Here is a 115,561-nt window from a genome sequence, read left to right on the forward strand (position 1 = left end):
TATGCTCTAGAGCCCGTGTGCCACAACTACCGAAGCCCATGTGCCACTAGCCCGTGCTCCGCAACAAAAGAAGCCACTGCAATGAGAAGCACGCACACCGCAACGAAGAGTAGCCCCCGCTCGCCACAACTAGAGAGAGCCCGTGCACAGTGGCAAGGACTCAGCGCAGCCAAAAATAAATAAAAAATAAATAAATTTATTAAAAAAAAAAAAAGAATGAGGAACGTCTAAATGTACGAAGACGGAAAGAACTCAGAGATACTAAGTGAAAATAAACCATGGAATACATACATTATGATTCCATTTTTATGTTTAAGGAAAAAAAAGAGGTGACCATGTTGTACCCTTGCTTAAAACCCTTCTGTGGTTCCCCATAGCCAATCAAGTGAAGTTCAAGCTCCTTACCTGGCATTCAAGGCTGTTCACTATTTGGACCCTGTCAACCTCTCCAGCCTCATCTCCTATAGACCAGCCTGGCCATCCCTTGAGCCCTGAGTTCCATCTATGACTAAATTGCCCTTCACCATTTTTTTCTCTAGGTCTCAAGAATCAGAATCACCTGGGAGTCTTGTTAAAATACTGATTGTGGGCCCCATCCATAGAATTTCTGATTTAAGTCTGAAAGGGTCGGTGGGGTGGTGGTTTCCAAGAATTTCTATTTCTAACAAGTTCCCGGGTGATCTGATACAGGTGTTCAAGGGACCACGCTTTGACAGACGCTGCCTTTACAATTATATGATTCAACTTCGTCACCTGTATAAAGGGTGACCAATCATATCAGTTTGCCTGGGACAGAAGGCATGTAGCAGAAAACCCCTCAGTCCGAGGAAGACTGGGAAGGTTGGTTACCCTACCTCTCTAACAGTGTTTCCCAGGTTGCGTATGGGATATTTACTGCTACTGTCAAGTAGTCCTACCCTATAGGCAGGCTAACAGGAAGTGCCTGAGAAGGGAATCCCATCACCGTGACTGACTTTTTGCTAGAGCCAGGAGTATTTAACAAAGATTCTCAAATTCAGACTCCTCCAAACATATTTTCTTTATTTCCTCCAGAGAACAGGCTTCAGTCCTCTGGTCCTTGTAAACATTTAACATAATCGGTGTGAGATCAAACTATAAGCATCCATATCCTTGTCCTATGTTGCTGGGGTGAGTTTAAGGGAGAAGTTGGGACAAATGCAGCGAGCACATGTGAGCTTCTTACTCACTTCAAAGTGGGTCCTGTCATGGAATGATAGCTCCACATGGGCCAATGCAGCTGACTTTTTGTTGCTTCCAAAGGGTACCCAATACAATAAAGGGCACCCATGGTCCTTCCATGGTCCTTGATGATGTTTCTGCTCACTGCTGATCGGAGTCAATCTTTTTCATTAACTGTGACTCCTCTTCCCAAGGGGTCAGAGGTCAGAGAGCTGATAGCGTCGCACAAGACCATCTCGACAACACGTGTAGATCTGCTTCTCCCATGTGGCTACCTGGAACACAAGAGTTCACAGCTCAAAGGAAGCCCAGGATTCTTCCATTTCAAAAAGATAGAGGCTTGTCATTGACCCCAACTAGTACAAAGGGGTCTGAGAAGCTTTACTGACTCCAAAGACAAGACTTACATCCATGATATATATTAAAAAAAATAGCTGGCCAGAATCAAGGGGGCTCATGACTACTTCTGTAGAACAGAGAAACTAAGTGACCAAGTGGAGAACAAACCCACTAGCATTGTGCATGGTGTAGCGCAGACAGTGTGTACTGGGGGAGCAGAAGGTCCATAGAAAGGCCTGCGTATCCTTGAACCTCATAAAATTATATGCAAAGAAGTTCTCAAAATGTGCCTTTTTTTTTCTGAGGAGGATTTCATCAAATTCTCAAAGTAGTCTGAGACTCAAAGAAGGCTAAGCACCACTAATTTAATGGAAATGGCACGATTTCTGGAGTCAGCTTAATCACAGCTTTGCTAATATGTAGCTGCATGACCTAGAGCAACTTTCTCAACCCCTCTGGGCCCATTTCTTCATTTGTAAAACGAAAATGATACGTTAATTCACAATACAGAATATGCAGGAATTTTAAAAAATGAAATGTATCTATTATATATTCATTTGTCTGGAAAGAGCTCCAAAATGCCATGTAAAATAACCCAAGTCATAGAGGAATACATATAGAATGATCCCAATTATGTACAAAGTAAAGACAAAACTATATTATTTACATAAATACACAAAGATGTAAGTGCAAATTCTCCAAAAACAGTCTTAAAAGATACATGCCAAACTATTAATGCTAGTTACTTCAGGAAAGAAGAGTGGAACCAAAAAAGTCTTAAAGCAGACTTTTAAGTCTGTACAAGTCTGTATTGTTTGAATTTTTACATGTATGCATTAATTATACATTTTTTTTTAAATTATAAGAAAAAACAGGAATAATAATATTATATCTCAAGGGATGATAACAACTATTAAATAAGATAATATATGTAAAAACATCTAGAACAATGTCTGGTCAACAAATACTCTTTCCCCTTTCATTTTTCTCTTTTCACTCTAACCAAATCAGTCTTGAACTTAAATAATAATAATAACAACAACAATAGTAATAATAGCTAATATTTACAGAATATTTAAAATATACAAAGAAATTTCATATGCATTATCTCACTGTTATCCTCATTTTACAGATAAATTGACAGACTGAGGAGGTAAAGTAATTTTTTAAGTTTCCAGATCCAGTAAGTGATGAAGTCACTTCTGACTCAAAATTATTTCTTCCTATCCCACCCCGTAGTATTGTATTACCCCTAATAACCACAAAGTAGCTGGATTCAGTCCCCTCAAAAGCCCTAGGTCCCAGGTGAGAATCACCCAGGCCTGGTCTCCTCTCAGGTCTGTACCTTGTACACAGGGTCACAGTCAGCCCCAGTGAGCTCAATGACATAGTCTAAGTCTTGCTGGACAATGAAACAGCTTCCATCACCTAAAAGGCAGAAAGAAAACTTAAGATAACTGAAGAGATAGCTGCATGCAAAGTTAAAAAAAAACAAACCCCTCAACATTTTAGTTTATTTCTGTACATCACTAGCCTAAAGAAGATTGTCCTAAGACACAGAATGGTAGACAGGACTCATTATGTGGGCCAAATATGAGGACCTACAGTGACTGCCTAAAATGCTGGGCTTGAGAGGATCTGAAGGCCAAGTGCAAGCTCAGTGGGAAGAAGAGTTGTCTTTGATTAGCAATAACTGCCAAGGGCACAGAGCAAGCAACTGTAGGCTTACACATATATTTGCAAACTTATCCTAGACAATGATTTTTAACAGGGAATTTGCCTGAGTAAATGTTTTCTTTAAGAAAACTATGCTCCCGGGACTTCCCTGGTGGCTCAGTGGTTAAGAAACCGCCCGCCAGCGCAAGGGACACAGGTTTGAGCCCTGGTGCGCAAAGATCCACACGCTGTGGAGCAACTAAGCCCGTGCGCCACAACTACGGAGCCTGCGCTCTAGAGCCCACAAGCCACAGTTACTGAGCCCACGTGCCATAACTACTGAAGCCTGTGTGCCTAGACCCCGTGCTCCGCAACAAGAGAAGCCACTGCAATGAGAGGCCCGTGCACCGCAACAAAGAGTAGCCTCCGCTCGCCACAACTAGAGAAAGCCTGCACGTAGCAACAAAGACCCAACACAGCCAAAAATAAATAAATTTATATATACATAAAAAAAACAACTATGCTCCCAAATTATTCTTCAATCTATAAACTTGACCACATAAATCAGGCAAAGGAGAAAAGTTATACCAAGAAAATAAAAGTATATCTAATTTTTAAACTTAATTTTCTCAGAAGAGCATGGTCAAATGAAACTTGGAATGATCTATAAACTGCTGAATGGGTGACTTTTTTGTTCCTGTTTTATTTAATATAAACGTAGCACGTGCTCAATGAAGAAAACTTTAAAAATAAAGAAACAGGGACATCCCTGGTGGTCCAGTGGTTAAGACTCCGCACTCTCAATGCAGGGGGCACAGGTTCAATCCCTGTTTGGGGAACTAAGATCCCGTATGCTGAACGGTGCAGCCAAAAAGAAAAAAAATTAAAAATAAAAGTAAAGAAACAGAAGCAAAAAATCACCCATATCTACCACTAAATATAATTACTGTTCACATTTTAATGTATTTTTCCAACCTTTTCTGTGTAAATTTTTATTTTACATGGTTGAGAGCATACTGCATAAAAGAATATCTTTATGCATAAGGTTTTTTCTATATTAAGATTATGACTTTGTATAGAGCCCTGGAAAAGAATCAAAAGATATTAATTAACCATTTGAAACTTTTTGGAAATCTGAAAAACTGCTTTCCAAATTACATGTTAATCAATTTTAATTTATCTGTTAATCTATACTGCAACCAGCAGCATACAGGAGGAATTTATCCTTTCTTGCATTATTATTATTAAAAATAATCTTTTCCAAAAAAGAATTCTTATATATTTTAGAGATATTTATAGAAATATTGACAGGGGAGATAAGAAAGTCTGATTACCATAGCTCTTCTTCTGCACTCAAGTTTCTATACACAAATCTACTTGATAAGCCCCAGCTCTATTCCCATTCCCTCTAGGAAGCCATTTCTAACCACCCCATATAGTAAACCCTTCCTCCCATCAACCTCTTGTAACACTTACTATTCCTTTGATACTTCCACATATCTTTCCCTATAGCATAATTCTACTTTTTGTGAGTGTGTGCTTTTTCACTGGATCATGATGAGAAGAAACACTTTTTAGGAGGGCTTATAGGGCAAGGGGTAGTTATAGGAGTAAGAAGAAACTATTACTTACAGAATGTCTACTTTATGTCGAGTACCTATTTTATCTCTAAGTAAACTGAGACTTAGAAAAGTGAAGTGGTTTACAAAGGTCATAGGACTATTAGATTAAACGATATACAACTGCCATTTTTATAAATCAAAAATGGCCATATATTAGGAATTTCATAGAGCTGAATCTAATAGTAAGTGATGGAGTGAGGATATAAATTCATTGATTAGGTTGTCAGTTTGCATCCAAAATCCATGCTTTTTCTATATCATGCAACTGCCCAATAAAATAAAGGCTAAGTAGGAGATCAGGGCTAGAGCTATGGATTCCAATCATTAACAGCTAACACCATGAGTACAGTGGGTCCTTGAGGAAGCATGGAGAAGAAAAGGTAGAAGGACAAAGGCTGAACTCAGGAGATATCTCTGGTTTAGGGATGGCAACAATACTAGGAAGAGCAAAAGGATTCAACGTCAACAAAAAATTAGAGAACCTACAGTAAAGCATGAATCATGCTAGGCAAAATACCAGGGAAATCAGGGAAAGGAGCAGTAACTGGAGAAAGAGAATGATCAGGAGATTAATTAGTATCACCAAAGTCAAAAGACCTCATAGTTTAAAGAAAGAAATAACAGAATCCATTATCACTAAGAATCATGAAAGATGAAACATATGTACTCACTCATTCAACAAACATTTGCTGAGATTCTTCAGTCCTGTGCAAGAGCTGGGGTTACAGAGACGAAGAAGACATGCCACCTGTCCTCAAGGAAGCTTAGGGACTACTGGACAAGAGAGGACTGTACACATAAAAGGCCACTGGATCTAGCAAGAGGCTCATGATTGGTGGCCTTCAAGAGGGCAGTTTGAACAGAGGGATAGGGATGGAGGGCACACTGCAGAGATTTCAAGGGAAGAGTGTGGTATGGCAGCAAAAGGAATAAAAAAAAATAGGATCGTGAGTGCTGGCAGCAGCATCAAGGGAAGCTGTCACAAGGTGATGCCAGCTGTACTCTTTTTAAGGTTTTATATAGAGTACAACTGCATCACTATCTGATGCCCAGCCATGTGGGAGAAAGAGATTGAGAGAGAGGGAGTGCAGACAGCTAGAAAAATTAAGTCTACAGATTCCTGATTACTCTTTGCTATGGTCTGGAAATCAAAGGGCTAGGGAAATAAGGCACCAGTTTTGACAGGGACGAAGGGTACCTGTATCAGAGAGATGACCATGGAAATCTGGATACTGTTGGTCGCCTATTGTTGTTTTCTATGTCTGTGAGTCTGTTTCTGTTTTGTATATAGATTCATTTGTATTATTTTTTAGATTTCACATATGAGTGATGTCATATATTTGTCTTTCTCTGACTTACTTCACTTAGTATAATATGCTCTAGGTCCCTCCATGTTGCTGCAAATGGCAATATTTCATTCTTCTTAATGACTGAGCAATATTCCATTGTACATATATACACACCACATCTTCTTAAGCCAATCGTCTGTTGATGGGCACTTGGGTTGTTTCTACGTCTTTGCTATTGTAAATAGTGCTACTATGAACACTGGGGTGCATGCATCTTTTTGAATTAGAGTTTCTGTCTTTTCTAGATATATGCCCAGGAGTGGGATTGCTGGATAATACAGCAACTCTATTTTCAGTTTTTTAAGGAACCTCCATACTGTTTTCCATAGTGGCTGTACCAATTTACATTCCCACCAACAGTGTTGGAGGGTTCCCTTTTCTCCACATCCTCTCCAGCATTTATTATTTGTAGACTTTCTGATGATGGCCATTCTGACTGGTGTGAGGTGATACCTCATTGTGGGTTTGATCTGCATCTCTCTGATAATTAGTGATGCTGAGCATCTTTTCATGTGCCTGTTGGCCATCTGTATATCTTCTTTGGAGAAATGTCTATTTAGGTCTTCTGGGCACATCATATATTATATAATTCTGGCCAATGACATAGGAGAGTAAGTCTGCTGGGCTGCTCCTGAGGAAATGCTCCTCATTCTTAAAAAGGGTAACAATTTTTATATTACATGAAGATGAGACTTGCTGCAGCTATCCTGCACTGTAACCTGAGGACAAAAGTCAGCATGCTAGGGAGGAGAGTGCCAAAAGATGAAGCAAAGCTGGGTTCTTGATTTTATTTCTTTTTTCCTTGTTAAAGCTTTTATTCATTTTTTAAATTTAAAAAATTTAAACAATATTTTTAGAATAATTTTAGATTTACAGAAAAGTTACAAAGATAGTTCAAAAAGTTCTCATATGCCCCTCGGCCGGTTTTAGTTTATATTTTTTTGGATTTCACCAGTCTTTAATGTCCTGGATGCAATCCAGGATACCAAACTGACTTAGTTAACTTTTCTTAGTCTCTCTGTTGACTTTGTTTTCAAATCACTAAATTAATCTAATGTGGAGCCACCATAAACCTGAATGTCTTGTTAAGTGAAGTAGTACATTTTCCTAATTACTGAAGCTATTTTCAGTTGGGTGTTCTGTTACTAACAGCCAAAAACATCCTAACTGATACACCAAAATACTCACATAAGGTGGTCCCTTCAGGCCTATAGACCAGTCCTCCTCACCTACATCATTCCTATGAGGATTCAGTGTCCCTTAATGGACACCTTCTTCCATGTATTTTCCCCAACCCCACTCCCAAACTCCATTCCAAATATTTTGCACTGGCTACACCAAGGTACTCACTTTACCCAGACTATGCACATAAAACATCAAACACAGTACCTACTGCACGCTAGGCACCTAATAAATGATAGATCCCTTCTTTCTGCCCCCCTTCACTTATTTATGACTTTGCACACACTATAGCTTTGGCTTTCAATGTGCATCTTTACATCTCCAGTTGGTAAAATATTTACTGGATTACACATCACCCAATCCATGAAGACATCCCTGCAGCACTCCTACCACTCGAGTTAGCTGTTCCCCATGTTCCCATATAGTCTTCTGCTGCAGTACTTATCAAATGGTATTCAATCACATGTCCACATGTCTGTCTGCCTTACTAACTGTGAGCTCCTTTAGAGCAGAGACTGTAACTGATTTGTTATTGAATTCTCAATGATTTGCAATAAGGGTCAGTACGTTTACTCTGACAATGTTTATTGAGCACCAACTACATAGTGGGCACTGAACTAAATGCTGGGGATAACACGATGAATAAGGCACAGTCATTACTCTCAAGGAGCTCAAATTGGAGGGGGCAGAGACAATTACAAGTAGGGTGTTAAACACTATGTAAAAAGTACAGTATGCCAAAGAATCGTGTAGGACTATGAGCCTAGCCCTGCCACAGACCAGGAACTTAAACCTATGTTTAGTTGAACTATATAAAATCACCTCCCTCAGTTGGCCCCTGGACCCACCTTGACTAGCAATGAATCCGTCTCTGAAACTCAGCAGGGACATAACTGGTGCTCCTGATCTGTGGATGACTTGTACTGGAGCCCTAGGATTTAGAATAAATGGGGCAATTTTACAATTTTTTTCCTTCAAAAGCAATGCTTGACTATATTCAACATACAGCACTAACTGCGTAACAGCACAAAGGACAAATGTGGACAGAAATTAAACATTCATATGGTTTCTTTCCTGGCAAAATCCTTGAATAGTAGATCAAGGTAGTCCGTTCAAAACCACCTTGGAGTGAATCTAAACATGTTATTGAGCTGAACGAACTAAGTCACCTCCGATATTTCCAGTTTTTAGGGGAGGCCTGACAAGGGTTTAAGATAACAATGTTAACAATATGTTAATCGTTTTATTTATAGACAGAATTAAGACAATTGTGAAATATTAAAATTGTCAGGGCTCTGTAAAATGAAAGAGGAAGGTGAGAATCAATTACATATATGTGACTTTATAACAGTAATCAGGTTCCCTATCTCCATGGAGGCAAAAACAAGTACAAAAATAAAGTAACTTAAATTATGGAAGAAAAGGTACAAGTTAGTCATTCTTCAGCTGAAATTTTTTCACTGCTCTTGGAATAAAGTCCAAACTCCTTGGGAGGGTATGTAAGTCCTTTCTAAGCAAATTCCTGTTTTCCTGTCTGGCATCACTTCTCATCACTGCTCCATCGGCAGGGTACATACTTGTCATATTAAACTACACAGAGGTCCCTTAAAGTGCCATACTTTCACATGCCTTCATGCGTCTCTATATGCTATTCTACCTAAGCCAGGTCCTTCTCTTCTTTACTTGGTAACTTTCTACTAGACCAGATCCAATTAAAGCCTCATTTCCTTGGAGAAGCAGTCTCACCTTCTTCCCTCTCCTTCTAGATGTTTCCTCAAATTCTTGTGTGTAGCCCTGTCAGACCACTGACCACACTGCGTCATAACAGTCTTTTACTTGTTCATCTTTACTATTAGACTCCAAATGCCTCAAAGGCATAGTTTTTATTTTTTACTCCTGTTTTTCACTGCCCTGCCCAAAGCCCAATGCCTACAGAAGCCATTCAATAAATATCAGTTGAACAAAAGAAGGAAACAGAAGGAGGAAGGGACAGAATTGTAGAAACTGTTAAATCCTGGGACAAATAGGTTGTGGATTCCCTTTGGATATCTTTAAGACCAGGATAAAGCCTATTTTAGATAGGTTATGATCACAGCCAAATAAAGAATCAGAGCTGGCTTACCTGAACTAAAAATGATTAATCCTAGGCCAACCCAGATCTAATACTATGAAGAAAATTACTAAGCTCCTTAAAATGAAAAGTTTTACACAATTATTGTAAGTGAAATGTTAGTTCATTATTTAAGCTTAATTTCCAAAGCAATCATGACAATCATGACAATATGAATCAAATTACCTTTTAATGTGATTCCAGGAATAATAAGAACAATCAGACAATTCACACTGGAAAACCTTTATAAACGGAAAAACATACCCTTGATTCAATAGCCATCTGTATGCCAGACTAAATCACTGTGAAAGCCAATAAAAATTTCCACTCTGCAGAAGACCTGCATCATGCAAACAAATGGTGACTCACCTTGGACTCCTCACATCCAGCTGATAAATGTTTCCATCCTGTGTCCCAGCCAACAGCAAGAAGCCAGAAAGAAAAGTACAGCAGTTGAAGGCATCTGAGCCAATAAAGAGGAACACCTGGAACAAGTAGGAGACAAAGATGCTGTTTAAAGATTAATTTGTTTCCAGGAATACACAGGCACCAAGAAAAGGAGAATTTTACTACTTTTAGTACAGAATTGCTTTCTTCCCCATTTAAGCACTTCTGATCTAAACTAAGCATTCATCAACAACTGAGGGGGAAGCACTCCCAGGACTTCAGGAACCTGAGGCTGGCTGAGGACTTAAGCAGGTTATATAATATCGTAGTCTGAGGCAGCAGGTTTCATACGATTTCCCCTTAACACATTGACTCATGGGATCCTTGAAACCAAAAAGTCTCCTTTACCCTCTTTTCAGCACAACCCTCCATTTGATAAACACTTGCAATTCACACATTTAAGTTTTGCTTCAAGGCACTTGTGACAACCTTTTGAAGGGAAAGAAACAAAGTGGCAATTTAAAGAATCACAAGTCACCCCATGTACCTGAAAAAAAAATAAACCCCAAACTATTAGACTTTTATTTATTCCTTAGTGTTAGTTCAAACAGTAAAGACTGAAAGTTCTAAAAAAAGAAACAAAACAAACAAAAACCCTTGATTTCCCTTTGGAAGTAAAAGCCAGCATGGAAATTCAGAGTATAAAGGCAATATGATCAAAAATAGTGATGTTCCCAGAACAAACTCTGAAAATGGAAACATCACCAGCACAATGAAGTCATGAGATGAAATGAAAATACAAAGCCTGTGGTCAAACCAAATCATTCAAGTTGTCTGGGTGATGATGACAGGAGCTGGAAAGAAATTTAGAAAATCTCAAGAAACTCAGAGTTTAATTAAGAGCATAGTCTGCTTGGCAAAACCTCAGCGAATGAAGGAAGAAAATTCAATTCTTCTACGAAAGATATTCTGGTCATTAATTAATCTAGAGCCCTGAATGCGTGAGTCCTTTACTCAGAAAATCTTCACATTATCTTAGAGGAAGAAGGGAATCTATAGAACCTTATCATTTTACATACAGCACACTAAGGCCCAGTGACTTGATAAAGGTCACAAAGCAGTAGGACATTTAATCCCATCACATTGCCCTATGTGGTAAATCCTACTATGACAAGTTCAGTGATGAGGAAACTGAGGCTCAGAGAGGTTAAGTAACCTGTCCAATGTCATAGCCATTAGGAAGAACCAGGATTTAAATGTTGCCCTTATTCCATATCCCATGCTCTTAATCACTATACTGTACTGCCTCTCACTCAAGCAGCTTCTTCAAAAGGTGAACATAGAGAGAAATTAGAAATGTTTTCAAAACAGCTTTCCAAGAAACAGAGTGACCCAGGTTGCCCCAGAGTTCAAAGGTCTTAGAGGAACCACTTGCCGGCTGTCTGCTCTGCAGTCCCAAGCACTGAAGTTTCTTATCTTCTCGGGCCAACAGCAGCATTTTCGACTCTGTTCCAACCTCCCGTTCGCCTGTATGACAAATGAGCTATGTCAGTAATGGGCTAGGCTGATCAGCTGGCAGTACCCAGAAAGCACAACTATTGATGGCTGTTTACTGAATTATTCTGTTAGTGATTCACTTATTAATCTTAAAGAAACATTTATTATGTTCTATATCTTGACTGTGGTATTGTTTATATGACTGTACATATTTGTCAAAACTCACAGAACTGTGCAATTAAAAAGGATGACTTTTACTATATGTAAAATAAATCTCAATAAACCCAACTTTAAAATATTATTATTAAGTCATCTATAATATGGAAAGATACCATACTTGGAGCAGGAGTACAAGGCTGAACAAAGTAGATAGTCTCTGCCCTCATGGCTCTTATGGTCTGGAGGAAATGAGATCTATCCATTCACTAAACAAATATTTACTGAGGGACAAGGTACTTACTCTCAAGGAGTAGTAGATTCTAGATTCTAGATTCTAGTAGAAATAGGAGATAGTAAAATAAGCAAATAAACAAGTAGGATATCTTCAGTGATGAGTTCCACAAAGGAAATAAAATAGGAAAATATAACCAAAAGGGAGTAGATAGTGGGAAAATGAGTGGGGGAAGGTAACTTTAAACTTCAATTTTATTAATTAATTAATTTTTTTAATTAATTAATTTAATTTATTTTATTTTTGGCTGCGTTGGGTCTTCGTTGCTGCACGCGGGCTTTCTCTAGCTGTGGTGAGTGGGGGCTACTCTTCGTTGCGGCACGTGGGCTTCTCATTGTCGTGGCTTCTCTTGTTGCAAAGCACGGGCTCTAGGTGGGCAGGCTTCAGTAGTTGTGGCACGCGGGCTCACTAGTTGTGGCTCGTGGGCTCTAGAGTGCAGGCTCAGTAGTTGTGGCGCATGGGCTTAGTTGCTCTGCGGCATGTGGGATCTTCCCGGACCAGGGCTCGAATCCGTGTCCCCTGCATTGGCAGGCGGATTCTTAACCACTGTGCCACCAGGGAAGCCCTATACTTCAATTTTAAAAAGGTTTCATGGAGGTTATTTTTCAACTGAGACATGAATGGTAAACAGAAGCCAGCCACGTGAAAAGTATTGGGAGGTACATTCCAGGCTAAGGGAAGAACAAGACAAAGGCTGGGAGGCTGGCAGTCTGTTGTGCTAAAAGAACAGAGACCTATGGCTGGGACACAGTGGACCTGGCAGAGGGTGGTATGACTTGAGGCTGGAGAGGACTGCAGGGGTTAGAAAGTGTAAGCATTTGTAATAAGCCATGGTAAGGGGTTAGGATTTTAATACACAGTTGTCCCTCGGTATTTACAGAAGGTTGCTTCCAGGACCCACCGCAGACACCAAGATTCGCAGATGCTCAAGTCCCCAGAGTTGGCCCTCCATATCCAAAGGTTCCACATCCGTAGATTCAACCAACTGTGGATTGTGTTCTGAATGAGGAACCCATGGATATGGAGGGCCAAACGTATGTATAAAAGGAGGCCACTATGGACTTCCCTGGCGGTCCAGTGGTTAAAACTCCATGCTTCCAGGGCAGGGGATGCAGGTTCAATCTCTGGTTGGGGAATTAAGATCCCACATGGCCAAAAAAACCAACCAAACAAAAAAATACAAAAAGGAGGCTGCTAGAGGAGAGTAGAGACAAAGGAGAGTGATATGACTTGATTTATGTTTTTTATTCATTTACTTTTTTTTAATTTTAATTTTTTTATTTTGGCTGCACTGGATCATCGTGGCGGCACATGGACTCTTAGTTGTGGCATGCGGACTCTTAGTTGTGGCATGCGTGTGGAATCTAGTTCCCCGACCAGGGATTAAACCCGGGCCCCCTGCATTGGGAGCATGGAGTCTTACCCACTGGACCACCAAGGAAGTCCCTGGATTTATGTTTTTTAAATGACCACGATGGTTCCTCTGAGGAGACTAGATTATAGAATAGTGCAGGCAACAGATGATGGTAGAATGGATGAGGATGCTGGCAAGAAGAAGGGAGAGCTGGAGGCTGAAGGTGAGGTGGAAAAATGAGCAACATTCTGAAGGTAGAGATGACAGACTTTGCTGATGCGGGACATGAGGAAAGGTGGGGGTGGATCTTGAATGAATCTCAGGCTTTGGGCTTGAGCAAGAAGATGGTGGTGCCATTTACTGAGATCGGGAAAAACAGATTTGGGGTGGGAGGAAATCAAACACTCCATGTTATAAGTTCAAGATGTCTATTAGACATCTAAATAGAGTCTGAAATGCAAGTGAAAGATCTATGCTTTAGATATACTTTTGGAAATCACCAGCTTAAATACAATATTTAAAGTCATGGAAATGATGAGATCACCTAAGAGAGAAATTGTAGAGCTGAGGGCCCTCCAATATTTAAAGGTAGAATAAAGGAGACATGTAAAAGGAGACTGGGATTTCCCTGGTGATCCAGTGGCTAAGGCTCCACGCTCCCAATGCAGGGGGCCCGGGTTCAAACCCTGGTCAGGGAACTAGATCCCACATGCCGCAACTAAGACCCAACGCAGCCAAATAAATAAATAAATGTTTTTTTAAAAAAGGAGACTAAGAAGCAGCAGCCAATGAGATAGAAAGAAAAGCAGTGTAGTGTGGTATTACAGAAGCCAAGAAAGAAAAGTGTCCTAAAGAGAAGAGTTTACTATGTTGTATCCTGTTGAGAATTTGGAAAGATAAGCACAGAGAAGTAACACTGGACTATGCAACATGGAGTCACTGGTGACCTCGACAAGAGCTGCTGCTGGTTAAGTAGCTGGGGCACAAACCATCCTAGGGCAGGTTGAAGAGTAAGTGGGAAGTGAGGAAATAGAGGAAACAAGAATATTTTCACTTAAATTACTTTAAACCAACTAATTTTAAAAAACTCAACCTTATTTTAAGTAGTATCTATGAAATCTTAGGTTTGAAGTGAGATATGTGTGCATTAATATGTAACTATTAAAAATGTGTACTGCCTGAAATGATCTTGTTTACCACTCACTGCACATGTATCACACTTTGGGAAATAGACTCTTCCTATTAATCAATTAATTCCCAAAGAGGGGCCAGGCAACATGTGGTAGTCACAACCATTTTAGTTCTTGGACCACAGTGTATCTATATGGGAAGTTTAAGAGAGTGAGGAGAGTACCTGCAGTGTGTCCACAGTGAGGGGCAAAATTCACCCAAATGAGCTGAAAACATATAGCCACACAAAAACCTACACAGGGATATTTATAGCAGCTTTATTCATAATTGTCCAAACTTGGAAACAACCAAGATGTCCTCCAGTAGATGAATGAATAGATAAACTGAGGAACATTCAGACAATGGAATATTGTTCAATGCTTAAAAAAATGAGGTATCAAGGACTTCCCTGGTGGCACAGTGGATAAGAATCCACCTGCCAATGCAGGGGACACGGGTTCGAGCCCTGGTCCGGGAAGATCCCACATGCTGCGGAGCAACTAAGCCCGTGCACCACAACTACTGGGCTCGCACGCCACAACTACTGAAGCCTGCGTGCCTAGAGCCCGTGCTCTGCAACAAGAGAAGCCACTGCAATGAGAAGTCCATGCACTGCAACGAAGAGTAGCCCCCACTCACCACAACTAGAGAAAGCCCCCTTGAAAAAATTTTTAAAATAAATAAATGGAAAAAAAGAAATGAGGTATCAATGCATGAAAAGACATGGAGGAACCTTAAATGCATATTACTAAGTGAAAGAAGCCAATCTGAAAAGGCTACATAGTTTATGATTTCAACTGCAACATTCTGGAAAAGGCAAAACCGTGAAGACAGTAAAAGTATCAGTGGTTGCCAAAGGTTATAGGGGATGAAAGGACAAATTGGTGCAGCAAAAGGGATTTTTCAGGCAGTGAAACTTCTGCATGATACTAGAATGATAAATACATGTCATTATACATTTGTCCAAACCCACAGAATATACAACATCAAGAGTGAATCCTAATTTAAACCTTGAACTTTGAGTGATAATGATGTGTCAGTTTAGGTCTATCAATTCTAACAAAAGTACCACTCTGGTGGGGGATGCTGATAACAGGGGAGGGTGTGCGGGTGTGTGGGCAGAGGGTATACAAGAACTCTCTATCTGCTCAATTTCATGTGTACCAAACTGCTCTAAAAAATAAAGCCTGTTTTTTTAAAAAAATGCGAGAAGCAGAGATGATGGCAGAATAATAATCCTATGGAAACAGAGAAGCAAGTATGTTATAATCATAGGAAAATAAGAAAAGAATGCAAGCTGCCTTATTAGGACCTTTATCATTCTGACTCAACCAGAGCTATCACTCTACTCACCTATTTCCCCCTACTATGCTTATGCCAACTTCTGGCCCAACGAAGCATATCTCTACCCAATAGTCAATTTTACCTCCACACTATTTTAATGTGAACTGCCCCTACCTCTACCCCTGCCCCAGTTCCCATTCTCCCATCCTTCCCATTCTTGTCTGTTCAACTTGAATCTATCCTTCAAGGTGCAATTTCTTTTGTGACACCTCTCATCTATACTAACCTAAAACACTCTCTTCTTCCAAAAAACTATTATATTTGCATTAAGTGAATCACTAAGTTACTTCAGCCAAAATTTTATTGTTCTCTGTTTTATAGGCATTAGTCTCATCCGCTAAATTAAACTGTACTTACTCAAATGCGGTAACTATGACATATACTTCCTTTGTAGATTCCAAAGCAACAGAAACATAGTAGATATGCAACAAATATTAATCTTATGGTAAAAATGGAAATACCAGCTACAGAGCAGGAGAAAACGAGGAAGAAAAGGAGAAACTAAGGCAAACACTGAAGGAATATAAGGAAACAAAATAAATTCATATATTGTTATCAACTCACTGGGCATCTGCTCAGGGGAGCCAAGGTTTAAAGAGTTGTCAGCAGTACCCACAGCCACTCCGTTGATGGAAGACCCACAGTCTGCAATGACTCCCAAGCAGGCTGAGCGCCCACAGTCCCAAAGTCGTGCTGTCCCGTCTCGAGAACCAGATACCACATTCCTCCCCCGATCAACAATGGCTGTATCCAGGATACCTGGCAAGAGAAAAAAAAAAGACCCTCAGATGGAGTAGGTAGTAAAGGAACTACAAGGGCAGAGAAGATGGATCTGCATAAATGACTCTATTCCTTCACAAACAAGTACTGGATATGTACTACAGGCTGGGCACATCCAAGTGCCAGAAAAGCAGAAATAAACAGAACACAGTCCCTGTTTCCCAATGACTAGCTGCAAGAGACAGACATGGAAGAGAAGCTTTGGATTTAATTTTTAGTGGCATGTGGTTTTCTAGAGCAGTGGTTTTCAAGTTATTATTTTGGCTTTAGAACCTGTTTTTTTTTAATTCATTTAATTAATTTATTTATTTTAAAAAATTTTTATTGGAGTATAATTGCTTTACAATGGTGTTAGTTTCTGCTGTATAACAAAGTGAGTCAGCTATACGTATACATACATATATCCCCATATCCCCTCCCTCTTGCGTCTCCCTCCCATCCTCCTTATCCCACCCCTCTAGGTGGTCACAAAGCACCAAGCTGATCTCCCTGTGCTATGTGGCTGCTTTCCACTAGTGATCTATTTTACATTTGGTGGTGTGTATATGTCCATGCCACTCTCTCACCCTGTCCCAGCTTACCCTTCCCCCTCCCCGTGTCCTCAAGTCCATTCTCCACATCAGCATCTTTATTCCTGTCCTGCCCCTAGGTTCTTCAGAACCATTTTTTTTTTTAGATTCTATATATATTACCGTACGGTATCTGTTTTTCTCTTTCTGATTTACTTCACTCTGTATGACAGACTATACATCCATCCACCTCACTACAAATAACTCAATTTCGCTTCTTTTTATGGCTGAGTAATATTCCATTGTATATATGTGCCACATCTTCTTTATCTATTCATCTGTCGATGGACACTTAGGTTGTTTCCATGACCTGGCTATTGTAAATAGTGCTGCAATGAACATTGTGGTACATGACTCTTTTTTTTTTTTTAATTTATGGCTGCGTTGGGTCTTCATTGCTGCATGAGGGCTTCTCTCTACTTGTGGCGAGCAGGGGCTACTATTCGTTGTGGTACGCGGGCTTCTCATTATGGTGGCTTCTCTTGTTGAGGAGCACAGGCTCTAGGAGGGTGGGCTTCACTAGTTGTGGCACATGGGCTCAGTAGCTGTGGCTCACAGGCTCTAGAGCGCAGGCTCAGTAGTTGCGGCGCACAGGCTTAGTTCCTCCGCAGCGTGTGGGATCTTCCCAGACCAGGGCTCGAACCCGTGTCCCCTGCATTGGCAAGCAGTTTCTTAACCACTGCGCCACCAGGGAAGCCCAACATGACTCTTTTTGAATTATTGTTTTCTCAGGGTACATGCCCAGTAGTGGGATTGCTGGGTCATATAAAACCTGTTTTTTAAACAAAAATTAAGTAGACATCCTAGACAGTTCAGTGTGAAAATCACTGTCTTAAAAGATCCTGCTGCTTCCATTGGGAACTAATCGTAAAAAAGGAGTGACTTCTCTTCTGGCCAAGATGGAGTAGTCCCATTCCTCCCAGGTCCTCCCCTTACAACTAAAAAAACGTGGACATAAGACAACAAACAAGCACAAGAAGGCTGAAAGATGTAAAGAAGAAAGCAGTCCACCTAGGGACCTCAGGACTTGAAGAACAACAGGGCAATGAGTTCCCTGGATTTCCTTACTGCCTCCCATATATCCTAGACAGGACAATGCAGAAGCCTCTAACATAGGACTAATTTAAAAAAACAAAAACAGGCACAAATTAAAAACAAAAAACAACTCCAAGAAAAGTCTGTTGCCTCTAGGCAGAAGACTGAGAAAAGGGTGGCCTAACAGTACAGAAAACCTTTTTGGCAATATCCATCTTACTCAAACAGCAACAGAAAAACTGCTACCTCCCCTCTTCCAAAGATTCAGTGGGGCTGAACAGGGAGTGATTTCTACCTCAACCCCCATGGAAGCAGGAGACAGCTCTCCAATTCCCCCAACCCAGCGACGCTGACCAGGCCCGGCAGGGTACTGTCAGCGGGGAGCTGGGCCTCTATTCTCGCCCAGCACCAATGGGGGAAAGAGGTAAAACATGAGGGACAGGGAAGTAGCACTCCACTTTCCCCAACCCATCCCCTGGTGTCAGTCAGCAGGAAACAGAGCTTACAAGCCCACTTGGAGGAAAGGAAGTGGTGCAAGTTGAGGTGATGCAAGATGGTGCCCCATTTTCACCAGGAAGGCGTCAGCAAGGTCAAGGGGAAGCTGAGCTTCTACCTCACCTGTTTGCAGACAGGTAGCTTGAGGCAGTGCTCCACTTTTGCCAGAGCAGTGTTAGAGGAGCCCAGCAGGAAGCTGAGTATACACACCTCCTGGGCCCCTGTACCATACTTCGACAGGGGACCACCTGCTAAAAAAGATCAAGTAAGATGCAGTGTTATAATATCCAAAATGTCCACAGATTTTACAACTTTTGAAGCCCTTTGTCACCCCTTATCTATTTGCTATGATCCCTGGCCTCAGGAGCACACAGCGTAAAAACGTAGAGACAGTCAAGGACATAAAGAGTTACAGGGGCATATATGTGACAACATAGGACTGTAGAGTAGAAAGGGAGTCTGGCCCTATGGTGATACAGGCAGGGCTAGTACTTGCTTTACTAAAACCCATCTAATTATCCTATTATAGGTGCCCAATAAACACTTGCAGGCTGAGTAATAAGAGTACCTGATCAAAGGTTACTTAGTAAACTAGTGCCCTGGCTTGCTTCCATTCCGCTCAAGATGAGATGACTTCAGATATACAAACCTTGACAAAACTCTACAAAAACTCAATATAAGGTACAAGTGATGGATGAGCCATGCAGTTAACCTCATGCCTCAACTCTCAGTGGAAATTTCACTTTGAAAGCCTTTTTCAGAAAAAAGATGAATTCATAAAAATGCCACAAATTTTAAAAGTAGCCAATTTAGGGCCTGTTTGATAAAATATGATTTTCTCAGGTTTGATAAAATATGATTTTCTTACCCCTGTGAATTAGGTGGCTTCTCTTGTTGAGGAGCACAGACTCTAGGAGGGTGGGCTTCACTAGTTGTGGCACGTGGGCTCAGTAGCTGTGGCTCACAGGCTCTAGAGAGCAGGCTCAGTAGTTGTGGCACACGGGCTTAGTTGCTCCACAGCATGTGGGATCTAATTCACAGGGTTAAGTTTCCAAATATATCCAATTTTAAATAAAAACTAAATACAATTTATATAGCTGGTTATAGTTGTTGGAAAAATAAAATGTAATCATTGTACTTATATATCTAATGGATAAAGGCCATATAGATAAGCTTTTATTTATTTATTTATTTTTGGTTATATGTTGATTTTTTAAATTCATTTTTATTGGAATGTGGTTGCTTTACAATGTTGTGTTAGCCTAGATAAGCTTTTAAAAGTAGCCTTTCCCTCAGAAGCAGATCTAAGGAGGCAACATATCTTGTTGCTATTTTATGTTTCTTATTTACAACATATTTTGTAATCATAAAATACCTTGAGTTTAGAAAATCCACCTTTCCACTCTATCTCCATAACACACTCAGCATTCTAGCTAGAAAAGGATCTTAGATCTTTCAAGAATCTTAAGGAATCACCAACAGGAACATTAGGAAGGGGCTTCAACTCTTACTAAGCCATCAAAGATCTGTTTATGTCTTTATTGGGAAGTTCCAACCACTATTTAAAAATGCAGAGTTCCATGGAAGTGATGCAAACTTAAAAAAAAAAAAAAAGTTCTGAAAAATATGTATCCAAGGCAGGATGCTACAGCTGTGGCTAGGGAGCTGTGAATGGTATTAACTGTGTACAAATTTCAACTAATACTCAGTAAAGAGCTGCCATCTAGGAAGTTTTCCTTTTTTATTAAAGTAGAGTGGAAAACTATCACTCCCTCTCTAATAAAATGTCACTTACAACATAGTGGCATCTAGTGTGGGTCTCTTTACTCTTAGGTGACAAGAATAAAAGAAAGAGGAGCCTTACAGGAGCAGGAATCTGTGAGGAATTACCTTAAGAAGAAGCTATGAAAGTAGCAGGAATGCCTTTGTAAGAGAAGTAGCCATAGCTAAGACCTAGCAGAGCTGCAAAGGCTTTAGATATCAAACCAAACAGACAGAAGTCCTCAACATATAAACCAAGATGAAAAAAAATCTGCATTCAAGAAAAGATTCAGCTCATTCACATATAAACATCCTAGCCGAAGTCTGGGAAATAAGAATAATGTTAGATTAAACTATGACTGAAATAAGTATTAGTAAGAAACAGAGCAAATTTCATATTTCTAGGCAGGTTTGTTTTTTTTTTAATTTTTTTTTTTTTAAACTCATTTGCGGTTTTTTTTTTTTTAAATTATTTTATTTATTTATTTATTTTTGGCTGTGTTGGGTCTTCGTTTCTGTGCGAGGGCTTTCTCTAGTTGCGGCAAGTGGGGGCACTCTTCATCGCGGTGCGCGGGCCTCTCACTATCGTGGGCTCTCTTGTTGCGGAGCACAGGCTCCAGACACGCAGGTTCAGTAGTTGTGGCTCACGGGCTTAGTTGCTCCACGGCATATGGGATCTTCCCAGACCAGGGCTCGAACCCACGTCCCCTGCATTAGCAGGCAGACTCTCAACCACTGCGCCACCAGGGAAGCCCTCTAGGCAGGTTTTTAAACAAGTTTACTCTATTCAGATCTCAGAAAATAATGAGCCTTGAAGCACCTATTACTTGGAGGCAGCATATCCTATTTCAGAGAAAGTATATAAGAGTTTGAAAAGAATGCAACCTGGTTTCTCAAATGTAAGCATCTTTCCTACCTTGGTGAGCAAAAAACCTCAACCAATCAACTGAAATGGTGTTTCATTTGGTCTCAATGTTTTCACAGATTATGAAAGACCTGGTGCTTATTACAAAGAATTAAGATTATGAATATATATCTCCAAATTCACCAACCTTAATTAAATGGCCTGGTCAATTAAAAATTTTCAAACTGATTAAAGTACACTTTAGAGCTACTTAGTAAACTCATATATTACAAATAGAACACTACTTTTAGTTTATCTTTTCATTAGACAGATTTACAAAAATCTTACCTCTGCTTGTTAAGAACACACTAGTCCTTTAAATAAATATAAAATATGTATCTAGAAGTATTAGAAAAGACCAATTACATATCAACTAAGATCAAAAATGTCTACTGTATTAGAAATAACAATTTCTGCTTTTCACATTTGACAAGTATGTTAAAACATCACAAGGTTCAACTTTCCTGGCAGGGTTTAAAGTATAGTGTCATATTTTTCATGAACAATAATAGCATTCAATGTACACTTATTATATACCAGGGATTATACTAAGTCTCTCATATGCACCATTTCATTTAATACTATTATCCCCATTTTACACATGAGGAAATTAAGGCTCAGAAAAGTTAAGCAACTTTCCAAGGCTTCCCAGACTTTAAATGGAAGAATTATGGTTTAAACCAAGATTTGTATGTCTCCAAATCCTATGCTTTGCCACTCTACTGTACTGGCTCCCTTACTATCATGTTTCCATATACTAGAAGCAGTAAGCAAGCCAGGGACTTAATTAAGCTAACGAAAGGTTATCCTTTATAACAGATCTTTATACAGAGCTGCTGTATTAGTGTCCAAATGATTTTTTGCAATAAGCATCAGGTAATGTTCAGTCCAGTCTTCCTTTTATTTATGTCTTGCTTGCCAAGACTTACCTAGGCAATAAAAGACCATGTTCACTTCAACACTATCTTCTGCTTCTCTTAATTAGTCACCACTTGTGAAAACACTAAAGATCACAAATGCAAATGATAATTCTTTATTCTGTTTTTTATGTGGTTCATGACTTTTATTAAAATGCTTCAAGATCTCAGAATTAAAGAGATTGTAAAAAAGGAACCACACAAAGCAACTTGGAAGTCAACTACGTAAAGACAGTGACCCATATATGCCGCTGTTATTGGAGATTAATCTTGATTTTGGCTCCATACTTTTGAAGAATGGCAACCCCAAACCCGGGGCTCCTTTATAGAACTAACTGGAGAGAAGCATTCAAGACCTGACAGACATGAACCTGGATCTGACTTCATGCAATTTCCCCTAAAGCTTATCATTTCTGTTCAATCTAATTAAAAAAAAAATAACAAACCCTCTCAAGGAAAAAAAAGTAAGGGTTGTTATACTCTGGAGAAGCGCCTACCCCCACCCCAGAACTTTCTCACAAGGCCAAAAGAATGGAACAACTATATGAATAAAAGCTTAAATCAGATCAACAAACACTCTACAGTTCACCCTAAGCTAGTGCGACACACATGGATTCTTTTTTTTTAATTAATTAATTAATTAATTAATTAATTTATTTATTTATTTATGGCTGTGTTGGGTCTTCATTTCTGTGCGAGGGCTTTTTCTAGTTGCAGCAAGTGGGGGCCACTCTTCATCGCGATGCGCGGGCCTCTCACTATTGCGGCCTCTCTTGTCGCGGAGCACAGGCACCAGACGCGCAGGCTCAGTAATTGTGGCTCACGGGCTTAGTTGCCCCGCGGCATGTGGGATCTTCCCAGACCAGGGCTCGAACCCGTGTCCCCTGCATTGGTAGGCAGATTCTCAACCACTGTGCCACCAGGGAAGCCCCACACATGGATTCTTAAGGAGAACTGAAGAACATTGGGAGACTTAGGATTCATGTGGAGGGCACAGTCAATAACTGTAGTAATCCAAAGGTATTCTGAAGTTAAGTGTGCACGGATGTTAAATATGCATCTTGTTAAGTTCAACATGCAGAGCTATGCCTTGCTCCACTGGAAAGGTCCCCCATGCCTTGCATCTTCAAGGTGGCCAGATCTAAGGTGAATCCCCCAGTGTTCTTCTAGATTCCTTTGGCTCCTGGATTCCCCAACAGTGCAGGCTGCTTTGACTCCTCAGACCTGTCAGTTCTTTGGACTGAACGTGAAGAAGGCTCTATATGTCCCTTCTATTCCCTCTCAATGCACCCATGTACTTAAGTTTCAGAAGAAAACCCATTTATTTGCTAAGGTTAACATGTGTGTTTGCTAGATGATCTGTATGTAATCTGACAAACCATTATAAAGAAATACTAAAACTTAAAAAAATCAACCTCTACACACAAGCTATTTATAATATAGTCAGGTACACAAGGCAAAAACACTGGGTTAAATACCATAAGTATAGGGCAAATACATAATAAATTCCCAAATGAGTGGTGTAGATGATGTGTATTATGGTCCCAAAGGAGGGATCAAGGTAAGAAATTATTTGGGGATGTTATTACATTTTCAAAAATAACCAAACTTGTAAAAATAAGAATGACATATTTATCATTTTTTTTTAAACATTCCAAATTAAGGATAAAACATCTCTAAATTAACTTTTTCCCCAACAAACCAACCAATCAGTTACAGAGGAAAGATGTTCTCACTCTGTCTCTACAATCTGATATCAATAGGTTATATGGTTAATCCATTTAAAAAAACTGAACTGTGATTTAAATCCACAGGAATCGACCATCAATACCAAGGCCTATCTGATGTCTGGTGATGCAGCTGTTTGCAACCCAGCTTTTACTATCACCTCAACCAAAGGACTAATGTGAAATAGTGGGCACACCTCTCTCTCCTTTTTTCCCAGCACACAAGTAGATGATCTCCTATGGAGGCTTTTTTTCCCTTATCAATTGTGGAAAACAATGATCTATGTAAGTTAGTTAACTCTAGATAGCAATAATAATAAGACTGAGTAGGAAAGGAATTTCTAATCCTTGGGGAAATACCAGTTCATTTAAATGGCCAGTTGGATGAATTACTTGTGTTTTTGTGGATAACTAGATTCTGTTTCTATCTTTTTGGTGATTCATTTCTGGGGATCATTAGAGAAACCTTTAGGAAAAACCACTCTTCATACCTCCTTTGTGACCTTTGAAGGTCACCACACAGCTAGCATCTTCAGCTGACCAGATCTTCAGCTGGGCATCCATTCCCCCACTCAGAACCACAAGGCCTGATGGGAAAAACCTGCAACAATTCACATCAAATACATGTCCTTCCAATACTCTCTGGAAAAACAAAAGAAAATTCCATGCTAGTTCTCTTGTCCATCCCTTGATGTTCTCTTACCTCCCATATCCTTAGTCCCATAAATGATATATCTACATGCTGCATTTTAAAACAAAAGAGGTCCAAAGAATCTCTTTAGTTCATCTGTATACCAGGTAATGTTCTTAGAGCTGCTGGCTCCCTTTCCTGGGCTTTGGCTGCAGATGCTGTAAATTTGAATTCCAAAGCTCTCATAGCCGTCCCTAAGTCTAGTTCTACATATAATAAGGAGCTGAGGAGGCTTGAGGGCTCTTTTACTTGTCTTTTCTTAAAATCCTCTGTACAGGTTGGGGGGCTCAGCCATACAGTCAGTGTAACAGCCTAGCTACTCTGTCTTAGAAATCGGTCACTGAAGGCAGTTCATACCATCCACTCACAGACATTCACTAGCCTGGCTCTTCCACTGTTCCAGCCCCAATTTGTTCTGGCAAATCACCAAACTTGAGCATGGTTCTCAGATTAACAAATGGAAGAACAAAGATCAGTTGAAGTGCAGTGTTCCTACATTTTCAGAATGGGCCACTCTTCTTTCCATGGCCCAGTCTAAGGTTTCTCAGACCACCCTAAAAGTGTACCCAAAGCCTTTACTCTGAGCTCTCCATTGGAAGCCTGCCAGATCTTCATGCTCCCATCGGTACTAGAAGACACACCAAGGCCTCCTCCACTGGAAATGTCCAGGCATGTTATCTGTTTAAACGACAAAACAACCAGTGTTACAAATAACGAAATGCTCTTCTTCCCTTGAAATATGTTATAAACCTCTCTCATTTCACACTCCTCTAAGACTTCTTCAAGCCTATGCTTCCCAACACAAAGGACATGCGTTTCATATGAAGGCTGAGTTATCATCACTGATCTCCCAACAAGGCTGGAGCCAAAACCCTTTATTTCTCGAAACAAAAAACTATTCTTGTAGTCATCTATAATCTCCTGCTTCAGCTATAAAGTTACTTATTCCCATATCATTTCCATAGTTTCTATCTTTTGCTATTTTATTTTAAAATTAAGATACCACTCCTAATTCTTAGGAACCCACTTACACAAAAAGACAGACTTCCAAGATGCACCAGGATTCAAGGAAAAGCAAAGATGCTTCCAATTTACTACTTTACATTCCCTCTGTAAAATCTTAACTGTCTGTGTGTGTATTTCAGAATAAGTAATAGAAAAATTCTCAAATTCACTTGTACAATTTCAATGTTAGGAATCACTTCATGAATAAGCCATGATCAGAATGCCAAGTCTCTTTCATATATCAATACATGCATACATAATATCCTCTTTTTATTAAAAAACACCCAGTTGCAAATATTCCAGAAATGTAAGACTGAGATATATAATCACAGTCATATTCCCAGCAGCTATGATTCCAATATGACCTAAATTATTTTTAAAAAGTAGGAACTTTCAAAAACAAAAAACAAACAAAAAAAAAGGAACTTTGCCTTTAATTATTCAACCTTCCACTCTACATTTCTATGCCAATTAAGCCTTAATGAATAGGTCTGGCAAAAACTAAAGGGATATATGGGTCAACTCTAACACTTTCTAAGACTTTTTCTTCTTTATTTTGGTTCCTCAATAAAAGGACCATTAACTTAATTGTAGTTCTTTTAATTTTAAGGATTATGACAACAATTAACATTTATATCATGTTTTATCATTTATAAAACATTTTCAAATATACTGAATCATTTGATCCTCATAATAATCCCATTCTGCTCCTAGCTTCTCATCGGTGGATACTGCTTTCACATTCCAGTGTAGGAGATATTTCTCAGATCTATCTTTCTTCTCTAACACCACTGCTACCACCCTAATCCTGGGTCTTAAATCTGACTACCAGTACTGTCAAGTTCAACTCTATTCTGGCTCCCCAACTACATGATGAGCTTTATAAGTGTCAGAACCATGTCCAGCACTTTCTCACACAAATCACAGGCTATGTACATAGTAACTACTTAACAAATACCTAATAACAGTTTGGGAAGAGGGATGAAGGAGCTCATCAACACTAGATAAGAAAGTAAAGCCATCTGACCTATATCAATGAGACCAGCTAGTGTCCCCTTTCAAGGGTCCCAGAAACAAAACATATTTAAACACTTTCCTACTCACTCTGAAATCAGTTTAATCCCTAAAGCAATACAGCCCAACCTCTTTCCTGACTCAGGCACCATCTATCCAACTGCCTGCTAGGCATCTATCTTTGGCTTTATAGTGGACACCTGAAACTTAACATGTCCAAAACAGAACTCTTATTTCCCCCGCTCCCTACCAATGCAACTACTTGTCCCCCAAGTAAATGACACCAGAATTTTCCCAATTCTCAGGCCAAAATTTTTGGAATTATCCCAACTCCTCATTTTCTCACATCTCATATCCAAGTCATTGGCAAATCCTGTCTGGACCCACACCCTAGAATACAGGCTCTATACCACAGTTCTATCCATTGCTATATAGCCCCAGTGCCCAGAAGAGTATCTGGAATATAGTAGGTGATTAATAAATAGGTGACTCACCTAATAATGAGCTCAAATAAGAGAAAGGGAGAATAAGAAATAGAATAAAGGAACAATTAATGATTTTTAAAAAAATGACCCACTCCTCAAAAGGTAAGTGGTTTTCCCAACTCCCCAAGGAGTTCACCACTTCCTTCCCCAGTGGTCTTCAGCTTCTATGTTTATATTGGGTTGGCCAAAAAGTTCGTTTGGATTTTTCTATAACATCTTATGGCAAAACCCAAATGAACTTTTTGGCCAACACAATATATCATAATGGTTGTCAACCAGGGGCAATTTGTTTCTGGGGGGACATTTGGTGATGTGTGTAAACATTTTTAGTTGTCACAACTGGGGGCAGTGTCCAACGGACAACTTGTGGCTAGAGGCCAGGGATGCAGCTAAACATCTTACAGTGCATAGAACAGCCCCCTACAAAAAAGAATTATCTAGCTTAAAATGTCAATACTGCCAAGGTTGAGAAACTCTGATATATTATTTGGTACCCTCTCACTTAACATACTCTTCCTGGAGAGGACAGGGATAATGTGTTATTTATCTCAGTTACATATCTTTGGGGCCCTAGTTCCTAGACCTAAAAAGTAATTAAGTCTGAACTATCTATTCTTCCAAAGTGATAGAACACTGAAAAGTAGATTATACTTCATACCAGTTGTCTCCTTCCTCCAGATTTTTATTAAAGAGAAAGAGGAAAGAGAACTAACATTTACTGAATAGCTAGCTATTATGTGCCAGACATGTAACAGACACTACTCTCATATAATCCACTCAAAAATCTTTAAGTATTGGTGTGAAATCTGAGGTTTAAGAGGTAGTTTAATGTCCCCAAGGTGAAAGAGCAGAGCCAGGATACAAACCTAGGTCAGAGCCTAAAGCTAAAGATCTATTCCTTAGTCACAGCAAAAGAACAGACAGATCAATGCAGCATTCCTAAATACTGGATAAAGATGACAATTCAGAGACCTTCAAGATGGTGGAGGAGTAAGACGTGGAGATCACCTTCCTCCCCACAAATATATCAGAAATACATCTACATATGGAACAACTCCTAGAGAACACCTATCGAACGCTGGCAGAAGACCTCAGACTTCCCAAAAGATATATACTTTTTTTTCCTTTTTCTCTTTTTGTGAGTGTGTATGTGTATGCATCTTTGTGTGATTTTGTCTGTATAGCTTTGCTTTTACCATTTGCCCTAGGGTTCTGTCTGTCCGTTTTTGTTTGTTTTTTGTTTTTCAATATAGTTTTTAGTGCTTGTTATCATTGGTGGATTTGTTTTTTGGTTTGCTTGCTCTCTTCTTTCTTTTTTTTCCCCCACTTTTTTATTACTTTTAAATTTTTTTTATTTTAATAACTTTATTTTATATTTTTCTTTCTTTCTTTCTTTTTTTCCTTCCTTTTCTTCTGAGCCATGTGGCTGACAGGGTCTTGGTGCTCCGGCCGGGTGTCAGGCCTGTACCTCTGAGGTGGGAGAGCCGAGTTCAGGACATTGGTCAACCAGAGATCTCCCAGCTCCACGTAATATCAAATGGCGAAAGCTCTCCCAGAGACCTCCATCTCAATGCTAAGACCCAGCTCCACTCAACGACCAGCAAGCTACAGTGCTGGACACCCTATGCCAAACAACTAGCAAGACAGGAACACAACCCCACCCATTAGCAGAGAGGCTGCCTAAAATCAGAATAAGGTCACAGGCACTCCAAAACATACCACCGGATGTGGTCCTGCCCACCAGAAAGACAAGATCTAGCCTCTTCCACCAGAACACAGGCACCAGTCCCCTCCACCAGGAAGCCTACACAACCCACTGAACCAACCTTAGCCACTGGGGGCAGACACCAAAAACAACAGGAACTACGAACATGCAGCCTGCAAAAAGGAGACCCTAAACACAGTAAGTTAAGCAAAATGAGAAGACAGAGGAACACACAGCAGATGAAGGAGCAAGGTAAAAATACACCAGACCAAACAAATGAAAATAGGCAGTCTACCTGAAAAAGAATTCAGAGTAATGATAGTAAAGATGATCCAAAATCTTGGAAACAGAATGGAGAAAATACAAGAAATGTTTAACAAGGACCTAGAAGAACTAAAGAGCAAAAAGCAATGATGAACAACACAATAAATGAAATAAAAAATTCTCTAGAAGGGGGCTTCCCTGGTGGTGCAGTGGTTAAGAATCTGCCTGTCAATGCAGGGGACATCGGTTCGAGCCCTGGTCCGGGGAAGATCCCACATGCCATGGAGCTACTAAGTCCGTGTGCCACAACTACTGAGTCTGTGCTCTATAGCTCCCGAGTCACAACTACTGAAGCCCGCGAGCCACAACTACTGAAGCCCGCACACCTAGAGCCCGTGCTCCGCAACATGAGAAACCACCACAATGAGAAGCCAGTGCACCACAATGAAGAGTAGCCCCCACTTGACACAACTAGAGAAAGCCCACGAGCAGCAACAAAGAGCCAACACAGCCAAAAAATAAAAATAAGTAAAAAAAAAAAAAAAAAAAAAAAAAATTCTCTAAAAGGAATCAATAGCAGAATAACTGAGGCAGAAGAACGGATAAGTGATGTGGAAGATAAAATAGTGGAAAAAACTACTGCAGAGCAAAATAAAGAAAAATGAAAAGAATTGAGGACAGTCTGAGAGACCTCTGGGACAACATTAAACGCACCAACATTCGAATTACAGGGGTCCCAGAAGAAGAAGAGAAAAAGAAAGAGACTGAGAAAATATTTGAAGAGATTACAGTTGAAAACTTCCCTAATATGGGAAAGGAAATAGTCAATCAAGTCCAGGAAGCGCAGAGAGTCCCATACAGGATAAATCCAAGGAGAAACATGCCAAGACACATATTAACTAAATTATCAAAAATTAAATACAAAGAAAAAATATTAAAAGCAGCAAGGGAAAAACAACAAATAGCATACAAGGGAATCCCCATAAGGTTAACAGCTGATCTTTCAGCAGAAACTCTGCAAGCCAGAAGGGAGTGGCAGGACATATTTAAAGTGATGAAAGGGAAAAACCTACAACCAAGATTACTCTACCCAGCAAGGATCTCATTCAGATTCGACGGAGAAATTAAAACCTTTACAGACAAGCAAAGGCTAAGAGAATTCAGCACCACCAAGCCAGCTTTACAACAAATGCTAAAGGAACTTCTCTAGGCAGGAAACACAAGAGAAGGAAAAGACCTACAATAACAAACCCAAAACAATTAAGAAAATGGTAATAGGAACATACATATCGATAACTACCTTAAATGTAAATGGATTAAATGCTCCAACCAAAAGACATAGACTGGCTGAACAGATACAAAAACAAGACCCATATATATGCTGTCTACAAGAGACCCACTTCAGACCTAGGGACACATACAGCCTGAAAGTGAGGGGATGGAAAAAGATAGCCCATGCAAATGGAAATCAGAAGAAAGCTGGAGTAGCAGTACTCATACCAGACAAAATAGACTTTAAAGACTATTAAAAGAGACAAAGAAGGACACTACATAATGATCAAGGGATCAATCCAAGAAGAAGATATAACAATTGTAAATATTTATGCACCCAACATAGGAGCACCTCAATACATAAGGCAAATGCTAACAGCCATAAAAGGGGAAATCGACAGTAACACAATCATAGGAAGGTACTTTAACACCCCACTTTCACCAATGGACAGATCATCCAAAATGAAAATAAATAAGGAAACACAAGCTTTAAATGATACATTAAACAAGATGGACTTAATTGATATTTATAGGACATTTCATCCAAAAACAACAGAATACACTTTCTTCTCAAGTGCTCATGGAACACTCTCCAGGATAGATCATATCTTGGGTCACAAATCAAGCCTTGGTAAATTTTAAAAAATTGAAAGCATATCAAATATCTTTTCCAACCACAACGCTATGAGACTAGATATCAATTACAGGAAAAAATCTGTAAAAAATACAAACACGTGGAGGCTAAACAATACACTACTTAATAACCAAGAGATCACTGAAGAAATCAAAGAGGAAATCAAAAAATACCTAGAAACAAATGACAATGAAAACACGACGACCCAAAACCTATGGGATGCAGCAAAAGCAGTTCTTAAGACAGAATTTTATAGCAATACAATCCTGCCTCAAGAAACAAGAAACATCTCAAATAAACAGCCTAACCTTACACCTAAAGCAATTAGAGAAAGAAGAATTAAAAAAACCCAAAGTTAGCAGAAGGAAAGAAATCATAAAGATCAGATCAGAAATAAATGAAAAAGAAATGAAGGAAACAATAGCAAAGATCAATAAAACTAAAAGCTGGTTCTTTGCAAAGATAAACAAAATTCATAAACCATTAGCCAGACTCATCAAGAAAAAAAGGGGGAAGACTCAAATCTATACAATTAGAAATGAAAAAAGGAGAAGTAACAACTGACACTGCAGAAAAACAAAGGATCATGAGAGATTACTACAAGCAACTATATGCCAATAAAATGGACAACCTGGAAGAAATGGACAAATTCTTAGAAAAGCACGACCTTCTGAGACTGAACCAGTAAGAAATAGAAAATATAAACAGACCAATCACAAGCACTGAAATTGAGACTGTGATTAAAAATCTTCCTACAAACAAAAGCCCAGGACCAGATGGCTTCACAGGTGAATTCCATCAAACATTTAGAGAAGAGCTAACACCTATCCTTCTCAAACTCTTCCACAATATAAAAGAGGGAGGAACACTCCCAAACTCATTCTACGAGGCCACCATCGCCCTGATAACAAAACCAGACAAAGATGTCACAAAGAAAGAAAACTACAGGCCAATATCACTGATGAACATAGATGCAAAAATCCTCAACAAAATACTAGCAAACAGAATCCAACAGCACATTAAAAGGATCATATACCACGATCAAGTTGGGTTTATTCCAGGAATGCAAGGATTCTTCAATATACGCAAATCAATCAACGTGATACACCATATTAACAAATTGAAGGAGAAAAACCATATGATCATCTCAATAGATGCAGAGAAAGCTTTCGACAAAATTCAACACCAATTTATGATAAAAGCCCTCCAAAAAGTAGGCATAGAGGGAATTTACCTCAACATAATAAAGGCCATATATGACAAACCCACAGCCAACATCGTTCTCAACGGTAAAAACTGAAACCATTTCCTCTAAGATCAGGAACAAGACAAGGATGTCCACTCTCATCAATATTATTCAACATAGTTTTGGAAGCTTTAGCCACAGCAATCAGAGACGAAAAAGAAATAAAAGGAATCCAAATTGGAAAAGAAGAAGTAAAGCTGTCACTGTTTGCAGATGACATGATGCTATACATAGAGAATCCTAAAGATGCTACTAGAAAACTACTAGAGCTAATCAATGACTTTGGTAAAGTAGCAGGATACAAAATTAATGCACAGAAATCTCTTGCATTCCTATACACTAATGATGAAAAATCTGAAAAGAGAAATTAAGGAAACACTCCCATTTACCATTGCAACAAAAAGAATAAAATACCTAGGAATAAACCTACCTAAGGAGACAAAAGACCTGTATGCAGAAAACTATAAGATACTGATGAAAGAAATTAAAGATGATACCAACAGATGGAGAGATATACCATGTTCTTGGATTGGAAGAATCAATAGTGTGAAAATGACTATACTACCCAAAGCAATGTACAGATTCATTGCAATCCCTATCAAACTTAGTGGCATTTTTCACAGAACTAGAACAAAAAATTTCACAATTTGTATGGAAACACAAAAGACCCCGAATAGCCAAAGCAATCTTGAGACAGAAAAATGGAGCTGGAGGAATCAGGTTCCCTGACTTCAGACTATACTACAAAGCTACAGTAATCAAGACAGTATGGTACTGGCACAAAAACAGAAATATAGATCAATGGAACAGGATAGAAAGTCCAGAGATAAACCCACACACATATGGTCACCTTATTTTTGGTAAAGGAGGCAAGAATACACAGTGGAGAAAAGACAGCCTCTTCAATAAGTGGTGCTGGGAAAACTGGACAGCTACATGGAAAAGAATGAAATTAGAACACTCCCTAACACCATACACAAAAATAAACTCAAAATGGATTAAAGACCTAAATGTAAGACCAGACACTATCAAACTCTTACAGGAAAACACAGGCAGAAGACTGTATGACATAAATCACAGCAAGATCCTTTCTGACCCACCTCCTAGAGAAATGGAAATAAAAACAAAAATAAACACATGGGACCTAATGAAACTTAAAACCTTTTGCACAGCAAAGGAAAACATAAACAAGATGAAAAGACAACCCTAAAAATGGGACAAAATATTTGCAAATGAAGCAACTGACAAAGGATTAATCTCCAAAATTTACAAGCAGCTCATCACGAAGCTCAGTATCAAAAAAACAAACAACCCAATCCAAAAATGGGCAGAAGACCTAAATAGACATTTCTCCAAAGAAGATATACAGATTGCCAACAAACACGTGAAAGGATGCTCAACATCACTAATCATTAGAGAAATGCAAATCAAAACTACAATGAGGTATCACCTCACACCAGTCAGAATGGCCATCATCAAAAAATCTACAAACAATAAATGCTGGAGAGGGTGTGGAGAAAAGGGACCCCTCTTGCACTGTTGGTGGGAATGTAAATTGATACAGCCACTATGGAGAACAGCATGGAGGTTCCTTAAAAAACTAAAAATAAAACTACCATATGACCCAGCAATCCCACTTCTGGGCATATACCGTGAGAGAACCATAATTCGAAATGAGTCATGTACCACAATGTTCATTGCAGCTCTATTTACAATAGCCAGGACATGGAAGCAACCTAAGTGTCTATCGACAGATGAATGGATAAAGAAGATGTGGCACATATATACAATGGAATATTACTCAGCCATAAAAAGAAATGGAATTGAGTTATTTGTAGTGAGGTGGATGGACCTAGAGTCTGTCATACAGAGTGAAGTTAAGTCAGAAAGAGAAAAACAAATACCATATTCTAACATATATATATGGAAACTAAAAAAAAAAAAAAGTGGTTCTGAAGAACCTAGGCGCAGGACAGGAATAAAGACGCAGACGTAGAGAATGGACTTGAGGACACGGGGAGGGGGAAGGGTAAGCTGGGACGAAGTGAGACAGTGGCATGGACATATATACACTACCAAATGTAAAATAGATAGCTAGTGGGAAGCAGCCGCATAGCACAGGGAGATCAGCTCAGTGCTTCGTGACCACAGAGGGGTGGGTTAGGGAGGATGAGAGGGAGACGCAAGAGGGAAGAGATATGGGGATATATGTATATGTATAGCTGATTCACTTTGTTATAAACCAGAAACTAACACACCATTGTAAGGCAATTATACTCCAATAAAGAGGTTAAAAAAAAAGATGACAATTCAAGTCCTTGAGATAAAGGATGGATTACTTTGTACTGCTGTAACAAGCTAATCATTTCAAAAAGAATTAAGTTACACAACATTGTAAATCAACTAAACTTCCATAGAATAAATTTTAAAAAATTAAGTTAGACCCCTACTTCAAATCAAATAACAAAAATAAAGTTTGAAATGTAAAAAATAAAACATAAAAATTCAAAGATTACTATATTTATAATTTTATTTACCAAACACTATTTATATTGTGCTTGCCATGTTCCAGACCCAATTCTAACTGCTTCAATCCTCATAACAACCCTAAGAGATAAATATTTTTACTCCCATTTTACAGATTAGGAACCTATAGCACAGGAAGGTTAAGTACCTGGCCAAAGGTCACACAGTTAGTAAGTGGCAGAACCAAACTTCGAATCCAGGGGCTCAAATTCACCGTCTCTAGAGTCCCTGCTCTTACCCATTATGCTGTGTAATTACAAGTAAATATACATATATATATATATATATATATATATTAATTATATAAAATCACGGACTACCCCAAGCAAGGTCCCAAAGGTAGTCACCATAAATTGATAGGTTTTATTATCTAGAAAATTAAATATTTTGTATGTCAAGACACGATAAACAAATAACGATAAACAATAAGCTAGAAAAAACCTGCAAAATATATAGCAAAGGATCAATACCCTTATTATAAGAAGAGCTCTTATCAATAAAGAAAAAAATTCACACTTAGAAAAATGGGCAAATGACATGAAGAGAGGCCAATAAATACATGAAAAAGTGGTCAATTCATTATTAATCAAAGGAATGTAAGTTAAAATAGCAATGAGACACCATCCCTAAAAATGGTGAAACTTTAAAAAATTCGAATACCCAGTATCAGCAGAGAATGTCAAGCCAGACTGGTAGAAAAGCAATATGGTCAAAGTCTTTTTAGTCAATGGATAGGGCCCAGTAGCAGGTCAATTAATCAAAAAATTCAGTTAGAGTAGGAAATAATAAAAAATGATACATAAATACCTACATTTTATTTTAACTCAAATATATAAATGTACATTAATATTCACTAATCTTTTCATCAGTCCACTAATTACTATAAGGAAGCTTTATCTTCACTTGCTTGTAATATACTCTAAGCAAAAGGTACACAACTTCCAATTTCCTTAAAGCAAGGCAAATCTTCAGTCACACTTACAAAGCAATCTAAGAGCAAAAATTTATACAGGGTTTTTTAAAAAAAATCTTTCCCCTAATATTCTACTACATTTATCTTGTCCACACATACTAAAATAGAAGGTTTTAAAAAAACTCTTCTTAGGAATTCCCTGGCAGTCCAGTGGTTAGGACTCCACAGGTTCAATCCCTGGTCAGGGAGCAAAGATCCTGCATGCTGCGTGGCGCAGACACAAAAAAAACAACTCTTCTTTATCAAGTCTCTATGAAGCAATCAACTTAGTTTTCAAAGACATAGTCACTCTGCCTTTCACACTCATATTTCATTGGTTTAATATATTTAATTAACATAATTTCAAAAACAACACAACTGGCATTGTAACTGACCCTTGGTAAGCATTCAGCTTAACTGGGAGTGTCAGTATGCAGACCTCAGAGACTACAAGCTGCAAATGTGTTGTGGGCGTGAGTCAGAATGGTTTACAGAGGAAATGTAGAGCAACAGTTGACTCAATAAATCAGTTAAGTGGAAGTCAGTTAGAACATACCAACAGCCTTATAAAGTACATTTCCTGTGACTCAACATTATACTTTTATAAATGTACTCTAATTTTTTCTTATCTTTGTGAGAAAAGGGTTAGCTATATCATCAAAATATGAAGTCACGAAATTGGAAATGACTGAATGTCCGATAATGTAAGATTAGAAAAATAAATTATAGTAAAGTAATAACAGTGGAATACTATGTAACTCTTAAAATAATACACATAAAGTAAACACAGAATGACATCCATAATATATTATTAAGAATTAAAAAATAACTTATAAAACAGCATGTACTGTAAAAACCTATTGTGGTAAAATATTTAAAGAAAAAAGACTGGATCAAGTAAAATAATGATATGTAAAGCTTAGCATGTACTGGCACATAGCAGGTGATCAATAAATGTCAGCTATTACTAATATGATTATTATTTTTTAACTTTTTAAAATCGAGATACATTAATATACAATATTATATAAGTTACAGGTGTACAAAATAGTGATTCACAATTTTTTAAAGGTTATATTCCATTTATAGTTATTATAAAATATTGGCTATATTACCTGTGTTGTACAATATATCTTTGTAGGTTATTTATTTTATACATAATAGTTTGTACCTCTTAATCCCCTACCCCTATTTTGCCCCTCCTTATTTCCCTCCCCACACTGGTAACCACTCGTTTATTCTCTATATCTGTGAATCTGTTTTTGTTATATTCACTAGTTTGTTTTATTTTTCAGATTCCACATATAAGTGACATCATACAGTATCTGTCTTTCTCCAACTTATTTCACTTAGCATAATGCCTTCCAAGTCCACCTATGTTGCTGCAAATGGCAAGATTACTGTGATTATTATTAACAAGTGTTATGAAACAAAAGCTCGCAATAGTTATCTTCAGATTATAGAAATGAGTGATTTTCACTTTTACATTTCCTAAATTTTTATCACTAAATATATATTTGTTTTGCAATAAGGATAAAAACAGCTATTTTTGAAAATGTACCACACACTAAGAAGCAGTAGGCTTTAATATAATCAGTTTATTCACCTATTTCTCATTTCTGCTTCTAAAAAGCTTATGGTAGTAGAAAGGGCTTTATCACAAAGACCTTTGAAAATTATCCCTCAATATGCTATACTTGGAATTTTGAGAAAATGCCCCTTCCGTTAGGCAAAGGGACAGAAATATGAGCGGTGGCAAATTACTCAAACATCAACTACTATCATCATTATCCAAAAGCTGGTAAGTGGCTCTGGTAAAACATATATAAGGAAATTTCATACAATTCCTTTCTTTGAGATTACCAGTGAGTGGATTTGTATATTTATTCTAAGTGGACCCAAGTACCAGTTTTGCCAAACATATCACACTTTATCAGCTGTGTCATCTTATAATGCAAAGTAAATGAAAAACACATTAATTATGAATATGTTTATAGCACTAGACAAGCAGATAAAATGAAAAACTAACATGTTATTATATTTTCTCCTCATTTTATCAGAATACTTACACTCTTTGCATGAATTCTGGAAAAAGTAGTATATGGTGCCAAAAACTTCGAAGACACATTTTCCTTTGGACATGAAATATGAATGCTTTTCTAAACAGAGAAGGAAAAATGAAATCCATCAGTAAAGCTACTCCAATGGAATTAAAGCTTCTTAAAGAAAACATTAGGACGAAAGAACACTCTTACCTTTTAAGTGTACCCTAATCCTCCTTCCCCGACCCAAGAAACTATCACTCCCCTACAGATCAGCAGTCCTTTTACTGCAGAGGGCTGCAATGTAATTTGGTACTGCTGAGCCATTATGCTTTTATGTTGAAGAAAACTGTTCCATAGAAGACAAACCAACAATAAGATACAAATGACAAACACGAGAACATTAATTTTCATAAGAAAATCTAATACCAGTATTCTCAGTCAGCAGTGTGGCAAGGAATAGTACCAACAGCTGTGAAAAAACAGCACCAGCTCCCGGGCCTAGGGCTGAAAAGACTAGTCTAAAAGTAAACTTGCTGCCTATAAAAGAATTTTCAGAAAAAATGTTAGACTACTGACATGTATAGTTACCAGAGTAAGAAAGTAGGTAAAGTAAATTACGGTACACTCACACAATGTGTAGGCCCTGGTCAGGCCTGTGGTGCCCATTCCCAGCTAGGACTTAAACTGACTATACATGTTCATAGACTGGTCATCACCAAATAGCTGTCTTATGATTTCCCACATGTTTTGACTAGTCATTATCACATATATTTCAGCTACTATAGCAAGATAACACTAGTGACACAGTAGTAAATTATACCTAGAACCAGATGTTAGATTCAAGTGACATGACCTGCTGAAGGCAGACTGCAACCATTTAGGGTAAGTATGTTGGTGTTTCAATGCAGAGGTATAAAAGGCTTGGTAAACATCGCCTCAAGGATTCTTGCAATACGACAATCCCTTACTCTAATTTGCAGAATACTAACACCATCCCCTACGTGTGTATCTCCTACACAGAGCGAGGAGCTGCTCTCACCAAATGGCCCCTAACCTGTTATCTCTTCTGCAGTAGTACTTGAAAGTTTCTGGAAATTCTGCTGGACAATGAAAATGCCTTCAATAATCAAGATTTTCTGAACCTCTTTATAAGGCTAATCTATGTACAACAAGCGCAGTCCTCATAGTTCACTAGAAAGAACAGTTTCAAAGTTATAATATTCTCATCACTGAAAATCAATATGCTCTTATTACAGGTCTTCTCCTTTAAAAAAAGAATTAGATTATCTATACAAACAGTACTTTCTTAGCCAGTGTATCTATGCCTGGCTGCCTGCAGGCCTTTCATTAAATGAGTTTTTGCTTCTAACCACATGACAAAGCCCATACAGCTGCAAGAGAGCTGACCCGGATTTGGAATTGTCTCCTGTACCCGAAACTAAAGTGTCAGCTAAACTTTCCTGGCTAAATATTCATACCAAGCAAGGACATGAGGAGCTCTGAAAGCTTAGTGTTCGAGCCTCTGTAAGAACTGGGTTTGCTCTCAGAAGATTATTTCTTTTGGGCTAATTATGTAAAAGATTTCAAGAATCAGTGGTTTTCTCCTGCTTATCGATCCTGCAAATCACCCTTTAATCCATAAACAGACTATGAAGGAAGATAAATGTTGAATTACCTTCCAGCAGTAGAGAATCATGCTGTTAATGAAAAGATATTAAAGAAAAGCTGCAGGAGATATCAAAACAGACAAAATTCAGTGTGAGGGGGAGGTGTGAATATTCCACATTAAGATAAAATTAAAAGTCAAACTTTTTATCTTTCCAGGTTAGGTTTTTAAGCATAATGACAGATCTGTATAATAGAACAATGTCGCAACATCAAACAGCAAAGTGACTCACGGCAGTTAGGAAACAAATGAATGTTCAACCATAAGCATTTACTGTCTGACTTAGCAAGTACACTGCAGAAATTAGTAATGATATTGGAAAAGATAAGGATTGTATCACAGCCTGAGTACAAAGGGAAGAAAGGAAGTCAGCACCCAGGCTGTGGATGGATACTGGCAAACACCTGGAAAAAATGTAGGCTTGCAAGGTGGTGTTATACTTGAAGTTAATAGAACTGGGTTTCAATTCTGACATAGTCTAACTAGCTTTGATTATTAGGGGTTAATTAACCTCTCTGAATCTGTTTGCTTATCTGCAAAATGGAAATTTAAAATGCCAATCCTACAGGATTGTTATGATAAACAATAACTCACTTTTGAAATATCTTAGTTTCTTTCATATGCAATTTCACTCCCCACTAATCAGCCTATGAGGCTGTCTGTTTTATAGATGAGGAAACTGAGGCTCAGGTAACTAAGTTATTTGTCCAAAACCATATTGCTAGTAAGTGTCACAGTAACTAAGACTTGGACTCAGATCTTCTGGCACTTTCTACAATACTGCTTATGAAAAACAAATATAAAATATATAATAACATGCAGCTTATTATTTTGCACAGAGGATAATGAATGAACATCTGCTAAATATCTTATGTAAAAAACAAAGTATTCTCTACTCTTGTCAGTACACCTGAAATATTTTACAACTAAAAAAGCTTAATTATACACACACCAAAAAAGGCTGTTTCACCCTTTGAGAATTATCTCACCAGCGCACACTGACTGCTGCCATCAGAAAGAGGAAGGAAAGTCAGATCATGAGTTCTGCAACACTTACATGGCCACCTACTCACCTCAAAGACCAATGAGAAAAACAATTAAGTACTACTAATACAGGTCTTCACCAAGGTGTGGCCAGACACATCATAAAACTACACTGTACAATATGGTGGGTACTAGCCACATAAAGCTACTGAGCACTTAAAATGTGGCTAATGCAAATGAGTAAATGAATTTTTAATTTTATTTAAAGTTTAGTTTAAAAACATACTTGATTCAGTTACTGGAAAACTTTTTAAGTACGTTTGGAACTACTTAGGTATGTGAATCTGTTTTCAACTGTAAATTTTTTAAAACCTAAATATATATCAAATATTTCCAATAAAAAATTAGAGTCTGGGACTTCCCTCGTGGCACAGTGGTTAAGAATCCGCCTGCCAATACAAGGGACACGGGTTCAAGCCCTGGTCTGGGAAGATCCCACATGCTACGGAGCAACTCAGCCTGTGCGCCACAACTACTGAGCCCGCGTGCCACAACTACTGAAGCCCGCGCTCCTAGAGCCTGTGCTCCGCAACAAGAGAAGCCACCTCAATGAGAAGCCCGTGCACCGCAACGAAGAGTAGCCCCTGCTCGCCGCAACCAGAGAAAGCCCGTGCATGGCAACGAAGACCTAACACAGCCAAAAATAAATAAATAAATTTATTAAAAAAAAAATTAGAGTCTGAATTGAGATGTGCTCTAAGTGTAAAATATACAGAGGATCTCAAAGACTTAATAAAAAAAAGAAATGTAAACTATCTCTAATAATTTTTTATATTAATTACAGGTTAAAATAATATTTTAGATATACTGGGTTAAATAAAATACATTATTAAAATTAACTTCATCTGTTTCTTTTTACCTTTTTTAGGTGGCTACTAGAAAATTTTAAATTACACATGTGGATACACACTACTATATATAAAATAGATAAACAAGGACCTACTGCATGTAGCACACGGAACTATATAACTATAGTTATAGTTATCTTGTAATAACTTATAATGGAAAGGAATCTGAAAAAGAAAATATATATGTATATACATAACTGAATCACTTTGCTCTACACCTGAAACACTGTAAATCAACTATACTTCAATAAAAAAAATTACATATGTGGCTCACATTATTCATCTACTGGACAGCACTGGTATAAGGGAAGTAAGAGGAAGTCTGCATCTAAAAGCATATGTATGTATAAAAGAAAAAGAAAACTCTTGACATTCAAAGGCAGTAAAAACTATGATTATTATACAAATGAAATGGAGAAGACACTGATACGCAGATAACAGTATAAATATTTAAAGTACGTATATAGGTACTACCATAGTTTGGACACAGTGCTATCTAGAAGACATGAAAACCTACCTTGTTTATTTCATTCACAATAAATCCTTCCGAAGCTGTAACCTCTGGGATGCCATCAAGGCCAATTCCTTGACAAGTCAGGCTGCCATACAAAGTTGGTTTCCCTATATAGCACAAAAAAGCATGTCTCAAAAAAAATACAAGAATTAAACATTTTTCTCCTTGAAGACCCAATTCAGGCATCTGTATAAATGCGAGGAAATTGGCTCATGAAAGAAAAGCAGGCACTTGTGTTAAAAGTGAGGTGAAGTAGAAAGAGCACTAGTCTAGGCAAACCTAATTTGGAAGAAATAAATTCAAGGACTAAAAGCCAGGAACAAAGATTTTGAGATACAATATAGTATTTGTAGAGAAAACTACTAGAGTAATCTCAACCTCAGTTTCACTGGCTGTGAAATGGAATTTTACCAGGATGAAAGGTGAAGATGAACATGAACATATGCATTTATCCACAGTATATACACATAATTCAGAGTAAAGAGTTAAGCTTCAATAACTGGAAAATTTGCTTAAGTAGGACACTGCTTTTGCAGTGATATGGGCTAAATAAGATATTATCCTACACATAAACACATGTAGATGGTAGAATGGAGTTAAAAACATTCTATTCTTCTTCTGCACTTTATATATACACTTCTACAACAGCCCATAACACGCTGTTTACATTTCTGGCCTCCCCACCAGACTGTGAAGTCCTTGAGTTCAGAAACTAGCAAGGTGCTACAAACTATTCAGTAAGTAACTTGCACCAAACTGAAATTCTAGGAGTAAGAGGGAAGTAAAAATCATCATGGATTCATGCAGAGTGGGAGAGCTTCTTAGTGAGGGTGGGACTTAAGTAGGATCTTGAAAGAAAGATAGGACTAGGCCAAAGATAAGGGAAAGGAAACCCCAAGTCAGGGAGGGGCATGTCAAGAATAAAAAAAGTCACAAAGAACAAGGGGGAAGGAGGCATCAATTAATATACCAGTTTGGTAGTTGAAAGATACTAGTGGAGTAACTCACAATCTAGGGTAGAAGTATGGACTAGAGAAGATCTAGTGAAATAGGTTTTGCAGAGAAATGGCATGAAATTCTAGTTCAGAAAGATGCCACAAAAATAGGATTGAGTGAACTCTGCTTTTTGTCACATTTCATGATTCCCTCCTGACTTCACCAACCATCCTATGAAGTCTGGCCCTTTTGGTACATTATTTCAACCAATCCCCTGTCATCACCCTCAATGACCTCTCTACACTTGTGAAGTCTCTGAAATGATCTCAGTCTCAGTATTTTGTCTATATAACAAAAGTGGGAATGATCCAACTACTCACCTTCTACATTTCTACATGTAGGCTGCTGAGTGCAGATACAGAAAAGGACACAACTGTGCAGACTGGCACCACTACAATTTACCAGTTTCCAAACTCTGCACAGTTTTGCAGTCCTTTTGCCCCTTTTGTTCCCCAGAGCAGCCAATTCTCATGACACCTAGCCTGCCATCAAAACCTTCTTCCTTCATAAGAGCCAAAAATTGGAAACAATTCAAATGCCCATCAACTGATGGACAAAAAATGTGATATATCCTCACAACAGAACATTACTTGGCCGCAAAAACAAATGAATGCTACAAAATGGATGAACCTTGAAAATGTTATGTTAAATGAAAGACACAAAAGGCCACATATTATGATTCTATTTATATGAAATGTCCAGAACAGGCAAATCCATAGAGACAGAAAGTCAATTAGTGGTTGCTAGGAGCTAGGAGGAGGGCAAAATGTGGAGTGACTGCTAAAGAGCACAGGGTTTCTTTCAGGGGTGATGAAAATGTATGGAATTAGTGGTGACAGACATACAACTCTATGAATATACTAAAATCCACGGCATCGTACACTTAAAAAAGATAAACCTTATCATATGTGAATTATATCTCAATACAGCTATTACCTAAAAAAAATTAGAATGCTAATAGTACCTACCTGATACGGTTGTGAGGAATAGAAATAATGTACGTAAAGCATCTAGAACATAGCGCACATTTTATTTCAAAGAAAAAGCTGACCCTACCTCCAACATCACAAAGAAAACTGAGGCTATAAGATACTCTCATATTTCCATATTCATGTCTTTGCATTTATCTACATCTACACTTACCCTCACCTTCTTTCATCTTAGGCTTTTAGACTTAATTCAATCTCCTTCTCTCTCCTCTAAGACAATGGTTTTTCCATTAGTCCTTCTCTTCTCTACCTAGAACCTATATTTTAATTGCTCTCCAATTAGTTCCCATCTTTAAAAATAAAAAAAAAAAAACCCTTGATTTGGAGACCTTCTAGCTACCCTGTCTTCTTCGATGCAGCATCAATTTCCTCAAAAGAAAATTCTGTTTAAAACTCTAGTTTTCATAGAAATAAAATATCTTATTATAAAAAGATATCAAAGGTCTCTGAAATGACAAATTATCAGTAAAACGAAGGAAAATTTATAAACCTTGGGAACGATAAATGGCAGGGTGAGGTGACCAGGTGTTTTACTCTGATGCCTAGAATGGTGGTAACTTAAGAACTGAGACAATCAAGAAGGAGAACCTGTTTGACAACAGAAGTGCTCAGCTTCAGGTTTTGGATTTGATAAACTCAAGACGACAGTGAGAGCTTTAAGCAGAAACGCATAGCAGACAACTACTCAATGTCTGCTTGAAATTGAAGAGAGGTCAGAACTAGAGCTATAGATCTAGGAATCATAATCAGGAAGGTCACAACTGAAGCTATAGAACTGCTTAGAATACAATAATATATGGCTAAGAGACTGATTAAGAAGCATCAGCAATGTCTCCATGAATAAGTCTGTGGCTTCCAAATGGAAAACCAATCTGAAGGCCTTCCCCTAGAATGGAGTTGCAGAATCATTACAGCAGAGTGGTCAAGAACATTTGAAGACTCTTAGCACTATGCAAGAACTTTGGGCTAGGAGAAAGGAAGCTCTCTCCTAGGGGTAGTAAATCCTCTTTCTCTAAAGGGAAGGCATATAGATTTAAGGACATTACCTGGGGGGTGACAGCTCAGCCAGGCCTCCCCTTCATCCTTCCTATGAAGAGAGACAAAAACCTAATTAGGCTCACTCAATGTCAAAAAAGGATGGCACTGATGCAAGGGAGAAAGATCATATAATTTCTAGTTTGGCCACAGCACTTAGACATGATCTAGTCTAACATCTCATCCAGACACAGACAAATTTTGTTTATTTGTTGAAGAAATATTTGTGGACTAAGTGTTTAACGCCTAGATCTGCTGGTTAAATGAAGCTCAAGTATTTCATCAAACATTTCATGAAATACTTATTAGTTGCACAATCTTGGTCAAAGTTACTTCTTGATTCTGGTCTTGCATTCTCTCCAAGGCACTTGGTGGCCCTCAATAAATGTCACTGTTCTTCCTTTTACACATTCTGTGTTGTAGTAAGCAATGTGTATTTTATTTCAGCCCACTTAGAAAAGTGGAAGTTTCTTAAATGCAGGAGACTATGTTTTATTCATCGTCACCATTGTTTCAATTTGAAAAACTTATTAGTATAATAGTTGCCATTCATGGCACTGCTGTACTCATTCTAGTGCCTAGCATAATAACTTGCACAGTATATGATTAATATATGTTAAATAAATGAATGGTTTGCTGTGCATTCCAATTAAGCTGTTTCCTTTTGGAGGGCAGGAACCACCCCTTAACTTTAGAGTACACATCTGAACTCCGCCGAGCATCTATCTAGGTCAGAGTCTGGACATGGTAGGCGTTACACTGTTTCCTGAAAAGAACTGTACAATATGACTAATATACCACTAGGGGTCGAGGAGCATACAAAGGCTCCATCACACACTCAAAGACAATGTGGTGGTGGAGAGTACTGGGACTTTTGCAAATAACTGAGGACCAATAAATATTTGCTAAATGACCATGACTACTTGGCCAAGAGTCTTCCTGCCTCCCAGTTTTCCTGTCTTTCTCCAACTCATTGATCCTATTCTGTCTCTGAAATCACACGGTGCATATGTGTTTCCTTGGCCTCAGCCCAGCTCTTGCGAGAACGAGAAACAATGACCATGTGGGTTTGAGACTTCTTTTTCTAGACCCAGGGTTCCCTCAACAATTGATGAGGTAACCCCTACGGATATCCTGGATCGGGCATGGCTCTCCTTAACGTAAAGGCAACAAACGCTACCCGCCTCCTCCGTCCCGGTTCTGCACCTAGATTCACCTGAGAGCCTGGGCCCAGTCGCTCTGAATCCTCAAAGGCGCCGCCATCTTGATCCCGCCTCCACCAGCCCGCGTCTTCCGCTCTTTCACGGAAGTGGGTCCCCGCTTAGGCGCTGCGTAGAGAACGAAGGGCGGGATCTACACCGAGAGGCCACCAATGAAAATGCGCGGTGGATCCTCTTCCCCTCCCCGCCCCTTTGTGCGCCCGCGCTTCTTACAGGAGGCTGGTTCCTGACAGGAGTGTCGGAAGAGTTCCAAGTGCCTGCCAAACCGACGCAGCTGTGCAGGAGCGCGCGTTCGGGTCCTCTTGTCCGCGTGTTCGGTGAGCACTGTGTGCCGCGATCTTGCGCCGTGAAGCCTAGCTGGCACAACTGGGGGTGTGCCCAGCGGCCGCGCACGCGCATGCGTCCTCTTCTGAAGGTGGGAGAAGGAGCCATAGGTGACTTAGCCACCTGGGTTTCTCTGCTTTCCCATCCTTTCCGTGCCTTCCTCTGCCAGGCCGGTTTCCGCGAACCAGCTACCGACCATTTAGCCTGTCTTGATCTCTGAGCGAGGGTCTTCCTTTTTTTTACTCTAGGGAAGACTGAGTACTTCAGGCAGCATTTACTTGAGTCCTGTTGTAGCCCATGCACTCACCTGTGACTTATTAGGATATTAATCCTTACAGCAATTCTAAGAGTTAAGTATTACCTTAAGAAGGAAACTAAAAAAGATTTCACGCTAAGGCGTGTGCATGGTAAAGTGAGTAAAGTATTTGAACCCAGATTTCTTGGCTTAGGATCCAAGGCACTGTTCTTTCCACCGCACTGTTCCAAGAGGTTTGCCCTTGTCTTTATTTATTAGATTTTTTTTTTTTGATGTCGACCATTTTAAAGTCTTTATTGAATTTGTTACAGTATTGTTTCTGTTTTCTGTTTTGGTTTTTTGGCCACTAGGCATGTGGGATCTTAGCTCCCGGACCAGGGATGGAACCCACACCCCCTGCATTGGTAGGCAAAGTCTTAACCACTGGACCACCACGGAAGTCCCTGCCCTTGTCTTTAAAGAGCTCACAGTGTATTTAGGAAGAGGAAAACATAGGAGCTATTACTTATCCAACTCTTTGGACGTGCCAGGCTCCTTACACGCATTATCTCATTTAGTCTTCAACAATCCTGTGAGGTAGATTTGATCTCTATTTTTCAAGAGAGATTATGAAGTGATTTGCTCAAAGTCACCCAGTGAGTCAGTGACAAAGGTAAGTTTCCAATCCAAGTCTGTTTTCAAAGCCCAGTTTCCCCCTCCTCCCTTAGGTTATACTGTCTCTAAAGCAAATGAGTTTCGTGTAGGGCTATAGAGTTCTTAAATCCTTCTTGTGACTTCCCCATTGCCCTCTGGGCGCCTTAATATGAGGCCTTCCTATGATCAGACACTTTCTCAACTCACCAATTTCATTAATTTTCCTGTTCTCCTACTCTGTTCTCCAGTCATGTAGAACTTTCAGTTCCTCTCATGTCAAATTCTGTCTCAAACCCCCACCTTGCTGTTCCATTGACCAGGAATATTCTTTACATCTCTGGCTTACTCCTTTTCATCCTTTAAGCCTCAGTTTAGAAATCACTTTCTCCAAGGAGCCTTCCCTGCCTGTTCCTGCCCTTGTCTGGATTAAGTATTCCTCCACTGTGTTCCCAATCTTAGCTGTCTGTACACACTGTACACAAGTAAACAGCCTATTTACTTATCTAGATTGTAAACTCTGTGAAGGCAGAAACTGTGTCTTGTCTAGGTCACTCCTGTATCTTCAAATCTAGCATAGTGCTTGGTACATGATAGGTACTCAGTGATCATTTGTTGAATGAATCAGAGACCCAGGAAAAACATTAAGTAGTCTTAGCTCATTTACAGTCTGTCATGGTAAAATTTGTACAAAGGCTGAGGTCATTTATCTTCAAACCTTTCTTAAGTTCCTTCTGTATGCTACCTTGTGCTGGGTGTTCTGAAGCAGATGATTGTAGGAAGACAGTCTGGGCAGATACACCTCACGTTAAATACTCTCACACCTCACAGACTCATTTCTTGCCCTGGACCCTGTATGCTCTATGTTACAGCCACACAACTCTCTCCATTCTCTCATATGTCAAACTCTACACATATCTGGATACTCTTCCAAGTGCTAAACTTTGTTCTTCTCCAGCCATAGATTAAGGCGAATTGGAGAAAAGAACATAGCTTCTCCAGAAAGGAAACATTTCACTTAATTCAGATTCCATTAGTAGAATCCATTTGAGCTTATTAGTGCTGTGCTAAGCATTCTCATATACTTTATCTCATTATGTTCAGTTCAGACCATTTTTCAGGCCTGCTCTCTGCCAGGCCTAGTGCTAGGGGTACCAAGGTGAATCAGGCCCAGTATCTGTCCTCAAATAGCTTACAACCTTCAAGGGGAGACATATGCTTAAATAGGCTGTAACAATGCAGTGGTCAATGTTATTTATAACAGAGGAACAGTGTCATATATAATCATGTCCCTACTCTAACCTTGCCGCTGTTGATGTTCTAGAGACTCCTAAAGATGTCAGCTCAAGGCCATACCTGGTCCCGACAGGTGAAGAAAGAAGATGAAGAAGAGGACCCACTGGACCAGATGATCTCCCGCTCTGGCTGTGCTGCTTCCCACTATGCAGTGCAGGAGTGCATGGCCCAGCACCAGGACTGGCGACAGTGCCAGCCACAGGTGCAGGCCTTTAGGGACTGCATGAGTGAACAGCAGGCAAGGCGACGGGAGGAGCTGCAGAGGAGGAAAGAGCAAAGCAGTGCCCACCGCTGAGACCCCACATCACCTATCCCCAGAGGATGGCCCTGCAGAAACTAGCACCCAGAGAGATCATGGGAGAAAGAAATCCTTCCACAGTGGAAGTGTGGGCCAAGAAGTGTAAGACTTGGGGATAGTATTTGGGCCTGGGGTTGACAGCCAGGCAGCCATGGGTTTGGACATGACTGCCATAAAGAGCAGTCATATTGTCATGTTGAGATCCTACACATCCTCACCCATCTTATGTCACCGATATTAAATATTGACCAGTATTTGCCATGTAAAACAAAGAAATGGGTTAAGGGATGCTCTCCTATGCTACATCTTGGGTCAGTGCGCCAAGTACTGTGCTGATTACATGGACATTTAATTTTAAAGTAAATTTACAATCTAAAGGTAAATTGGTTACCTAGTCAGTTCTTCATTTATTCAGTCATTGGTTCAAAAACATCAAGTTTTTCTGAGACCTTCTCATGTGCCAGGCACTGTGTACGAAATTGATATGATGAAAATACGATCTCTGCCTTTATGTTGCTTTAGTCTGGTTTAAGAGAGAAACAAAACAACACTAGAACAACTAATTAATTCCTGACAATGATGTAAATGACTTTCTCTTTCATCAGTTGTTCTGGATGTTTCAGTCAGTCTAATGGAAGGAAGGAGGCAAATGGGAAAACAAATACTGAGTGCCTCTCATATGCCAGACTCTGTTGCATTAACAAATAAAGAGTCTGACCTCAACATGTTCCCAAACAAAAAAACACACAATGTTGGCTTGACATTTCAAAAGTACATTTAACATACAGATTTTCAGCTTTTGAAAATTGGAGAAGCTGTCAACATGGAGCTTATATTCCTGCTTAACAATTTGCTGGAGCTGAATTAACAATTCCTCTTTTAGGTGGATGTGTTTTCCAGTTCACAACAGTTGCCACCACTTTTCATTTTCTTCCATGGAACTGCATTACCCATTCTATTACTTTCTGTCTAACATTTGGGAGTGGGAAGGGAGTTGGGAGGGTGACCCCTGCTATAGAACTGGAATGCAAAGGGGCATATGCTCTCATCATCATCAGTAACATTTCTTAAGCATATATATATATATTAGAAGCACAAGTCTGAAATATAGTAGGGCCTAAAACTACTTTGAGCCTTTGTGTTGGTATTCGGGAAGAAGAGAAAGAGAGAAGGGGAGAAGATATGAGGAATACGAGTTCAAAGAACAATAAAATCCAATTTCAGCCTTCAGGCAGAAGGGGATGATTGTGTGTATGTGTGTATATATATATAAAAGGATGAATGAATCTCTGTTTGGCCATGTGTACCCAGTGCTGTGGGTCATCAGAGGTAGCAGTGTGGACTGCAGCTGTCAGCAAGAATTTCAAAGAGAAGGGAGGTAGTTGAGTTGACACCATTAAAAATGAAGTAGACACTACATATTTGTAACATATATAGCAGAAAGGATTACCATCTGCAGCAAATAAAAAGTCCCTAGAGGGATTTCTCTGGTGGTCCAGTGTTTAAGACACTGCTTCCATTGCAGGGGGCACGGGTTCGATCCCTGGTCGGGGAACCAAGGTCCTGCATGCCGCATGGTGCGGCAAAAAAACAAACAAACCTAGAAATCAGTAAGAAAAAGCAAATAGCCCAACTGAGAAGTGAACAAAGTTAAATATGCCCCCCAAACATAGGAAAATGTAAATATATTCTACATCACTTATAATCAGAGAAATACAGATTTTAAAAACAAAAGTACGGGCTTCCCTGGTGGCGCAGTGGTTGAGAATCTGCCTGCCAATGCAGGGGACACGGGTTCGAGCCCTGGTCTGGGAAGATCCCACATGCCACGGAGCAACTGGGCCCGTGAGCCACAATTACTGAGCCTGCGCGTCTGGAGCCTGTGCTCCGCAACAAGAGAGGCCGCGATAGTGAGAGGCCCGCACACCGCGATGAAGAGTGGCCCCCGCTTGCCACAACTAGAGAAAGCCCTCGCACAGAAACGAAGACCCAACACAGCCATAAATAAATAAATTAATTAATTAAAAAAAAATTTAAAAAGTACTATTAGATGATCCTGTTGACAAAAATTAAAAATATTTATAATAACCAGTGTTGGTGGGGATGGAGAGAAACAGACACATTCACACTATTGAAGGGATCATAAATTAGTACAGCTTTTCAGGGCAATTTGGTGAGATCTACAAATGTTTTAAATATTTAAACAGCAATTCCTCTTGTAGGAATCCGCTTAAACATCTATTATGTTCATTGCAGCATTGTTTATAATAGTGAATAAGTGGTCACAGTGTGAAGTTCCATCAGTAAGGACTGTATTCTTATATATTCAAATATGTTACAACAGAAATGTACCTATATATTAATTTGTATATTAAAATAGAAATAATAGGTCATGGGAGGCAGGGTATTCTAGCAAAGGGAAAGGGTGGAAGGACCTCAGCAGGAGGAATGGCTTTCAAACCAGCTAAGTGGAGGGAGCAGGTTTGGAAGGACTCCAGTCAACAGGGAGCTAACACTGGGACGGTCACAGAATGTTTGGGCAAAGAGGGCTCTATTGCCACCCAAGCCTGTTTCCTCAAGTATCAATAAATGGGGATAATTCCTATTTAATAGGCACACTAAGATAATTAAGTGAGAGGTAATATATAAATACCTGGTAATAAAAGTTGTTAGTATTTATTAAACTACTATAACTAATATGTATGAAGCATTTAACTCGGGCTATCTGGTTCCAGAGTCTATGCTCTCAATCCCTATGATATGCTGCTTTCAAATTCCACTATGCCACTTATTAGCAGTGTGGTTTTGGGCAAACTACTTAACATCTCAGGATCTGTTTTTTCTTCTGTAAAAATACCTTCCTCAAAGGCATCAAAGCTAATAAATGTAGATCTTCCTCATAGGGTTGTTGAAAGAATGAGTCAATATTGGTAAAGAGCTTAGAAATAGCATCTGGCACATAGTTAAGCATTCACTAAATGTTAGCTATTATTATTACTGTATGCTAGTCACTGTCCTGAGTCACATTATCTCATTTAATCCTCATAACACTACTAACTCCCCTTTACAGAGGAGGAAATAAAGGACAGATTGGGGGTCAGACTCCAAGTGTATGTTCTAAAGCCTATGCTATTCTCTGCTCTGTTCTCTCTCACAAGCATCTAGTGCCTAGTATGGTGCTTAACACACAGTAAGTAGCCATACTTACTGTGTAAATACATATTACTTTACTTTTTTAGTGCTTTATAAAAAAGGAAACTAACTAGTGCAAGTTCCCCACAGTGTTTTAGATTAGTATGGGTTTTTAGTCTCTCAGCTCTGTAGCCCACAGCCATGGACCTGGAGTTTAGGGTGGTCCATGCCTATCCCTATACACTCTACATCTACCTCTGCAGAGAGGCTTGGTGCCAGGGATGAGTGGAGAGATCTATTGGCTGGGTGCCACCATTGTCTAGGCCTAGGGCAGACTCATGATTTGGCTCTTCCCTGCAAGTTCCTTGGCTGGGGATATGGCCAGTGCTCAGTACAAAGGTGCACTGTAAAGTGTTTTACTAGATGAGTAATGAGATACTCCTCCCACTCTTCCTCCCTCAGGTAAAGTTGCCAGACCAAATCCTGGGCTGCTGACTTTAGAAATCCGAGGAGAACTGGAGGAAGTCCAGGTTGAAACCTTATATACTTTTCCACTGTATGGAATGGTAGGGCTCCCTGCTCTGCTCCAGCAGGGACTTAAAACAGGCAGAGGAAGCAGGAGGGATTCTTTCCTTCTCTAGCAGTTATCTTCTGAAGAGTTTTCATTCCTCAGAGCCTGGACATCTTTCAGAGCCTGGCTATTCTGTCTAAACATGGAGCTGATTCTCTAAACCTGAAATGTCTGAGAATGAAAGTTATTCCAGGGGGGGTATAAGAACTAAATGAATCATTTCAAATTCTCCAGGGAGATCAGACATTTGAAGACAAAAATGGCACAAAGATTAAAGTACAGATTAAACAAGCACAAGACACATTGGCTGCTTCTGTCTGTAGTGCCTTGTCAGCAGATCTAGTTCCAGACATACCCAACGCATGCTCAGAGAGCTTTCCTTCCCTAAATATACTTTACATCCTAGAACAGTGGGGACTGGGGTCTCTGAGTGTTGCTACATTGTCTGAATGGCCAGAATATCCAGATTCCATTTCTTTCTCTGCAACTAAAAATTACCCTTTCAGAATCCACAGCTGGCAATTTTTAGGCTCGATGGTGGAGGAACAAGGCATCCCCAGCCAGAAGAAAGGGACTAACAAGCCGAGGAATCCACTGGCCTTCACTAGGAAAACTGCCCATTTAACCTGGACATTTGGTCCTTCTTGAAAGTTACTGATCCACATAAAAATCCATTTTTAAAAATCTCAGTAATGTGTACTGAACCAGGAATCGAGTGACCTGGAGCGATCCCTGTGAGTGACCTTGGACAAGTTTCTTTCCCTCCTGGGCCAGTTAAGTCATCTGTAAAATGAAGATCAAAACAGATTATCTCAAAGGTTATGCATTGATAGAGCCAAAACTAGAACCTAGCTACCCTGATTCCTAATCCACTGACCTTCCTTTTCTTCTCTCTTGTCTAGCTCTCATGTTTTTGCAGCGGTACTAGGCATAATTTAACCCTAACTGGGTTCAAAACTAAAAGTATGCTGAAGGAATGAACTATGGTTACATGCAACAATGTGGGTAAAACATCAGGGTAAGTGAATTAAGTCAGACACAAAAGGTTATAACTCTATGATATTTATATATTGTTCTAGATAGGCGAAACTAACCTATGGCAATAGGAATAAGATTAGTGGTTGTTTCTGGGAAGAATGACTATGAAAGAATGTAGGGGAACTTTCTGGGGAGATGGAAATGTTCTTTAACTTGATATTAAGTGTAGGTTTCATAGGTGACTGCATTTTCAAAACTGATCAAATATACACTTAAGATCTGTGTGTTTCACTATAGATAAATTATACCTCAATGAAAAAATAATCTTTTAAAACAGTATAGTGAGGGACTTCACTGGTGGTCTAGTGATTAAGAATCCACCTTCCAATGCAGGGGACGCGGGTTCGATCCCTGGTCGGGGAACTAAGATCCCACATGCCACAGGGCAACTAAGCCTGCGTGCTCTAGAGTCTACATGCCCTGGAGCCTGCACACCACAACCAGAGAGAAGCCCACATGCCGCGGCCAAAGATCCCACATGCTGCAAGGAAGATCCCGTGTGCTGCAACTAAGACCCGATGCAGCCTAAATAAATAAATAAATAAACAAACAAACTTAAAAAAAAATGTATAGTGAAGTTTAGATGGGAAGGTAATCTAACATTTACTGAGCACATGCTTGCCCATTTTATACATCATCTCCATCTCAAGCGCCTACAAGGGATTATCCTCACTTTACAGATCAGAAAACTGAGGCTTAATGAGGTTAAAATAACTCACCTGAGGCCTCAAAACTAATAAATGTAGAAATTAGGAATAGCTCAGGTCTGTCTGCCTCTTTTCTTTATAATATTGTAGGTTGTCTCTGGAAGGGAGGGGACGGTATTTTCAACCTAGAGCCCAGAGATTTGCATTCCATTTGATTTCACTGCCATGTGATCCTAGGGAAGTTCATTTCCCTCTGGAAAATCAAATGAAGCTTATAATTGTTTTGTAACTCTGAGGTTCTAGCAATCAGAATATCTGTCCCTCTTACCAGGATAAGGCATTATGAGCAATTTCCATTTGTTTCAGGTCAGACTAATCATGAGCAACAAAAGCCCTTTGGCTCTGGTGAGAGGATAAATCAACTAGGTCAGTGACACAAGAGCTCCAAGGTGACAGAACCCAGCAGCCTCCTGTTTAAGAGAGAAGCCTGACTCATCCCTCAGTGATGTAATGGAAAGGGATGCACTGGGAATCAAGAGATCTGAATCCTGCTCCCAGCTCTGCCAACGAGGTGCCCTGTCACCTTGAGTAAAGCACTACCCTTCCTGGGCCCCTAACCTGCACTTGCTTTAGGCTGGCTGGGTTCCAAGGTCCCTTAGCTCTAATATCTTGTCAATTTATGAAACCTTACATCTTGCTTTCACAAATTAATAACAGGGAAAGATGGGCAACTGGAAAATACCACTGTATTCCAGACTCCTAAATGGAGTCCACATGACATTGCCCATTGCCCACATGATATGGAGGCAGCTTGTGTCTGTGTGTATACATGCGTTTATTCACCTTTTTATCTTCAAGTCCCTACACATCCTCCAACTTTACACTCATCCATTAGCTGCTGCTCTTTCATCTTCCCTAAAGGAGACTCAGCAATGAGCAATTCTGCAACCAAAATATCAGTCCTCACCTGGCAAATTCTGCCCACACTCCCAATGGGGTTCACTTGTAAGTCCTGGCCTGCTGAGCCTTCAATTTGAATTCAGAAAAGCATTTTAATTGAAGGCACCTGCTATCTTGACGGCCCTCCCTTAGTGTTACACCTTGAGAGGAAATCTGAGTTTCCTCTTGTTGCCTTTGGAAACCAAGTCGAAAAAAACAAAATAACTTCAGGACTGAAACTGATGAGTTTCAGAAAAGTACACACAATGCTAAGAATGCTCTAAGCTCCCACAGACCTCTATGCAGGGGTATCCCAGAAAAGTAGGGGGGGCCAGGGTCTCCCACTTAATAACTGTGTGACCCTAGGAAGTTGCTTCATCTCTCCAAACCTCAGTTTCTCCACCTGTAAGACTGAGATAATACCATCAATCTCAAGGGTAATCTGTATAAAGTATATAGCAAATTAGGGCTCAATAAATGTGAGTGAGATACACTCACACTGAGATACTCACGGTTACTATCCACACGCACACTCATATATACACCCTAAAAAACTGGTGTGAGGATTAGAGCTAATGTAGTACCTAGCATAGGGTCTAGCTCAATAAATTATAGCTATTCTGTACAAAAGTATGAATGCACTAATGCTCAGAACAGGAAAAACATTAGAGGTCAACTTAGACTAGTGGTTCTGAAAGAGGTAACTCTGGACCAGCAGCAGCATCACCCTTGCTCAAGATCTCCTAAGTCAGAAAATCTGGGGATGGAGCCTAGTAAGTTGAGTTTTAAAAAGCCATGCAGGGGCTTCCCCAGTGGCACAGCGGTTAAGAGTCTGCCTGCCAATGCAGGGGACACGGGTTCCAGCCCTGGTCTGGGAGATCCCACATGCCACGGAGCAACTGAGCCCGTGTGCCACAACTACTGAGCCTGCACTCTAGAGCCCGCGAGCCACAACTACTGAAGCCCATGTGCCACAACTAGTGAAGCCTGTGCACCTAGAGCCCATGCTCTGCAACGAGAGAAGCCACCGCAATGAGAAACCTGCACACCTCAATGAAGAGTAGTCCCCACTCAGCACAACTAGAGAAAGCCCGCGCAGCAACGAAGACCCAGCATAGCCATAAATAAATAAATAAATAAATAAATAAATAAATTTTTTAAAAAGCCTTGCAGGTGATTCTGATGTATGCCTAAGTTTGAGAACCAATGACTTAGATCAGGGTTTGACAAACTATTTTTATAAAGGACCACGTAAAAATGTTTTAGCTTAACAGTCTCTGTCACAGCTACTCAACTCTGCCATTGTAGCATAAAAGCAGCCACAGACAATGTGTAAATGAATGAGCAGGGCTCTGTTTCAATAAACCTTTATTTACAAAAACAGGCAATGGGGTTTTGGAACTGGATAGAGGTCGCACAACACTGCAAATGCATTAAATACCACTGAATTATTCACTTTAAAATGGTTTGTTTTGCGACATGTGAATTTCACCTCAATAAATTATTTTTAAAAAGCACATAGGCAGTTGTTGGGATTTGGCTCACAAGTAGTAGTTTTCTGACACGTGACCAAGATCAACCTTTAATTCTTTGCTTAAACTCATTCCAGGCAACTATGCATAATTTGCAGTTATGTAACATCTACCTGCATACTTGTGACAGGTTACTCACTACCCCACAAGGTACTTTTTTTTCAATGATGGACAGACCCTGATCCTATCTGGAGGGTTTTTTCATATACAAAATCTCCCTCCCTATGTCTTCTATCCACAGAGAGTTTACTTATGATTGTCTGCTTCACTAAAGGGACTCCATGCCAGGTTGATTTAAAGGATGAGTTCACTCTAATTGGAGAAATACTGAAGGGGGACATGCTTATGTGCTAAAGCACCAGGCAAAGAGAAATTGAATCCCTTAGTTAAATATACTTGACAGGATGGACTGACTTCTCACATACACACACATCCATCAACAGCAGATTTTTATTAGATGGAAGATACCTAGGGTTGGCTCAAAGGAAAGTGGTGACAATCGGCAAGCACTCCTCCACAGAGGAGAGGAGGCACTCCTGGCTGTGGAGATGGGTACTTATGATATTGAGGGTCAGGGTCTCCTGCTTAACTTTGGCCACCCAGGAAGCTCTTCCCCTTGCCACTCAGTATCACCAGTGCTGGCATGAAAGGGTCTGCAGTGAGCTAGTTCAACTTGGCTAGCAGTTCTTCCAGTTCTGGCCGAGCTTTGAACCTTCCTTTGAAGTCTTCTTCAGTGTGCTGAGGAGAAGAAAAAGAAGATAAGAGGGAATTACTACAGAGTTACTCAGATATGCCCAGCATCAGAAAAGGATCCATCAGCCAGCTCTGTAGAAAATGATTTAGATTCAACTAACTTTTACTGCGTAGCTACTATGTACCAGACTTATATTAGGTATCAAGGATTCAAAGTTGAATTGGACTTTCTCCCTGCCTTAAGTACGTTTCCCTATTTGTGTTATGTTTAATTACACTGTATGTGATCGTAAATCATGTTCTTTCTGCTATACAACTGCCTCAAGGGAGGGAATTTGTGGGTGTAATGGGCTCACCCCTAACATCAGGATGCTGTGATGGAGTTCAACTTCCATGGTCTATAAAGCATCATCCCTGATGCACTGGAAAAGCCAGAATAATGATCACGGTAAAGCAGCCTGCACACCTTTCCTGATTATTATTATCTGGGCTAAATTATTCACATGTCTTTCTGTTTCTAAAGCCAGCCAGTCCAGATTTTCTATTCCATATTTTGAGCCCACCAGCGGGCCTCTTCTCAAATTAGCACCTACCTCCCTCACTGACAGTTTGACTCCTTCAGGAAGATTGCTTTGGATTATTTCCAAGAAAATCTCTGCAAATGTAGCACTCAAACCGCTGATCTGCAAAAGGAAAGAAGATGCTCTAAGAGAGGCACTGAAACCTAGGTGATTGGGCAGACATGGCAAGGGCTCAAATGTCAGCTCCAGCAGAGCTAGAGGGCCTTTGGGTGAAGGATTAACACCCAGAGCTGGTTTTGGAGCCCAGACTTTCCAGGATTTCTCTTGCTGATCTGCCAAGTTGTCTGGTTACTAAGATGGTCATGGCCAATATCTGCTCTTGTAGGCAATGAATGTCATAACTGGATCAAGAGGTCAAGTCCAGGATGACTTTCTGAATCAACTCAGGTTTACCCACATAGACCAGGACCTGTTGTTGTCAGACCCTGTGCTGAAAATCCAGAGTTAAATCAGATATGTGGTAGAAGGGCATGCAGGGGGCTGTAGGACCCCACAAGAGAAACACCTACCTAACAATCAGGAGGGTCAGAAAAAGCTTCCAAAAGAGGTAACATCTGGTTAGAGTCTTGAAATACAGGAGTAAATCGGGAGAATTCAACAGTAGTGTGGAGTTTTTTTTAAGGCAGAGGAAGCAATATTCAGTAAAACATGGAGGAATAGCACAGTACTAGGGAATTAAAACTAGTGCCATGTGTGGCCCGAATGAAAGGGGGTGTGAAGAAGAAAAGCAGGAGGAGTAACATGAAGGCACTTAGGTGCTAATCAAAAGAGTTCAAACTTTATCCTGTGAGCCTCAGTGGCAAGTTAGAGCTGTCATAAAATGTAGCTCAAATAATTTATTCCTGATAATATTTAAAGAACCAAGATTGTAAGTACTTTAATTATTTAAAAATTTAACATAGATTTAGGGTGTTACTACCTTAACATCCCTCTGGTTACCTTCCTGATATGTTTCTTGAGTGGATCAAAAAGGGGTGATGTCCATACATTGGAATATTACTCGGCAGTAAAAAGGAATGAAATACTGATACATGCTACAACATGGATGAACCTTGAAAACATTATGCTAAGTGAAAGAAGCTAGATATAAAAGGCCATATTTTATATAATTCCATTTGAAGAAATGCCTAGAAGAGATAAAACCATAGAAGTGGAAAGCAGATTAGTGGTTGCCAGGATCTAGGGGGATGGGGAAAGAGGAGTGACTGCTAATGGGTACAGAGCAAAAGGGGAGCCACTGAGGGGTTCTAGGCGGGAAAATGACATGATCACATTGATATGAGCGTAAAGCAGAGTGGATGGATCTGAAAGATTTTAAGGGGTAGAAGCCACTGAATTTGGAGAATGAATGGATACCCAAGGGCAAAGAAGGGTCAAGCATTAAGCTCAAAGGTGAGGAGGATTACAGGAAAAAAACATCAGTCCCTCTACAATTAGTTTTGTATACACTGAGTGAGGGCACCTGTGGAACATCTTAGTGGAGAAACCCGGTAGACAACTGGATAGCAGGTTTGAAGCTCAACCAAGAGATCGGGATAGAGAAAAGAACCAGGAGAGGCAAATACATTTCAAATTTCTCCCAGAGTACCTACCTGAACCACTCGCTCATGGGTGGTGAGAACTGAGTCCAGGAGCATTTTGCTGCCTTGGTCCTGCAACTGCAACACCTCCACGGTTTTGGTGGGCAACGCATAACTGTGGGAAGGAAGAGTCAGCTATTGGGAGGGTTCCCTTAAGCCACCAGCACCACTTCAGTCAGGGTAGTCCCTGAGTACAGCCACTACTGCATGCAGTAGCTCCTGCAATCTAAGGCTGTTTATCTTCAGCCAGGGGCAAAGTAACCAGATCCTCTTATGCCTCCTTCAGAAATCTCTAAACTCTGTGAGGGGACAGACCATGTCTAATACTTTCCTGCATCCCCAGTCATGCCTAATATAACACTCTGAATAAAACCTGGTGATTACTAAGTATTTACTGCTACTAAAGAATAGCCAGTTCTAAAAGAATCAAGGCTCATCACTAGGTACACTTTGGAGGCTAACCTTGGGTATTTCACCTCTTCTGAAGAAACGAGGCACGAAACCCAATCCTGCTCCAGTTCTATTTTTATTTTATTTTTAAATTTTTTGCCCGTGTCGTGCGGCATGTGGGGTCTTAGTTCCCGACCAGGGATCGAACCTGTGCCCCCTGCGATGGAAGCGTGGAGTCTTAACCACTGGACCGCCAGGGAAGTCCCCTGCTCCAGTTCTAGAGCAGGATTTCTCAACATCAGCACTACTGACCCTTTAGAACAGATAATTCTTGTTGTGGGGCTGGAGTATGCATCCCTAACCTCTACACCCAGAAAGTGCCAGTAGTACCCCCGAAGTGTTAACAATCAAAATTATCTCCAGACATTGTTAAATGTCCCCAGGTTGAGAACCATTGCTGTAGAGTCTCTGCTCACTACAGTCGGCTTTAGCAGATCTACATGCCACAGTAAAGAGTGCTGGACTTGGGGTCAAGTCTTGGCCCTGTCACTTATTAGCAATATTTACTTAGGCAAGTCCCTTCCCACTCTGGGCCTCAGTTTCTCCATGTATAAAGGGGATTACAATCTAGGTTTATATCAATAGACTATTGTGAGAATCAGATATGGTGATGAGATAGGACTGATGGCTACACAGAAATATGGTATTAGTGTGGTGTTCATCTTACCAAAAATTCCTCAAACTGAAGATAAATGGAATAATAATAACAACAGTAGGATTGCTGAATTTTCATGCCACACAAAGCTTCATCAATTAAGAGTAAGGAGCATGGCCCTCTACAGACTGCTACTAAAAGAAGTTTGGCGTAACGGAAAATGGATTAGAAACATGAGAGTCAGTACTGGATTTAAATGTTGGCTTTGCCACTTACTACCTATTTGACCTTGGACAAACTAATTCAGCTCTCTGAGTCTTAGTTTCTTCAGCTATTAAATGAAGATAATAATACCTAGTTCATAGGGTTGTAGCAATAATTAAATAAGATTACATAAGTAATTTGCCAGGCATACTGTGCCTACAAATGCCAATTTCCTTGCCCTTATAAACAGTGAGTAAATGCCAGGTACTGCAAACTTCCAGATAGCCTCCCTAAATAACATCCCCTTCCATTTTACAGCACAATCTCTTCAAATTTACCTTTGGTAATAACTTCCTTATATAAAAAAATTGGGGACTTCCCTGGCGGTCCAGTGGTTAAAACTCCATGCTTCCACTGCAGGGAGCATGGGTTCGATCCCTGGTCGGGGAACTAAGATCCCGAATGCTATGTGGTGCAGCCAAAAAAAAAAAAAAATTGGGATGCATTCATAGACTTGTTATGGAAAATCAAATAAGGTAATTATGTAAAAGTTTTCAGAAAAGTAAACAGCACTCTAAAATGCTCTTTTTCCTTTTTGACATTCCACAGATAAGACTGAATAAAGTGAGAATTGTTCATTCTTGCCACTAAACATGCATTTTATTCCTCAACACTTACAAGATTCCATTGATTTGTTTATTCATTCATTCACTCTTTCAACAAACATTTACTGAGATCCTGTTCTGTCCTAGGCAGTCTGGTGGGCACTATGCAGTCTATGCTTTCAAGGAGCTTGCTAAGAGTGTTTTGGAGAGACAGGTATGTACACAAACATCCGCACTACAGGAAGACAAAGGCAATATAAGTATGTACCAAACGTTACAGGGACAAGAGGGAGAGAAGGGGGAGAGCTTGGGGAAGGCTTCATAGGTGAGGTAGGGCTTTATCAAGATGTAAAGAATGAACATAGATGTTTGCCATTCCAAAAAACGGCATTCTACAAAAGTAAGGAGGCATGAGGCCCTCGAAGAGAACCAACAGAAAAACCAGACATAGTTCGATAAAAAAAAAATACTGAGAACTCTAGTCATTTCAAAGTAGAATAGGCCTTTGAGTAGTAAGAGTATAGGTATCTTTTTCTTTAGTATCTACTCTTTTCTGTACTTCCCAAATTTTCTGCAATAAACATTACTTGGATGATCAGATAGTAAAAACAGAAGGGAAGGGACTTCCCTGGTGGTCCAGTGGGTAAGACTCCACGCTCCCAATGCAGGGGGCCCGGGTTTGATCCCTGGTCAGGGAACTAGATCCCGCATGTGTGCTGCAACTAAGAGTTCACATGCCACAACTAAGAAGTCCGCACGATGCAACTAAAAAAAGATCCCACAGGCCGCAATGAAGATCCCGCATGCTGCAACTAAGACCCAGCACAGCCAAAATAAATAATAAATAAATAAATAAATAAATAAATAAATAAATATTTAAAAACAAAAAAACAAAAAAACAGAAGGGAAGAAATGAAGTAGTTGAATTTCAAAAGTCAACCTAACCTGACAAAATAGTGCTAGCTTTTAAGAGTACTGCTGGGATAGGACCCAAGGGACCCTGCTGGGATCCTAGGGAACTTAGAATCTGTGGACTCTACTATATATAAGTTATACCTCCATTTTAAAAAATGTAAGTGGATTAAAAAAAAAAAAAAGGAAAGAGCAGCCTTACAGAGAATGATGATGAATGATGCTTTTACTCTCCACAGAGAACAGGAGCTGGGTCAGCTTCAGGCTTGGAAACTGCTCCCAGATGAGTAAGATTTCCATCTCTCCAGACACCTGCTCAGCAAGGGATGCAGGCAAATTAAAGGACCCACAGGAGAGGCCCCTTCCTCTCATCTTCTGGGTGAGCTGCAGCTGCAGCAAGGCAGACCATTTATAGAACAAAAGCTAGCACACAGCTCCCCTGCTCAATTCCATCTCAAGGTCAGAGCCCTACCCCCAACTACTAAAGGAAAAATGGATCAAGATAAAATGAAAATCAGAAGAAAAGAAAATCATTTTATCTCTGAAAAGCTGGGCAGTAAGAATGCCTGATATGATGGTCTGAAAACCTCAATCAGTGCAGAGAAGTGAATTGCTAAAAATGAACATCTCTTTATGCTCTACTATTTGGAGCAAAGAACCAGGAAAGAGGCAAAAAGCAGCACGTCATTCATTCTGTTAACCTAGAATTCATGTTCATGCCTATTGGAACTCAATCCAAGTCAACAAATATTCATTCAGTGCCTACTATGTGTCAGGTACCGGGCAAGGTCTTAGCGTGACTGCTGATGAAGACAGAAACAATCCCTGCCTTACATATCTTAGAGTCCAATAATAGTCAAGTAATTATGAGGGTAAGGAATGAGCATTTTGAAAAGGAAGTTATATACCCTTTTTTAAAAAAATAAATTTATTTATTTTACTTATTTATTTTTGGCTGTGTTGGGTCTTCATTGCTGCGCGTGGGCTTTCTCTAGTTGCAGCGAGTGGGGGCTACTCTTCGTTGTGGTGCGCGGGTTTCTCATTGCGGTGGCTTCTCTTGTTGCAGAGCACAGGCTCTAGGTGCACGGGATTCAGTAGCTGTGCCACACAGGCTAAGTAGTTGTGGCTCACGGGCTCTAGAGCGCAGGCTCAGTAGTTGTGGCACATGGGCTCAGTTGCTCTGCGGCATGTGGGATCTTCCTGGACCAGGGCTTGAACCCGTGTCCCCTGCATTGGCAGGCGGATTCTTAACCACTGCGCCACCAGGGAAGCATATACCCTTTACTTCTCCTAAATATATAACATAAAGACCTAACTTAATGAGGTTCTCTGAAGAAGTGACATTTAAAATAAAGCCTAAGAAAAAAATAGGGGTTGATTAGCTGAAGGGGAAAGAGTATTCTAGGCTTTAGAGAGCATATGCAAAGGTCCTGAGGTGGGAAAGGACAAAAAACAAAGTCAGTGTAACTGGAGATAGAAGGAGAGGGAGAGAGAAGTGTGAGTTAAGGTGAGAGAGGCAAGCCCAGGCCATGGAGCACCTAGCCAGGTATGTGAGAAACTTTTATTTTGATCCTAAAGGAATGGGAGGCCTTGGAAGGAATTTAAGCATGAGAGTGACATGATCATATTTCCATTCTAGTAAGATTACACCAAAAGCAGTGTGGAGGACCAGTCAGAGGGAATTACGAATTTGGAGGAAAAGAAGTGGGTTCAAATCCAGACCTTGCCACTTATGACTATAGGCAAGCTTTTATTATATTAATAATAATAATAACAACAATAATAATAGCAGCCAACAGTTTCTGGACTTAGTTGTAAGCATTTTAAATATATTAACTCCCTTAATTTTCACAATAGCTTTATTAGATAGGTACTTTTATTAACCTCATTTTACAAATGAGGAAACCAAGACACAAAGAGGTTAAGGAAACTGCCCAATGTCACACAGTAAGAATGTAGCAGAACAAGAGCAAAACCTAAGCAGTCTGGCTCCAGAATCAATGTTTTGATCCACTATGGCAAGGTGCTTGTATGAATTAAGTAAAATAATATACAAAAAACATATTTAGCAGAGTGGCTGGCTGTTAGGATAGTAGGTGCTCAACAAATGTTACTGCTTGCCTGCCTTTACTCAAATGCAGCCAGAGCTTTTCACAGTAGGGTATTAAAAACAAAATATTTTTAAAAGTCCTTCTGAAAATTTAAAACACTATTCCAAGGAGCTGATCCACTGTAGGTATGATAACATTCTGTAAATGGCATTTAATGCCTCTTTGCCACCACCACGTCTGAGATGCTACCCCTAATCCCTGCCAGCTGAAAAACATCTCATTAATTACTAATAACAATAATATTATTTACAGAGTGTTTATAACGTTAAGTGCTATTATATATTTTCTTATTTAATTTTCAGAACTCAAAGAAATAGGAAAATTGTCATCCCCATTATGAAGACAAAGAAACTGAGGTTCAGAATTTCTCAAGGTCATATTGCTAATAACTGGTAGAACTAGGATTTAAATGCAGACAGTTTGATTCCAGAGCTTTTACTCTTAACCACTTGTTACTCAAAGTGTGATCCAAAGACAAGCTGCTGGTAAGCAAACTGCTTGTTATCAGTTCAAGACAAGATAAGAAGCATGAAACAGTCAGTAAACACACTTTAATTCAATCAACATTTTGTTTTCAATAGCAAGAGTTTCTTGATGAAGGAAGCAAAGCGTTAATGTACATTTTGGCATAAGCTCCTAATATCTTCGCAGAGTGGTACTTTGAGAAGCATTGCTCTAAATTATTATGCTACTCTGCCTCCTTGAACTTATATTAAACTTTATCTTTCACTTATCACTTCCACATTATAATTTTTTTTTTTTTGGTGTGTGTATGTGTGCACACACACATCACACATACTCTCCTTGAAATCGGGCATTTACCTTTGTATCCTCCAGTCAGAATGTCTAGTCCAATGCCTACCACAGAGCAAGAAGAGGCTCAACCAGCAGTTCTTTAATTAAGTACTTAAAAGCACTTTCATTAAACTTTAGGAAATGTATACTACACAACTGGATTGTGTAGTCATATTCAAGAACCTGTCATTCTTTCAAGAATGGCTTAATGTTCCCCATGTGGCAGGCTTTATGCTAGGTACTGAAGAAATGAAGAAGAACACAAGTCCCTATTTAGTCACAGGGGAAGGGAGCTGGCACATGAATAGATCATTACAGCCCAGAGCACTAAGTGACATGACAGAGGTATGTGTCAAGTGCTGAAAGAGCAACCAAGTCTCTGGGGCATCAGAAAAAGATAAAGCACATCTTTAGGCCTAAAACAATTGAAGTACTATCAGCTGTGAGAGCTAAAGTCACAGCTGATTATCCAGTCTTCTAAGGAGCACATTTAGCACAGTTATACTCTAAGTAATAAAGGTTTAAAAGTTCAAATTTGGCTTTAGGACTTAAAATAAAATACTATATAATTAAAAATACTGGAGTCAGGGAGAACTGGGTTAAATCCAGGCAACTTACTGGTTCTGTGAATTTTGGCCTTTCAGAGCCTTGGTTTACTCATCTATAAAATGGGAATATACTAATATCTAGTGAGTAAGAAAGTATAATTTTTGCCATATCCACATATTATGCCACGTATTACCTTGCTACAATGGCAAACCAACCACCCAAACTATTATTTATTAAATATTTTTCTTTAAATCAACTCACTTAAAAATTAATTTTAAAAAGAAACTTGAGGGCATCCCTGGTGGCGCAGTGGTTGAGAATCTGCCTGCCAATGCACGGGACATGGGTTCGAGCCCTGGTCTGGGAAGATCCCACATGCCGCGGAGCAACTAGGCCCGTGAGCCACAACTACTGAGCCTGCGCGTCTGGAGCCTGTGCTCCGCAACAAGAGAGGCCGCGATAATGAGAGGCCAGCGCACTGCGATGAAGAGTGGCCCCCACTTGCCGCAACTAGAGAAAGCCCTCGCACAGAAACGAAGACCCAACACAGCCATTAATTAATTAATTAATTAATTAATTAATTAATTAAAAAAAAGAAACTTGAGATGTGGAACAACTGGAACTCATGTTGCTGGTTAGAGTGAAAAGTGGTATGGCCACTGTGGAAAACAGCTTGGCAGTTTCTTACACATTTAAAAGTACAGGACTTCCCTGTGGTGCAGTGGTTAAGAATCTGACTGTCAATGCAGGGGACACGGGTTCGAGCCCTGGTCCGGGAAGATCCCACATGCTGCAGAGCAACTAAGCCCGTGCGCCACAACTACTGAGCCTGCGCACCACAACTACTGAACCTGCACACCACAGCTACTGAAGCCCACACACCTACAGCCCATGCTCCGCAGCAAGAGAAGCCACCACAAGGAGAAGCCCACTCACCACAACAAAGAGTAGTCCCTGCTCACCGCAACTAGAGAAAGCCCGCGTGCAGTGACGAAGACCCAACATGGCCAATAAATAAATAAATAAATAAATTTATTTTAAAACTAAATAAAAATAAAAATACACCACTCTTACCATTTGACCCAGCAATCACACTCCTAGAGAAATGAAAACTTCTGTTCTCACAAACACCTGTACATGTTTCTGGTAGCTCTATTTGTAACTGCCCGAAACTGGAAACAACACAAATGTCCTTCAGATGAATAAACAAACTGTGGTACATCCATTCAATGAAATGCTACTCAGCAACAAAAAGGAACAAACTACTTGACACAGGCAACAACATGGATGAATCTCAAATACATTATGCTAAGTGAAAGAAGCCAGACTCAAATGGAAAAATACTGTATGATTCCATTTATATGACATTTTGGAAAAGGCAAAACTACAAGGACATAAAATAAATCAATAGTTGCAGGGACTGGGGGTGGGACAAGGGATTGACTACAAAGGGAGGGATTTTCATCATCTTGGGATGATGAAAATGTTCTATATCCTGATTATGATGGTATTTATTCTACTGCATGCATTTGTCAAAACTCACAGAAACTGTTCACTAAAAGGGTGAATTTTACTAATGTAAATTATACCTCAATAAGCCTGACTTTATATCACTACAATAAATAGAAAAACAAGTATCAGTTGACATAAATAGAAGGTAAGCTAAAAATAAATAGAGTGAAAACGAAACAATGTTATAAAATTCTAGCTAGATGGTGGTGCTTGCCAAGACTCTGAGCCTGAGGTCCCCTCTTTCTTATAAAGATAAGGAAGTACTTCAGCGGTGTTAAGGACATACCAGCACAACACGAAGAATCTCTGCTTGACATAATTAGGTTTAAAAAGAATTAAAAAGGGAAGAAATTTCTCGCCACGTGATTTAATGTTATCTAAGGCAAACCACAGGGCATCCCACACTTTCTCAAACATTCAGATAAGATATGTAAAGTGCCTGGCTTGGCATAGCTGGTCAGTAAATGTTAGTTCTCCTCCCCTACGTTTTCCAGCAAACCCAAAGAGTATGTAAAAAGCAGAGGAGGGGAAGAATATCTATATAAATGGGGAGATATACCATGTTAATGGATCAGAGGACTCAAAATAGATGTCAATTCTCCTCAAATTGATCCTCAGATTCAACACACCCCATCAAAATTCCATCAGGCTCTTTTCTGTAGAAATCAACAAGCTAATTCTAAAATTTTAATGAAAAACCCAGGGACCTAAAATAGCCAAAATAATTTTGAATAAAGAACAAAGTTGCTTTTTCAGTAATCAAGCTACTGTAATCAAGATAGTGTTGTATGGGGAATTCCCTGGCGGTCCAGTGGTTAGGACTCGGCGCTTTCACTGTCGTGGCAGTGGTTCAATCCCTGGTCAGGTAACTAAGATCCCACAATCTGCGCAGTGCAGCCAAAAAAAAAAAAAAGAAGAAGAAGAAGAAAATAAAGCCACTATGAAATACCACCATATATCTCCTAGAACAGCTTTAAAAAAATGTGACAAACCAAGTGCTGACCAGGGTAAGGAGTTATTGAAACTCTCATATACTGATGGTGGGAATACAAAATAGGACAGCCACTCTGGAAAAAGTTTGGCAGTTTCTTATAAAGTTAAACATACATTCACCATACAACCCAACAATCCCAGGCTTAGGTAGTTATTGAAGAGGAAGGAAGACACACGCCCCTACAAAACTGGTATGAGAAAGCTTATGGCAGCTTTATTCATAATTACCAATAAACTAGAAACAATCCAAATGTATATCAATTGGTGAATGCATAAACCAATTAAGGTTCACCATTTAATGCAATACTATTCAGCAACAGAATACTTGCAAAAGCCCAGATGAATCTTAAACCCATTATGCTAAGTGAAAGAGGCCAGAAACAAACAGCTACATACTGTATGATTCCATTTATATGATATTCTGGAGAACTTAAAACAATAGGGACAGAAAATCAATCAGTGGTTGCCAGGGACTTGAGAGGAAAGAGAGAGGAAATTGACTACACCTTGGGCACCCAGCAACTTTTTGTTTTAAGAACTTAATGGACTTGTTCTATATTTTGATTGTGGCAAACTATATACCTAAAAAGAGTGAATTTTACTACATGTAAATTATATCTCAAAACTTCATTTAACAATAATAAAGCAGAGCATACTACCCACACCAAGAACATCCCATGCAAAGGCATCTTTCATACCTTTCCTCGACTTTAATGGAGAGATGGTTGCAGAGGTTGTGAACATATTGGGCATAACTCTCTGCCAGGGCCATATCATATGCAGTCAGGTGAATGTTTAAAACCCCATATTCATAATCTGTCCCCAAATTAATGGGTCTCACTTCCACTTTTCCCCTCTTCTTCCTGGGCTGAACAGGAAACAAAAGAGAAAGAAACTAAATCAAAGTATTGTACAAGAAATTCTAACCATACCGTCTTGATATATATATATATACATTAAAAAAATCAATCTTTCAATTAAATTTGTTTACCATTTTTCTCTCAGGTTACCCTACCTATAAACTGAACTTTTCCTGGGAAGGAATGGGCAGCCTCCGTTGACACTCTGGGCTGTAGCATCAGTCAATGAAAGGAGAGGGAATATTGCTGGCATTATTTAACATAAATACATGTGACTGTCTTCTGCCATTAACTAGTTTTGAGACTCACCTTCCAAATCTGGCCCTCAGTTTCCCAATTTTTTTTTTTTAAGGATTCTTTTTTTTTTTTAAATTAATTAATTAATTAATTAATTTTTGGCTGTGTTAGGTCTTCGTTTCTGTGCGAGGAATCTCTCTAGTTGCGGCAAGCGGGGGCCACTCCTCATCGCGGTGCGTGGGCCTCTCACTATCGCGGCCTCTCTTGTTGCAGAGCACAGGCTCCAGACTAGCAGGCTCAGTAGTTGTGGCTCACGGGCCCAGCTGCTCCGCGGCATGTGGGATCTTCCCAGGCCAGGGTTCGAACCCGTGTCCCCTGCATTGGCAGGCAGATTCTCAACCACTGCGCCACCAGGGAAGCCCTCAATTTTTATATTAATGGGGTTATGCTAGATAACAGATTCTTAAGGATTTTTTTTTTTTTTTTTGGCCATGCCGCACAGCTTGTGAGATCTTAGTTCCCTGACCAGGGATTGAACCGGGGCCCTTGGCAGTGAGAGCACAGAGTCCTAACCACTGGACCGCCAGGGAATTCCCAACAGATTCTTTTTTTTTTTTTAAATACATTTATTTATTTATTCACTTATTTTTGGCTGCGTTGGGTCTTCGTTGCTGCGCACGGGCTTTCTCTAGTTCCAGAGAGCGGGGGCTACTCTTCGTTGCGGTGCGCGGGCTCCTTCTCATCGCGGTGGCTTCTCATGTTGCCGAGCACCGGCTCTATGCATGCAGGCGGGCTCAGTAGTTGCCACTCACGGACTCTAGAGTGCAGGCTCAGTAGTTGTGGCACTTGGGCTTAGTTGCTCCGTGGTATGTGGGATCTTCCCGGACCAGGGCTTGAACCCGTGTCCCCTGCATTGGCAGGCGGATTCTTAACCTCTGTGCCACTAGGGAAGCCCTCCCAACAGATTCTTAATCTAGAATCCATAAAGGAATTTCAAGGGGTGTGTCAACCCCAAAACTTATAAGCAAAATTTTACATGTGTGCACATTTTTTCTAAGGAGAGAATCTTAACTTTCATCGGAATCTTAAAGAAATCAATCACAAGGAAGTGCAGAATTACTTCTCTTCCAGCCCTCCTAGCTTTGAAATTCTGCAGTCCAATTATTTAGACAGCCTTCCTTTTAAAAACTTAGAGGCAGACAAATTATTTTATTTCTATCCTTCTCTTTCATATAAAGTATTGCTTCACTACATATCAACCTGTGCAAACTGCTGTAAAAAGTATGAGCCCTGGGAAAACAGATATGTAACACAACATAGATCAGGATCAAGAAAGCTTCTCAACCAGAAATAATTTAACCTAAATGCCCATCAGGAGGGGAACTTGTTAAATAAAACATGGCACATCCATTCAATAGTACATTATGCAGCTGTAAGAAGATATAAGGAACTTCCTTATGTACTGATACAGAAAGGTTTTTAAGATAAATTAAATGATAAAAGCAGACTGTAGAATAATGTTTTCAGAATACTGCCATACGTATACAAAGGGTGGGTGGGGGAGAACAGATGTGTGTGTTTAATTACTTACATATTTATTTGTTTGCATATCAAAAAAATAACTCTGGAAGGATACACAAAAATACTAATACCATTGGCTGCCTATGAGGGAGGGAACTGTATGGCTGGGGCACAGGGATGGGAAGTAGACTTTTTAACTATTTCCCTTCTATATTTTTTGAATTTTTAATAATATGAATCTTTTATCAATTCAAAGTTAGAATCTTAAAATCTACCTTGCTTTTAAAAATTTTTTAGTAAAAATGTTTTTACAATATTCATACTAAAAATGCATAAATAAGTACACAGCTCAATGAATTTTCAAAGTGAAAATACCTGTATAAACAGTATCTTGAACAAGAAACAGACCACTACCAGCACCCCCAAATTGGTGACCACTATTCTGACTTCTAATACCATATGCTTATTTTGCCTTTTTTCTAAATTTGTGAAAATGGAATAATATACTATGTTCTCTTTTGTGTCCAGCTTCTTTAACTCATTATGTTTGTAAGATTCGTCATGTTTTAGGTGAAACAGGAATTCTTTCCTTCTCATTGCCGCAGTAAGTCTATTATATGAATATGTTATAGTTTATTTACCCTTTTTACTGTAGGTGGAAATTAGAGTTGTTTCCAGTGTGGAGCCATTATGAACAGTACTGCTACCAATGTTTTTGCATGTATCTTTCAGTGAACATATGTATGTATTTCTATTGGGGATATACCCAGAACTTGAACTACTGAGTTACAGACAATGTAGAGGTTCATCTTTAATAAGTTCTCTGTTTTTCAAAGTGGTTTCCAATTTAGACTCTAACCAGCAGTACATGAAAGTTCTAGTTGCTCTACATTCTTGCCAATACTTGCAAAACTTAGTATAGTCAGGTTTTCTGGTCGGTTTCTTTTAGCCATTCTGGTTGGTATGAAGTGGTAATGCATTGAGACTTTAACTTGCATTTCCTTTAAGTCTACTGAACCTGAGCGTGTTCCCATATGTCCACTGGCCATTTGGATATTCTCTTTTATAACCTGCCTATTCAAGTATTTTGCCCATTTTTTAGATTGGGTTGTCTTCCTTTCTCTTACTGATTTGCAGAGGTTCCTTCTATATTCTAGACATGATCCTTTGTTAAACGTACATGTTGCAAATATCTTCTTCCTCCCTGTGTCTTCCTTTTTCACTTTTTAATGGTGCATTTTGATGAGCAAAAATTCTTATTTTTAATGTAGTCCAATTTACTCATTTTTTTCTTTTATATTTATAGAGACTTTTGTGTCCTGTTTAAGAAATCTTTGCTTACCTTAAGATCACGAGGATATTCTTATATGTTATCTTCTAGAAGTTTGATTATTTTAATATTTACATTTAGATCTACAATCATTTTAAGTGATTTTTGTGTACAGTGTGAAATAGGAGTCAAGTCAGTTTTTTTCACCTGACTATTCAATCCAATTGACCCAAGTACCCCAGCACCATTGCAATGCAGTGTCACTTATGTCATATAATAAATGTTCAGAGCTACCTGGATCTGTTTCTATATTCTTTATCCTGCTCCATTGGGCTATTTGTCTATTCTTGAGCTAATACCACACTGTCTTAATTATTGGAGATTTAGAATAAATCTTGCTATTTGGTAGAAATTTTTTTTAAAGAAAAAAATGGGGTGGGGATCTATTTACATGTCTTAAGTCATCCCTATCTAACAGCCAACAGCCTAGTTACTGCCACAGCAGAGGTGTTCCTGGCAGAGCACCTAGAGTGGTTCTCTCACATCAATGCTCTCCAGGTCAGTCTAAGAGAGCAGGGGCCCAATCTGGGGAAACAGAGGGAGGACCAAGAAATGGTCCTTTCACAAGGCCGGTAAAACTGATGACAAACCTGATCTCACGGGGATATTCTGAGAACTGAACAAAACACTGTATATAGTTAATTCAACCTGTGGCACATATTTAAACACTCAATAAACATTAACTTTTATTATTATTTTTTCATTTTCATATTCCTCACATCTAGCACAGGGCCCAGCAGAGAGACAACATGCAGTGAATCACTATTTTAGAATTTTAGAATAGGATGGCATTTAGAGATAACTTTTTCCCAGTTCTTCATCCTTGCAGGGAAGAATATGAAGCCCAAAGAGATTAAATATGTCCCCCAGAGTCACACAGCCACACAGGACAGATCCTAGGAACTAACCCAGACCTCCTGACTCCCAATGCAGAAATTTTTCCACTGAAGCCTCCGCATTATTAAAGGTCTTAACAGTGGTAGTCACCCCAGGGTCCTAGACTTTGCTATGAGTGAGAAGCCAACTTCTATAACCAACCATCAAGGTGCAGGGGTTTGATATGGACACCAAGGGGGGAAAACTGTGGTGGGGTGGGGATGGTGGTGTGCTGAATTGGGCGATTGGGATTGACATGTATACACTGATGTGTATAAAATTGATGACTAATAAGAACCTGCAGTATTAAAAAAAAACAAACAAAACAACTAATACTAAACTTTCATTGGGTTATTTGTATGGAAATATGTTAATATAAATGTTTCAGACATTACATGAAATTTCTAAAAATCTTATGTGTTCTGGTATAATGTTATAAGTCATAATCCTAGTTATTACTTTAAAATGTATATCTCAGAAATAACTAATTTTCTTGTCAACTGCATTATTATGAACTTTCATCAAATCTTTAACCGTGGTCATTTTTAAGTCTTTTGTCATTTACAGACAGTTCTGGGTATACTCTGATGCTTTTGCAAATATGTTCCTATAAAAGGGTTTCACCTTCAAGAAATTCATGGAAAAGACTCTGACAAGTACAGGTTTCTGGTAACTGACTGTAATGCTGAACTGAATGAATAAGCATTTTCAGAATTCTAATGAAAAACTGATGAACTCATAAAAGTGCTAACAAAAGATCAAGATAAAAAAAAAATTAATTACATGGGACTGAGTGAACTGATGAGGATGAGTATAATTTTTGTGACTTTCTGTTTGAATCAAAAAAAAAAAATCCCACAAGGACTCAGAGGCAAAGAATATACAAATCAATTTTCACTGCAAAGTAAAGGAGCTGTTACAGTGGAGGATTACTGGACTGAATGTCAATATTATGACATAGTATGAGTGTGTTTCATGTTTGGTAATTGCAATCATTGTTGCTTTTGTTGTGGTCATCCATGTACAATGCTTGGTGTCAGTCTATTTATCTCTTGTAAAAATAAAATACAGTGTGTGTGTGTGGAAAAAAAAAAAAAGGTGCAGGGGTTTGGCTCTCCTGCAGAGCCCACCATACCAGAGGCCAAATGCAGCCATCCAGACTTCTCATCATGACAGCACTGCAGTCAGAGCTGTGAAGAATGCTAAAGTCAGAATGCAAAGGGGAGTGGCTGAAATTTTCCAGCAGGGAAGGGAGGAGCTTCTTTGAAGCCTGCAGGAGGCTTTTCTTTACCAGGGAAAATGCCAGGGCTCTTCAAAGGTGTCACTTTAGGAGAACAAAAAGAAGAAAGCTGATTCTAGTATCCCTCTTGGCATCTCACTTGCTTTTCCATGTTGGCCTAGATCTGTCTGGACCAATCCACACCATCAGGAGTCCACTGTGATATTATATTTCAGTTCTGAGCCAGGGCACAGCATACCCAGCAAGAGCTTGAGTGCATGAGATTTCAGACACCAGTTCCTGTAATTTTACCTGCTCAATCTTTCTCATCCCCTCCTTTTTATTCTTATTGCCTGAGTTCAGACCTTCATGACTGCCATGGGGAGCTATTAAAGATATCTGTGCAAGGGATGTACATGACTAGGGCTGTGTTTTGGGAAGGCCACCCTGACTGCCCAGGAAGGAGAGCTAGGCAGGAAAGGAATGGAGGCTACGAGAAAGACGGCAGGGAAGATGGACTACTGTCCACCATCAAACTTTGGTACTCCTGTGACTGACCTGGATTCACCGTGAGTTGGCCCAGGGCGGCCATCCTTGGATCCCTGTAGAAGCACAATATGATGCCCAAAATGGGCCATGGGATAAATCACTAAACCATTTTTGTACAGAAATATCCATATTACTCCTATTTTACAGACAGAAAACTGAGGTCCTCTGAAGGATGTTATTTGGCCAAGGCTACTGGAAAACTTTGCTGGCAAAGAACAGATAGAGAAAGGACTCAGATTAGAATCACAGACTGTTATAGCTGGAAGGTAACTTAGAGATAACTTAGTTTCTCCTTCCTTCCTCCCCTAATTTTATATAAGGGGGAAGTCGAGGTCCAGAAAGGGGAAATGACTTGTTTAAACGTTACAACAGTAAGGAAATGGAAAAGGCAACCGCTATATGTCTAGCCATGGCTAGAAGCTGAGTCTGTGGCCCCAAACCCAGGGTCTCTCCTCTAGATTCTGCAAAAGTGATGATAGTAGCTGCCTATCACTATAGGTGGCATTCTCTAGGGTGGGAAAGTTGAGAAGAAATTGTATCATCTTAATCCTCAAATGAAAAGCTGACAGGCCTGCAGCATATGCAGCTTCCAGAAATTCTGCTGATGGAAATTTTAAAAGCTACACCTGGGGACTTAAATGATTTGGTGATGGTACTCTGAACAGTCCATAATGAGCCGTAGGGTGCACAGAAATCAAGTGGTTATGTTTATAACTCAGTGTAGCACACTCAAGAAATGTACACCAAACAGAAGGCCTGACCCTGACTGGGATGGCAGAGAGGCTCAGCCTGGTGCTGCATAAAGAGCCCTAGACTTAAGATGGAAGCCAAAGAAAATCTGGGGGACTTCCCTGGCAGTCCAGTGGTTAAGACTCCGCGGTTCCACTGCAGGGAGCACGGGTTTGATCCCTGGTTGGGGAACTAAGATCCTGCATGCTGCACAGCATGGCCGAAAAAAAAAAAAAAAGAAAATCTGGGCTCAAGTACTGTCTTAGTCACTACATGACATTGAGTGACCTCTCTAGGTGTCAGTGTCTTCATCTGTAACACCTAAGGTTCTTGTGAAGCTCAAAATAGTGAATTTATGTGAAATGGAAATAGCATGGACATTAGATGGATTCGGACCACTGTCAGTTCAAATAATGGCTCTGGAAATTACTAGCCACTTGGGCAAGTTATTTAATGAGTCTTAGATTCCTTAAACAGGGTCCTTAATAACCACAGCATATCTGAGGATTAAATAAAACATACCAATAAATAAATAAATAAATAAAACATACCATTTGTAATACTGTAAAATGAAATAATGCTTTTAAAGCCTGGCACACAGTGGTTACACGTCTGGTATATAGTAGTTGCTCAGTAAGTGGTATCTTTAAAGAGAGATTGAGTAATGTACACAGATAGGATATTATTTTTACTACAAATTGGAGGTAAGCATGCTCCTAGTATCCTATTGGTATGCTTTACAGAATGAGACATTTATTAAGCACCTGCTGTGTGCAAAGTGCTGATTCAACCACTCTAAGGAAAGAGACCAAAGAAAGAGAAAACACAGTCCCAGCTCTAAAGAGGCTTACAGTTCAGAGAAAGAGAGAGAGAGAAGACACACGTGAAAGAACCAGTCGTCCCAGGACTTCCCTGGTGGCACAGTGGTGAAGAATCCGCCTGCCCATGCCAGGGACACGGGTTCGAGCCCTGGTCCGGGAAGATCCCACATACCGCGGAACAACAAAGCCTGTGCGCCACAACTACTGAGCCCACGTGCCGCAACTACTGAAGACCGCCCACCTAAAGCCTGTGCTCCACAACAAGAGAAGCCACTTCAATGAGAAGCCCGCGCACCACAACGAAGAGCAGCCCCCGCTCGCCGCAACTAGAGAAAGCCCATGCACAGCAACGAAGACCCAATGCAGCCAAAAATAAATTAATTAATTTAAAAGAAAAAAGAAGAAAAAGAACCAATGCTCTCAATTTAATCGTAACAAGCAGCCCACCTCCCATGGCAAGTTCAACACAAGCTACCTTGCTGCACCATGTCAATTAAAACCCAAGAGCAATGACCTCAGGTGGCCGCAGCTGAAAGTGCAATGATCAGGTCAGTACTCCTAGGTTTTTTGCGTGACATATAAGGGTATATAGTAGTTCCTCAATAAATGGCAACTTTTAAAAAAGTTGATCTAGACCTGTCTACTTCTCAAGTCTCATGTCCCATCATCCTCTAGTGCCCACTTGAGATTCCAGGATTAACAAACTGCTAAAAGTTTCCCAACTGCATCTCCAGGATCAATGACTTTCCACCTTTGCCCAGAATGTTTCCCCTCCCTGCAGAGTCTGACTCTTCACCCAACATCCTCAATGTGAGTTAACTCCTAGTAATTTTTTGTTGCTGTTGTTGTTGCTTTTTGCGGCACCCACGCGGCATGCAGGATCTTCGTTCCCGGATCAGGGATGGAACCCGTGCCCCCTGCAGTGGAGGCGTGGCATCTTAACCACTGGACCGAAAGAGAAGTCCCTCCTAGTCATTTTTTAAGACTCTGTTCATGCTCTTCCAGGAAGCCTTCCCTCATTCCTCATGCTGAGTTAGGTACTACTCCTATGTGTTCCCATAGCAACCCCCTCCCCATTATACACCACTATCACTTATCACATGTATCCACTTATTCAACAAATATTTTCTAACCAATAGTGATAAGCCAGACCAGGGTTAGCAATGGGGATATGATAGTAAATAAGACAGCCATAGTCTCTGCTTGCTGAAACTTGGGAAAGGCATACATAGAACAATTATAAGAAGATGCATGTTTTGAGGGAGGAAAATAGAGTGCTATGGGATTGTAAAAAGAAGGACTAATGCCATCATCAGCATCATCATTATCACCACCAGTAACTACTTATGGGCTCCATGTTTCAGACACTGTGCTAAGTACTTAAAACTTTCTTTTTTAACTTACTTCTCACAAAGCATTTAAATAACATGGTTATTTAAAGGCAAGAAAATTGTGGCTTGTAAAGTTAAGTAACTTACCCAAGGACATACACTAGTAAGCATAAGAACTGAATCTTTAACTTGGGTCTGCCTAATTCTAAAACATTTCTCTTAATCTCCGTCTTTCTCTTTAAGGAAGGTATGCAGAGCCTGCCAGTTTCCTCAATATCTATTCTCTCTTTTCTCTTTAATCACAGACCTGCTGAATTTTACCTGGGCACATGACCATTTATAAAAAAAATTACATTTCCCAACCAATCTTGCAGCTGGGTATGGTTTTGTGACCAAGCTCTGGCCAGTGGGATACGAGCTAACGCATACTGCTTTCCCTTTCCCCTTCCTGCTGGTTGGAATGTGGACATGAAGGCTTAAGTGCAAGCAGCCATCTCAGACTATGAGATAGAAGCAGTATGATAAGTGTTGCAAAACAAAAGGCAGGAATATCTACCTATACTTTATATGACAGAAAAATAAACTCTATCTTGTTTAAGCCCCTTGATTGAGTGGATCTCCCTCTTATGGCAGCCAAACCACTACCTCAATAAGAAAGTATTATGTCTCATTCATTTCTCTATTCCTAGAGCCCAGCAATATTAAATGTTGAGTTGAGCTGAATTAAATTCTGGTTCTAATTCTGTTATTTACTAGCCATATGGTCATAGAGAAATCACTTATGCTCCTCAGTTTCCTTTTCTGCCCAGTCTACCTCACAGGATAGTTGGTGAAGCAAAAAGCATGGTTTTCAAATCTGTTGGTTACAAAGGGCCTAAGAAAAAACTCACGTTTCCCTTTGTGAAGCACATGAAATACTCATCAATGTGCTTTCATTGTATAAAACAAGAATGACTTAACTAGCAGAAAATATGGTTATATTATATAAATGGAGTTCTCTGCATTTCAAAAAATATGAAAACATATGAGTTTCTCTGTTAACATTTATTTTCATCAAGTAAAACTGATGGGAGAAAAACTTGAAATTTAGAAAATTCTATCCATTAACTTAATTGTCTTTCTAAAATGTGGAAGATTGCCATTATTAAACCTGAGGAGAGGTTCCATTCTAGGATCACCAGTGTTCCAAGGGCCTATGGTTTGAGAGGCACTGAGATAATGGATGTGAAAGCACTTTTAAAATGGAAAGAGATCATTACTTTTACTCATATCAAATATGAATCTCTCTAAAACTCTGACACTGTTGTAATTTAGCAGAACAGGCAAGGCAGGATGAGAGCCCAGTGGGCTGGAGACCAGGGTGCTCTAATGGCACAGGCTACAAGTCAGGTCTTCACAGGAATTGCTCTGTGCCTGGAAAAGCTCTGGGAAACTCTTTTATAGTTTTTACAGCCCCAGTGTTTCCAGCTACCCCAAGCGACTGCATACTCCTAGATGAGTGTCAGTTCACTTTACATACTCAGTGCAAGAATACAGGTAGTATTTAATAAATGTTTGTTGAGCTGAACTCTATAACACCTCCACTGACCCTTTCAGGGAGAACTGCATCTTTAACTTTGCTCTCTTGATATTTAGTTCATTTCCTTAGCAAAGCACTTCCCACGTGTATTTTAGTTACATTTTTGAGCACTATCCTTCCCAGGCCACTTCACACTTTTTGTAGGAAGAGACTGTGTCCCACTCACCACAGCAGCATCTGTGCAAAGCACAGTGCCTGGCACATAGCGGACACTCAATAACGGTTGTTCTTTTCAATGAGTTATAAGAGGCAGACTTGAGGGAAAACATGGATGCTAGTTTAAAACAACTCTCTGTAAGCCAGTCCTATAATCCATGTCTAGCCCTACAGTCACCAGGCCAGCAAAACCAATCTTTCTGTTTCCAGGAAGCTAGGACTATCACCACAAAGTGATTCTGATCTGCTGATTTTTCTGGGAATGATGTCACAGTCTCCTCACAGACTTGTGGCTGTTAGAGCTGATCAATCTATGAGTGCTACAACAAAATAAGTAGGAGTCAGAAATGACAAACACCTCCTCTATGTCAACAGTCAGAACAGCATGAAGTTTCCAAGAGAAAAGGTATCTTGATTCCTAGTGGCCATTCTACAAAGAGGAAATAAATTGTCTGAGTTCAAAAACCTTACTCTCTTGCCCCAGAGCCTGAAAAACAGAACATATAACAGCTAAAACTGACAGCAATTTATGTTGTCTCCATTTCATCCTCCCACATCTTCCTCTTGGCAATGCTTTTATTCTTGGGCTGCTATTACCCTAAAATTGGAGGCTGAATGACAGCTGAGGGCAAGTAAGTAAGTGGTCTTGGGAGATATGACCTAGCACTATATGAATGTGAAGGACTATATTCTTTTTATTTTTATCAAATAAAAATCACTCCAAACAATCTGAAGCCTTTAAAATTTAACAGAATGATGCAGGGCCCTTGAAGGAATAATGAGATTACACACTGAGACACAGTGCTATGGCTGCAGATATGCTCTGAAGTGTGATCCCTTACTGCCATGAGTCAATGTGGGTCTTACATGATGAGAGAAGAAAAAGGAAGGTATCATGTCTTAAAGAAGAAAGAGCATGTTCAAAGACACAGAAGCATGAGACAGAATGGGTGTATGAGAAAATGTGCCTGAAGTATAGGGTGCAAAATGGGAAATCACTGAGAAGGAGATTGGGTCTGTGCTGAGAGACCCGGAATCCCACTGAGTATACAGAAAAAATGGTTTGCTATCATCCCCCATGCTGCCACCCAAGAGGAAGCTTCGTTTTCATCTCTCTTCTCACTAACTCCTCAGAGAAGCATCAAGGACAAGGGCACAGGATGGAGGGATGGGAACCAACCTAGAGTTATAAACCAGGCCATGCAAGATAGAGATAAAACCAGTATTGACAAGGAAAGCTGAGGTGAGGTAGATGTGCCTTTTCCTTCCCAAGGTTCAGGAGTCATAAGGCTGAGTGTGGGACCTTTGGAAGGAGGAGTGAAGAGATTATACCAGCAGAAAAGGGACAAGGGTTGGCCACTCTGTGAATGAGAATTAACTCTTGTCTCAGGGATGTAAGGCTCAAGAGAGTAGAGGAGCCAGCCTGAGAGTCAGAGAAGAAAAAATGGGAATATGGCTGTTTATTGTTTTTTCTAGGTTCTAAGTTCAGGGAGAGAAAGGAAGCCAAAAGATGACTTCTAGATTTTCCAGTCCAGTTCCCCAGGGGTACAAAAGGGACAGGGACTTGGGACAGAGCCTCTGTAAGCTGGCGGGTGAAAGTTTTCATTGTGCTGTTCCGTGCGGGAAGTGAGGAGCCTCTAGCAGCTTCCATCACTATCCAGCCCTATTGTGCTAGCCACCCTGGAACAATGAATGACATCAGAGAAAAGCCTACAGCCCTAACAAAAGGGAGCATCACTCCCTTCAAGCAACCAAGGTCATCTGGAGGCAGCTGTTTGCAGAGAATGGGTTGTTTGCCAGCTCTGATTTACAAAACCTCGGGGCAGCTCCAATAACCACATTTAGGTTCAGCTCAGTCAATATTTATTGTCCTCTACTTGATGCCAGGCTTTGTGCTGGACACTGAGGATACAGAAAAAATATGAGACATGGCCTCTACCCTGAGGAAGCTCATCATCTAGGAGGAGAAACAGTCATCAAAACAGGTGGTTAAAACAGAGCAGCAAGTCCTAGAATAGAGGAAGCACAAGGAACTCCAGCAGCTCATGGTAGGACAAGTAACCCAGTGCAGGCAATCAGTGGTTTCTCAGAAGCGGAGATTTGTTCTTCCCCTCCTCATTCTGCTTCCTCAATGGGATTTAGATGTTCAGAATGTATTAGCCAAGTGAAGAAGGAGAGCAGGTCTTCCAAGTAGACAGAAGAGCATGTGAGAGGTCTCAAAACAGTATGATGATTTGAGTATGGTATCCATGAGATGGGAGAGGATGATGGAGAGAAAGATGGGACAGATGGCATTAGACATGCCATTAAGCTTCCTTTTATAACAAGCCAAGGAGTGGGCCAGAGCATGGTATATACAGAAAATTATCTATGAGGGAGGATCCCAAGAAATTAGAAAAGACAAAAAACTCACACCCAAACAAAACTAATTTTATTTCCTGCTAAATTTATGTGAGACTTTTAGAAGGGGGATATCCCAAAATAAAACAACTCCAAGAACTTACTCTGAGGTGTCACAACTCAGAAAGTGTGTAAATCACTCCTTCTTCTGAATTTTAAATAGCACTTTGTATCTTCCTTTTAGCACTTGTCACTTTCTGCTTGGGAGCATAATTATTTGTGTCTTATCTCTAGTGGTTTATCAGCTCCCTGTGAGCATGAACCAGGTCTTGTTCATTCATACTATAAAATTTTATTGCAACTCAGTCTGAATAGGCAAGGCACCCCCAACAGTACATAATAGATGTTTGAAAAATGTATCATAGCATTATGGAGTTACATGATATCAGAGCTGAAAGACTCTTGAAGATATTCTAATTCAGAGTTTCTCAAACTTTGTGAAGAGTCTGACAAAAGCTATGGACTCTCTTCCCAGAAAAAGTCACACATAGAAAACATTTTATATATAATTTCAGGGCCTGCTATGCCCAAAGAGGTTAGGTTAACTTACCCCAAATCACGAAGCTAATAACTGGCAGAACCAAGCCTAGAACACAAGTTTCCTTGTTCCCAATTCAGTACTCTTCTCATCACAAAGGAACAATTTTAGTAGGGCTGTTTCCTGCTGGGAAGGTGCCTGATACAAGCCTCAGGTGTGGCAACATTCCTGTCATGAAATTCCTTGATATAAGGATGTTGCTCAGGAGAACGTGGCAAGTTTAGTGGCTTCTGAGGCCCAAATGCAGTGGTACCGGACCTCTGCCAGGGTGAGAGGCAATGGGAGATGTGTGGGGTTGCATGGGAGCATCAAACTAAGCCAAAGAACCAAAAGCGATGTTGAAATCTCTCCAAGTAGAACAGCAAAATCTTCCTAACTCTACTGTTTACAGGAAGTGATAGAATCGTGACTCAAAGCTAGACTGTCTGACTTTCAAGCCAGTTTTGTGTCCATCCCACTACAAAATCCTCTGCAAATGCAGAAAAAAATCTAACCACCACAGAAGCAATCCTTCAGCTGGAGCCAAAAAAATAGGCTCAATAATCTTACAATGTTTAGAAATAACTCCCAGTTATCTGTGATAATGGATTCAAGAAACACATACATATTTTAAATCTGTAAATACTGTAAAAATCAGCTATTTGGCTGAAAATGTTAATCCACCTCTATGTGCCACAAACCATTCATTCAACTGAACTGAACATATCATTTCCATTGTGAGGTCCATATTGAACTAAGTACTAAGAAGATATTTTCTTTAAGTGTCACAAATAATAAAACCAAATCATTTGCTTTTCACTGTGATAACCTGGCCTAGGGACAAGATTAGGAACTGGCAAAAACACCTCCACTCTGGATCATATCCAAACTAATTAACTGGAGAGGACTGAGGGACAACCCTCTATCCTTTCTAGCTCCAGTATAATCCAACCTATACACATCTGATCTTCGGGGTCTTTGTAAAAGCTGCACACTATCCTTTTCTAAAGGACCCCTGCCCCTTTTACCTCTTGTGCTTTAACTAGGTGCTTGTATCTTCCAATGCCATGCGTGGGCTGTGACCTGTAGTGCCGACTGATGCTCAGCAAAATGCCACCTAAAAGAGAGAAAATAAGACAAACCTGTTTCAAAGCTCCTCCAGGGACAGATAGATCATACATGAGGAGACAAATTCTCCATCGTGAAATGGAATATTTGGGGATAGTGAGCCTCTTGCTGGTTTAAAGAACCAGAGCTATTTCTTGATCCTGAGCTGACACTCGGTTTACCCCATTTTTCTCTCCGTTTGGCCCCTGGACTATATCTAATCCCCACCACCCATCTTTCACTGAGAAATTCTCTCCTGCTAGAGCCACTGGTGGTAGGGGGACAAAATACATTCTCACAGGGCTCTCATTTTCTCTGTTCCTCAACAGGTAATAATCCTTTTGAAGTTTTCCAATGAGGATTGTTCAGAGAAAGAGACAGGTGGCAAATACAACCAGGAAAAAGGACAATCACAGATTTCCACAGTTTTTTAAACTATCTAATTTGCTTTATTTGTGTTGATATGTAATAATCTCCAACAGACTTTGTTAAGTGAATAACAATAAAAACTAAAAACCTAAGGTACAGAACAGTGTGTATGTAAAAAATAGGATCTCTATACACATATTCACTGTGGTAGACCCAGAGATATGCCACCCAGATTCCCTTCAAAGAAGGACTTGCTGATATATACATATTCTCCTTTAATCCTCATTATTTTTATCTTCATTTACAAATAAAGAAACTGCAGCTCAAAAAAATAGGAATTGGCCAAGGTCAACCAGCAAGTAAAAGGCAGAACTGCAATTTAAACCCAGGTCTATGTGACTGAACAGCCTGTTCTCAGATGTGTTATAACATCTGAATTTCTGGAATACAAAATCTAGCTAGGGACTTTCCTGGTGGTCCAGTGGTTAAGAAACGACCTTCCAATGCAGGGGACGTGGGTTTGATCCCTGGTTGGGGAACTAAGATCCCACATGCCGCGGGGCAACTAAGCCCGCGCGCCACAACTACTGAGCCCTTGCACTCTGAAGCCCACGTGCCACAACTAGAGAGCCCACACACCACAACTAGAGAGAAGCCCACCCACCACAACGAAAGATCCCGCATGCCACAGCGAAGATCCCGCGTGCTGCAACTAAGACCCGATGCAGCCAAATTAAAAAAAAAAAAAAATCTAGCTAGACTTGATCGCTCCCATATGTGATATCAGCTCCTTATCTCTACCCTTCACTGGAACCAGCCCTACACAGCTCTGTTATGTCTGTCTGTCTCTCTTGCTTGTTTCCTACCTTCTGGAAAAGTACTAGTCCTAGGTTATGCTCCCTTTCCTCTCAGCTCCTGTGGTCCTGCATCTCCCCAGGGCCACCACTTTGTGGGGGGCTAAACACAAAATGGTGTGGAAAAGTCTAATGACATCAAGTGAAATGTTTCTTAAGCTTCTCTTTTCTAAAATGTGCTTCCAAGCAGGTCTGCTCTGTGCCAGGCCAATCAAGAACCGTGGCTTCAGAGACTTTCCCTATGTTTACAATCCACAGTATTTCATCAAGACAACCCTGGTATATCATAGATCACTTCCATGATGTGCAGTAGTCCGCATTTACTATTCTATGCCAACAACTGAATAGATACTGGGACAGTTACAAAGATGACTAAAATATACTACTTTCCCTAGAGACACTCAATGTGTACTGGGGAAGGATGATGGGAAAGCAGATAATTACCTTATAGTGTACAAAATACTTTAATGGAGATGAGAGCAAGGAACCTAGAGGAAAGAACAACTAACTCCACCTTAGGGGTGAGCGGGGAGAAGTGGAGGACGGTACAGGGGAATAGGTTCAGAGAGGTAACAGCTGCATTCTTTTTTTTTAAGTCCGTTTTCCCATCTTTTTTATTTATTTATTTATTTATTTGGCTGCATCGGGTCTTAGTTGCGACACGCAGGATTTTTGCTGCGGCACGCGGGATCTTTCATTGCAGCGCATGGGCTTCTCTCTAGTTGTGGCGCATAGGCTTAGTTGCCCCGCGACATGTGGGATCTTAGTTCCCCGACCAGGGATCGAACCCGTGTCCCCTGCATTGGAAGGCGGATTCTTAACCACTGGACCACCAGGGAAGTCCCAACAGCTGATTCTTGAAAGAGGAGTAAGAGTTTACCACGCATGGAAGAAGGAGGTATTTTTGGCAGAGGCTTCCAAAGAGCACTGAACATAACTGAGGTATCGTCTTGGCCACAGCCCCAGCTGACTCTTTGAGGCTTTAGTTTCCAGACTCTGCAACCTGGGGCCCCACCCAAAGAGCTGATATCCAAATCCCCTTGATTGGGTACACAATCATCCTCAGATCAGAGCCTTGAAAATTAATCCATCCAAAAAGATTTTATTATGACTTTAAAACATGACCTCCTAAAAAGCACTGAACTCTCCAAAGCATGTTTATTCATTCAACAAATATGTATTACTACCCACCGGGGTAGCCAGAAACAATTATACCCTCACAACCATGTGAATGGCACACACTAGAGCTGTGCAATGTACAACCAACCCAATATCCATGGCAGGCCTGGGTTGGTACCAGCCACTGCCCTAGATGCTGGAGCTGTAACAATGGGCAAAGACAAAGTCCCTGCAATACAGAATCTATGATCTAGTGGCGAGACAGTAATATCAATGCAGGTGATAAGGGCTACCTACAATAAGGGCTATATACATGAGAGAGGCACTAAGGCTGGACTTGTGGTGTCAGGAAAGGATTCTTAGAGCAGGTGGCTTTTAAGTAAAACCTGACAGATGACTAGGAGTTAGAGAGAACACAGTATGGGGAGGGGAAGACCCAGAGAGAGAATTTCAAGGCAGAGTATAAGCAGCAGGGTGACAAGAGATGAGCTTACAGAAACAGGCAAAAAGTTTAGGAAGGGCTTAATTATTCAGTACTTATGATGCAAAGAGGTGGAGATATAACAGGGGACAAGGCCAACAAAACTCTGCTTATGGAGCTTATAGTCTAGTAGGAGGGAATAGTCACAAAATAAATATGAAATTACAAATTGTGATGAATGATAAAAAGCGCTATGGCAATACAATCAGTGGATCTATTTTAGATTGGAATATCAGGAAAGGCCTCTAAAAAAAAATGACATGTGAACTGAAACCAGATTTCAGAGAAAAATAGTAATAGTGGTTATCCCCAGGGAGAAGTGGCTAGACGGCAGGAGAGAGACTTACTGTTGACTTTATACTCTTGTATCATTTAAAACTTGTTCCATGTACATGCATTATCTACTCAAATAAATAAATAAAATAAATTGAGACCTGAAAGGCAGATAGGAGTTTATTAGGTAAAAAGATAGAGAATGAATGTTCCAGGCAGAGGGAATAGCGTGTGCAAGGGCCCCAGAGGGGCACACAGATTGGCACATTCAAGGAACAAAAAGACTGTCCATGTGGCTGAAGTAAAGCGAGAGGGGCTGAGTGCACCAGAGATTAGGGCAGTGGATTGGAACCCACCACTTTGAGCCATGTTAAGGGTTTGGATTTCATGCTGAACAACAGAGAAATTATATGTCTAATGTGTTTTTAAAAGATCACTTTGGTTGTTGTGGGTGGAAAGTGGTGGGAGGGGGAATGTGGATGGAAGTTCAAGCAAAGATGCAAGTAGTATCCTTGGCTGAGTTGTTGTTGTTAGTCTTCCTGTATCCACACCCCCCTCTCTATTCCATCCTCTAAAGCTGACAAATTAATCCTTCTAAAACACAAACCTAATCATGTTATTCTCTTTCATTAATTCAACCATTTATTCACTGCACACACACAATTTTTAAAAAGGACTTACTCTGTGCCAGGCACTGTATCAGGCACTACAGTAACACCAATAAATGAGACAAGGAAGGTCCTTGCTATATTTCAAAATGTTTGATGATTTTCCACTGCCTGAAGTTCATACTCCTTAGGCAAGCATTTAAGAGTCTCAATTTTATAATCTAGTTCCAACCACTTCACGTCCTCACTCTCCATCCTCCAGACTTTTAAAACCTTGCTTCTCAGCCACAGAGCTACACTTGCCATTCTGTATAAACCATGCAGTTCTCATGCCTCTGTGAGGTGCTGGGCTGTCCCCCATGCTGGGACTGCACCTCTCTGACTGGTGATATCCTTCACAGCCTCCATGGCCAGCTTAAATGTCGTCTCTGTGCTGCCCTAAACATACAAACATCATCAAGAGTTTACAGTTGCAGCTCTCCCATGCCTCCATTATATAGTAAAATATTTTGTGTAAATTAAAAAACAGCAACAACCCAGGCACTCGTCACCATCTTTAAGTACACAGAAACTCAATCACCCACCAGTGGTTTCAAGTAGCAGAACCAAAAGTGATCTTTGAGATGATGACACATCTCAGGTGAAAATGCCACAAATGCTTGCCTCAGCCTCTAATCTCCTGGAATTCCTTGGCAAGGAGGCATTTTCAAATTTAGTTTGGGGCAATTCCTATAATTAGAGCAGCTGGTTAATTAAGAAGCTGGTTCAAACTACTGTTAAATTAACCCTTTTCCCTCTTTTTTTTTTTTTTTAATTAATTAATTAATTTATTTATTTTTGGCTGTGTTGGGTCTTCGTTTCTGTGCGAGGGCTTTCTCTAGTTGTGGAGAGCGGGGGCCACTCCTCATCGCGGTGCGCGGGCCTTTCACTGTCGCGGCCTCTCTTGTTGCGGAGCACAGGCTCCAGACGCGCAGGCTCAGTTGTTGTGGCTCACGGGCCTAGTTGCTCCGCGGCATGTGGGATCTTCCCAGACCAGGGCTCGAACCCACGTCCCCTGCATTGGCAGGCAGAGTCTCAACCACTGCGCCACCAGGGAAGCCCCCCTTTCCCTCTTAAATGAAAGGTTTTTGGTCAAATTACCAGTGGTTAAACTGCTTAATTAGCCAGTTGTTTTAATTATAAAATTTACAAGTTTGAAAGCCTCTGATTTCCATTAAGTTCAACTGAATTTCTTCCCCTGCTTGTGTCATTAAGCTGGTTTCCTGCTGTCATATTAACATTGCAGCCTCCTGAGAGAAAAGGCAACTCTTTTCGTTGAAGAAGATACAAAACCCCATGATTTCAAAAGGAGGCTTTGAAAATCTTTCAATTAGTACAATTATAGAATGTAATCATGTATTGACTTCTCCCACAACACATCCCTTCCCTTTATATATGCCAGAGCCAACTGTCCTTCAGTGTCCTTGTTTACTAAACTGGGAACTAAACCCATCCAGGATGGGGATAAACAACTTCATTTTAATTATTTCTCCTTCAAAATTGGAACAAGCGTTTTGGCAGGGCTATGCAGGAGGGAACGAGGAAAAAGCTGGGGTAACCCCAGCCAAGAGTCTAATTACAGGATATCTTCTCCGTCCAATACACATTGCTGAAGGGCAGATACACCCCAGCACATGGCAAATGGTATGTGCTCAGTAAGTGTTGGGGTGTTTTTGTTTGCTTGTTTTGTTTTGAAATTCTAGAGATAGTTTACCAAGACAATCTGCAATGATTTGGCCCTGGCAGCTACCCACTTTTTTCAAAATCTCTTTTCAAACTTCTTTCAGTTTTTCTAATTACACCGAACTATTTGGACTTGAATGTACCATGTTTTTTTTTTTAAATAAATTTATTTCATTTATTTATTTATTTATTTATGGCTGTGTTGGGTTTGCATTGCTGCGTGTGGGCTTCCTCTAGTTGCAGCGAGCGTGGGCTACTCTTCTTTTTGTGATGCGCGGGCTTCATTGCGGTGGCTTCTCCTGTTGCGGAGCACGAGCTCTAGGCACGCGGGCTCCAACAGTTGTAGCATGCGGGCTCAGTAGTTGTGGCTCGCGGGCTCTAGAGTGCAGGCTCAGTAGTTGTGGTGCACGGGCTTAGGTGCTCTGCAGCATGTGGGATCTTCCCGGACCAGGGCTCGAACCTGTGTCCCCTGAATTGGCAGGCGGATTCTTAACCACTGCACCACCAGGGAAGTCCCGAATGTACCATGTTTTGATGACTCCACCTTTTTGCTCATGCTATAATAAGAAGAGTCTGAGTTCCCTTCATTTAACCTCTTTAGACCTCTTTATATATTTACTTCTACCTCTCCATGTACGTTTAAATCAGTAAGAAAAAGATGGTCACTACAATGAGACCCATCCCTTAGAGAGAGCAGCTGGGATGGTACCCAGGGCCCACAGAGAGTATGATGTGTAAAGGTAGGAACAGGACACTGCTTCCTACTCTTCTTTTCCGAACACCATTATAATTCAATTTTGAAATTTCTGACTTTAAAGAAATCTCAAAGACCCATGAAAAATGCCAACAAAGCTGTGTCCTTTCAAAGAGAATTACCTTGGCATGCTGATATTGGTGAGTTACCCTGGGCCTTGGAGCCTTCTAGGCACTGTGATTCCACAATTGAAATGGGCAAAGGAAAGGATAAATGGCCAGTAAATGTATGAAAATATGTTCAACCAACTAGTAATCAAAGACATGCAAATTACAAATACAAGGGATGGCATTTTTAAACTTATTAATATTAGCAAATATTAAAAAAATAACAATGTTGATGAGTGTATAAAAAGGGATTCTCAAATACCAAAAAAACTATAAAATGGTACAATCTTTCTGAAGAGCAATTTGGCAATACACATCAATAGCTTTAAAAATGTGCATTTTGGGACTTCCCTGGTGGCAAAGTGGTTAAGAATCTGCCTGCCAATGCAGGGGACACGGGCTCGATCCCTGGTCCGGGAAGATCCCACATGCTGCGGAGCAACTAAGCCCGCACGCTGCAACTACTGAGCCCACATGCCACAACTAATGAGCCTGTGTGCTGCAACTACTGAAGCTTGCATGCCTAGAGCCCGTGCTAGGCAACAAGAGAAGCCACCACAATCAGAAGCTCACGCACCGCAACGAAGAGTAGCCCCCGCTCGCCACAACTAGAGAAAGCCTGCATGCAGCAACAAAGACCCAGTGCAGCCAAAAAAAACATTAAAATGTGCATTTCCTTTGACCCAACAATTAGACTTTTAGAAATATATCCTATGTAAATAATCACACAAGGGCACAAATACTAATGTACAAGGATGTTTATCATAGTGTTGTTTACATTGCAAAATTTTGGAGACAACTTAAATTTCTCCAAATAGGAAGCTGTTTGAGTAAATTGTTATTGTCCTTACCTCTCTTTTCAAAAGGATCTTTTATTCAATTGGATTTTTTTCAACTGCATTTAACATGCCCCATTTAATCCAGTTTCAAAAGCAAAATAAAACAAAAAACTACCTCAGAATCAGATACTAAAATATACCTCAAAACTACAGTAACCAATAGTATTAAAACAGCTTGGTACTGGTATCAAATATACAGACAGATCTATAAAACAATACTAAGTTACAATACAGTAGTTCTAGATCCATATGGAAACTTAGTATATGATAAAGTGACATTCTCAAATCTATGGGGCAAAGATGGATGTTTCAATAAATGTTAAAACAACTGGCTATGGGACTTCCCTGGCGGTGCAGTGGTTAAGAATCCACCTGCTAATCCAGGGGACACGGGTTTGAGCCCTGGTCCGGGAAGATCCCACATGCCGCAGAGCACCTAAGCCCATGCACCACAACTACTGAGCCTGTGCTCTAGAGCCCACGAGCCACAACTACTGAGCCCACATGCCACAACTACTGAAGCCCGTGTGCCTAGAGCCCATGCTCCGCAACAAAGAATAGCCCCCTCACGCCGCAACTAGAGAAAGCCCACGCATAGCAACAAAGACCCAACACAGCGAAAAATAAATAAATAAATAAAATAAATTTTAAAAAATTTCATTAAAAAAAAAGAACTATATAAAAAGTTCTTACAAATCAAAAATGAAAAAGCAAACAATTCAAAAGAAAAATGGGCAAAAATTATATGCAGGCAGTTCACAAGAAAAGAAATACAAATGGCCAAAGAAATATGAAAAGATGACAAACTTTCTCAAGAAATGCAAATTATATGAGACATAATTTTCACCAGCGAATAAGTAAGATGTTTTGTAAAACCCAGTTTTGGCCAGAAAATAGAAATGTCAATTAATACAACTTCTCTGAAGGGCAATCTGACAATACTTACCAAAATTTTCAACTGACAACCCATTGACTCAGCAATTTCAATTCGAAGAATTTATCTTACAAATGTACAGAACAAGTTTATAAAGATGTATAGAAACAATTGTTGCAGCATTTTTTGAAATAACAAAAACTAAAAACATCCTAAATGTCTAGCATTATAACATATATGTTCATATATGCATAAAACTTTCCTGAAAAATATACAAGAAACTGCTATCAATGCATACCACTGAGGAGTGAGACTAGGTGGGAAATAGAAAAAAATTCAATCTTTTATCATACACCCTTTTGTCAATTTATATTTATTTTGACCATTTGCATGCTTTTATAATTTTTAACAGTTGATAATTTTAATATATTTTTAAAACCTTCCTCGGAATACATACCAGTTCAAAATGAACTTTTTCTCTGGTTATGGGATAAGGGATGATACCAAGAGTAGGGAATAAATGGGACTTGAACATAATCCTTATTTTTTAATATACAAGAAAAAAATTGAAAGTCTAACAAAATGTTAATAATTGCCAAATCTGGGTTTATTTGACATACCACCCTTTTCACTTTTTTATAACTTTTTATATCTTTCAAAATTAAAAGTATAATTAAGAGAAAAATAACCATCAAAAAAAATCTTTCCTTAACCCCACATCCCTCTCCAGCTCCTGCCAATCCTCTCTCCTCCCATTCAAAGACAAACTTCTTAAACGTACTGTCTGTAATAGCTTTCTCTAACTCCTGAACTCCCATTCACCTGTCAATGCAGTTGATTTCCACAACAGACCTCACCACACCCACACAGATACTACTCTCCCTAAGGTCACCTCTATGTTGTCGAAACCAAGGAACATTGTTAGTTCATGTCTTTTGCGATCCCCTCTCAGAAGCACACAGCTGAAACTGTAACGTGGTTAACCACTCTTTCCTTCCTGAAACACTCTCCTTTTGGCTGCCATGAAACTATACTAACCTGGTGTTCTCCTACCACGTTGGCCTCCCTTTTCAAGCTCATGAGCCATATCTTGCACCCTCTACCCAATTTTTTAATGTTGGAGTTCCTCAGGGCCTGATCCTTGGGCCTCTTCTCTACTTGTTCTCCTCAGGTAGTCTCATTCATTCCCAAGACTTCAATTAAAATCAACAATATGATGACTTCCAAATTCACAGTTTCAACCCAGACCTATATTTTGAGCTCAAGATCAGTGTCTCCAATGGACTACTTAGTATATCTTCCTCACAAGCACTCCAGCTCAACATGTTCAAAACCAGACTCAGGTTCTTACCCTACAAGTTGTTCCATTTAAGGCGTATATTCAAAATAATTATGTAGATATTTATTTATTTATTATAGTAGAAACATGTTCACCATAGATTAAGTAGGAAAAAAAGATTATGAAGCATTATATATAATTTGTTCCCATTACTGCAAGACAAAAATACATACACACACACACACACACACACGCACGCACACGCACACAAAGAGAGAAAGAAATGCCTAGAAAAAGGCCTGGTAGGATATACACCAGAATGTTAAGCAATAATCTCTGGATGGTAGGATTACAAGTGATTTTTATTTTCTTCATCTCCTTCAGCTTCTTCGTGTGTGTATTGTGCATGTGTGTGTGTGTGTGTGTGTGTGTGTGTGTGTGTGTGTTTATTTTCCATATTCTCTAAAATGGCTGCTTTTCACTTTTATGATCAGATTTTCTTAGTTTTTTTTTTTTCCTCTCCTGATAGGATGCAATATGAAGTTCAGAGCATCAGTTATTAAGTTTTCTTGCTAAAATTGTTTAACTTGAATCTAGAAAAGCTTTTAGACATAACTTCTAGTTTGCAGGAAAGGAACAGAAGAACATATTATAAACATACCGCACAGAAATAATCAAATTAAAAAGGGAGGAAATTTTATAAGTCAAATGGTCTAGCCTAATCAAAAAGCAACTGTTGTAGAAATAAAATAGTGAAAGATCTGTTCTGCATTAAAGGTGACATCATAGCAAAATGCAAAGCATGAACCATCATTGGCTCTTGGTTATAAACAACTCCATAAAAGACTTTTGGGGGACAACTGAGGAAATGGATAGAGTATTAGATGACACTGGGGCATTATTATTAATTTTCTTCAGGGAGATAATGCTTTTGTGGTTCTTTAATAGAATGTAGAGAATATCCTTGTTTCTAGAAATGCATGCTTAAGTATTCAGGGGTGAAGTATCATAACACCTGATCAAGAAAGCTAACATGGGTGCGCGCACCGGCGGGCCGCCGTGCCTGGGCCCTAACTCGCTCCCCGTCCTCCCTGCTCCCCAGGCCAGTCGGCCGCAGCCATGGCGCCCAGCTGTAATGATATGATCCTGAAGCCCCACTTCCACAAGAACTGGCAGCGGCGCGTGGCCACGTGGTTCAACCAGCTGGCACGCAAGATCCGCAGGAAGCCCTCAGCCCCCAAGAAGGGAGACAGCTCTGCTGCAAAGCTCAAATTGGCCATCCAGCTGACCGGACCAGTCATGCCCATACGGAACATCTACAAGAAGGAGAAGGCCAGAGTCATCACAGAGGAGGAGAAGAACTTCAAGGCCTTTGCCAGTCTCCACATGGCCTGCGCCAATGCCTGGCTCTTTGGCATCTGGGCAAAAAGGGCCAAGGAAGCTGCAGAACAGGATGTTGAAAGGAAAAAATAAAGTGCTGTTGGCAACTTGTTATTAAAAAAAAAAAAAAAAAAAAAAGAAAGCTAATATGACAAAATGTTAACAACAGTTGAATCTAAGTAATGGGTATAGAAGTGTTCATTATATTATTCTTCTGGGAAAAAATTATTTCTTATAACACTGTAAGGTTCCAAATGGCAAGGACTATATCATCTTAATTTTGTACCCCCAGCACCTAAAACACAGCCTGGTCCAATAAATGTTTGTTGAGAGAATGAATAAATAAAAAGAAGCACATATTTTGAGAAGCTGGGCTTTAGGCCTGGTAGAAGTGGTGATTCTCTACACATTGCCACCATCTTCTGAAATAATTAATGGATGTAAAGCTTCTTATGCACTGCATGGCACATACTAGGCACTCAGTAAATGTTAGTTCCCTTCCTTGCTCCCATTCCTTTATTTCTGATACTTTTTTTTTTTTTTGGCCACACCACGTGGCTTGCAGGATCTTAGTTCCCCGACCAGGGATCGAACCCATGCCCCCTACAGTGGAAGTGCAGAGTCCTAACCACTGGACCACCAGGGAATTCCCTGTTTCTGATACTCTTCACTCAAAAAACAGATGTCATTACTATCCAATGGCTGCTTTGAAATTTGTCACATAATAGACAAAGCAAAAATGGCAAATAATAGGGTTGAAACAGATTGAAATTCATTGAGTTAACCAGATTGAATGAACATTCATTTTGGATAAAATACTGGAAGAAAAGCCTTAGCCTTGTAGATAATGGACATGAAAGGTCTGAAATAGTAGCAAGAATAATAATAATACTAACTTTTTTTGAGCACTTTATATGTTTTATCTCACTGAATCTTCAAATAATTCACTGTAGTTTGTACTATAATTCCCCTCATTTTTTAAAGTGAGGAAACCAAGCTATGGAGAGGTACTTAAAAGTCACAGAATAGTATGTGGTAGAGTTGGAATCCAAACTTACTACAGAACTCTTGCTCTTAACCCACTACTTTATGTTCTTGCCCTTTGTCCTGTTCCATGTGAGGAGTAGGATTTGGTCCCAGGCACTCTTCTCAAAGATATGTTAAGCATCTTTTTAGACAAAATTATTATAGTGTTAGAGGGTCACTTAAAGCAGGAAGACTACATCAGGAAATAACTGTTTACCTGCAGAACAGAGAGGATTCTCTCCTGATGTTCTGAACCTAAAAAGAGGAAGAAAGTATGTTGAATACAATTAGATACCCACATCTATTTGCAAAGCTACCAAAACTTGTATGCTCCTCATTAGTATATATCAATGCTACATATTTCCTTATTTCCTCCTTCTCTTCTTTCCATAAACATTATTAAGTACTTACTGTGGGTCAGTCTGTTAGGTCCTGAGGATGCAAAAGTAAGTAAAATGTCTCTATCTATGGTCTAGTTGGGAGAGAGATATGTAAACAGATGCGAGCCACAATACAGTGCTGATCCAGAACAAAAACATGTACAAGATTTGGTGGAATACAAAGGAAAGCGTGCTCATTTCACCAGAGGGGTGAAACTATCTGAAATGAGGTTTTAAAAATTAAGAACTATTCTCGATTATTTAGCCCCACAGGAAAAGCATTCTAGGCAGAGGTATGAAAGTAGTATATCTGGGGAACAGCAAGCAGGTGGATGTGAGTGGCACTTAAGCAGCAGGGAAGCGGGCAGGGTAAAAGAGGTAATCAGGAGTCAGGTTATGAAAACCTCAAACACTGTGCTAAGGAGTTTTGTCTTTACTCTGTGTAGGCAGTGGGAAGCTCCTGGCAGTTTAATCACAAAAGTGATATGATCAAGTTTAAGTTTTAGAAAGTTAACCCTGGCAATAGGTGAGCAATGAATAGGAAGACGTGAAACTGAGGGAAGAGAACCAGTGAAGTGGTTCTTGCAATAGCCTTGCATTATTAGAACATATTTCAAAAGCAAGGCTGACAGGATTTATTTAAGAATTAGATGTAGAGTGAGAGAAACAACAGTGTCAAGGATGATTCCAAGGATTTCGTCCTGAGCGACTAGATGAATGGAGCTGTCATTTAGTGAGAATGGGGAAGGAGTAAGTTGGCAGGGGAGTTAATGCTTGAGATGCTTAGTAAACATGTAAGTGGAGATGATGAAAGAAGAATGCTGTGTGAACTACCTAGTGGAATGCAAATATTAGCTATATTTTTACTGTTATTAATATCCTTACCTCAAGAGGGAAAAGGCTTGCTTAAAAATGGTATCATTCCTCAGAGACAGCGCCTACAGCAAAACAGCCACGTTAGAACAATTGTAAGAATTCACAGATATCCAAGTACCTCTTCACAGAGAGGCTAGAAACCCATAGTACACAAACCAAAACAGAACCAAAGTCTCTTATCTAGCAAAGAAACTGCCCTACAGTTAATACCAAACATGCAGGCAAACCAAGGCCATCTTCTTTCCTATTCTACCCACTACAGAAAATGCTCGAAAAACAGCAGCCCAACCACCCCGCACATCTTCGGTTGCTTTTTTTTCACCCTATTTCCCCTTTCTAATTTGATTTATATTTTCTTTTTTTAAAATACTTATTTATCTTATTTATTTATTCATTTTCTTGGCTGCGTCGAGTCTTAGTTACAGCATGCGGGATCTTTCGTTGCAGCATGCGGACTTCTCTCTAGTTGTGGCGCGGGAGCTTCTCTCTCGTTGTGGCATGCAGGTTTTCTCTCTCTAGTTGTGGCACACAGGCTCCAGGGTGCATGGGCTCTGTAGTTTGTGGCACATGAGCTCTGTAGTTGTGGCGCGTGGGCTTAGTTGCCCCACAGCATGTGGGATCTTAGTTCCCCGACCAGGGATTGAACCTGCGTCCCCTACATTGGAAGGTGCATTCTTTACCACTGGACAACCAGGGGAGTCCCTGATTTATATTTTCTAATATCAATCAACAACTATTATGTACGTGTCAAGCACAGTCGCCATGCAAGGGACTTTCTGAACTCTTCCCTAATTCTCAAAACACTGCAAGGCAATTTTACAGGTGAGGCAACTGAGGCCCATAAAAATTATATTCCAAGAAATTATAGCTAATAAGTGGCTAAGAGGACTGTTTTACTCCAAAGACTATGCCTCTATCACACCACACTCTCTTAATAATAATAATAATAATAATAATAATAATAATAATAATAATAATAATGATAATATACCAACATGAACAAAACAATAATAATGAGAGGAGGCAGTTGCAGTGGCAGCTTCCCCCACTCCCCACAATCTTACCCCCAACAACCCAGTTATTTTAATCTCACTCTGCCCTGCTGGCACCCACTCAAAAGATCACTGCTATAGGTTTACTAAGGGAGTGCTTAACACAGAGGAGTTCTTTTTATAAAGTAACTAGATAATAAATAATAAATGCCCTTAAGGTCCCATAACACAAACAGAAAATCCTGTCCACTATGAGGAACAATTTCAGTTCCTTCAACATTTACGTGTTAAAAGCCTATTATGTGTAAAAGCCTTCAGACACAAAGGAAAGTCTGAGAAACTGTCATAGACAAGAGGAGCCTAAGCAGACATGATGACTAAATGTAATATAATATACTGGATGGGATCCTACCTAGAACAGAAAAAGGACACTGGATTTTAAAAAATGAAAGAAATATGAATAAAGTATGGACTTAATAATAATATATCAATATCAGTTCATTAATTATGAAAAACGTACCATACTAATGTAAGATAATAATAGGGAAAACTGGATATGAAGTATATGGGAATTCTTTGTACTATCTTTGCAACTTTTCTGTAATTCTAAAACTGTTCTAAATTTTATTTTTTAAAAGCCTATTATGGGGACCTCCCTGGTGGTCCAGTGGGTAGGACTCTGCACTCCCAATGCAGGGGGCCTGGGTCCGATCCCTGGCTGGGGAACTAGATCCTGCACGCATGCCGCATCTAAGAGTTTGCATGCCGCAACTAAGAGTCCACATACCACAACTAGGAAGGCTGCATGCCACAACTAAGAAGCCTGCATGCCACAACTAAGAGCCCGCATGCTGCAACTAAGACCTGGCGCAGCCAAAATAAGTAAATAAATAAATAAATATTTTTTTAAAATTAAGAAAAAAAAGCCTGGACTTCCCTGATGGCGCAGTGGTTAAGAATCCGCCTGCCAATGCAGGGGACACGGGTTCGATCCCAGGTCCAGGAAGATCCCACATGCCGCAGAGCAACTAAGCCCGTGAACCACAACTACCGAGCCTGCGCTCTACAGTCTGCGAGCTACAACCACTAAGACCGCACACCACAACTACTGAAGCCCGTGTGCTCTAGAGCCCATGCGCTGCAACTACTGAGCCCACGTGTTAGAGCCTGTGCTCCACAACAAGAGAAGTCACCACAACGAGAAGCCCGCACACCGCAACGAAGAGTAGCCCCCGCTCGCCACAACTAGAGAAAGCCCATGCACAGCAACGAAGACCCAACGAGGCCAAAAATAAATAAAGTTTTAAAAAATAAAAATAAAAATTTTAAAAAGCCTATTATGTGTCAACTACTGTGCTGAATATGAAACGGACTGTAAAAACAAAATATAACAACATGAATGAACTTGGAAACATTATGCTAAATAAAAGAAGCCAGTCACAAAGGGCCAATATTGTATGACTCCATTTATATGAAATAGCCAGAATAGGAAAATCTATAGAGAAAGAAAGACTAGTGGTTGCCTAGGTCTGGGGGGGGTGTCTGGGGAGCTGGGGATGACAACTAAGGGATATGGGTTTTTTTTCTGGGGTGATGAAAATGTTCTAAAATTGATTGTAGTGATGGTTGCACAGCTCTATAGATATTAAAAGCCATTGAATTGTATACTTTAAATGGACAAATTGTATGGTATATGACTTATATCTCAATAAAGCTGTTTAAAAAATGTAAGCACAACCCGTCTTATAGGAATTTGAATGGCTGAAGATATGAATACACATTTGTACTAAACAGCTAAGCAATATCACAGTATTATATGATTAAGTCAAAATAGGTGGCACAAACAACAAGCACCTCTGGCAGGGAATCCAGGTGTTGATGGCCAGGAGAAGTTCTTAGCTTTGGGGGTGTTACAGATCAGATATTGCTGATAATCTGCCCAAAGTCATGAACCTTCTCCCCAGACAAATACATATAGACACGAATATACAAAAGTTTGCATACTTAGCACAGGGAACTATATTCAATATCTTATAATAACCTATAATGGAAAAGAATGTGAAAAAGAATCTATATATATAATATGGGTATATATACATATATATATAACTGAATCACTTTGCTGTACACCTGAAACACTGTAAATCAACTCTACTTCAATTTTTTTAAATGTAGCAGGTAGGGGACTTCCCTGGTGGTCCAGTGGTTAAGACTCCATGCTCCCAATGCAAGGGGCACAGGTTCGATCCCTGGTCGGGGAACTAAGATCCCGCATGTCGCATGGCATGGCCAAAAAAAAAAAAAAAAAAAAATTAAAATGTAGTATGTAGAACCAAATAAATTAAGTAAGTAAGGGGGAAAAAAAGTTTGCATATTACTTCAAGAGATTCACTGAAACTCTTAACATCACCCATAGGCTACTATGCTAAACCAAGAGATCCTCAAGGGCAAGAGTCATATCTTCCTGTTGTTTTAGTAAATAAATAAATGATTAGGAAGAAGTGAATGAGTGATAATCATTGCTACCATTTATTACCACCCACATCTATTTTGTTGAGCAACTACCATGTGTCTAAATCATAATTCCATTACAGGACAAGTATTATTATCCCATTTTACAGTTGGGGAAACTGAGATTAAGTAATTTACCCAAAGTCAAACAGCTACTATCAGAACTAGCATAGGATCTTAGGTTTCTCTGACTCCAAAGCCTATAATTTTCCCACTATTCTACACCCTCTCTCCCATAAATGAATGTGTTAGTGTTTAGGAATTCAGGGGGGAAAATGATCAAATTTAGGAAAAGTCTCCCAGAGAATGTGAGGTCATGAAGATTGGGAAGGATATGAATAACAGAAGGAAGGACAAAGTATGCAGACAATCCTAAAAATGACAATCAAATCAGATACTAAAAGACTTTGTAAACATGTGTACAATATGCTTAACCTTATATTGGCCAGCATAAAAGACAGAGCAGGCAACTGGAAGCCCCAGGACACAGGAGCTCTGGCTGGCTCCCCCCACACTGGTCACCATACTAGTGATTGGCTAGTAATTTTCCCCTCTCTGGAGTTAGAACAGATGACTCTAACGTCCCTCCAGGTACAAGATCTATCAACCACGACAAACAGAATAGAAATCAGAGTGAACAGAATGTATTCTTAAATGGGTCACTTCATACAGAAGAGGTATTGGATGGGAAGAAAGATCTAGATGAGACTGATTTTTCCTCACTTTAATTGTTCAGATTTCTGAGTCTCCACAATAGCTATGGATTTAATTATCTAAAAACCAAACCTTTTTAAGGGTTGACAACTGTCTGGAAGACATTCAAACTGTGGTGTGAACTCTCCCTTTCAGCTCTGGGAAATGTGCTTCCTCTCCCCTGCAATGCTCGGCATTATTTATCAGGACAAAAGTAATCTATTTTGGGACTGTATCCACAAATACTCTCTCCCCACAGTCAGCAAATGAAGAGTAGCTCCAGCTCCAGACCAAATGGAAGAGAAGGCCAGTGACTCTACTGAATGAATGAATGAGGACAGAGCTGTTGCAGTGGGTTACAAAAATACTTGTCCCATGAGCTTGGGAGTCAGGAACCAGAAAAGGACTACACAGCTACTTAAGAACTGAAGTCACGGGGCAAAATCTATGGTGTGTGAGTAGCTTCAGACACCAGAGCCCTGGGGTGGATGGTGACAGAAGTGGGTAAGGGGCCCACGAGGCAAGCAACTGTCTTATGAATATTAACAGAATATATTTGTATATTAACAAATATTATTTAAAATAGCATTGTTACTATCACTTATTGAGTACATCCTTTGTGCTAAGCACTTTGCTCAATCTTTACACCAATCCTCTAATAGAGGCATTGAAATAATTGTCTCTATTTATAGAGGAAAAAACAGAGGCTTAAGTAAATTGCCTAAAGTTATAGGTTTGGTAAGAGGTGTCAAGAATTCAAACCAAATCTGACTCTAAAACCCATGTTTTCCATTCTGCCATACTACCTCTCAAAAGAACAATACCAATTTAATAGCAGTGAAATTCATATAATAATAATAATAGCCTAAATAATCTTACCATTTGAGCACCTGCTTTATGCCAAGCATCATTTGCATTAACCCTCACAACCATTCTGTGAAGTAGATATTTCTACCCCCATTTTACTGTGAGGAAACCAAAGCTCAGAAATGTTAATTAATATGTCTGATGCACACAGCTAATAAGTGGTGTTCGAGCTGACCTTTTCCTAAGTTCTTTCGAAATTGATTATGTTTGTAATTTTTCCTTTGGCCATTCTCTTCTGAATGTGTTTAATATGGTGACTATCAAAGCCTGTCTTTGTACTGAGTCTTTACAGCAGTTAGGAACACAGGTTATAGATTCACACAGACCTGGGTTTGAATATCAGCTCCTCCATGTTACTAGCTGTATGATCTTTGGCAAGTCACTTAAGAAATACTTGGCCTCACATACTATATAATTTCATTTATATGAAATGACCAGAACAGACAAATCCATAGAGACATAAAGTAGATTAGTGGTTACCAGTGGGTGGGTAGAGGGGGGAATTGAGGAGTAAATGCTTATGGGTACAACGTTTCTTTTTAGAGTGATGAAAATGTTCTGGAATTAGTGGTGATGGCTGAACAACTTTATGAATATACTAAAAACCACTAAATTATCCACTTTAAAAGGGTAAATATCATGGTACGTGAATTATATCTCGATTTTAAAAAGAAAGAAAGAGAGAGAGAGAGATTGAGAGGAAGGGAGGAAGAAAGGAATATCTGGCCTCACACCATACTGCTGGATGGCACTTCTAGGCCACAGCTGAGCTCTGTTAAGCCCAATTCCCTACCTTCCTCCAGGACTAAAATGTTTCAAAACAACTGTGGTCACTGAAATGCAAGCCCAATCCCCTACCATCTCCCCAACTCTCATCCCCATACTTCTCCGCACACTCTCCCTTGATACAAGCTCCCTTGCTTCTCTCCCTTCCAATTTCCTCTGGGCCCTCTGGAGCTCCAAACGTGTTCTCATTTCAGGGCCTTTGCACATGCTCCCCAGTCTAAATTCTATCATTCTTTAAGTCTTAGTCGTGTAACATCACCAAGAAAACTTTCTTGACTGCTCAGACTTACTTGAATTCTGCTGTTATACACACCACATAGCACACAGAATCTTTTTTTTTTTGAGGCATTTATCACAGTTAAGTATACTTTTTTTTATTGAAGTATAGTTGATTTACAATATTGTGTTAGTTTCAGGTATACAGCAAAAGGTAGTTATATGTTTAATTAGTCTGTTTTGCTGGAAATATAAGCTCCATGAAGACAGGAACTACTACATCCCAGCATCTAGCATACTCTCTGGCACATAGCAAGTGCTCAATAAATATTTGCTGATCAAATTAGTAAATCTCTCCAAACCTCACTTCTTTATCTCTAAAGAGGTTATAAAACAACTCATATAATAAGAACCTGCTGTATAAAAAAATAAGTTAAATAAAAAAAACCCAAAAACAAAAAAACAAAAAACAACTCATAGAGTTGTTGATACTATTAAATTAGATATTATATGAAAAGGACTTAGCAAGTGCAAGGCATATTGTTAACGGTCAAATTGGGAGCAGTGACAATAACAGTGGTGATTGTTCAGTTCCTCACTTATTAAACAATATGTACTTTAGTATGTGACAAGTGCTGAAGATAAAACCATGAACAAAATAGAGAAATGTTCCTGTCCTCCAGAACTTACAGTCTAGTAGTGACCAGAAAATAGCCAACTTCTTGACCATTTTGCTGGGCTTTTGGACTCCCTGCCCTGCTAGGCCCTCTGAAATTTCTGTCCTCCTGTTTCACATCTTCTTATGTCCTCCTAATTCATGTCTGTTGATTTGTCATTTTTTCAATCCTCACTTCTATTTGTTCATATGAACTCTGCTCCATGTTAGCCTTCAGTGTTTTCATTTGAAAACATCTTACTATGAGATCAGTCCCCAAGGTTGCTCCTTCTGGGCTGGTAAGGCTAGCATATCTTTTGTGATCACCACCACTCCCCTAATCATATCCTTGTGGCTCAAGGGTATGGTAATCCCTGAAAAGAATGGTAATCTGAGGGTGAGTGACATCCAGACCTGAGCTTGACACTCCAGGACCATCCATTTTCTTTGCAAAGTAACTCAGCAGGTGAGTCACTACCAATTCCCTGTGCATGTTGACTTCCACAGGCACCATCCTTCCATCTTGATCAAAAAATATGTTTTCTGAAGTCTGATGACTATCAGCATTAGTGTCTTAATTGTATCAACCCTGTTTTACTACTTCTGTTGACCTAAAGACGTATGTGATCCCACCCAGTTTTATTCCAGTAAAGCTGAGCTTCTCACTCATCTAAAATTTGAGATGATTTCTTAGGGTCCCAAGCACTGAGCTAAGAGTTTGAAGTTCTAGTCCCAGCTCTACTGTGTACTTACCACATAATGTCAACATTTTTTCATTCACTTATTCATTCAATATTTATCAGGTCAAGTACACTGTAGGCTGCGTATATACAGACATGAAGAAAATACAGTTGCCTACCCTCAATCTTTCTTTTTTTCTTTAATTTTTTATTTTATTTTATTTTTATTTATTTATTTTTGGTTGCATTGGGTCTTCATTGCTGCGTGCAGGCTTTCTCTAGTTGCGGCGAGCGGGGGCTACGCTTTGTTGTGGTGCGTGGGTTTCTCATTGTGGTGGCTTCTCTTGTTGCGGAGCATGGGCTCTAGGTGCACAGGCTGCAGTAGTTGTGGCATGTGGGCTCAGTAGTTGTGGCTCGCAGGCTCTAGAGCGCAGGCTCAGTAGTTGTGGCGCACGGGCTTAGCTGCTCCACGGCATGTGGGATCTTCCCAGAGCAGAGCTCAAACCCGTGTCCCCTGGATTGGCAGGCGGATTCTTAACTACTGGGCCATCAGGGAAGTCCCTACCCTCAATCTTTCTAATGAGGAAAGTAGATGTGCAAATTATTTATTACACTGAAATGAGATCAGTATAATGGGTTGCACAGGTCACAAAGAAGGGAAGGACTGACAACTGGGAAGGTCAAGGAAGGTTTTCATTCCTCATTTCACAGATGAGAGAAACCAAGATTATTATCAAATTAGGGAGATGCAAGGTACTCAGAAGAGGAAAGGCAGTGGGGTTTTAGGAGGTGTAGAAAATCTAGGCTCCAGTTCAGCACTACCACAAAAGAGACTGTTGACCTATAAGCGAGGCATTCGTTCATTCGGGCATTTGGTAAAGCATCTGAGAACCTACTATGTATCAGACACTGCACCAGTAGCTTCCACCTCCTTATCTGTGTGTCTGCCAGGATTATCTCATATCATGAAGCTCAAATAAAATTATGGAAATGAAAGCAGTTTATTAACTATAGAATAATATCAATATTCCTATTTGTATAGTCCTTCACACTTAGAAAATACTCTTACTTACATTATCTTCTATAATTTTTACAACAATTCCATATGATGGGCACCATTATCTGCATTTACAGATAAGAAACTGAAGCACATCGAGGTCAAATAACCTGCCTAAGGTCACACAGCTAGCAAGATAGAACACAGGTCTGATGCAAATCCCATGTGTTTTCCTTATAAACGTAAAGCATTAACTAACACTTCCAGAGAGGCTGAGACAAGGATGGTCACAAGACTGCATATGATTAGATGCCAAAAGAAAATACCAGCTAAGAGTTCAAAAAATAAACAAGCACTTTGGCTGGAATGGTCTGAAAGGTTTTAAGGAAAAGATGAGACCTGAGCTGGGCCTTAAACCATGGAGCATTTGGATAGGTGGTGAAAAAGGTGAGGGCATTCCAAGTGAGAGAGCTCCACAAGATGAAAGATTAGGAATTCAGCATTTGGTAAATAAAGAAGAGACTACCTGGCCAAAGCAATAGGGCAGAATGGAAGAGTGAAGTCAGTAACAAAGGAGTCTGGAAGGGAACAGTGGCATCAGACCCAGAGGGGCCCTATATGCCCTTGTATCTCTAGGTGACAGCCTATGACAGATTTCCATGGGCTCTTCAGGAGTATAGAATGGCCAAAAACAGTATTCCCTGAACAATGATCCCTCCCTTTCAGCATTCCTCAGAATCAAGGCTCTTAGAGCAGGAGCGTGGAGCCACCAATCTGACCATCTTTAACAGCTAAATTTTAAAACTTTGATTTTTTTCTATTATCCTTTCACCAGATCTAGTTAAATTCTCACAATTTGGCTAAAGTGAACAACAGAGAGTTACTTCATTAAGGATGAAGTGAGTTTTGGGACCTTAAGGAAACAAACCTAGAGACATTCAGAGGCTGCCCCAAAGTTAGGACCAGTAGATCCATGAGCAGCAATGATCATGTTGTGTATCATGGAGTACAGTCTCCAAATTAATGCCTCGAATAAAATTTTAACATAAATTGCTAAAAAAAAAAAAAGTCATTATTCTAAGCAGCATGGTACAACTGAAAAAGCACAGCTGAAATCTGTTAAGAGGACAAAGGAAAGTCAAGGAATGCTTCACGTGGTTCACACGGTTTTACTGCAGTCACGTAATTAAGGTTTTGTAAGTAAAAATGTTTTTTTATTATTACCCTTCCCTTGTCGCCAAGTAGCCTCACATCCCAATCTGTTCATCGAGTCAAAACGGTATTCTTAGAAAAAAATCTGGAAGCTGATGACCTAAAGCAAAAATAAAATGACCTCCTCAAGGTCGTACATATTATTTGGACCTATTCCGCTGTGATTCCCGTTGCGGGGCTCCTTTCTTTCCAGGCCAATGCGAGGCGAGGGTAGCGCGAAGGGGGGCGTGGCGCGCGGGTTAACTCACCGGCAGCAGACGACTAAGCGCAACCCTTTGACAAGGCGCCGCACTTGCTGCTGGGAAGAGCCTTGTTCTCTCCCAAGTCTCTTACCCGGATGTCTGCAGCAGCGTGAGAGCCCCGCGGCCACCTCGCAGCTCAGCTCTTTTCACCACCTCCCCCGCGCCCAGCTTGCGTGGAACCTACGTTACCTTTCCCAGAGCTCCATTCATCCTTTGCTGCTGCGCGGCCTGTAATTGTGCCAGCTGAAGATCGGCCCAAGAAGCCGCGACCGCTGGGCATCCGAAAACACTGACGGAACGGCCTCAATCCGGTCCTGTAACAATATCCGACCGAGACTCACTCAACTCCCGCAGCACCTTGGTTCCGGCAGCTTCTGAGACTCAGTGTCTAGAAATCGCCCACTGCAGCTCAAGTGTCACCTTCACTGCGAATTCTCCGGGCAGAATTAATTGCCATCTCTGTGTTGCCCCAATACTTTACGCACAATTCTGCTATTTCATCTGCCATACTATAAATTATTTGTTACTTTCTCTTTCCCGTGTTTGATTGCGAGTTCCTCAGGGACTGAAATTCTGCCTGATTTATTCATTCCAGCGTCTAGCACGGGACGTGGAGATCTGACTTCTAACCTCTATTTAAAAGCTGAATGGCCCTAAGTGAGCCTTTCTGACATTCAGTTGCCTCATAATAATTGATAATAACTATTTTTTATTGAGTGACCACTATGTACAGCGCATTATGCTCAGAGCATCAATTTACTCCTCATAACAAGCCTGTTAGTGAGATATTATCACTGGATTTTACGTGTAAGGATATTGCAGGAGGTTAAGAGACTTGTCTAGGGCCAACCGACCGAGGCAGAGCTGAGTTTCAAACTGTCTCATTTATACAAAGTGTTTTCCCTCTGACATACCTCTTCTCACATGAGATAATGTCACAGCACACATTCATTTACTTATTTTACACACATCAACCATTTACTTAGCATGACTTTTTGTGCCAATCCTTTGAACCTTGGGAAGACAGACATGAATATTTACATGGTCCCTGCCCTTAAGTGGCTCATAGAGGATTGCATCAAACTAAAAGTTTTTCTGTTCAGCAAAGGAAACAATCAGCGAGTGAAGGGACAACCTATGGAATGGGAGAAAATGTTTGCAAATCATACATCTGATAAGGAGTTAATATCTAAAATATATAAGGAACTCAATTTGATAGCAAGAAAACAAATAACCTGATTTAAAATTTGGCAAAGGATCTAAACAGACATTTCTCAGAAGAAGACATACAAATGGTCAATAGGTATATGAAGAGACGCTCAACATCACTAATCATCAGGGAAATGGAAATCATAACCACGAGATATCATCTCACACCTGTTAGAATGGCGATTATCAAAAAGACAGAAGATAACAAGTGTTGGTGAGGATGTGGAGAAAAGGGAATCCTTGCACACTGCTGGTGGGAATGTAAATTTGTACAGCCACTATCAAAAACAGTATAAACCGTATATGTATAATGGAATATTACAACAGCATTTAAAAAGAAGGAAATCCTACCATTTGTGACAACATGGATGAACGTGGAGGACATTATGCTAAATGAAACAAGCCAGGCACAGAAAGACAAATACTCTATGATCTCACCTATGTGGAATGTAAAATAGTCAAACTCATAGAAGCAGAGTACGGAATGGTGGTTACCAGGGGTTGGGGAAGTGGGGTTGAAGGGGAGAGATGAGGAGATGTTAGTCAAAGGTACAAATGTCCAGTTATGCAGGATGAATAAATCTAGAGATCTAATGTACTGCATGATTATAGTTAATAACACCATATTGAATACTGGAAATAGGCTAAGAGAGTAGATTTCAGGTGCTCTCATCACAAAAAAAAGCTAACTATGTGAGGAAATGATATATTAACTAGCTTGACTGTAGTAATCATTTCACTAGGTATATGTATATCAAATCATCATATTTTACACTTTAAATATATACAATTTTTAAGTTGCTCATAGAGATTAGTAAGGAGGCCAAGTTGTAAACAATTATAAAGCAATGAGGAGTTACAGAGATATACATATAAACTCTGTATGGAGTGCATGGTTACAAAGTCAACATCAAGTGAAATAACAAATATGCAGTTATTTTTATTGTTGCTGTTATTATTGCTGCTGCTACTCTTTTTGTTATTATTTTTGTACTTAGCAAGGAAAAGGTGTAAAAACTGGTAAATATGAATAGGTCTTCAGTAACAGGGAGTTTCCTTTGTTGGCAGAAACCCTGCCAAGATACCTTGTCCTATTGCTTTATCAATCCTTCCTATGATGAAATTTCAAGGAGCTACAAAGGGCTATGTAGGTAAATCTACGTCCCCCAAAGGTAGCCCTTAACCCCTGTGGAGAAGAGTTGCTAAGACACCATCTAAAGAGACAAATTCACAGTTAAATGATGCACTGAGCATAATGCATTGCACATAGCAGCCACTCAAATAAAAAATAGTTATTATCAATTATTATGGGGCAATTGAATGTCGGAAAATTCACTTAGGGTCAATCAGCTTTTACATCGAGGTTAGAAGTCGGATCTACACATCTTGTGCCAGATGCTGGAATGAATTAATCAGACAGGATGTCAGTCCTTGAGGAACTCACAAAGATGGGAAAGAGAAAGTAACAAATAATTAATACGTAGTATGGCAGATGAAATAGCAGAATTGTGTGTAAAGTATTGGGGGCAACACAGAGATTGCAATTCATTCTTCCTGGGGAAATAGCAGACAAGTCATAGCTCCACCACAGGTTATTGTCTGCATGGGTATCTAAAAGCTGTTGGGATTTTTAGAAGTGAATTTTTTTAAAAAATAAATTTATTTATTTATTTTTGGCTGTGTTGGGTCTTCATTGCTTGCTGTGCGTGGGCTTTCTCTAGTTGCAGCGAGTGGGGGCTGCTCTTTGTTGCGGTGTGCGGGCTTCTCATTGCGGTGGCTTCTCGTTGCGGAGCATGGGCTCTAGGCGCACGGGCTTCAGTAGTTGTGGCACGTGGGCTCAGTAGTTGTGGCGCACGGGCTTTGTTGCTCCACGGCATGTGGGATCTTCCCGGACCAGGGATCAAACCAGTGTCCCCTGCATTGGCAGGCGGATTCTTAACCACTGTGCCACCAAGGAAGTCCCAGAAGTGAATTTTTAAATGGAAAAAACAAAACAAAACAAAACGCTTCAAGTTCTTAGTGTGTCAGGTCAGATCTTTTCATGTTATTCTCCCGATAACCCTGTGAAGCTGGGGATCATTATACTTATTTCATAGATGCGGAACAGAGGCACAAAGAAGTTACCTAGTTAACATAAGGCACACTGTACGTGATGAGCTGGCTAATTTCAGCACCTGCGCTCCTTCTGCTCCATAGGACTGCAAATATAGGTTTCCAAAAGGGCAGGTTGGCTAAGCCAGAGAGTTTTTTCCTTGTCTAGTCCAGGTAAATGCTATCTGGTAAGATAAAAATCCACCTTTGTGTTGTTCATACACTCAGAGGAGGGAGGAAGCTGAAGGGAAGAGGTAAAAAGAAGAGGACAATTAGTTCTATGTATCGAAGTACAAGGCTTCCCTTTTAAACTAGAATACTTTAAAAGGTCAGGAATCAAGGACCCAAAAGGGAGGTGAAATCAGCATACATGGATGTAAAGATAACTTAGCAATATCTATTAATGTATTGGAATCTATATTATTGTTGCCAAGCTTTGTGGATTATGTCATGAGTTATAAAGGTATATGAGCTTACTGAACTTTCCAGAAGGACACTTTCATACAGATATGATCAGATATCCTTCCCTATCCATTATTTTGTAGTTTCTCTGACTTATTTTTTCTCCAGACTCTAAAAACTAAAACTCTCTTGGGGATACCAAGACACACCTCAACACAGGCTACTTTCCAGGTACTAAGGCTCCTACCTTCTTGCTTCATCCTTCTATAGACTTGCCTTTGTATCTCCAGTATCTACTCCAGGGCCTGAACCATGGTAATATGCACCTGGTGAACTGATTGAAATCTTCCTCTTCTTCTAGCTCTTTTTTCTCCTACCTCTAACCCATCTCTACAATGGCATTTCTGTCTGCACTTTCACAAGTGGCATAGTAGAGACATAAGGATGGGAGAATATGTATTGAATCCAATCCTGCTTCAGCCATTTACTCACTATGTGGTTTTGAAAAAGAGGGAGTGATGAATGTCTGGGGAACTTCAAGTTTGGCTGAAATGTAGACATAGAGAAAAAATGGTGAGAAAAGAGACTAGAGAGGAAGAACAGAGTCACATAATTAAATTCTAGGCCAAAGAGTTGGGGAAGCTTTGACCAGTCAGCAGCCAGTGAAGAGTGGAATAGTGGAGGAGAGAATGGAGCCAGGGAGTCCAGCCAGAAGACTAAGGGAGGAATTTTTTAAATTGGGTTCCCAGTTTATTATAAAAAGATATGATAAAGACTATAGGTGAACATCCAGATGGAAGAGATGCATAGGGCAAAGTATGGGGAAAGGAGGAGGAGCTTCCGTACTTTCTCTGAGCACACCACTCTCCCCAAATCTTCAGGTGTTCATCAACCTGGAAGCTCCCTAAGGGAGTAATATAAGAGAGAAGAAGGAAGGCCTAAATTAAGGCATTGATAGAGATGGAGAGGAATTAATATAAGAGATGTTAAGGAGGTATAATGACCAGGAATGGTGCCTGATTAGATGTGGGCAGTAAGGGACATTCTGAGTTATATCCTGGGATGAGTACTGAGTACCCGTCTACAAATAGGTGGCAGATAAGCCAGTTTCCCATTCTCCCAGGCATATGATATGCTGCTTCCCCTCTCTTTATTTTCTAGAAGCCTCTTGGGCCATCAGCCTAGAGTAGGAAATAGATTGAGGCTCAACAAATCTCTTGTGACCTCCCCATTGGGAGAAATAGAAGAAAAGGGATGGAACATTTGAATGCCACCTGTAAGGGCTGCCTGAAGTAAATTCTTTAGGCCTAAATTCTGGATAGTTTTGCCTTCTTGATGCGGGGATACTGGAGGGGAGGAAGCTAAGACAGTAGGGCTAAGGAATAGGTAACCAAATAGTAAATTATGATCACTTCACTTTTAAAATGATTTGACAAATCTCTCTCTCCCTCTCCTCCATGCCATTCTTAATGCTGCCATCAGAGTGATATTTCCAATCACAAATATGACAAATATGACCATGTCACTTCCCTGCCCAAGGACAGGGAATGTGTTTAATGCTTCCCACACACTACCTGTAGCAGTGCTCTCCAACAGAACTTTCTGCAAATATGTAAATGTTCTATTATCTGCTCTGTCCTGTATGGTAGCTACCAACCACCTATGGCAATTGAGTACTTGAAATGTGACTAGTGCAACCTAGAAACTGCATTTGAATTTAATTTTAATTAAAATGTACATAGCAACATATGGCTAGTGGCTCCCTAGAGTAGCCTATAGGATTAAGTCCAAACTCCTGGATACAACATCCCAAGTCCTTCACTCTCTAGAACTTGTCTACCTATCGAGCCTCATTTGCCACCCTTTTCAACACAAATAGTACTCCCCTGTCAACATAAATTCCTGTAATTCTTCAACCATGATATACTCTCTCACACCTCCCTGCCTTTGTACCAGCAATTTTCTCTGCTGAAATGACCTTTCTTTACTCATCCACCTGGAAAACTCCTACTTCTCTTTCAAGACACAAGTCGAATATTACCTTTCCTATTTAACCTCTTGCATGCATTTCACAGGAATGGTATGGTCCCTCCACTATACTTCTCTGGCCTATTTTTCATGTCCTCAACACAGCATATTGTAACTATTTGCTCACTTGTATATCTTTCCCACTAGATTGTGGGCATTTTTTAAAATTAATTAATTTATTTGGCTGTGCCGGGTCTTAGTTGCGGCATGCAGGATCTTCATTGCCGAGTGTGGGATCTTCAGTTGCGGAGTGTGGGTTCTTAGTTGTGGCATGTGGAATCTAGTTCCCTGACCTGGTATCAAACCCGGGCCCCCTGCATTGGGAGCTCGGAGTCTTAGCCACTGGACCACTAGGGAAGTCCCAAACGTGAGCATTTTTAAAAGAGTATTCTTTTTTTTTCCACCTCAAAGATTAACACAGATAATCAAACCACCTACACGAACATTATGCAGTTTTACCAAAGGTAGGATGATAGGTATGTTTTCTCACTTCGTAGATGACAAAACTAAGGGAAGAAGATAGGTGGCTTGCCTAAGCTTAAACACTTTGTACATGGCAAAAACAGGGTAATGACAAAGATTTTATTAGCTGTGGAAGTCCATTCTTATGGTCAACAACAGCAAAAAGCAAACTGGAAGCTCTGAGATCCTTCCATTGCCAATCCTAAATCTCAAACCAACACTTGGTGAATTGGCATTTACACAACACACATGAATTTCGGCCCCGAGCAACTTAACTGAGGAACTAACAATGAGGTCAGTCTTTTCCCAGATAAGAATGGAGGCTAAATGCACTGAAGCACCAACTTCTTCAGCTTTGTAAATTTCTCCTCCCCCTCAAGACAGATGTCTCCCAATCTTTGTCCGATTAATGTTATACTTAGTCCTGTGTAGCACATTCTTAAAGGAATATTCTTCATTTTTCTTTGTATCCCCAGCATTTGGCACAGTTTGTAGAACACAATGAGGTTCCTAAAATGTTAAATGGAATAATGAATGAGTGAATATTTATAGGTTCCTAGATATAATTGTGGATTTTAGATTTTTTTTCCAGATCTTGCACCACACACACACACACACACACGCACACAAAAGCATGGAGAAACTTTTGCCTTTCTGGTTTTATTTTTACAAGCCAGTTGTCTTTAAAAGCTTTTAAAAATATCTGTTCCAGCCCTCAGCACAACCACATCAGAGAAAGCTTTAGGGAACAAGAGAGAATAAAGGGAGGCCCTTTAAAAGAATATGTTTGATCTCAGGTTAAACTTCCTTTAAAGTAATAATTCTGTGGTACCTATAATAAAAAGTTTCCCAAGGGTGTCAAATAGCTCTAATTTTTGGCTTAAGTGAAAATATATGCGTTAAGCTACCTCCAACTGAAAACTATTTTAGCTTCAAGTAGGACTCTCCTGCTTCTATTTTTTGGTATAGTTTTGGTACAAAGAAAATCATACTTAAAAGGAAAAAAAAAAAAAAGATAGAAGGCCAGAGGCGGAAGAGAGCTGGCTACCTAAAAAAAGCCAGAAAGAAATGGTGCTGACTCCCCAGCCTGTACTTTACCAGGAGTTTTCTGCTTGTGCAGGGCTGGGCCGAGTGAGTGGGGATTACCTAACTCTGGAGAGAGGGAGAAAGGATGATGGAAGAGGCTGCAAGAGGGAAGCTCAAGTGGTTAGTGAGATCTTAGAAGCCCACAAGAAGAGAGGGAGAGGGTACAAAGAACCTCTCACCAAGCAGCTACATGTTCAACTCAGTTGAGAATCTTTCTAGAAGCCCAGAACCTGTGTTCAGGTTGGTCCAGCCTGGGCTCCAGCACAGGGGTACTGGGAGAGTACCTGCAGCACGAAGCTCCTCCAGCATAGGGATACTGGGGTACTTGGATACCTGAGAGGCCATCCTCTCCCGCCTCCTCCCATCCCTTTCAGGTTGGCCTGCACTAAACCACCTTTTTAATGTACACCATTACTCAACATACGAAAAACTCTTCTTATGGACTAGGAAGAATCCTTTGTGTTGCTGCTGCCCAAGCCCCAGATATCACATGTGTGCTAAAAAAACAGAAACAGAAAAACCATAATTTCACGCTAGCAACCTACTCATAGCTGTTAGTGTAATTTTCCTCCCTGGCAGCTTGGGATAGGAGACACAAGTGCAGATTTTACAAAATCATGATGTGGAGGCTCATTTTGAAATAAACTCCTCAGAAGATAGGAATACTTTCTTGACCTACTGAGATAGGAACTTCTAACCTTCATCTCCAATTATCCTATCCTCCAATTATCTGACTTTATTTGAATGCCTCCTCCTCTTTACCTCCACATCTACTTCCCAAGATCCACTTTCACTGTCTCTCACCTGAACTATTGTGCTGGCTTCTAATTGATCTACAGCCTTCAGTCTCATCCCCACTCCGGTTTATTTCCAAAAGCTACCTTCCTGAAGTATATATCATGGAGATCATGATTTAAAAAACAACATTAAAAAACAAACCAAAACCTTCAATAGCTACTTATAGCCTTCCAATTTAACAACATACTCCTTTCCTTGGAATTCATCTATCTTCCTTGGATCTATCTCCAATTTACCATTCCAACCACTCCTATTTATATACCCATTGCTTCTATTACACTGATAACTCCGTTCAACCTATTTTCCTATACCTCCCTTTTGGACTTTACCACTTGTATTATAGTTCTTTACAGATGTGTTTGTCTGACCCCCAGATCATGCTCTTTGATTTTAGAATCCCTGTGTGATTCAGCATTGTGTTTCTCTCAGCATCTTTATTGCATGTACATATTGGAGGCACCAGAAAATATCTGTGGACAAACACTGGGCTTGCTGAAGAATACTAACATCTTTGGCCCCAAGTTTCCTAATCAAAATATAAATAGTTCTCATGATATGCTACTCCTATTTGAGTCTCTGAGGACTGTTTCTTAAAAATGGGGGGGAGGGCATACTTACTGCAAAACATTTGGAGAAGATAGAAAATTATAAACAAATAGGGCTTCCCTGGTGGCGCAGTGGTTAAGAATCCGCCTGCCAATGCAGGGGACATGGGTGCAAACCCTGGTCCAGGAAGATCCCACATGCCACAGAGCAACTAAGCCCATGTGCCACAACTACTGAGCCTGTGCTCTAGAGCCCGCGCGCCACAACTACTGAGCCTGCGTGCCACAACTACTGGAGCCCGCACGCCTAGAGCCTGTGCTCCGCAACAAGAGAAGCCGCTGCAATGAGAAGCCCGCGCGCCGCAATGAAGAGTAACCCCCGCTCGTCACAACTAGAGAAAGCCCGCGCACAGCAACGAAGACCCAACGCAGCCAAAAATAAATATAAATAAAATAAATAAATTTATTAAAAAAAAATAAACAAAATCAACACTACCCAAAGACAGCCAGTACAGTGACATTTCATTATATTTCTCTTTTATCCATGTGTTTAAAAAATAATTTTAATATGGTCTGCATCCAATTTTAGAGGTAGTTTTGTTTCCAGTATAATATAACGTAATCTATACCCTAGTTTACTAAAAAAACTCATTGCAAATATCATATTGTAGTT

General features: G+C 40.0%; 3 protein-coding genes and 1 pseudogene across 3 annotated transcripts; 2 read left to right on the forward strand and 2 right to left on the reverse strand.

Moving 5' to 3' along the window:
* Positions 1-1,014: 1,014 nt before the first annotated feature.
* On the reverse strand, positions 1,015-46,098 carry PAAF1 (proteasomal ATPase associated factor 1). The gene is made up of 12 exons (XM_068555265.1): positions 45,997-46,098; positions 44,792-44,832; positions 41,764-41,867; positions 37,713-37,802; positions 25,120-25,218; positions 24,341-24,491; positions 16,226-16,420; positions 11,281-11,372; positions 9,828-9,943; positions 8,197-8,279; positions 2,885-2,967; positions 1,015-1,475 (listed from the first exon to the last, which is right to left on the reverse strand). The coding sequence occupies exons 1-12, from the start codon at positions 46,041-46,043 to the stop codon at positions 1,398-1,400; spliced, it is 1,179 nt and encodes a 392-aa protein (XP_068411366.1). The 5' UTR covers positions 46,044-46,098; the 3' UTR covers positions 1,015-1,397.
* A 94-nt stretch (positions 46,099-46,192) lies between these two features.
* COA4 (cytochrome c oxidase assembly factor 4 homolog) lies at positions 46,193-49,187 on the forward strand. The gene is made up of 2 exons (XM_068555266.1): positions 46,193-46,317; positions 48,535-49,187. Exon 2 carries the CDS (start codon positions 48,547-48,549, stop codon positions 48,799-48,801), a length of 255 nt encoding a protein of 84 aa, XP_068411367.1. The 5' UTR covers positions 46,193-46,317; positions 48,535-48,546; the 3' UTR covers positions 48,802-49,187.
* A 7,305-nt stretch (positions 49,188-56,492) lies between these two features.
* On the reverse strand, positions 56,493-106,567 carry MRPL48 (mitochondrial ribosomal protein L48). Its single transcript, XM_068554853.1, has 8 exons — positions 106,457-106,567; positions 96,426-96,478; positions 95,378-95,415; positions 83,397-83,485; positions 68,942-69,111; positions 59,530-59,632; positions 57,950-58,039; positions 56,493-57,401 (listed from the first exon to the last, which is right to left on the reverse strand). Exons 1-8 carry the CDS (start codon positions 106,475-106,477, stop codon positions 57,327-57,329), a joined length of 639 nt encoding a protein of 212 aa, XP_068410954.1. The 5' UTR covers positions 106,478-106,567; the 3' UTR covers positions 56,493-57,326.
* On the forward strand, positions 93,874-94,258 carry LOC137772384 (large ribosomal subunit protein eL13 pseudogene; annotated as a pseudogene).
* Positions 106,568-115,561: the final 8,994 nt, after the last annotated feature.

Source organism: Eschrichtius robustus, chromosome 11 (genome assembly GCF_028021215.1).
Source record: "Eschrichtius robustus isolate mEscRob2 chromosome 11, mEscRob2.pri, whole genome shotgun sequence".
Classification (NCBI taxonomy): domain Eukaryota; kingdom Metazoa; phylum Chordata; class Mammalia; order Artiodactyla; family Eschrichtiidae; genus Eschrichtius; species Eschrichtius robustus.

Bases quoted from the DNA above. Each gene is read 5' to 3' on its own strand.
- PAAF1 (XM_068555265.1), bottom strand. From the start codon at position 46,043: ATGGCGGCGCCTTTGAGGATTCAGAGCGACTGGGCCCAGGCTCTCAG. The intron at 37,803-41,763 runs GTAGGTTTTCAT...TTCTCTGTTTAG, and splicing joins TTGTGAATGAAATAAACAAG to AAAAGCATTCATATTTCATG. The intron at 2,968-8,196 runs GTGGGTCCAGGG...TCTGCCTTTTAG, and splicing joins CGGATTCATTGCTAGTCAAG to GTGATGGAAGCTGTTTCATT.
- COA4 (XM_068555266.1), top strand. From the start codon at position 48,547: ATGTCAGCTCAAGGCCATACCTGGTCCCGACAGGTGAAGAAAGAAGAT.
- MRPL48 (XM_068554853.1), bottom strand. From the start codon at position 106,477: ATGAATGGAGCTCTGGGAAAG. The intron at 95,416-96,425 runs GTAAGGATATTA...TCCTCTTTTTAG, and splicing joins CAAGCCTTTTCCCTCTTGAG to GTTCAGAACATCAGGAGAGA. The intron at 69,112-83,396 runs GTAAAAGGGGCA...TTTCCTGTTCAG, and splicing joins ACCTAGTTAAAGCACAAGAG to CCCAGGAAGAAGAGGGGAAA.